Source organism: Balaenoptera musculus, chromosome 3 (genome assembly GCF_009873245.2).
Source record: "Balaenoptera musculus isolate JJ_BM4_2016_0621 chromosome 3, mBalMus1.pri.v3, whole genome shotgun sequence".
Classification (NCBI taxonomy): domain Eukaryota; kingdom Metazoa; phylum Chordata; class Mammalia; order Artiodactyla; family Balaenopteridae; genus Balaenoptera; species Balaenoptera musculus.
The window spans coordinates 99,464,006-99,608,184 of NC_045787.1; the positions used below are offsets into that span (position 1 = coordinate 99,464,006).

The 144,179-nt window shown below is 35.9% G+C and overlaps 2 protein-coding genes and 1 long non-coding RNA gene across 5 annotated transcripts; 2 read left to right on the forward strand and 1 right to left on the reverse strand.

Annotated features, from left to right (window-relative positions):
- The first annotated feature begins 34,244 nt into the window (after window positions 1–34,244).
- LOC118892993 (serum response factor-binding protein 1) lies at window positions 34,245–95,328 on the forward strand. Of its 2 annotated transcripts, none has more exons than XM_036848102.1 (8): window positions 34,245–34,455; window positions 44,781–44,869; window positions 45,951–46,023; window positions 70,815–70,886; window positions 88,091–88,172; window positions 88,951–89,662; window positions 91,328–91,365; window positions 94,666–95,328. In XM_036848102.1, exons 1-8 carry the CDS (start codon window positions 34,420–34,422, stop codon window positions 94,848–94,850), a joined length of 1,287 nt encoding a protein of 428 aa, XP_036703997.1. In that variant the 5' UTR covers window positions 34,245–34,419; the 3' UTR covers window positions 94,851–95,328. The 2 variants fall into 2 exon arrangements, with proteins under 2 accessions (XP_036703997.1, XP_036703998.1); XM_036848103.1 differs by lacking the exon at window positions 34,245–34,455 and adding an exon at window positions 34,535–34,653.
- An 852-nt stretch (window positions 95,329–96,180) lies between these two features.
- LOC118892994 lies at window positions 96,181–112,873 on the forward strand. The gene is made up of 4 exons (XR_005019392.1): window positions 96,181–96,366; window positions 107,169–107,304; window positions 110,880–110,920; window positions 112,710–112,873. It is a non-coding gene; the product is annotated as an uncharacterized LOC118892994 (long non-coding RNA).
- A 12,940-nt stretch (window positions 112,874–125,813) lies between these two features.
- LOX (lysyl oxidase) lies at window positions 125,814–141,107 on the reverse strand. 2 transcript variants are annotated; one of them, XM_036847944.1, is made up of 7 exons: window positions 140,099–141,106; window positions 139,638–139,746; window positions 138,392–138,529; window positions 136,575–136,731; window positions 133,047–133,142; window positions 132,573–132,688; window positions 125,814–129,413 (listed from the first exon to the last, which is right to left on the reverse strand). In XM_036847944.1, exons 1-7 carry the CDS (start codon window positions 140,718–140,720, stop codon window positions 129,407–129,409), a joined length of 1,245 nt encoding a protein of 414 aa, XP_036703839.1. In that variant the 5' UTR covers window positions 140,721–141,106; the 3' UTR covers window positions 125,814–129,406. The 2 variants fall into 2 exon arrangements, with proteins under 2 accessions (XP_036703839.1, XP_036703840.1); XM_036847945.1 differs by lacking the exon at window positions 125,814–129,413 and having other exon boundaries at window positions 132,569–132,688; window positions 140,099–141,107.
- Between the last annotated feature and the right edge of the window lie 3,072 nt (window positions 141,108–144,179).

Sequence of the window (144,179 nt, forward strand, 5' to 3'; positions counted from 1 at the left end):
CAAGTGCTTCAATACCAAAAGTCAAGAGTATCATAATTCAGAAGCAAATAACACATACATGATTCCACACATAAAATTTGTATAGCTTACTGTATGTAATGAAACTTCAATAAATAAAACTCACTGAGAAAAATTTTAGAAAGATATGTAGTAAAACTGAAAGGAGAATTACAGAATTAGCCAACTCCTGGTAATGGTGAGCACTGACTGAAAATTATTTCATGGAAGTAATCCAAAAATGACAAATTATACTTTAAAACACTTTGTCATAAAAATTGTGACAGACAGTAGCTGAGGGGCAAATTAGAGAGCTGAGCCTCAGGCACACTGGTCTGTTTGTAAGATTAATCAAATATATGTCCAGTGAGACAAATGTGTACAGCTTCAATACAGCAAAGGGATAGGCAAAGTCACTAAGGCTAATTGTTAGAGAAACACAACATGTACACACAACAGTCATCAGCAGAAATACATCACCTTGATCTCTCTCCCACTATTCCCAGAGGAGGTGCCGGTGGGAGGGACTGAACACAAAAGTTCTGTAGGCTTCAATTTATTTATTTTTAATCAAAGTACAGTTCATTTATAATATATTAGTTTCAGGTGTACAACACAATGATTAGATATTTTTACAAATAATACTGCATTTAAAGTTATTATAAAATACTGGCTATATTCCCTGTGCTGTACAATATATCCTTGTAACATTGTAGTTTATTTATTTTATACATAGTAGTTTGTGCCTCTTAATCCCCTACCCCTATATCTAGACCCTCCCTCCTCCCTCTCCCCACTGGTAACCACTAGTTTGTTCTCTTTATATATAAAGCTGTTTCTGTTTTGTTATATTCATTCACGTTTTATACTTTATATTCCACATATAAGCAATAACATACAGTATTTGTCTTCTCTGTCTGACTTATTTCACTAAGGATAATACCCTCTAGATCCATCCATATTTTTGCAACTGGCATCATTTCATTCTTTTTTTATGGCCGAGTAATATTCCATTGTGTATATATACCACATCCTCTTATCCATTCATCTCTTGATGGACACTTAGGTTGTTTCCATATCTCAGCTATTGTAAATAATGCTGCATGAATATTGGGGTGCTTGTATCTTTTCAAATTAGTGTTTTCATTTTCTTTGGAAATATACCCAGCAGTGGAATTGCTGGATCATATGGCAGTTCTATTTTTAGTTTTTTGAGGAAACTTTATACTGTTTTCCACAATGACTGCACAAATTTACATTCCCACCAACAGTGTACAAGGGTTACTTTTCTCCACATCCTTGACAACTTTTATTATTTGTAGACTTTTAGATGATAGACTTTCTGAGAGATGTGAGGTAATAACTCATTCTAGTCTTGATTTGCATTTCTCTGATGATTAGCAATGTTGAGCAACTTTTCAGGCACCTGTTGGCCATCTGTATGTCTTCTTTGGGAAAATACCTATTCAGGTCTTCTGCCCATTTTTTAATTGGGCATTTTTAAATTGAGTTGTATGGAATGTTTATATATTTTGGATATTAACCCCTTATCCATCATATCATTTGCAAATATTTTTACCCATTCAGTAGGTTGTCTTTTCATTTTTGTCAATGGTTTCCTTTGCTGTGCAAAAGCTTTTAAGTTTAATTAGGTACCATTAGTTTATTTATTTATTTATTTTTACATGTTTATTGGAGTATAATTGCTTCACAATGTTGTGTTAGTTTCTGCTGTAAAACAAAGGGAATCAGCTATATGTATACATATATCCCCATATCCCCTCCCTCTTGAGCCCCCACCCACCCTCCCTATCCCACCCCTCTAGGTGGTCACAAAGCACTGAGCTGATCTCCCTGTGCTGTGCAGCTGCTTCCCATTAGCTATCTATTTTACATTTGGTAGTGTATATATGTCAATGCCACTCCCTCCCTTTATCCCAGCTTACACTTCCCCCTCCCCGTGTCCTCAAGTCCATTCTCTATTTCTGTGTCTTTATTCCTGTCCTGCCCCTAGGTTCTTCAGAACCTTTTTTTTTTTTTTTTTTAGATTCCATATATGTGTGTTAGCATACAGTATTTGTTTTTCTCTTTCTGACTTACTTCACTCTGTATGACAGACTCTAGGTCCATCCACTTCACTACAAATAACTCAATTTCGTTTCTCTTTATGACTGAGTAATATTCCATTGTATATATATGCTTCCATGTCCTGGCTATCATAAATAGTGCTGCAATGAACACTGTGGTACATGTCTCTTTTTGAATTATGGTTTTCTCAGGGTATATACACAGTAGTGGGATTGCTGGGTCATATGATAGTTATATTTTTAGTTTTCTAAGGAACCTCCATACTGTTCTCCATAGTGGCTGTATTAATTTACATTCCCACCAACAGTGCAAGAGGGTTCCCTTTTCTCCACATCCTCTCCAGCATTTATTGTTTGTAGATTTTTTGATGATGGTCATTCTGACTGGTGTGAGGTGATACCTCATTGTAGTTTTGATTTGCATTTCCCTAATGATTACTGATGTTGAGCATCTTTTCATGTGTTTGTTGATATCTTCAACAATCTGTATATCTTCTTTGGAGAAACGTCTATTTAGGTTTTCTGCCCATTTTTGCATAGGGTTGTTTGTTTTTTTGATACTGAGCTGCATGAACTGCTTGTATAGTTTGGAGATTAATCCTTTGTCAGTTGCTTCATTTGTAAATATTTTCTCCCATTCTGAGGGTTGTCTTTTCGTCTTGTTTATGGTTTCCTTTGCTGTGCAAAAGCTTTTAAGTTTCATTAGGTCCCATTTGTTTATTTTTGTTTTTATTTCCATTTCTCTAGGAGGTACATCCAAAAGGATCTTGCTGTGATTTATGTCATAGAGTGTTCTGCCTATGTTTTCCTCTAAGAGTTTTATAGTGCCTGGCCTTACATTTAGGTCTTTAACCCATTTTGAGTTTATTTTTGTGTATGGTGTTAGGGAGTATTCTAATCTCATTCTTTTACATGTAACTGTCCAGTTTTCCCAGCACTACTTATCGAAGAGGCTGTCTTTTCTCCATTGTATATTCTTGCCTCCTTTATCAAAGATAAGGTAACCATATGTGTGTGGGTTGATCTCTGGGCTTTCTATCCTGTTCCACTGATCTATGTTTCTGTTTTTGTGCCAGTACCATACAGTCTTGATTACTGTAGCTTTGTAGTATAGTCTGAAATCAGGGAGCCTGATTCCTCCAGCTCCATTTTTCTTTCTCAAGACTGCTTTGGCTATTTGGGGTCTTTTGTGTTTCCATACAAACTGTGAAATTTTTTGTTTTTCTGTGAAAAATGCCATTGGTAGTTTGATAGGGATTGCATTGAATCTGTAGATTGCTTTGGGTAGTATAGTCATTTTAAATTGAAATCATGTCAAGTATCTTTTCAAACTACAATGATATGAGACTAGATATCAATTACAGGAAAAAATCTGTAAAAAATACAAACACATGGAGGATAAACAATACACTACTAAATAACCAATAGATCACTGAAGAAATCAAAGAGGTAATCAAAAAATACCTAGAAACAAATGACAATGAAAACACAATGACCCAAAATCTATGGAATGCAGTAAAAGCACTTTTAAGAGGGAAGTTTATAGCAATACAATCTTATCTCAAGAAACAAGAAAAATCTCAAATAAACAACCTAAACTTACACCTAAAGCAATTAGAGAAAGAAGAACAAAAACAAACTCCAAAGTTAGCAGAAGGAAGGAAATCATAAAGATCAGATCAGAAATAAATGAAAAAAAAATGAAGGAAACAGTAGCTAAGATCAATAAAACTAAAAGCTGGTTCTCTGAGAAGATAAACAAAATTGATAAACCATTAGCCAGACTCATCAAGAAAAAAAGGGAGAAGGCTCAAATCAATAGAATTAGAAATGAAAAAGGAGAAGTAACAACTGACACTGCAGAAATACAAAGGATCATGAGAGATTACTACAAGCAACTCTATGCGAATGAAATGGACAATCTGGAAGAAATGGACAAATTCTTAGAAAAGTACAACCTTTCGAGACTGAAGCAGGAAGAAATAGAAAATATGAACAGACCAATCAAAAACACTGAAACTGAAACTGTGATGAAAAATCTTCCAACAAACAAAAGCCCAGGACCAGATGGCTCCACAGGTGAATTCTATCAAACATTTAGAGAAGAGTTAACACCTATCCTTCTCAAACTCTTCCAAAATATAGCAGAGGGAGGAACACTCCCAAACTCATTCTACAAGGCCACCATCACCCTGATACCAAAACCAGACAAAGATTTCATGAAAAAAGAAAACTACAGGCTAGTATCACTGATGAACACAGATGCAAAAATCCTCAACAAAATACTAGCAAACAGAATCCAGCAGCACATTAGTTTATTCTTGTGTTTGTTTCTTTTGCTTTAGGAAGCACAACCAAAAAAATATGTTGCTACAATTTATGTCAGAGTGTTTTGCCTATGTTCTCTTCTAGGAATTTTATGGTTTCAGGTTTTACATTTAGGTTTTTAATCAATTTTGAGTTTATTTTTGTATAAGGTATGAGCAAATGTTCTAAACTCATCCTTTTACATGAGACTGTCCAGTTTTCCCAGCTCCCATTTATTGAAGAGACTGTCTTTTCTTCATTGTATATTCTTGCTTCCTTTGTCATAGATCAATTGATCATAAGTGTGTGGGTTTATTTCTGGGCTCTCCATTCTGTTCCATTGATCTATGAGTCTGTTTTTGTGCCAGTACCATGCTGTTATGTTTACTGTAGTTTGGTAGTATAGTCTGAGGTTACAGAGCATGATACCTCCAGCTCTGTTCTTTCTCAAAATTGTTTTGACTATTTGACATTCTTTGTGTTTCCGTACAAATTTTAGAATTGTTTATTCTAGTTCTTTGAAAAATGATATTGGTATTTTGTTAGGGATTGTATTGAATCTGTAGATTGCCTTTTGTAGTATAGTAATTTTACACTTTAACTCTTCCAATCCATGAACTCAGTATATCTTTCCATCTGTTTGTGTCACCTTCAATTTCTTTCATCTGTGTTTTATAGTTTTCTGAGTACAGGTCTTTTACCTACTTAGCTAGATTTATTACTAGGTATTTAATTCTTTTTGATGCAATTGTAAATGGGATTGTTCTCTTAATTTCTCATTCTGATTGTTCATTATTAGTGTATAGAAAAGCAACAGATTTCTGTGTATTAATTTTGTATCCTGCAAATTTACCAAATTCTTTGATGAGCTTCAGTAGTTTTTTGGTGGCATCTTTAGGATTTTCTATGTATAATATCATGTCATCTGCAAACAGCAACAATTTTACTATTTTCTTCTCAATTTGGATTCCTTTTATTTCTCTTTCTTCTCTGATTTCTGTGGCTAGGACTTCCAATACTATTTTGAATAAAAGTGGTGAGAGTGGATATTCTTGTCTTGTTCCTGATCTTGGAGGAAATAATTTCAGCTTTTCACCATTGGGTATGAAATTAGCTGTTGGATGATCATAAATGGCCTTTATTATGTTGAGATATCATCCCTCTATACCCACATATGAGAGTTTTTATCATAAATGAATGTTGAATTCTGGCAGAATTGGCCTGTGAAACCCTCTGATCCTGGGCTTTTGTTGGTTGAAAGCTTTTTGATTACTGATTCAGTTTCATTACTAGTTATTGGTCTGTTTATGTTTTCTATTTCTTCCCGATTCAGTCTTGGAAGATTGTATGTTCCTACAAATTTATCCTTTTCTTCTAGGTTGTCCAATTTGTTGGTGCATAATTGGTCATAGTAATCTCAGAATTTTTTTATTTCTGTGGTATTGGTTGTAACTTCTCTTCTTTCATTTCTGATTTTCTTTATTTGAGCCCTTTCTCTATTTTTCTTAATGAATCTGGCTAAAGGTCTGTAAATTTTCTTTATCTTTTCAAAGAACTATCTCTTAGTTTCATTGATTATTTTTTGTCTCTATCTTATTTAATTCTACTCCGATCTTTATTATGTCCTTCCTTCTACTAATTATAGGCTTTTTAAAAATCTTTTTCTAGTTTCTGTAGGTGTAAAGTTAGTTTACTTGAGATTTTTCTTATTTTTTGAAGTAGGTCTGTATTGCTGTGAACTTCTCTCTTAGAACTGCTTTTGCTACATTCCATAAATTTTGGAAAGTTTTGTGTCCATTTTCATTTGTCTCAAGGTAGTTTTTTGTTTTTTTTTTTAATTTATTTATTTATTTATTTTTGGCTGTGCTGGGTCTTCGTTTCTGTGCGAGGGCTTTCTCCAGTTGTGGCAAGCGGGGGCCACTCTTCATCGCGGTGCACGGGCCTCTCACTATCGTGGCCTCTCTTGTTGTGGAGCACAGGCTCCAGACGCGCAGGCTCAGTAGTTGTGGCTCACGGGCCCAGTTGCTCCGCGGCATGTGGGATCCTCCCAGACCGGGGCTCGAACCCGTGTGCCCTGCATTGGCAGGCAGACTCTCAACCACTGTGCCACCAGGGAAGCCCTCAAGGTAGTTTTTGATTTATTTTTTGATTTCTTCATTGACTCATTGGATATTTAGTAGCATGTTGTTCAGTCTCCACACATTTGTGATTTTTCTCCAGTTTTCTACTTGTAATAGATTTCTAGTTTCATACTGTTGTGATTAGAAAAGATGCTTGATATGATCTTCATCTTCCTAAATTTACTGAGACTTGATTTGTGGCCTAACATGTGAGCTATTGTGGACAATGTTCCATGTACACTTCAAAAAATGTGTATTCTGCTTTTTTTTTTTTTTTTTGGATGAAATGTCCTGTAGATATCTATTAAGTCCAATTGACCTATTGTTTTATTTTAGACCACTGTTAACTTTTTGATTTTCTGTCTGGATGATCTGTCCATTGATATGAGGGGTGTTAAAGTCCCTTACCATTATTGTATTACTGTCAATTTTCCCCTTTATGTCTGATAGTATTTGCTTTATATATTTAGGTGTTCCTTTATTGAGTGCATATATGTTAATGAGTGTTATATTCTCTTCTTTTATTGATCCCTTTATCACTATTTAATGCCCTTCTTTGTCTTTTTTATAGTTTTGTCAGATATGAGTATTGCTATCTTCCCTTTCTTGTCGTTTCCATTCACATTACTATCTTTCTCCATCTCTTTACTTTCAGTCTGTGTGTGTTTCTTTCTAAAGTGAGTCTCTTTTAAGCAGCATATAGATGAGTTCTGTTTTTGTTTTTGTTTTGTTTTTATCCAGTCAGTCACCCTATGTTTTTTGATTAAAGGATTTAGTCTATTGACATTTAATTATTGATAAGTATGTACTTATTGCCATTTTAGTACTTATTTTCCAGCTGTTTTTAAAGTTCTTTTCTGTTCTTTTCATCTCATTTTTGTTTCTTCCCTTGTGGTTTGATAATTTTCTCTAGTCCTATGCTTGCATTCCTTTCTCTCTAGTTTTTGCCCATCTATTGTATGATAGGTTTGTGATTTGTGGTTAACATGGGGTTCTTAAATGTTGAACTATAACTATATCTACTTGTTTTAAGTAGGTTTTCCTTTAAGTTCAAATTCATTCTAAAAGTTCTACATTTTCATTCCTCTCCCCCACATTTTGGTTTTTGATGTCATATTTTAAATCTTCATGTTTATTCCTTAAATGTTTATTGTAGTTATTGTTGCTTTTAAAATTTTTTGTCTTTTAATCTTCATACTAGCTTATTTAAGTGGTTTATCCTTAGCATTTACTATATATTTACCTTTACTAGTGGGATTTTTCCTTTCCTCTAGTTTCTTACCTCTTTTTATTGCCTTCTTTTTTTCCACTTCGAGAAGACCCATTATCATTTCTTTTAGGTTTAGTATTGATGAACTCTTTTAGTTTTTACTTGTCTAAGAAGTTCCTTATCTCTCCTTCGATTCTAAATATAATCCTGGGTAGAGTATCCTATGTTGCAGGTTTTTCTCTTTCAGCAGTTTGAATATATTATACCATTCCCTTCTGACCTGCAAAGTTTCTGCAGAGAAATTAGCTGGTAGCCTTATAGGGCATCCCTTGCATATGATTCTTTGTTTTTTTCTTGCTGCCTTTAGAATTCTCTTTACCCTTAACTTTTGTCTAATTATGATGTATCTTAATGTGGGTCTGTGTTCATCTTGTCTGGGACCCTCTGCTTCTTGTACCTGGATATCTGTTTCCTTCTTCAGGTTTGGGAAGATTTCAGTAATAATTTTATCAAATACATTTTCAACCCTCTCCTCTCCCTCTTCTTCTTCTCGTACCCTTATAATGGGAATGTTGGTATGCTTGAAGTTATCCCGGAGATCCCTTAAACTCTTTTTATTAATTTTTTTTTCTTTTTTCTGTTCTGATTGGGTGATTTCCATTATTCTATCTTCCAGATCACTTATGTGTTCTTACGTATTATCTAGTCTGCTATTAATTCCTCCTAGTGTGTTTTCATTTCAGTAATTGTACTCTTCAGTTTTGACTGCTTTTTTAATATTTTCTAGTTTCTTATTAAAATTTTCACTATTTTCATCTATTTTTTTCCTAATTCAGTTAGCATTCTTATTACTAATGCTTTGAATTCTTTATCTGGTAAATTATTTCTTTCTGTTTCATTAGTTGTTTTTTCAGGGGTTTTCTCTTGTTCCTTCTATTGAAAGAAATACCTTTGTCTTGTCATTTTGCTTAACTTTTTCTGTATCTATGAAATTAAGTGAAACAGTTATCTCTGGCGGTCTTGAATGGGTTTCCTCATGTGGGAGCATCCCTGTATAGTCTGCATATGCCCAGTGCTTTGGTGGGAGAACTGGAATTGATGTGAACACAAGTCGCATCTTTCCTCTGGGTGTGCTGCCAGCTATCACTTGGTGAGAGGTGGGGCTGGAAATGGAGGGACTAGCACTGGAGCCAGCTATGAGCTAGGGCTACCCATCAGATCCATGGCTGTCACCACCTTATCAGGGGCAGAGGCAGGTCCCAACTTGCATGAGTAGAAGCCCTGAGGGTCATGTCCAAGCTGGCTCCATTCTCTTTAGGTGTGTGCTCTCCCCCCTCCTAGCACCTGCACCCTCATCCAGAAGGAGAAGAGCGCTGGAGCAAAAGCGTGTGGTGTGGTCATTTGGTGCGTGTCCAGGCACAGGCTGCAGCAGTCCAGCCTGGGTCTAGATCTGGACTACTTCTGATGCACTGCTTGTGTAAGTGCCAGTAATGGTTGCCCCACCCTGCTGAGATGCAGCTTTGGCTCTGAGCTGCCTCTGTGTCTCACAGCCAAGCCCTTGCCCCAGTGTGGAGTTGTTTCGTGAAGCTTCAGGCTGGACCATTCACTTGGCTCAGGCTGCGGCACACACCAGGGCAATCATAGGTAATTTTCCAGCCACTGGTGCAGTTTTCAATCCAACCTCTCTGCCCTGTTTTGGGAGCAAGAAAACGTGTGTGTGCTCCTTATGAGCAGAGTTCAGGCTTCCCATAGCCCTCCTGTTAGTCTCATCAGCCTTCCAAACAACGAAGGGGGCTTGTATTCCCTGTGTTGGGCCCCAGAGCTTGGACACCCAATATGTGCCTTGAACCACCCACTCCCCAGGGAGGATCTCCACCTGTGTAATCTCCTTTTTCCTCTGTGTCCCCTCACAGGGGCAAAGGTCCCTACCTGATTGCTTCTCTTCTCTTCCTACCCAAATCCACATGGATCTTTCTTACAGCCTTGGTTGTACAGGAGTCTTTCTGCGAGTCTCCTGTTAGTTTTCAGTGAGAATTGTTCCACATATAGATGTATTTTCATGTGTTCCTGGAGGGAGGCGAGTTTCACATCCTGCTACTTTGCCATCTTAATCTCCTCCAGAACATTCCATCTTCCCAGTTTCTAGAGGCTGACTGAATTTCTTGGCACCTAGCACCCTTCTTCCCACTCTGATACTCTTAACATTTGCCATTTTAATTATGGTATATCTTGATGTGGATCTCTTTGGGTTCATCTTGTTTGGGACTTTCTGTTCTTCCTACACCTAGATATCTGTTTCCTTCCCCAGATTAGGGAAATTTTCAGCCATTATTTATTCAGATAATTTTTCTGCCCCTTTCTCTCTCTCTGCTCTTCTGGGACCCCTATAATGCAAATGTTGATATGCTTCATGTTATCCCAGAGCTCCCTTAAACTATCCTCATTTTTTTAAATTCTTTTTTCTTTTTGCTGTTATGATTGGGTGATTTCCATCATTCTGTCTTCTACATCGCTTATCTGTTCTTATCATCTAATCTGCTGTTGATTCCTTCTCATGTATTTTTCATTTCAGTTATAGTCTTCATCTCTGATTAGTTCTTTCTCATATTTTCTAATGCTTTGTTGACATTCTCACTGTGTTCCTCCATTCTTCTCCTGTGTTCGATAAGCTTCTTTATGATCATTACCTTGAACTCTGAAGCAGATAAATTACTTATCTCCATTTCATCAGTGTTTTTTCTGTGATCGTATCTTGTTCTTTTGTTTTGAATGTATTCTTATGTCTATTTTGTTTGACTTTCTGTGTTTGTTTCTATGAATTAAGCAAAACAGGTACCTCACTTGGTCTTAAAGACAGGGCTTAGAGTAAGAGCATCCCATGTGTAGACTGCATGTACCAAGAGGCTTCAGCAGGCCAGCTGGGGCTGGAGCAAGTGTGGGCCAAGGGTGTCCCAGGGCATGCTGCACCAGAGCCAACCCAGTGGGACAGCTTGAGCTGGAGCAGGTGTGTGCCAGGAGGTCCTGCAGCCTTGTGCTCCAAGGCCACCCTGATGGGATGGCTGTAGCTGGAGCAGGCACAGGCTGAGGGTGTCCCAGGGTGCTCTGCACCAAGGCCACCTCAGGATGACTGGGGTTGGAGCAGACCTGGGCTGGGGTTGCCTTGGGTTGTGGGGATGTGGCTGGAGCTGGTGTAAGCAGGGGGCCTGGGATGTGATGGGGCAGTTCTAGCAGGCTGGCTCGAGGGCATGGACCATGTTCCTAGCTGCACTATCAAGGTGGATGGGGAGTGCAAAAAATGGCACTCTTGGTGGCTCAGACCCTGGAGAGAGTTCCAATAGTTCCTGGCCCATTTGGCAGACTCTCTAGGGTCAGTTAATGGATTTCCTTCATGTGTAGTTTGGTGCCCTTTAAACCACTGTTTTTTTCACTGTACCCCAGAACAGGCAAGTCTGCATGCAGGCCCCTTACTATTACCTCCTCTTACTACAGGTCACTACATCAGGAGTGGGGGTTCCCATTAATTCCATGTTTCCATCTCTTCTATCTGTCTCTATGTGGTCCCTCTATCATTTGTTCAGAAGCTGTTCAATCAGCCTTCATTTATTCTTTATGAGGAATTGCTTTATATGTAGGTGTAGATTAGGTGTGTCCATAGGAAGAAGTGAGTTGAGGGTCTTCCTATATGACCATCTTTGACACCAGATAAAAAATTAAATACTTTTAAATGTTTATTTTAAAAATGGTTAAAACATTCTAATAGAAACACTTCCGCCTTTCTTCCCAGGACAGGAGAAAAAAAAAGGATTGTACTGAAAACAACAATATTGACGGGAGAGAGACACACATGCAAAAGTAAATCCTAGAATCCTAATCAAGGAAACAGTTCAACCTCTCACAGAAAAGATATGATAAAAAGAGTAGTCCACATGATTATTAAAATAACCTCCTAACATGCATAGATTCTTTGCAGTTTTTCTTCAGCTAGTATAAAGAAGAACTTTGCCTGTGAAATACAGATCAACCAGGAAATAATTATTTCCAACTCAAACGTTACTCTTAAAAAGATATAATAACAAATTATCTGATGTCAATAATAAAAGCTAAGGGTGTCTTCTGAGTTTAGACTAAGTTTTTAACTGTCTTTTTAAAAATGTTTAAAGCCAGAACCCCTTTTCTGCTCTACATTAATTTATCATTTTAAGCTTGGCTACTTCTAACAATACAGTCATACTGTATATGATACTATGATTGAAATAAGGACTCTAGTGGTGTTGTATTTTCTTTTATTTTAATAGAAAGAAGTAATTGAGTAGAAATAAAATTGTACTCAATTTACACAGCTAAATTGAAACCACCACTTACCTGAGTCTTTCAAACACTCATTTAATCAATGTGTGTTTTTAATGGTAACAGTTACACGCTTACTGAGAGAGCTTAATTAAGAAATACAATGATGAAATTAGTAAAGGTACTAAAGGAAGCCATCTGGACATTTAGTCTCTCATCCCACAGACTATCTGTATTCATTTTATGTTTTTAAAATGCATTTAGGAACAATTTAGTGAGCAATATAGCAATACCAGATGTACTTGAGAAGCTGATTATGAAGCAGATGGTTTTATGATCACACTTGTGTTTTGAAAGGTGTTATTCTATTATATAATGTTCACATTTATGACACATGCTTCTTGTTTAGTATTGTGGATGGTGTCATCCTGTCAGAGCATCTCACACATTTCTCTTTCTTTGCATCTGTTCTGTAAGTATGCTTACTGATTCCCTTAACAGGAGGGAAAAATCATCCAATTACATTGTTGAAAGTATGGTATATTACACAGTCTTAATTTTCTGATTAACATGATGACATCAGTATAACTTACACTATAGGCAACCATGGAAAATCAACAAGATGTATAAAGCCAAGTCAGACTGCAACCTGTTTATTAAATCCCTGATCCATGTAACCTAAGAAGATTTGATGTGAACATTTTATTCATTAATGGTGTCTTTCTGCTATATATGATATAGTCTTGCTTAACCAAGCTCAAAAGTAAAAAGCAGTCTGAAAGTAATTCTATATTAAGAGGCTATAACCATAATTATTCTAGACATACTAATCTAATAATAAAAATATTAGTCTCTACTTAGCCATAATAGAAAGTAAATGTGACTACAGTGATAAGCATGGCTTTCTGAAGAAAGCAATTAAGCATTATGCCTTTTGTTCATGCAATAAATTTCAATTTTGTCACTTCTTCAGGATGTAATGAAATGTAAGAAAAGCGGTTCAAGAAAGAGCCCAATTTGTACATGAACTCAGTCTTAAGTGTCCTGATATCCTGGCAATGTTCCCTGCCTGATTTGTCAAGATAACCTAATTCTGGATTTGAGTGATCCAGTGGGATTTATCCTATTACCTTAACTGATTAGATTGGTATGACTGTGAGGAGAGACCTTCATTCATTCAACTAGCATTTATTTACCACCTACAAAATTTTCCTGTGCTAGCCCCTAAGGATACAAATATAAGTGGATCATTGTGCATGCCCTCAGGGAGATCACAGTTCAGTGGTAAAGCAGGAGCAGGATGCAAATAATTACATCCTGTGTAATGTGTGTGTGTGTGTGAATCACTATTATTGTAAACAAATATTAAACTATAGTTAATGATATTTATTCTAAGGTACTAAAGAAGTTTTACTCACGTCTGCAATTTACTTTGAAATGCACTTAAAATAAGATGAAATAATGATGGAGAGAGGGATGGATAGATAGATAGATAGATAGATAGATAATGTTGTAAAGCAAATACAGTAAAACGTTAATGATAGAATCTAGGTGGTGGGTATACAGATATTTACTGTAAAAATTCTTTCAACTTTTCTGTATGTTTGAAAACTTTTTATAATAAAACGCTGGAAAGGAAAAGAAAGCAGTATACTTAAACATGAAATGATGGAGGAAGAAGTACAATTGTTGGTTACGACTAGTTTAGAGTAAGAACATGAGAGTTGCCTGTTTTAAGATGAAAAATATGGTTAATAAAGGAAAGTCAAAGAATTGAGAAACCAGGACAAGGAAGTGGAAGGTCCATCTATTTGAATCTATGTGGATACTGAAATCATCAAATTTTGTGTTTGTTGTACTGGAGTGTGACAGTGAACCAGTACTTAAGTATTCAAGAAATGGGAGATACTGGCCTGTGTGTAGCTAACAGAAATAATAATGAGTGACACAGTCTGATGGCAGAAGCTTCAATGCTGGAGGTTTTTTGGAAAGAGGGAAAGACAGTATTCTGAATACAACAGAGAGAAATAAAAAGGCCATTTATTTCAATTTCAGGCTCAGAGTCACAAGGGCCATAGGAGAAGAAAAATAACCACTACCTGAAAAACATACATGAAAAATAGTGTAGTGGTTATGAGAGTCTGGGGCTTCCAGTGGGGACTGGAATACACAAAAATCAAAGTTGCGGTGGGAATAGTCTTGGTGGTCTCAAAGACTAACTGAGCTGATAAAGTTCTGAATGATGGAAGGGGAGAACGAGTTGTAGGTATATTGCCAAAAAGCATGTAGAAAGAGTAGATATTTATTAGGCAGACAGGTGAGGAAGGGATTTCCAAGCCGTGGGAACAGCCTGAGCAAAGACTCAGAGTTTTGTGAGTCTCAGATGTTCCAGGGATTACAAGTAGTTGAGCATTTGTGGTATATTACAAGTGCAAAGGTGGGAGTCCTAAAAGTTAAAGCTACAGAGAAAGGCAAGATGTTATATGCTATGTGGAAAGGGTTTAAAATTTATTCTGTAAGCAGTGGGGAACCACTGAAAAATTGTACAGAGGGAAGTGATATGATAACACATCCTTGCTTCAAAGATTACTCTGGATGCAGGATAGAGCTTTGGATTGGATGGCATTATTCCAGAAACAGAAAGGCCAGCTAAGAGGATTGTTTCAAAGGCAGGTGACAGATGATTAATGCCTGAGCTAGAAATGTGGCAGTAGGGATGGAGAAGCATGGAGAGAAATGAGATGTGTTTAAGAAAAAGGACCAACAGGCTTCAGCAACTGATGCAAAAAGCAAGATAAATAGAAAAATTCACGACAGTTTCAGGTTTCTGGGATGATCCTGGAGCCAGTCACTATTCAGGACGTAATGAAAGTTGAGGATTTAATGGAAGTTGAGACGGCTTGGAATAAGGGAAATATAATGGATTGCTTTTGTAACATGAGGCTGAATACAAATGTAAACTTGTATGGTGACAATTTGGATTTTAGAATCAGGGAATGTGTGTGGATTGCTAAGTAGCTTTTAAATATTGAACTAAAATCTGATCATTCCCTGCCTGTCCAAACATTACAATCAAAGAATGCAAATTACCAGGAGGGAAGCATGGAAATCAAGAGAGATATACAAGATTAATACATTATAAGACACTCACTTGAAAAAAAATGTAGTATTCAATAATAAGTTAAAATATGCAAATAGCTAGAAAAGAGTAGTTCTGATGTTTTATCTCAATATTTTTGATTAATAATTTTAAGAGCCATAACATTGTAATTATGAGCCTATTACTATTATGTACCCCGATATATTATGGAGTCAACAAAACTGGAAGCAAAGTCTTCACTTTCTTAGAATAGCTGCAGAGTTGAACTGAACAAAACTTAATGTTATTCCAATACCTTTGCTTGCGTTAACCTAGGTACTCACATGGCTCCTTTACTCTACAAGCAGTGATGACCCAATTTTTTTGGCTATGGCATCGGAGGGGTGCTATCCTGAAAACCTCAATGCAAAGTCAATGAAGAATGGGCTTAAGCCCTAGTAAATATACTAACTATGCCTGACCATAGGAAACCGTTGCTCAAACAAAAAATTAAGAACCATTTCATAAATGCGTTTTTATTTTTGGTATCATGTTCCAATACATTTAGTGTATAAAATTTCTCTGATCAGTGGATCCACGTAGAGGTAACTTTTCATTAAGAATATAAAATCATACAACACTGCAAGTGATTCCTACATTTAAAAATATTAATATTATGAGGTTTTCTTGTTTTAAATATGAAAAATGAAAATTTAAAGTTCACTTCTTGAGAACTGAAAAAAAAAGTCACATTTATCCTAAAGGGAAATGTCATTTCTTTACTTTGTTATGGAAGCTATCTTGCAAAAATCTTAATTACAAGGTAAAATCAAAATCTATAACTACAGCTTTGGGCTTCTTTTTTGACACAAAAATATTATAGATGAATGATTCATCATTCTGCCAAGTTCATGAGTCCGTTTTTCCGATTTCTGTTTAGATACAGTATTCTATGCTGGATGGACATAAAATCATTTAAGGCTAGAAAATTGTCAAAATTCTAATCAAAATTGACATGTTTTAAACTACTTCTGTCAGTACTTAGATTTGACCTACTACTAGCAGCAGACACATTTAGCATTCTCACATAAAATAAATTTATTTTAAAACCTTTGCATGATTCTTAATTATCTAGTTTTGTTCTACCTGTTCAAACTTGCTGACCTGTCTCCACTGAAAGAACACTATTTGTACTATTGCTCTTTTGGCCTCTATTGAATTTGCAGTTGGGGAGGGGGTATTTATTTAATTATTAGTATTTCTTATGTATTAAGGACATATGCTAAATAAGATATAATCCTCTTTCAGTTACAAAAGATGTAACAAAACCAAGGCAACTTTAAAAATTCTAGTAGCTTCTTTCATTTTTAGCACTGCATTAGTGCTGCTGAATCTCAACGTTGAAAGTAAAGAAGGTAGTTTGTAACATGGCAGGCTGATGATGTTGTCAAGCAATTGTTATCCTTCCATCTAGCATTTCTGACAAGAGATTATTATTCATGATTGCTTAATTTAAGTACTATTAGAATTAACAGTTTTTTTAATCATCCAAATAGCAAAAAGATAAAGTCTTTTTTATCATCCAAAGAGCAACTCCATTTAAAACTGAGTTCTATTCTCATAAAGATATATATAGGATTTCAATCAGCATATAATCAAACATAATCAACCATATCCCCAAAATCTGAAACAAATTAGGTCACCCCAGAATAAATTAAAGACTGGGCACTTTAGCATTTTAAGAATTTCTTCCTTCCATACCTTTCTGTTCAAGCCGTGTGTAAATGACTCAATGAAAATAACCCTTGGATTCTCCATGACTGTACCCTAAGATAATCAAATAATTGAAAAGGAAAAAGTTTCTCTTTATAGAAGTATGAAAACTCCTAAATAAATAAACGATGGAATTAAAATGTCACCATTTTGGAGCCATTAAGAAATGAATTGAGCTAAACAATGATGACAATAGCTACATTATGTCACAGGAGTCAAATATCCATGCCTTCTCATGGAGGTACACATTATTACAAATGAAAAATCAAAATCCTATTTAGCCTCCAGATCTAAGTAGTAAATCACAAAAAATATAGGGGTTAGGGGACAGATTAAATGATACTATGGTATTTAGAGGTGGTTTTAGTACTTAAAAAAACATAATAAAATAATTTTAAAACTCAAAATATTCATAACATAAAATATATCTTGCTGTTTAGAAGTACAATTAATACTGACTGAGAGCATAGAAGAATATCTTTTTTTTTTTGAATTTTTGATTTTATTTTATTTATTTTTTTATATAGCAGGTTCCTACTAGTTATCCATTTTATACATATTAGTATATACATGCCAATCCCAATCTCCCAATTCATCACACCACCACCACCACCACCCCACGTTCCCCCCTTGGTGTCCATACGTTTGTTTTCTACATCTGTGTCTCAATTTCTGCCCTGCAAACTGGTTCATCTGTACCATTTTTCTAGGTTCCACATATATGCGTTAATATACTATATTTGTTTTTCTCTGACTTTTGTTTTTCTGACTTACTTCACTCTGTATGACACGCTCTAGATTCACCCATGTCTCTACAAATGACCCAGCTTCGTTCCTTTTTATGGCTGAGTAATATTCCATCGTAGAAGAACATCTTAAATAGGTCTATATTCATTTGTTTGCTTTCTTTCAGTGATTACAGGCCTGTGCTGCCTATTGCCCAATTCCATACATTTCCATACATTTCATACATTTCATACAGTTTTCTAGCTGTTTACAGCAGAAAGTAATCCCAGATCCTGTTAGTCTCTCAAGGTTGGGAGATGAACCACCCTGCCCCCCACTTTTTTTTTTTTAACTTGATGTTCAACATTTTGAAACAACACTGGTGAATCAAAACTTTGGATGCCCTCCAGTTGTAGAACACAAAATATAAGCACTCTTTTAAGGACGGATAAATAGTAAACAACAGGAAAAATGACAGTGTTGACTATAAAAATTTTCACAATGTCTTCATTGACGTGATGGCTTCAGGGAGGAAGATATAGTTGAGGTTGGTTCTCTGTGATCTTAGTATCAGTGTTAATTATCCTTCTAAACAACAAGAAATATGTTATGTTATGGACTTTTAAAGCATCAAAATTACTGTATTTCTCCCTGTATATTAGCACTATAATTTTAGATTTTAACTCATGGCTCATCCTTAAAAAACATATAGGACCTTGTGGCATCCATTTTGTATATTAACCTTTGTTCTGCTTCCATCTTATTTTCCTGCATAGAGGCAAGGTTTCTTTTCACATTAAAAATCAAACCTCAGGGTCCAGGTCTCTCATATACATTTGTAGAGGCTTTCAATCGTCCTGAGCCGTCAGAAAGAGGGTTGCCTTTAAAGGATGTATTGGATGGAGATGTGACACTGGCACAGTCAAGTTTTAATTGAAACCTAATATTCCATAGGCAAAAGCTAGCTTTTGGTAATCAAGAAACACAGTTTTCTGAAGCTTCGGCAGAGGTTCTTAGTTTCTCCAGCACATTCTCTTTTACCCCATGGTTCTCTCAACTTTTTCCCTCCTCTGCCCATGCACTCTATTCAGTTTATCTAAGCAAGAAAATTAACATGGGGTGTGTATATTCTAAGATTTCTAAATGCTGCTTTGACCAGTGGCTGTTTTTTTTAATTCTTCTCTTTGTTTGTTTGTTTTCTTAATACTTTCTGTAGCCTTTATGCTTTGCTCTGAGTAATTTTTGTCCTTTTGACTGGGAAGGGAAGAAGCTTTCAGGGTTCAGATGAAAGTATTATGGGAGACGGGGAAAGGAGGCAGATATTCTTATTTTTATATTATGTAATTTTGATGTTTTATAATATTATCCCACCACACTGCATTGAGTTCTTTTGGATAGATAGATAATTGTATGGGAAGGAAAGTGACAAATGGGTAGCTAAATCAAATGAAATTTTTAAAAATACGGTTACCATTATTATTATATCAGAGAAAATTAAGTTCACCCCAATGTTACAAAACATCCAAATTTAAGAGGCTCAAGCACACAAGTTTTGTCTTATATTTCTTTTCACCCAAGGAATAGCCCAGTCTTGGTATGACAGTTTAATGAAGTAATCAGGGACCCAAACTCCTTCCAAATTTTGACTTCATCATTATTTTATGTAGCCTTCACCTGTATGTTCTTAAATATTGCTGGAGCTCCTACCATTATGTCAACATTCCAGCCAGTAGTAAGGAGGCACAGCAAGAGGCACATTCACTTTAACATAAACTACCAACCACTTTCATTTATAACCCTTTGGTCAGAAATTGATAAGGTGGCTAGCTTATCTGTTAAGGAGGCTAACACAGAATCTATACTCTGGGTGGCTGAATATATTTTTAGTTGTCCCAGCTTTAAAAAAATCAACGATTCTTTTACAATATCAGATGAGGAAAAGAAGTAATAGAAGAAACTCTTAATCTCTGTCACAGTTATTATTGAATTAGTAATAAAGAATTTCAATAAATATTTACTGAATGAATTTTAGGGCACAGACCATATATGATGACAGTTAGGACTAGATGTGAAGTGAGATCTAAAGTTAAGATGTACCAAATTGTCAAGGGCCTTAAATAGCAGCATAGGTACTTACACCATGCATAAGAAAATGTATAGATAAAGTGAGCCATTTAAGGTTGTAAAATGGAGGAAGGACATGATCTTATTTATGTTTCGGGAAGAAACCTTTGATAATAGTGAGAGGATAACATGATTAGCTATAAAACTAGAATCAGGAAGATCTGTTTGCTAGCAATTGCAACTCTTCAGGTAAGAGATAATAAAGGCCTGAATCTAGATATTGAGATAAGAGGGGCAGGAATAATTTTGAAAGGCATTTCATGGATAGTTAGGAGTAAAATTGGTGATTAATAATCCTCTAAAATGTCAGGAGTATAAGAGATGAGAGATGAATGTTAACCATATGCTTCTTACTTAGATGACTAAGGTTATGCCAGTAAATAATACAAAACAAAGAACAAGTACTGTAATGGATCTAAGGAAGGACAAAACAGCTCTTGATATTGGAGAACTGTTCTAATACACACCTATTCTCAATGTTATTGCAAGTCCTTTTGATGCTAAAAGTTAAGCCATGTTGTTCTGCTCTTGGACATAAACAACCTCACCAAACATGAATATCAAACACAATAACTCTGTAATCATGACTAAATAAGACAAAAAGATGAATTGGGAAATTCACAAAATACCAAATATTCCCCTCCCTCAGCTAAAATAAATGACTGTTACTTCTTTACCAATTACAGCTTTATTGTCACTCTAGCCAGCCCTCCTACACATAAAATTTATTGAGATATTCAATAATAGATTTGCTCTCTGTTTCTGATAGCACCCAATCTAGAGCTAGTCTCTGCTTCCTTAGATCCTCTCCAAAATTACTCAGACTAAACTAAAATCTTACAGTAAGTTCTTTCTAACATCCTCTTTGTGAGACACCCTGCATTTTGCTATGTTGTGCATTTTCTCTCACTGTAACCAGTAATAAATTCAACTTGTTTAACTATAAGTGTATGTTGGTGGTCTTTGGTCATTGATACAGCAGGTCATTGATACAGCAACAGGCCTAATATTGGACTATATAACGTTGAAGTACCTCTGGGTATATAAGAGACAGTTGGAAATTCAGTCTTGGAGTTCAGATAACAGGAGGGACTGGATACATATATTGGAAAGTTATCAACTTTTATGCCAATATTTCCCAAACTAGTATACACAGTTTCAGTAGATTTGATAAATGCACCATGATGTGATCTATACTCCAATGATATTGGAAAGGATTAGTTTAAACATGGTTGAGAAGGTTCATTACTTCAGAATTATCTAGGATTTACTTTACATTATGAATGTTACTTTACATCATGAATCACACAGAAAATTCTAAATGTACTTGAATATAGAACTATTTTTCTAGCTAGACCTAATGCCGTGAGATATTGCATAGAACATTACTTGGGAAATATTTCAAAAGAAAGGTGAAACATTAGGGGTAGATGGGATTCTTCAAAGAGTAAACATACACAAAAGAGGAAAAAAAAAACAAGAATATAATCTGTTGCAAAACATCACCATTATTGGAACTTCCCCGCTGGCGCAGTGGTTAAGAATCTGCTGGCCAATGAAGGAAACGTGGGTTCCATCCCTGGTCCAGGAAGATCCCACATACCACATAGCAACTAAGCCCGTGCGCTCTAGAGCCCGCAAGCCATGACTACCGAGCCCATGCACCTAGAGCCGGTGCTCTGCAACAAGAGAAGCCACTGCAGTGAGAAGCTCACGCACCGCAACTAGAGAAAGCCCATGTGCAGCAATGAAGACCCAACGCAGCCAAAAATAAATAAATAAATAAAATTTTAAAAAACCATTATTAAAATTTATCTAAATTTATAATTAAACTGCATTAGAAACAAAGGTAATAGATACTCAAAACTCATCCCTTCCTAATTATTTTTTACTACATCATACTTCTTTTTTTTTAATTAATTAATTTATTTTTGTCTATGTTGGGTCTTCGTTGCTGTGCACGGGCATTCTCTGGTTGCAGAAAGTGGGGGCTAATCTTCGTTGCGGTGCACGGGCTTCTCACTGTGATGGCTTCTCTTGTTGCGGAGCATGGGCTCTCGGCATGCGGGCTTCAGTTGTTGTGGCACATGGGCTCAGTAGTTGTGGCTCACGGGCTCTAGAGCGCAGGCTCAGTAGTTGTGGTGCAAGGGCTTAGCTGCTCCACAGCACGTGGGATCTTCCTGGACCAGGGGTTGAAGCTGTGTCCCCTGCATTGGCAAGCGGAGTCTTAACTACTGCACCACCAGGGAAGTCCAAACATCACACTATTATCTATGTTTTTGAGCTTCTGACTCTTTGATCTGTATGGTGGAATGTGAAGATTTTAAAATAGAATTAGGTAATACACATTTTGTAAAGACACCTGCCCCCTCAAAAAAGATACATATTAAATACACTAGAATAGTTACTTACCAGGGTGGAGGGTGGAAATAGGAGTGGATAGAGGAAATACATAACTAAAATAAGAAAGGAATCTTGTCCTGACCAATGATGAAAATGTATACGAACTGAGAAATATGACTAAACCTAACCTGAGATTACACCAGTTTCTGGTGGGAAAATGGCATCAGAGTTAAGTAATCCAGACTGATAAATATAGAAGTAGATAAATGGACCCCTGGGCAAGCGTGAGGAGTGAAATGTTAAGTGTTTTGGGCCAAGAATCCATATCTACAATGACATATCCAACAGAAAATGTTAAAAGAAATGCAAATTTGGGGGTACATTTTATAACTATAAAGTTTTAGCAGGGAATATACCTGTAGATGTCATCATGGACCAAATCATAAAGAGTCTGATATACCATACCAAGAAGTTTGGTTTTTATCCTAAAAGTAGTGAAAACCCAGTGAAAGTTTTATGGAGGGAATGATGTGATTAGTTATCTAGAAAACATCCCTGGCAATGTGAGGAATGGATAGACAGTGGTAAATGTGAAGGCAGGGAGACAACTTGGGAAACTACTACATAATCCACGAGAGAAAAGGGTAGGGCCTAACTGAAATCAGCAGCTGTGTGGATAGAAATGAAGAGATTCAGGAGAGAGATGAAAGAAGGAGAAGCTAAACAATGTTATTATTGACTATTTATGTGGGAGTGAGGACTGAATGAAGGAAGAAGTCAAGGATGATGGTGTGAATGATAATGCCCTTTACTGGAATCAGGAGTTCTTAATTTGTTTGCTTTTTAAACATGACTTCATGAAGGGTAAGTAGTGAATTTATCAATAGTTTCAGACATATCAACTTCAAGTACCTCTCAGATATTAGAACATCAATGGCATAACCTATTGTACATCCATAACAAATCATTTTTAATATTACCATTCTCTATACAAAAAAAAATATTTTCAGAAAACGTTGTAAAAAGAAACAACAAATAATGGCCAGAAGAGAAAGCACACAGTGAAATTATTTTTTATTGAATTTTGTATATAAAATCATGTAGTAAAAAATTTTAAAACTAAAATGATTAATTAAATGCTGGAATATAAAAATATAAAAGAAAACGTACTAATGATTTTTAATTATATTTTAACACATTTTTGACCAAAGACGCATTACGGGCATTAGTTTCTGCAAAAATCCCCCGGTCAATAATGTGTTAACAAGGGTAAAATTTATTCCTACATATTGGTCTGTCACAGCATTCAATAATAACATAATTGTTTTTGTTTTCAAGCCCAAACTTCTGCATATTTGTCAAAAACTTCATCAAAAATTGATCTTCTTCACATATTCATATTTACAAGATAGTATAGCCAGATTTGTCAACTTCTCTTCACTTAGAATTGAAGAGCACTTTTAACTAATTTTAACATTTATGTTTCTTTCACACGAAGCAAAATATATGCAACTAGTGGAAAAAAAATTAAACTTTATAATAATCTGATTCACAATAAATTCCAAAGATTGTTATACTATCCATGTCTTTGTTTCTTCAGAATGTATGCTGGTGGTTTTGAACGGCTCTTCAGTCAAAAATACTTCCACTACAATATTTTCACCATAAAATGCATCATAAATTTCTATAACACTGGTTATAACTACAATTTTTTTCTTCTTTTGCAAAAGTGAAAGAAAATGGCCGAATGATAACAAACATGGACATTATTTGATCCATTGCTTTAGAACAAGTGTCCATTCTTCATGGAAACAATTAAGGCATTCACATGTTGCTATTTTTAATGGCAATGTAATACTAGCATCTTCTGTTGTTTCTTCTGGCATTCTTCTCTGAAATTTGACTCTTTTTTCCTATATGAATGTCCATTTTCTTACTTTGTTGGTCATTGTTGTTAAATAGTTAATATCCTTTCCCACATTTTCTGTACGCCTCTCTTTAAGAAATGATTTTAAAGCTTGGTGTTTCACTGTACAGTGCTCCAGGATAATTCCAGCTGTTTGTGATTTTTTTTTTTTTTTGGTCAGATTAACCTCACCTAAAACCTCACACTAGAAAAAGCAAGATAACTCAAAAAAAAAAAAAAAATCACACACAGCTATCATTGTTTATTTTGAATCACTGTTAAATGCAGGAATTTGTCCTATCACAGAGATTGCAAATGAACTGTGTCAAAAAGTGAGCTCAGTTGATTCCAAACAATTACAAACTTATTACTGAATAGGTGTCCCTAGGTCTACATGTGTCAGGGGCCTACTGCATAACTGGCAGTTCTCCAAACTTACTTTCATATAGAATACAATGTTTATTAAAGTTAATAAAACTTTACTAATTTTGAAGCCTACATATATAATTTTAAAACTTAACAGTATAACTGAACTAGTTATTTATACTTAGACTGATAAAATATTTGTTCAGGGAGGAGAATTTTTATCACTGAATTTTTTTTAGAATTTCTAATGCATGGTAATAATAAAACCAGATTGACTTTTAGTCAGGATTATAACTGGTTTAAAATTCTACACAGGGACTTCCCTGGCGGTCCAGTGGTTAAGACTTCACCTTCCAATGCAGGGGATGTGGGTTTGATCCCTGGTCAGGGAGCTAAGATCCCACATGCCTCATGGCCAAAAAACCAAAAAAACATAAACCAGAAGCAATATTGTACCAAATTCAGTAAAGACTTTAAAAATGGTCCACATCAAAAAAAATTCTATACAGACCAATCCCAGCACCCTCCCTCATTTCTTGTACCCAGACCTGACCTCTCCCACAGCCTGGCCCTTGGTACTTCACCACACTATAAAATGGATTGTTACAGACATGAACATAGATTAGCAGCTCTCAGTCTCAGCACTAGTGACATTTGGGCTGGGTAATTCTTTGTTGAATCAATAGTGTTCACATGGCTAGGGTCAGGTATAAAAAAGTCTGGTATGAAGTGCCACTACATAGGTAAATCTATCTGGCAAGATTTCTAGCTTGGACAATGATACATGTGGGGAGACGAAAGAGAAAAGGAATCACTGGCTCAGCCAACACATTCAGGTGAGTCAATGCTGGCAAAGAAAAGAGGTGACATCTTGCACCCCAAGGTCAGTTGAGTACCTGGGAGGTACTGGTGACTCTGACCAGCAGAGCTTCAGTGGGTTTTAAAAGGGGATTCCAAAACTATGCAACAGCTAAAAAGTGAAGAAGCAGAGACAGCACTTTCAAGAACCTTGAGTATGAGTTGGGGAAAATAATGGAATTTCTTTCTTTAACCTTAATCCTTGCCAGAGAAAAGGCATTGAATTCCTTCTAGGAGAAGCTATACGACCTGCTAAATTTAACTCCCAAGCTACATATTTTCTCTCTCTCTTGGTCTTGATGGACATGTAACCAGAAATATTTGCTATAAATACCTTGCTCTTGATGGTATGTTCAATTAAAAACGTTTTCTCTGAACTGGCTTTTACACCATTCACTTCATTCTATCTCGAATTTCCATCTTTATGTTTAAATATAACTGCAGCAAAATTCCCTTTAAATATTACTCATTTACAAATCTGCAAATTCCCAGGTATTCTAAAACCCACCTCCTTCCAGTCTATTATGATTCATGAAGTTTGGTTTTTGCCTCAAAAGATTTTGCTTCACTTTTTAAAAATTTCAATAACTTAAGAGAGCTTTCTTTTTCAGAGATATGTGTAGGGGAGATATATTTAAGAAATTTAAAAGGTTTTAATTTCTACGTCTGTCTAACAATGTTTTTGGAAACTTTAAGAGTATATAAAAAATCTTTTAGATGCTTTACATTATTTATGAAATAGAGTGCCTTTTATTACCTTGCTTTTATTTAACTGATTTCCTCTGCTGGGGAATTTTCTCCCTATTCTACAGCTGCCTATTGAAGTCCCACCCTTCTTTCAAAACGGAACTCAAAACCCACCTCCTCTAGGAAGCCTTCTAATCAAATTGCTCTCACTTCCCTGTAATATTCTTTCTCTGGCACTTAATATATTGAGTTGGCCTTGGTGTTAGAATTATTAAAGTTATTACTCTGTAAGTCTATGGTGAACGTGGACAAGGACAATGTCTTAATCATTTTTCAAAATCTCCATGCTTTGCAAAACAGATGGTCAAAAATGTTGATTTAAGTGAATCAAAGCCAATCACTTTATTGAAAATGAATCCGAATTGGGCTTTAATAATGTTTTTATATTTTTTATTTGATATATTTTATATATATATATTATATATTATATTTATATTATGTTTAATAATGTTTTCTGAACTTAGCTTTAAAATATTATAGGCTTTGTTGCATAATCTTGAGCCTATCTTGGGCTAATTGGCAAATAATTAAAAAAAAATCATATATATGTTAAGATTTATAGTTTATAAAGTACCTTAGCTCATTAATTGCTGAACAATCAATAAATAATTAGGTGAATGGGAAAGAATAGTGGTCATAAATTATTAATGTAATTTACACATTCATATCATAGAGTTGTAAAACTGCCACCAGTGATTTTATGTCAAGATACTTGGATTGCCCTCTCATTACCTCTGTGACCTCAGGCATATTTGTTATTCGTAAGACATGCATCCTTCATATGTACCATGCCTATCTCCCAAAGTTACTGTCAAGATCAAATTAGATAATGGAAAATAATAGCAGATTAAATTATTGAGAGGTAAATATTCAAGAACTCTACATTGTGTTTTCATTTAATCATCACAACTATCCTATCAGGGTGATTACCATTCCCATTTTTATAAAAAAAAGAAGGGCTTCCCTGGTGGCGCAGTGGTTGAGAGTCTGCCTGCCAATGCAGGGGACACGGGTTCAAGCCCTGGTCTGGGAGGATCCCACGTGCCGCGGAGCAACTGGGCCCGTGAGCCACAATTGCTGAGCCTGCGCATCCGGAGAGAGGCCGCGATGGTGAGAGGCCCGCGCACCGCGATGAAGAGTGGCCCCCGCTTGCCTCAACTAGAGAAGGCCTTCGCACAGAAACGAAGACCCAACACAGCCATAAATAAATAAATAAATAAATAAATAAATAAAAATTAAAAAAAAAAAAAAAAGAAGCCTTACCACAGAGAGTTAATATAATTTGCCCAAGGGCACATAGTTATTAAAAGATAGAATTAGAATTTGATATCCGTCTGATTCCAGAGCCAAAGCTCTAGGCCAAAATGCTAAATTGCTAAGTGTCAGCTCCATCCCTTCAGATTTTATAAAACTTGACTATGTAATATTAACTAGCTGTTTCAAAAATTTTTAAGATCTAAAATTCCTACAATAGAAACTTTTCTTTAAATTTCCTAGAGATATAAAGTAACAAATCTAACCAAAACACTCCATAAACATTGACATGAAATTTAGGCAAAAAATAATCTGTTAGAAGATTGATTTAGGAAACATATTAGCCTAGTAACTTGCCAACTACTTGTCTCCTATACAGTAACTAGTTACACTCTTCGGTATGTTATATATATAAAACATTGACTCTTACATAAATCCATTAGTAGCTCAATTAGAGGGTTTATTATTGTTTAGGAATTCACGTCAAGTCAAAAATTGAAACCTGAGGAGTTAATCTTAGACATTAAAAATATAAAGTCTGTACACTGATGTGTATAAAACTGATGACTAATAAGAACCTGCTGTATAAAAAAATAAAAAGATAAAATTCAAAAAAAAAAAAAAACTAATACTAAACTTTCTTTGGGTTATTTGTATGGAAATATGTTAATATAAATGTTTCAGACATTACATGAAATTCCTAAAAATCTTATATGTTCTGGTATAATGTTATAAGTCATAATTCTAGTTATTACTTTAAAATGTATATCTCAGAAATAACTAAATTTCCTTGTCAATTGCATTATTCTGAATTTTCATCAAATCTTTAACCATGGTCATTTTCAAGTCTTTTGTCATTTACAGACAGTTCTGGGTGTACTCTGATGCTTTTGCAAAAATGTTCCTATAAAAGGGTTTCATGTTCAAGGAATTCATGGAAAAGACTCTGACAAGTACAGGTTTCTGGTAACTGACTATACTGCTGAACTGAATGAATAAGCATTTTCAGAACTCTAATCGAAAACTGATGAATTCATAAAAGTGCTAACAAAAGATCAAGATGAAAAAAAATTAATTACATGGGACTGAGTGAACTGATGAGGATGATTATAATTTTTGTGACTTTCTGTTTGAATAAAAAAAATATATGAAGTCTGATAGATCCATCTATTTTCCTTCTAATTCAAAAATGCTATCGTAAGCCATTCATTCAGATTGATTTCTTTAAGATGCCAAGTTTCAACTGTAATGTGAAATGTGGAGAACAACACTGCCATCCAGGGGATAGAGGATTGAAAATGCAGAGCCGATGTATGGACACCAAGGAGGGAAAGAGGCTGGGCGTTGGTGGGGGGGGTGGTTGGCAGGGAGTGATGAATTGGGAGATTGGGATTGACATATGACATATATACACTAATATGTATAAAATGGATAACTAATAAGAACTTGCTGTATAAAAAAATAAATAAAATAAAATTCAAAAATTCAGAAAAGTATATATATAATAAAAAATAAAAAAAAAAAGAAAGAAAATGCAGAGCCAGAATAACCGAGAAACTTAATGCAGTGGTTCTTAGCTGGGATTGAAAACAGTTGTGTTGGAATCTGTTGTGAGGTGAATTACTAATAATAGCTCAAGTACTAAAGATTGTAAATGACATGCTGAAAAAAATGACAGGTTTGCCAATAATAATTTCTCTTTAGCACTTATTCAAGTATGAGAAAGGTGTAACATTTCTGTATTTTTAAACCCCATAGCTTTCTTTTTAAAAAAAAAACATTTTATTGTGATATAATTGACATACAAAAAGCTGTAAATAATTAATATTTTCAACTTGATGACTTTGGAGATAAGCATACACCGTGAAACCATCACCACAATCTGTGCCATTAGCATATCCATCACCTCCAAAAGTTTCTTCCTGCCCCCTCTATCATTATTTGTGTGATGATATAAACACTTAAATGCTTTTAAGATTTGTCTTCTTAGCAAATTTTTAAGTATACAATAAAGCATTGTTAACTATGAGAACTATGCTGTACAGTAAATCCATAGCACTTACTTATTTTGTATAACTAAAACTGTGCCTTTTGACAAATACTTTCCCATTTTCCCCTCCCTCGGGCCTCTGACAACCACCATTCTATTCTTTGCTTCTATGAGTTTGACAGCTTTTGATTCCTGATATAAGTGGTATCATGTAGTATTTGTCTGTCTGTGTCTGGCTTATTTCACTTAGCATAATGTCCTTCAGGTTCATTCATGTAGTTACAAATGGCAGAATTTCCTTCTTTTTAAAAGTTGAATAACAATCTATTGTTTGTGTATAACACATTTTCTTTATCCAGTCATCCACAGATGAACATTTAGATTGCTTCCATGTCTTGGATACTGGGAATAATGCTGCAGTGGGCTCAGTTACCAGGTGATCCTACCATTCTATATTCCCACAAATGATGCTTGAGAGTTCCAGTTGTTCCAAATCCTCACTAGCACTTGTTATGATCACTTTTTAACTATTCTAATAGGTGTGTAATTGTATCATATTGTGGTTTTAACTTGCTTTTCCCTGATGATGTTGAACATACTTTCATGTGCTTATTTGCTATCTACATATCTTTTTTTTTAATATACCATTTTAGCCATTTTAAACAATTTATTTATATTTGGCTGCATTGGGTCTTCATTGCTGCATGCAGGCTATCTCTAGTTGCGGTGAGCAGGGGCTACTCTTTGTTGTGGTGGGCGGGCTTCTCATTGCAGCGGCTTCTCTTGTTGTGGAGCACAGGCTCTAGGCGTGCAGGCTTCAGTAGTTGTGGCATGCAAGCTCAGTAGTTGTGGCTCACAGGCTCTAGAGTGCAGGCTCAGTAGTTGTGGTGCACAGACTTAGTTGCTCTGCGGTATGTGGGATCTTCCCGGACCAGGGCTCGAATGCTTGTCCCCTGCATTGGCAGGCAGATTCTTAACCACTGCACCACCAGGGAAGTCCCACATATCTTTTTAAGTGTATTTTATGTCCGGATCTTTTGGCCACTTATTTTATTGGGTTCTTTTTACCCTTATTGAGTTTGGAGAGTTCTTTACATGTTCTAGATAAAAGTCCTTTATAAAATATGTTAGTTGCAAAATTTTCCTCTCCATGTAGAGCTTATCTTTTTACTATCTTAACAGTGCATTTTGAAGAGAAGTTTTAATGTTGATTCAGTCCAGTTTATCAGTGCATTTTTATATGGATTCTGCATTTGTTCTGATATCCAAGAAATATTTGCCTAACCCTAGGTCACAACGTCTTTGTCCTATCTTTTATTCTAGAAGTTTTACAGTTTTGTGCTTTACATTTAGGTGTATAATACATTTTACATTTTTTTTTTTGTATTTGGTGTGAGATGTGGGTCAAAGTTAATTTTTTATATGAGTATCCAATTGTTTCAGCACAATTTTTGAAAAGGCTACCTTTCCTCCACTGAATTATCTTTACAACTTTGTTGAAAATCAGTTGTCCATATATGCATGGGTTTATTCCTCAATTCTATTCTGAATGCTAAACATCCATGAGTTTAGCTGTAATCTAGAAATGTATGATTATAATTTTTGAAAGTGCAAAATGATAGAAATGTCAGTCATCAGGCATGTTAGATAAGGAGACTATTACTTTTGAGGTAATTTCCTTTTTTCAAAGAACGTGGGTGTTATAGACTGAATTGTGTCTCCATATATTGAAACTCTAATCCCCAATATAATGATGTTTGGAGATAAAGTCTTTAGGAAGTCAATTAAGGTGAAACGAGGTCATAAGGGTGGAGCCCTAATACAATAGGATTGGCATCCTTATAAGAAGAGGGAAAGACATCAGAGAAGGTGCTTCCGGGTATGCACATTGGAAAGGCCATGTGAGGACACAGCAAGAAGGCTGTTTCTGCAAGCCAGGAAGAGAACTCTCAGGAGAAACAACCATGATAGAAACAACCATCAAGTCCAACTTTGATCTTGGACTTCTAGCCTCCAGAACTGTATGAAAATAAATTTCTGTTGTTTAAGCCACCCATTCTGTGGTATTTTGTTGTAGCCTGAGTAGACAAATACAGTGGGATTTGAGAAAGTCTTAAGAAGTTTGAATTTGGAAAACCTGAGTCCCCATTATATATGCTTGTGAATCCTTACTTCCACTAAATGTAACGCTGCAATAAAGAGGAAAAAGATCTTATACCAGTTGCTTTTAATGATAGTAGTTTTGTTGTTTCATATCTCTGACAGAAGAAGTTTGAATTTGGAAAACTTGAGTCCCCATTGTATATGCTTGTGAATCCTTACTTCCACTAAATGTAACACTGCAATAAAGAGGAAAAAGATCTTATACCAGTTGCTTTTAATGATAATAGTTTTGTTGTTTCGTATCTCTGACAGCATTTAAATGATCCAGGACCAGCCCTTCAGGAATAAAAGGGGCAGGTGTTGCTTTCTAGAGAAACTTGTAGCCTGATGAACACAAATGCATTATTATTACTAGAGGACATGTGTATAGCTTAATGAAAACAGGTTAGTTAGTAGAATCACCTCTGTAAAGAATCAAAATGATTTTTGAGGTTGTAACATCAAAAGATAGAGATGGATTGATATTGAAGTGATATATCAGGTACAATGAAAAACTATGAGTCACTTTAAAAATGAATATCTTAGGTTGCTGAGAGCTTATCATGTAAAAGACTAGACAGTACATAAGAAATTTCAAGTTAAAGTAGAATATTGTAAATAATATAAGAATGAACTGCAGATGAGAAAAATTAACTTCTGTTGGGGGGCTATGAAAATAATTCTTAAAAAAGCACGTATAGGGCTTCCCTAGTGGTGCAGTGGTTGAGAATCTGCCTGCTAGTGCAAGGGACACGGGTTCGAGCCCTGGTCTGGGAGGATCCCACCTGCCGTGGAGCAACTGCGCCCGTGAGCCACAACTACTGAGCCTGCGCATCTGGAGCCTGTGCTCCGCAACAAGAGAGGCCGCGATGGTGAGAGGCCCGCGCACCGCGATGAAGAGTGGCCCCCGCTTGCCACAGCTAGAGAAAGCCCTCGCACAGAAACGAAGACCCAACACAGCCAAAAATAAATAAATAAATAAATAAAGAAAGAAAGAAAGAAAGAAAGAAAGAAAGAAAGAAAGAAGTAGTAGTTACAGGGAAGTAGTAGTTACAGGTTTACCAGGGGGCGAGCCCAAGTCGGTCTGTTACTCTACACCTAGGAAGCATATTTAAAAAAAAAAAAGCATGTATAGAATGTGAACCTGTCTTGAAAAGTAGCACTTGAGAAAACCGATCTGGCAGAGGGAGCATCATAAGCAAAGGAGAGAGCTTCTGCTAAGAGAAGGTAGAAAACAAATGCTGAGCCTGAAGAGACTGTGGTGGCTAGAGAAATGAGATGTTGTAGAAAAAGAGGAGTGGTCAAGAGAAAACACTACAGAGACTTTAAGAGCTACAGACAAAGTTCATATTAATACATTTTTTGAAGCATTATGGAATCATACTAACACCTCTCTCCTAAATTAGAAGACACATTTTCCATAAAGCTCTACATTTATCTTTAAAACAACCTTTCCTGAGTATTTATGTATGAAGTGCCTACTAGCCACCTGGGGTGAAAAACCCCTGCACTCCAGGAGATCAGTTTTAATGAGGAGAAGTAGCTGAATAAGGAGACAATTAAAATTCAGTGTATGATTTATGAATGCAAAAACTACCTTTATGCAACGCTAGTCAAACAGGAAGTCACACATTAATCCGATTGTGCCCAAATCACACACTGAAGAATACCAATCCAAACACAAGACTGAGTTATTGTAAATTGCGTACAGAATCAGGAGTCAAGAGCATTGGCCCTGCACAGGACTGTCTTCCTGGACAGAAGCTCAGAAGTGGGCCTGGCTTAAATTTTCTTTCAACACAGTCTTTAAATACTTAATAAGTTTATCTGTGAATTTGAGTTTTGTAAGTGAAACCCAGTGGGACAATGAAACATATGTCAAGGGCTTAGTCTCAGGTCAAGTGTGGTCTTCCCTGCCACATACTTCCATTTGGGTTCTCTGGCTTCCTACTTCCCTGTTTCTGCCCAGCAACTACTGCCATCTTGGTCCAGTACAGGCACTCTTCCCTGAGTCCTCAAGCATGGGTCCCAGGCACCTGTGAAGATGTGCACTAACCCCATGGCATCCCTGTGCTTGAGGGAGCATCACATTAAATACCAAATAGAAAGCACATGACAGGTCAAAAGACACCACGGAAGAAAAGAAGAAACTTTTTCCTACTTTTTGAATGGGGGGGGTCCGGCATTTTCATTTTGCACTGGGCCCCTTAAATTATGTAACCAGGCTTGGAATCCTGTAGCAGTGGTCGGCTCCAGCTGGGCAACTCTTGACAAGACACTTGGCTCCTCGAAAGTTCGTTTCCAAACCTGTAAAATAAGAATAATATTTCCTATCTCATTGGATTTGACTATTTTGGAGATAATTCACGCAAAGGGTTTGTCCCAGCACTTGACCCAATTTAAAGCTTTATACTACCAGGTGTTGACTATTAATATGTTATTTAACTCCGACCCAGTCCCTCATGTGTCCTCTACACGCAGCCTAATACTTCAAAACAGCCAATCTCACAGGCAGCATGAAATGTGCATCCTGGTTTTGCTTTATAAGTTCATTAGACCTTCTTACAGTGTGCAGAAAAATATGTCCATGCTTGAGCTATAAAGTGAGGCTGGTAAAAAAGCTGAATCTAACAGACGTGTTTGTTAGAAGCGCAAAAATCTTCACAAACGCTAGATAAAAATTCGGAGCAAAATTGGTCGCTCAAGTGATCATTTCGTAAAGGCTTTCACCCCCATTGAGACACGAAAAACAAGGTCCTTACACAGCTGGACCCACTCTGCGAACGAATATAAGAAAATCAGCATCTTGAAAAACTTCTAAACAAGGCAACGGCTTCTGGAGCGCCCTCTTTGCCACCGGCCCCTGCCTGGTTTCCATAGGAACGCGCAAATCAGACGGGGAGCACTCCACGCAGGAAGTTGTTCTCCGTCACTTCCGTCCTTCACCTCAGAGTAGGTGTACCTTTTACTCGCGCTTCGGCTGAAGCAGTCGGCGGATGAATTTTGGGCCAACGAGGCCGCCGTTGGAGGGGCGTGGTAACGCACCAGCGTTCTGGCCGATGCAGTTCACGTGCGGGCAGCAGGGGATCTTCTTGGAGCTACAATGGCCCAGCCGGGGACTTTGAACCTCAATAACGAGGTGAGCACCGAGTTCTAGAAACCTGTGGGACTGACCTTTAGGGCCCTCAGAACAGCTCTGCTGCGTCTTTTTGAAGGGCCTGGGCGAGGAGGGAGTCAGGCGAGTTTTCCGGAACTCCGAGACTGACAACCGTAACTCCCCACCCCCACCTTCCCACCCCCTTGTTTCTAGGTGAAGCGTCTCTGGCCCTCAGTCCTCGTGAGTTTTTATTTGTTTTGGGAAGATCATTTAATCTCTTTATTCAGTGTCCATCTGTAAAACGAAGCTCATGATAGTACCTTCCCCAACAAGGTGGAGTGAGAATTAAATTAACTGGAGTATGTAGTGTTTGCACAGTGCCTGACAGTAAACTCTCAGTATATATTTCCTGCCTTTTGTTGACTGCAGAAAATGAAAGGGAGAGATTGAGAGCTGTAGCTTTTCCTAAGAAATTGTTCATCTTGAATGAGACCGTATCATTTATAAGGATGTACGCTCGCTCAGTACCTCATTTCTTCTTTCAGCTACTGTCCTATTTCTCTGCTTCCATTTACAGCAAAACTTTAATACTTGCTGTCCACAAGTTTTCATGTCTCCTTCTCTCTTAAATCCAGTCTCATCAGACGTTTGCCCTCATCACCTCCACAATTACGTGTCACCAGGTTACCATTTCTGTCATTATCCCCTTTCTAGTTTCTATATCTATTCAAGGAAGTCGTAGTCATCAATGACTTAAAGTAAGCTGGAAAAGCGGGGATCAAATGAGGACCTCACAGCTACAGCAAAGGAAATTATTCGCCGTTTTTATTCAGTGGATGTATGAGTCTGCTGTGAGCAAGCCACTGTTCATATTACACAGTTCTGTAAGCAACCTGTAGTCAGGTAGGAAAGGGCAAGCAACATCCATCAATGATACAGGATAATGCTCATCACAGAAAAAAGTTACGTAGTGCAGAAAAGTTTCCAAAGAGGGCAAGATGAAATGAGTGATACTTGTTCTTGGTCTTTAAGGGTCCTACACAGGATTGCATTCAGGAATTCAATGATGGAGAAAGAAGGTGTTCTAACCAGAGGGACCAGTATAAGCGAGGAAAGAATGGGAGTGGGAAGCCCCTTGGATTGTATAGGAGTAGATAACTCTCTACTGATGAGAACTTGTGAGATAAAGTAGGAAATAAAACCGAAATGTATTATTGCCTTACTACCAGGTTAGTAAGTCTGGATTTCACTTGACAGTGGAGAACGGGGTATATTGAAGAGAACTCTTCAAGGTGTTTACATTGATAAACATATGTTAAGCTTGTGCTAGTTACAGAAAGCATTTGGTGTGTTTTTTTTCCATTAGATTCCCTAGGAGGTATAAAAGATCTTAATCGGAGTGATGTCCTTGGAAATTCACTGGAAATACTAGTGAACTTCCTGTTCAATTTCGAAATTACTGTGAAAGGAGTGGTGACGGTCATTTACCCCACTCTTCACTTAAGGCTCTTTCTTTTTCCACTTAGTTTCCAGGCCTCTTCAAAACAGTTAAAATTTGACCTTTAGGAAGTCTTCACTAATTCACCTCAGTCTGGGCTAGGTGTCTATTCTTTATGCAACCAGGATGCTTTCTACTCTGAAAACACTTGTTTACCTGTTTCTCTCTTTTGGTGTGTATGTCTGTCACCTGCAACATATGTGGTCTGTAACTGTTTGCTGGATGATTGAATGAACTTATCCAATTAGAAAGTTTATACATCCCACACTGAAGTAAACCTTACATGTTCTAATATGAAAGTAGGAAAAGACAGAAGAAAGTGGAGATGGTGGAAGAAAAGTGTTATAATTTAAAATTAATGGGAGAAACACTACTAAGGGGAAAACATTTGTTTACATAAAATTTGAAAAACAAAGGGGGAAAAAACGGGACAACCAATTAGAAAAAAAATACAGCAAATATGACAGATAAATGGCTAATGTCATTGCTATAAAATAGCTCATGGAACTTAAGAAAAGTCATCTCATAGAAAATTGGTAAAAGAAATGAATTAAAACTTCTTCATGGAAGAAATATATATGAAAAAGAGTTTAAATTCACTGTTATCTCATATCTTTCCATTACTTTTCCATCATCACCCCTATCTTAGTCCAAGTTATATCTCCCAGCAGAACTGCTATCCTAGCCTCCCAACTACTTTGACTTGTTTTCTCATCTCATCTCTCTAGTATAGCTGGAGTGCTCTCTTCAAAACAAATCTAATCATGTGTTTCCTTGCTTAGAACTGATTTGGTGGCTTCCTGTTGCTTTTGGTCAAGACCAATCTACACAAAGCCAGTCTCCACTGTTATACCACTACCCTCACCGCCCTCAGGCTGTGTACTTCAGCCACACTGGCTTTCCTCCACTATCTAGCATAGCCTTCTACAGATCTTTTGCACTTGCTGTTCCTTTTACCCACAGCTCCTTTTCCTCTCAGTACATTTTATACTTCTACTTAGTCACTTTCTCAGGGAAATGCTTCTTGACTTTCATTTACTCCTTTTGTAAGCTTTTGTAGCACTATTTACTTCTTTTTAGCATGTGTAAGAATTGCTTAATGTGTGGGGCATGTGAATGTGAGAGAGAGATTTCTTATGCCCTCAGCCTGACTAAATTTTCGCTCACCATCATATCCTCAGTGCCTGTCTGTTAAATGAGTAACTTGAGGCATCATTTTTATGATCCTTAATAACTTAAATTAGGTCTCCTTAACTGAGATTCAGGAATGAATTTCAGGGATCGTATAACTGCCTGAAATTATGTGTAATTTGTTGTATTTAGCCTGTCTCTGGGGGAGGGGGAAATATTTCATAGGTTTTATCACATTTGCAAAAATTTGTAAATCTCTGGTATTAGCTTTGGAATATTGGTACTCATATCTGTGATTAATTTGATTGGAATCCTTTTTCCATAATTTTTAATTATAGTCTTTTCTTTTAAAAAGTTATGTGGCCAGCTAATTTACAGTATATTTAATTTCCCAAAATGTCTTTTGTGAAAATAAAAGCCAGCTTGCAGACACAACTATTATATTATGCTAACTTTCAGTGTCTTCAGCTCTAATTCTATTTTTTTCAATAATTTTCCAGGGCTAAAGGCTGACATTTATAAAACACTTCCTGGCTCTAGGTTCTTAAAATACATGTATTCTTCTGAAATAATGTAAAATTCTACCTTTACTTTTTTTTAAAATAAAGTATTACTTTTTACTTTATCTTATGATTATTTATTGCATATTTTATCTTCACAAGCACTCATGTGGACTTTGAAGAGAGAATATTTAATTGATTTATTATAGCAGCTTCCCTAATCTTTAACATAGTACCTTGTGTATAATAAGTACCATATACTTGCTGGGCATACAAAAGTATGGCTAACTGAACTTGAATCACCTAATGTTCAGATGAGGGGGAGAAATCTGCTAAATGAAGACTTTTTTCTCCCTTTCCATTAGAACCAGAGAAGGGATGTACAATTGAAAACAACAGTAAGCGTTTAGTGAGTAAAGAATTTGCAGAACTGGAGCTGGGTTTCCTCCAGTCATTTGTTTCTTTAGGCAGCAGTGATATATAAAATCAGAATCAGGAGGTGAAACATTCTGACCTGGTACTCTAATTCCACAGTAGGGCCAAAGGCTACTGTATGAAACTTACATTATTTTATTCTTGATAGCAAATTATTAAGAAGCTCATTAGAAAATTGCTTTCCATGTCCTGCAAGATAGTAAAGGTAGAAACTAAAATGCCAGAGAACAAAATGATTTGCCTTTACTTATTTGTAAAAGATAAGAATGTCAAGAATTGTGTTTGTATGTGCTTCTGAAGTTTCAAAGCTCCAGTTTCATAATCAAATATGTGATATTTTTAATAATTCTTTACTGAAATAGTAAACTAGGGTCCATCCTTAAGGAGAGAACCATTTTCTGTTTGGTTGTTAAACAATTCTGGGAAGTTTTGCTAGGTGGCAGCATATGCTCAAGTTGTAGATAATCACCAAGCACTCTAGAATTTTAAAATTGTTGCTCCTCAGAAATAAAAAGTATAATTCAGTAGTAAATTATCATCCAAATGGCCAAATTAGAAGTCCTCTGTATAAAGCTGTAATTAATATTGTTAACTATACAATAGTTCAAACATATGGAAAATGATGTAACAAATGTCCTTATAATCTATTTTCTATATTTAGCAAGTGTCAATATTTTGCCATATTGTAATGCTTAATTCCACCCATCTTCTTTTCCACCTTAGAAGTATTACTCATTCAGTGTGTTTTCTCAAATGTATTTTTTATAATTTTCATAACATGTACCCATATTCATACCCAGGGTATAGTATTGTATTGTGTATTTTTACATTTTGCATGTGTGGTATCATACTGTATAAATGCAGTATCATACGTATCATTCTAAAAGTTACTTTTTTCACCAAACAGTATTTTCAGGGTTTGTCCATAATACATGCAGATTTCCTGCATTGATCTAAAATGGTACATTGCTTATGCTTTATATACAATATTTTATCTCTTACGCAACATTTTGTAAAAATGCTGCATTGAATAGTCTTGTGCGTAGCCTTTTGCTATAGCTGGAGGTATGTCTTCTGGACAGATTCCTAGAAGTAGAATTTTTGTTAGGTGTTACCAGAGTTTCCTCCAGGAGTATACCAATTTGCATTCCTACCAGCAATGTATGAGAGTGCCTGTTTCCTCACAGTCTCACAAGCAGAATGTGTTGTCATATTTTTTTGTATTTGCCAGTCTGACAGGTGGGTAATGAATAAGCAGAAGTTTTAATATATTCTAAGAAAAAGAGATATACTCAGATTTTCCTTAGCACTGCAGGCTTCTCTAGAGCAACTAGCTCTTAGAATAATTGTTTTCTAATAACCATGGGTTTTTGTTATAAGTTAATTCATATGTGTAGCAAAGTTAGTCCATTACCAAAAAAGGTTGGCTAATTGACTGGCTAGCAGATAGCCAACTACGAGTCATTTCAAGGTAACATTTATGTTTACTTTTGTCTGTGAACCAAAGTTTGCTCTCAGCTTTGTAGATCGGAAACTTGCTATTGTTGTCACCCCAAAAGTATTCTCAAAAAAGTATTCTCTCAAAAGCAAATTCATATCAACCATAAACTTATAAGAGACCATATAAATAACAAAGCTAGTTTATTGAGAAAAATATCTAATGCGGATACTAATGCTCACATTGTAAGACACATTCTTTTCCTGTCTACTGATCCACATCAGCTACTTGAAATACAGAACCACAAAAAGGGTTTCAGGTGCATGATTCAGTGTTGGGTTGTGATACATCTGTCCCCATAATTGAGTTATTCCAGTACAAATTGGAGTTCCCAGGTCTTTGAGCTGGGGAACCTTTCTTTGGAATCTTCTTGATTCGGACACTGCCAGCTTTTGCTCTTTGTGGTTCTTTGTGTGTTTAAGTTGACTCTTGCCCATATGTTCACATGGTCTTTTCCCAGTCAGGTATATTAGCTTTTTATTTATTTATGATTGTATTTTTGTACTATCTACCTAAGAGTTGATCCAGGTTACATTACTGTGTTCAGATTTCACCAGGTTAACTGAGGGCATCTCTATGCCTAGGTTCTAGGCGACACCTCATTTTCAGTGCGTGTATTTTGTGTGGATGTGTGTGTCTTACCTCTTTTTCTTGTGCTCTTATAGATTATTAAATGCATTCTTTTGCAGCTTGGAAGCACTCAGCTTGGGCTTATCAGTCTTGGTAATGATGACCTACAGAGTTTTGTCCTTCAATTTTTGACTTCAAACTCTTCCCTTCCACTTCTTTTTCATTTTGTCTCTTCTCTTTTAGCACTTTTCATTATTCTGCCTGTTTTGTCCTTGCTTACTTTATTTCTCTTTCCTTCTTTTCCTCCTGAACAATATTATACTCTTTTCACATTTCTAACAATGACAGTTCTATTTGCTTTTGGTTGAAGAATTCACCAAAGCATGTTGCCCTTAAGCAGTACATTGGCCTTCTGACAATACTGAGTGTTTTAGGCCTATTTGTTGACATCTGGGTTATCTGTCAACCAGCTTCATAATTCCTGGGTGACAAATGAATTGACAACCTTTTAAATCCTAACTAAAAGGCTACTGATAGCTGTTTGTCAGTTTTACAAAAATAAATTTAAATGCTTGGAGAAAGCTAGGTGTTTGGGGCAGGCAGTGTGAGGAAAATAAAAGTAATAGTTCCATTTTTACATGAAGTGAATATACTTATTTTTTTAGTATATTAAACTTAACAAATACTGGAAAAGTTAATAAGCTAGAAAAGCATTTTTTAGCATTGGCATGAAACATTCCGTTTGCTTTTCAGAATTCCCTTATGCAGTAATGACAAACATAGTACTTCTTAAATTGGAATTTTAAAATTGGAGTCTAGCTTTCCCAAGATTGAAATGTAACTGAGGACCAGTTCTGCCCACTGCAATTTATTAATTAAGTTTGATTAAGAGCAGTTAGCCAATAGTATATAATCATCTCATGCACCTACAGGGAACAGCAATTAGAAATATTTGTTACTATATTTTAATGCATAATTTATTACTTGCTGTTTATTTTATGAATGACTTAACTTTCAAAAAATGTATCATAACCCCCTATTATGCTGCTTATGAAATATAGCAATTCATTTTTCCACTTAAACCTGCTCTAAATGGCTTTTGTTTATGCAAGTATGATTTTTTTTCTAAATAGATCTAACTTTGAAACAAATTTCAGAGAGGTTAACATATCTAGTGGAAATCTGATTACATTCTGTTATTATATTACTCTTTTGAAACAGTGAATGAACAAGTGAGTATTGCTCCCTTTCTGGTCATTTACTTAACCAATATTTATTGAACATGCTTATTGTATGCCATCTACCATGCTGGGTGTTAAGATGCAATGTTGAATAAAACCAGATATTTGACCTTCGTGGAATTTATAACCTAGTGGGAGAAAGACACATTAAGCATAATCAGATTAAAAGTAAAATATTAAACTTAAAATAAGGGTCATGATAATTCTAGAAGCATTTTTGACCCCTGAGGGAGGCCAGGAGACACCTTACTGAGAAATGACAGTTGGGCCAAAATCAGAAAGATAAGATGTTAAGCTAACATGGAGAGAAAGCAGTCCTATCAGAGAAAACAGCAGGTGTAAAGATTTGGTGGTAGTTGTAAGCATGGTGAGGATGGAGTAAAAGATGGCCCATGTGGCCATTCTAAGAGCAATTGGAAACCAGTGAAGAGAGTTAAGTAAAGGTGTTACATCAGATCTAAGTGTTAAAAAATGTATTCTGATTGAGTTGTGGGTAACTGATTGGAGAAGGGCAGGAATGGATATTGAGAAAACAGTTGCTAGTAACTCAGCCAAGAGAGCCAAGAAGTCAAGATAGAAGAAAAATGGTACAATTTGAGAGGTAATTAGGAGATAAAATTATCAGGACTTGATAATAGATTCATTGTGAGGGATTTAGAAAAGAAAGCTACCTATAATGAGCCTAGGTTTATAACTGAAAGGATTGTTCTATTCCCTTAAATATGAAACACCAAAAAAGGGATCCAGTTGGGAGTGAAGAACATGGGTTCAGGTGTGAGTTGGAGGTGGTTTTAAGCATACTTGAAATGTCAAGTAGGCAGTTACACATTTAGGTCTGGAGCTAAAGTGGAGAGCTCATGTGAAGGTAGGAATTTTCGAGTCATCTTTGTTTAGGTAGCAAATTAAAACTGTATACACACATAAGATCACTTAGGGCTAAAAAGTATATCTTGAAAAGAAGAGCTGGCCTAATCAGTTGAAGACTGATTAGAGGTGGATGTGCCTTCACAGAAGACCAAAGTGAAGTAGCTAGAGAGAAAGCAGGAAAACCAGGATAGTATTCTGTTACGGAAACCAAAGGGAGAGTATTTCAAGGAGAAAGTGTTCAGCAGTATCAAATGCTGCTGAGATTTCAAGCAAAATGAAGTCTGAAAAATTCTTGTTGGATTCAGGGAATTTTAGACATCATTGGTGACTTCTAGAAATCATTGTGACAGCTTTTAGTAGACTGATGAGAACGGAAATTAAACTGGAATTATGTGGCATGCAGATAAGGAGATGGTGAGTTTGAACATCTCTAAAAGCTTGACTCTGGGGCAGTTGAAGAGAGAGGGTGCTCCTAGTGAACTTTGTAGTGAGATGTTTTGTTTGTCTTTTCTTTAATGAAAATGACTCAAACATGATTAAAGATTAGTGGAAAACATCCATTTAAGAGATTGACAATGCTAGAGTAAATGGATAGTTTGTAGTAAGGGTTATAGGAAGGCAGAAGAGGATGGGATCCAAAATACAGTTGAAAGATTAACCTCAGAAAAGTTCAGGGATATTTCTTATATTGTAACTTTATTAATAGAGGAGGATGGGTGATGCAAGTAAATTTACATTCATGGTAGTAGAAAGACGATGTTTCCCATCTGATGTTTATTTTCTCCATGAAATTGAAAAAGAGAGAAGAGAAAGGTTAGATGTTTTAGGAAAGCAGACACAGATTTAAAATAGTCATTATAAAGTGAATTGACCAAAATACATATGTATAATAGGATTGCTAGGAAGTGTAAGGACCCATTTGAGGTTAGTTATGATGAATATCTAGTAGATAGAATGCCTCAAATATTTCCTGGCTCTTGGGGTACTGTGATAAAAGAACTCAGAATGTTGTTTTTATCCAGGATTCACTAGAGGGATTGCTAACCAGAGGGATGAGTTTAAGGTATTGGCAAGTGTTGATTATGTACCTAAACTGGATAAGAGAAGGAAAATTAAAAAGAAAAGGACTAATCATTTGAGAGAATGTATAGGGGTCAGTGAACTAGTGGTTCCAGTAAAGTCGAAGACCATTATGGTGGGTGGGGTTGAACAAGCAAGCTGAAAGAAGTTGTGATCTCAGTGCAGAGTATTTGAATTGATGGTTTTAGAAATGGAATAGTTATGAGCAATGACTAGAACTACAGTGTGACCATGGAAGTGGGTGGCTATGATAGAATAGATTAGGCCATTAGAAAGGAGGAAGTCAAGAAGTGAGGATATAATATTGGGGTGGTTTATTCAAGTAGACACCTACATCACCCAGAATAATGGCAAAACTTAGGGTGGAGAGAAATTGTAAGTTGGTTGCCAATATTGTCAATGATAAGGGGGTGAAAGATATTAATGAAGGGTAAGAGGTAACAGCTAAATGCAAGAGCCTTGTAAAAACAGAATGATGTTGATACTGTTATTTTGGCAAGAAGAATTTGAGGATTATGTGTGCCAAGCACTCTTGCGAGGCACAGAAAACATGTAAATATTGCAAGGCCCCTGCCCTTCAGGAGATTATAGACAAGAGAAAAAGACAGCCTCATGAGCAGTTAGTGACAGTACAGTGATAGGTGCTATCTACAGGTATAGTGGGAACTCCAAGGATGGAATGGTTATCTAACTGAAGAAGTCATTGAAGGTTTCACCGGAGCGATTATCTCTGAACTGAATTTCATGTAATTCCTGAAGTGGAGGAGGGGTGAAGGACATTACAGGACGAATTATAAGATGTATGCCTCTTAACAATGATAGATAAAACATAAACTCAATAGCATCCCATTGCACTAAGTACTATTATAACATGTAGTTCTTTATCATTGGAATATTTCTATCTCTTGGCCAATAATTCTATTTCTTTGTTCTTAGACCTCAGCATTGTTCTGTAATGGGGCGATTTAAAGTGTGTGTGTGTGTGTGTGTGTGTGTGTGTGTGTGTGCACCTGCATGTGTGCCCTTGTGTTTTTTGAGTTATGCTTGAAATAATTTATTACTGAATATAAATGAAAGGGGTGTGCTAAAAACAAGTAAAATAAAATCACTTTCATGCATTTGCTTTTGTTAATACAAATGCCCATTCAGTAAATTAAATTCCTACGATTATTGGTGAAGCTTTGTTTTAAACCACAAGGATTCAAAGATAAACGTGGTGGTCTCTGATGTCAGGGAGCTCACAATTTATTATGTTCCAAGCCCAACAAGATATAAGTGTAATTTAAAATACTAGCCACTGGGAATGCTGTGGTTTTTTTTTTTTTTTTAATAAGTTGTTTCTCCTAAGTCCTCAGACGCATATTTAGAATGTTGATTTCTTATTCCTTCACTGTTTATGGAAGAAGTTTGATTTCATCATACTATGAATATAGTTAAATAAAGCTTTGATTAAAGTGGTAGACTTATTCTATAATATTAATACTCAAAATAAGGTATGTTTCTTCTTGAATTAAGAACCTCTCTAATTTTGGCTTTATTCCTTGAAGGTTGTGAAGATGAGAAAAGAAGTGAAGAGAATCCGAGTTTTGGTAATCCGAAAACTTGTCAGGAGTGTTGGCAGACTGAAGTCAAAAAAGTTAGTCATTTAAAGTAATGGTCCTATGACTAATAAAATGTCAAAAGTTGTCTTTATTCAGTATTTACAAAATTTGAGGGTAGGACCTAGAGGAGTAATTAAATGTCTTACTCATACAGCACTTTGTTTTATATGTAGATATGATCTGAGTGAGATAAAATGTGCTCTGTCAGCATGTCCTTACATAGTTTGGACCATATTCAATTAAGATATATGATAAATTCTGTTTTTTCAAAACTCTTCTTGTGGCTTTTTCAAAGTGAAAATCCTTTGGGGTTACTTATGTATTTTATGTTATTAGAAGTTATTTTTTTAAGATGTTGATATAGTTTAACAAATCAAGTGATACCTTGAATCAGTTATAAAGATTTCATATCACCTTATTCCTTGAATTGATAATTAATTTGAAATCTTTAGTACCTTTTGGAAGTGTTTATCAAAACATTGTGTTCCATTTAATTTTTTTGAAAGAATAATGTTTTGTATTTTTGGTATCACTAGTATTAGAGAAAAAGTATGTTGTTTATAGTTCTTATGCTTTAAGCATGAATACTTACAAAGTCTCCAAATGTGTCTTGTTTCTGATTAATTTCTTGTTTTTTCTTCTGTAAATGTTTCATAAGATAGCCCTTCTCTCTGATATAATCGTGTATTTAACATCTTTATGTATTTATTTAATTCCAGAGAACAGTTGTCATTTAATAAAATTATATCCAACCTTGTAGCTTATGAAACTTAACTGTAGCTTATAAAACTTACATGAAATACAATGTGCTATTAATCGATTGATTAGAAAGTATTATTTGGCTTTCCCATTAAGGAATTAGAAGGCAAACTGTCTATCAGTGGTAATAATCATTAATATAATACCTGGACAGTGCTTATTTTTGCCAGAAGCTTGGGTTTGTTGATGGAATTGGGGTATGTGTTGGATGGGGGAGAGGGCAGTGCAGGATAACAGAATGTTTGTTACTTAGAGATTTATTAAGCTCTTCTAAAAGAAATGGAGAGACTTTTCATTATGATACTAGTCTAAAATAAATGGTTTTTCTGGCTACATATTGTAATGTGTCTTTTGCAGGGGTACCAAAGATGCACTGTTGAAAAACCAAAGACGAGCACAACGATTGCTCGAAGAAATTCATGCCATGAAGGTAAGAAATTGTGTGGATGTGTATATATGTGTGTTTGCATGTCTCCTGTCAGCCTGCATTCTGTGTGTGTTTGGTGTTACTTATTTGAATATGATTGTGAGTTTACCAAGACTTATTTGTGTGGGTCTGTTTGGTGAAGAATGTAGCACGTTTAGAAAATTGTAATATGTTTGTTTGCATTATTCTATGTTTTTTACTGAAGTTGTTAAAGTACTAGACTAATTTGAGTCAAAACTATGCCAAACTAAACTCATCTATGTTTAATAATGCTTCATACCTAAGATTTTTATTTTTACTGTAACTTTAGGCATGAAGTCTAAGTTAAGATCAAGTCTAAGTTAAGTTCATGCTGTTTGGTAATGTGGATGGTGATATTGGTGGCTGACATCATGCTTTGACTATTGCCAACTCAATAAATTTTTGTGTGGTGGTGTCAGCATTTTATTCAGCTCTGTAGTAACTTGAAATAAAATTAGTATTGGACCAAAATGATCTGTATTTTTGTTTTTCTTCAACCAGACTCTTCACTAGCATAATTTTTAGGTCTTCTCTCTGTTCTTACTTTGTGGAAACTTTCATTTACCAAATGACATACTATTAAATGTCTAGGAGACTGTTTTATTGCAGAACTGAAAAACAACATTTGGTACCAGCAATTACCTTAATTGCAGGGTCATTTTGCATGTATGTTTGACTATTACATTTTGGTAGAACTTCTAAGTTTTGAGATAGATAAAAGAGCAAGAGAAATCTCTAACAATATTTTAATTGAGTTAGATTATCAAAGCTTCTCACAATTTTTTCCTTTTGAAGGATGATAAAGTGTCCTATAAGACAAAGTTATCATAGTTAATCTGAATAGAAACCGATGTAGGACATGATTCTTTGGTGTGAGGTATGGTTTTTGTGGGGGTTTTTAAAATTTGTTTTATTTTCACAGGACTGTAAAATTCATGGAATCCATTTGATATGTCATAAGTTTTAATACCCTTGTTGCCCAGTCATTCATTCAAAATACTCTATATTTGACTCTTAATTATTATTTGTATCACTTTGTATTACACATCATTTAGACTTTTTCTTTTTTTTTCCATAAAATTCCTGTGAGAAATAAAATCTTTAGAGATTTTTGTTTTTGAGGATAACACTAAGGTAGGAAGTTATGGTTTATGCCGTTGTCTTTCACTTTCTCTTAACCAAGCTCCTTACTAAATTACATTCCTTACCTAAATTTTTCCCTGTAATTTCTTCTGAATAGTCATTTTTGTAGTCCTAAATTATTCAGAGGCTTTGAGCTACTATGTAATTGCTGATTTTATTTTACCATGGAAAGGATGGCTTATATATAATAAGTCTGTGTACAGTATATCAGGAGTTTGGTAACAAAAGGTATTCATTAATCTTTAAAATACTTCCCTCCCATAACTCTCAATAATGAATTTAATTTAGTTAATTAGAAAGAAAAGTTGTCCTATTTTATCTGTATGTGAAACTTATTTTCTGTAATTCGTAAACCTCATCAGCAATAGAAAATCAGACTCAGTGATAATTAAAGTTCATAGGTTTACAAGATTACTATGTCATGATCATAGTTTTTGTTTGTTTTGTTTCTGTTTTTCCTTGTGTTTATAAAAGACCACTATGGAATTGTTGCCTCATAGAAAGCTAAAATTCCTAACCTGCTATAGTCCTTGAATTCATAAAATTAATAGTATATATATTCCTTGAGTTAATGTCAGTGGTTAGCGTGGTTTAGTTTGGATACTCTGCCTTCAACTCCTTTTGTAATGGTATTTAAAAACTGGATTAAATCTAAGTATAAAAACCAGAAAAAGAGTAAGTCTATATGTTTGCTCTCCTTACATGTCAAATTTCGTTCTTCATCCATGGTTCTTTTACAAAATTGGTCTACTTTTCTAAAAGAAGCAAATACATAAAGCATTTTTTTAAATTGAAAGGTCATTTGTAATTTCTTAAGGGAGTGTTTATCGTGTACATGGGAGTATCAAAGAAATAGTCACAAAACAGAAAGCTCACAGTCTCAATTAAATTTGGTGAAAAACCTCTTCTTACTCATTTTTCCAAATGAATTTTTTCCTTGGCTCATATACCATTACATTTTTAGTCTTGTTCTTGACATACTGTCCTATACTTGCTTTATATGATAATAGGGTATTTTGTTTCAAGAGGACTTCCTTAAGAAGAAAACCTGATATATTTTTAGAAATGGGAGTTTGTTTTTTCTGGCCAAGGGGAAGAAAATGGCCTGATCTTTATGATACTATAAAATGATAGATTCCAGTTTTATAGACTGTAATGTATAAATACGAAAGAAATCTTTGCTACCTTTTCTAATAGTATTCACACTTTTAACTTTGATACTAGTATATACACTGGCTTTTGAAACAGTTCCTTTTTCTTTGGATATTAAAGTAGCTTATTGACTTACAGATCCCTAAGTTATTTAGCTAGAGAAGGAGATGGTAAAATTAAAGCATACAGTGAAATTAATCAAAATGTACAAGAAATCTTTTTCTCAACAATAAAGGTAATATAACTAGCTTTTATTATTTACTATGTGCCAGGCACTATACTGTATGTTTTATATTCACTATCTCATGAAATAGGTATTATTACCCCTATCTTACAGAACAGGAAACTGAGGCTTAGAGAAGTTCAGCAGCTTGTTCAAAGTCAAATAGTTGTTAGGTGGTGAACTAACTGTAACTAATTATAAAGCTGATACTGTTAACCATTTCACTGTACTGCTTCATTAAGATGAGAACTTCTGAAATATATCCAGTCTCTACTCTCCTAAAGATTGGATTAAGTAATATAATAAGCATGAGACTTTCCCTCTAGGAAAAAAAAAGCCCAAAGATGTGTAACAAGTTTTCAGATTCTTTAATTCCTCACAGCTAAATATACCCAGTTACCTCTTTTTTGTATTTTTTACTTTCTCCTCTCTGAGGCCATTAATTTTCCTTATGCTGAATATTCCTATGCAATGATCATTTGTATATCCTGTGAGATCTTGCTCTGCCTGCTACCTTTTACTTCTCTATTTTAAACCTGTTTCACCTTTTGTTGCATTTTTTTTTTCTGTTTTTACATGTTCTACTCTCTGTTATTAAAAGCATCCTTTGAGCTTTATCAGCTGTTAGGATTGCCTTGTCTCATGCTCCGTCATGGCCTGTTTCTAAGTGGTTGTCATTAGTGGATCACAGATAGGAAAATGGTGTAGACTATGATCTTTAGAAGCATTATATAAAATAAAGTAAAGTAATACATTATCAAAATAATATGATAACTACAGTTGACCCTTGAACACATGGGGTTTGGGGCTCTGACCCTCTGTACAGTTGAAAATCTGGGTAATAATTGGGTATAACTTAGTGTGGGACCTCAGTATCTGTGGTTCTGCATCTGCAGATTCAACCAACCTTGGATTGTGTAGTACTATAGTATTTACTCTTGAAAAAAATCCTCGTGTATGTGGACCCATGCAGTTCAAACCCATGTTGTTCAAGGGTCGACTATATATCATATCATTTGAACTTCACAACTCTAAAGTGGGCAAAATCTTAATTTAAAGGACATATTTAGACATGTTCTAGACTGCACACACCCCTTGGTTGCGTGTTTGTCATATATAGTCATATATTCGAATTTTATGGTATTTCAGGTTATATATGCTTTTTAAAAATTTATTGAGATTTTTCTCTGTAATTTCACATACTATGATTTTGTTAAGTTTTTTCCATTATGAATGCTTAAAAAGAAATTTGCCAAAGGGTAAAAGGTGCCTTATTTGTCCTGAAAGTATACTGTGTTAATTATTTGTGTCAAATTAACATTTAATTCACTTATTCTACTAAAGTGATAGTATTAATACTATTGTTATTCTGAGATTGTAATTATTTTTGATAGTTTCATCTTTTATTTGTAAGCCAATCCAAAGAATCATATCATCAAATCAGACTCATATATTAGAGATCTTACCTAGAATCCAGCTTTACTAATAGTTTCAAAGATAGATGCAATCAGAAGGCATAGGTGAACATAGGAGAGATTTAGGACTCTCCATGATTCCATAGGTCCTTCCTTTCTGCATCAGACATGTACTTTCTGGCACAGAGTAGATGAGATCTTTAAATGAGGAAGTTTAGGTATTACCTAATAGCAGCGAGCATTTAGATTTTGAAACTTATGCATTCTGTACCCCAAGGTTGTGTAGCTTACATGATATTCTCCAATGTGCCATCCCTCATAAATTCATAGATTCTGGGTTAGTTTACTGTAAGCATCCTTAACAACAGGACATCCCACTGAGAGCATTCATTAGATAAGGACTTTCCTCCTAACAAAAATCATTAGCATATTTACCAGGAGAACCAGTTATCAGCATATTAACAAGTAGATTAAACTCCATCACCTACTTTTCCCTGAGTTTCTTCCTTGTAAGGGACGTGAATAGATCCCAAGACAGCTGTTTTAATTCTTCCCCTCTCTGATTTATAATAGTATGCCTTTTGGCATTTTTTCCTTTTGTTTGTATTTCCCTCTAACTTTTTGGAAAATATTTCAAACCTATAGAAAAATTGTAATGTTACAGTATAATAATAATACATTGTATCACATACATGTTTGTCCCTTTACTGGTAATGGTGAGTTCCAGTCACTTGGTTTAGATGTTGTCTGCCAGATTCCTCCCTTTTAAAGGTACCTTTTTCTGTTTGCATTTGTTAAGTAATCTATGAGATGATAACTTTGAGACTATGTGAATATCCTGTGGTCTTTTCACGCAGTGACTGATGTTCTTTGGCTGAATCAGTTAACAATTTTTTATTGTTTCTGTTTCTCTGCTGGGATTTTTTATTTCTCTGATAAGATTTTCATCCATTGAGAGGAATTTTTTTTTTTTTAATATAATCGAGGATAGTGATAATAGCCATTTGTGCTTGTGGAGAAGAAAAGATATTTCTTTTTCTTGGTTCTTCATCTGCTGGGTAATTTTGTTTGTTTTTTTGTTTTTGGCCATGCCACGCAGCATGCGGGATCTTAATTATTCCTCAACCAGAGATCGAACCTGTGCCCCCTGCAGTGGAAACACGGAATCCTAACCACTGGACTGCCAGGGAATTCCCATATGCTAGGTAATTTTGAATTGTGCTCTGGACATTATGAAGATTAAGCAGAGATTCTGTGTTTGGTTATTTTTCTCTAGTGAGTGGTGGCTTTATCAGTTAACTTTTGGAATAGGCTTTAATTTCAAACAATGTTTCTTGGACAGCACCTCTGGCCTCAGTTCAGATCTTTTGCCTTTTAGTGAGATGCTTTGAATCTGTTCCTTGGATGAGTTATTTAAGTTTAGGGATTCCTTGTGTGGTTCTTTCCCTCCTGGGTTTCCCCTGCTCTCTAAGTGGATAATGGACCCAGGCTTCACTGTTCCATGTGTTCCTCAGCCACTGCTCCTGAACCATGCCGACTGCAGTTAGTCTTAGGTTGCACTCTGAAGAGATGATGTCTTAGTTGTATAGCTTCCCATCTTTACTCCTAGTTTGCTTAGACTCTACATCAGAGCCTGTCTTCTTTCATTTACTCTGCTTTACCTTCAGGTAGGTTTTTTTGTAGTGTGTCCAGGTTTCATGTTTTGCTTTATTTTGTTTTTTTGGAGGAAGGGTTAATCATATTATCTGTTAGTACCTTAGTCTGTTATACCCAGAAATGGAAGTAGCGAAAGTTAAAAGTAATTGTAAATAGCTGAAAAAGAGGACTGAGCACCCACGACACTGACACTGTAAATTTAGGTCTTAGAGAGATGGAATAAGTAAAAGAGACTGAGAAAGTGTAGGCAGACAAAGAGAACCAAGAGAGTATGGTATCTAGGAAACCAAGTGAAGAGACTATTTCAAGAGGACGGAGTGATGAACTAGGTGTTTATGTTAATATTGTTGTTCTTGTTTTCAAAATTAGCAATATTATTTTTAAAGTGTAAACTCATTTATTAGATCATAATTATTGATGAATTTTTCAAGTTGTCGTTCTTCTGTGGTCTAGAATACTTTGCAGAACTGTGCTGATAGAATTAGAAACGGTTTTGCCCTTGCTCATGTGATCCTAAGCATGCCTTCTCTCCTTCTTCCCCTTCCCTGTCCTATTTCTTTCTGTTAAAGTATATTTAAATCTCAAAAGTCTGAAATTGTTTCCACATTCATATTTTCTTCCTTTACGTCTGAAACCTAAAAGCTGCAAACACTGTTCCAAGTATGAAAGAGGCATAATGTTTCTCTTTCTTGTTTGCTTCCCCATACTCATTGAGCATACCCACATTATGGTCTTTTATAGCTACAAGATCAGCACTATAACCTGTAATTCTCTTTTATAAATCTGCACTTTTAATTTAGATTATTTTTCTCTAATGCATTATAGAAATCAAGTAATAAAGAATTTCTTTAAACCTTTAGGTAACTTTAAAGATCCTCAATAAAAATTTTCAACTTAGGGTAGTATGTCTTGTTTGTTGGTTTTAAAGTTAATTATCAGAAACAGAAGAATGAATAGGCTCTCCATTTTACAGCCAGCTTAGCCGGTGCTCTAAGAGCGGTTAACTTCTAATTCAGTTTTCTTTAAGGGAGAATTTTTATTGCCTCTGAAGGCAAAGCAAGATGCCCTGATTTAATATCCTTCTATACTCAACTTGTGACATTTGAAATGATAAACAGGAAGTCATAGTGGTGTTTTAAAAGGGCAAGGGGTCAGTATATACCCCTCTCCTCACACTCATGCAACAGTGTTTAGAAACAGATCATCACATTGGAATTCTAGTTTGCTTTCCTGGCATGTGGTTTCTGCAGCTTTAAGCCAGTGTTTTGAATAGCTCATAATCCTGAAATCCTTAGCAGTGTTGCATTTTTAATGTGTAGGGGTCATAATTTTCATTGTAAGCTGTGTTGATATAAAGATGTTATATCAAGTCTATGGTGGCCTTAAAATATTTTTGTCTTTTAAATAAGAGCAGTGGTAGCAAATAAAAGTGGTATCCATTCTCTGCTTTTTAACCTTACTGCTTCTATTTGAAAACAAAGGAAAAGGTACAGGTCCTTGTTGGTAAAAGTGAAGTGCTATTACCATTTACTGAGTCATTATATACATTTAATTTTAAAATAAAAAACTGACTTTGGAATTGCTTCAGTCCAGATAAGCCTAGTTCAAAGGCTACTGAGTGTGTAAACAGGATTTAGGGGTAGGAAGGAAGGAGTATCACATGAGCCTTTTTTCCAAAAATTTTTTTTTTTATTGCTTTCTGTTTTGTTTTGATTTGATTTTTTAAGTTTTGTAATTTTGGAAATTTGAACCTACAACCTTGGCAGGACATTCCTATTAACTGTGAAAGTATCCAAAGCCCTTTTCAACTATTAATTTAAAAAAATTTGGACAACTAATAGTACTATCCTAATTCCAATATGGAATAATGTGGTGATTAAGAAAAGGGGCAAATATTACAACATATTTTGTTGGAAACACACAGTGGGAGACAAAGGGCCCCAAAGAAAAGCAGCAATAAGAACAGTAAATAACTTTTTTTTAAATGAGATTTTCTTTTTATTCAACTGCAATATTACCTGAATTTTGGGTTAAATGGAGACAGATTATTTTTAAACATTTACACTCCTTAACTTGAACATATGTTGTATGTTGTTAGATTTCTGTTGTAATGGAAACTCTGTATTCTTTATGTTTTTTTTCCCTATATGTTAGAATAACTCATGTTAGTGTTTTGCTACTCAATTAGTATTTTGTGACGAGAAAAACTCAGTAAATGTTCTGTTTTTTTCTTGGCTGTGAAGAATTTTATTTTTTTCTCTACCTGCCACTAAATTATGTAAACTATGTAGGCTTCTAAGAAATAAAAATAATCCCAAGGGTAGTGATTGCTCCAATTAAAAGTGCTTTTTTAGCAATTTACATTGAAAATGTGTAGTTCTTTTATTCTCCCCTTCTATAAAAACTGAACTCTTTACAAGGCATATTAATTTTATGTATGGGTGAGGTAGGGAGAGAAATTCTCACTTTTTTAATTCTTGATTTTTGTTGAAACTCAGTATATTGAAGTAGAACTTATGAGTTTTGGTGGTAGTGAATCAATAACTACAGTTATTCTTCTGTTCATCACAATCTAAGATAGCCTCCTAGTTTATTAATGATCATATATCTTCTAAGACCCATAAAATTTGCAACCAGAAAAGAAAAATGTACAAATAAAAAATGATTAAGAATTTACAGTACAGCTATTATAAATTCATATCATATACTCAGGTTAGTTAAATACATTTTAAATTAGAACCTATTATGTATGTAGATTAATAGGTTTGTGCTGTCAGGGAACATACCGTTCTGTGGGAAACAAGCGTATGAGTCTCTGTATGATATATACCATACCGTGTTACAATCAAAGATTTGTAGGAACCTCGAGAAGGGATCGATTTATTTCATTACTTACAGAATTTAGGGAAGATCTTACAGAATGCGTGGCACTGAGTTGGAACTTGAAGAATAAATATGATTCTGTTTTAGAAAAGGTAGTCTAGGTAAATAGAGCACAAGAACAAAGCATACAGGTCTGCAAGTACATTGTGTGATTTGGAAGGGCTGCTTAGGACTCTGTTGCTATTATAGTATTCATTTAGCACATTGAACTGTAATAATTTCTTTATATGACTCCTTTTTTACGGATAGAATATTATCTTTCTGTCTCCAGTGCTTAGTGCACTAATTGACATAAAACAGACATTCAGCAAGTATTTCATTAATGAATTGATGTTGTGGCTGGAATATAGATTGAGAGGAAGAACAAATAGCTGAAGATAGTGGCTAGATGGAAGATGTGATTACAACTGAAAGCCTTTTGGGAAATGTGGGTAATCAAAGGTTTTTGAATAATCATATGTGTTTTCTTGAAAGAGAAATTTGGAGGAGAGTGGAAGATTGATTAAAAGGAAACAAGATTGGAGGTGAGATCCCTGATTAGAAAGCAATTACTGGCTTAATTTTTTCATTCATTAAGGAGACATTTATTAAGGTTATCTTTATGGAAGCTAATATGCCATGTGATTCATTGATCCTGCTCTGCAAAAATCGTACACTATCAGAGAAAGGAGCTGGTATGCGCAGTTTTAAAAACTGGGTAAGTTATGATAGGGTCTTTGAAAGTCTTAAAAGAGCAAAAGGTTGCTTCTAGCTAGTAATTAGGGAAGGTTTCTTGGAAAAGTTTAATAAAAAATTTTAATGTTACTGATTTATCAAATTGATATGATTTCCTTGATAGTATTTAATTGAATCCCAATTAGATAGCAAGGATACTGTGTCATGTAACAACTTTACTTCCCAGACTTAAATATTATTTATAGCACTAGGAAGCTCAATTTCAGATATAAGAACACTGCTCATAAATAACTTAATAATTTTGGTTTTTATGGAGCACCTACTCTATGTCATGTTCTTTGCTACAGCCTACATATATGATCTCTAATCTTCATAGTAGCTCTTCACGGTTCCTAATTAGCCCCGTTGTACTGAAGTGGAAACTGGGGATCTACACGTTAATTGCCTTGCTCAGAGTTACACTACTAGAGCATGGCAAAGCCAGGATTCAGTCCAAATCTATCTGAATCAATAACCCATGTTCTTAACACTCTACTAACCTAACCTCTCTTAAGAATTAAGTGCACAATTTTATCAGGAATAATTAGGTATGATCAATGTGCTTTTGCATTGTGCTTTTAATGATCACTATTAATTGAAAAGTGAAAATAATAGTGAAATAATATATCATCATTGCTTCTTTTGGAAAAAAATAGGATTTATTTTTAATTTGATATAATTAGAATAGTTGGGCCTCCCTAAAGATACAGAGTGTCTTGTTATCCATAAAGGATTTTGTGTGTGCATTTAACATTTAGAAATAACATCTGGAAGCTAAATACCAAAATAATCAGTTCCCTTGGGACTGTGAATTGGTAACTGATTATATTTCAAAACATTTTTGTTCCTTACTCAGTTTGGCGCTATATTTTAAAAACATTTGAATGTAACGTTCTAGAATTACTTGATGCAGGTTCTTTAAATTATTAACACATAGAAATATATTTAAGAAATAAGTATGTATTTTATTATCATATATGCCCTTGAAAAAGATTACTGAAAACTTGAAGGTTCTAGAGAAAATACTTTGAAGGAATTAGAACTTATAATAACAAATAGTTTGACTTTCTTGAGACTTTGAAAGATTGTTCCTTATTCTTTCAGTTAAAGACTGCTCTCTTTTAACACATACCTATACCCTTTAGAGTACCTCCCTATATCTTAGTCATAATTCTAAAATTATAGGGAAAATCTGCCTCAGTCACCTAATACAATTTTCCTAAGGTCTTTTGATGAGTTTCCTAGGTGCTACACTCTTGGGGGGAAAATGTGCTATGAGCTTATGTAATTGTTCATTAAATTTGAGATTTTGTTTCTTTTTTTGTTTCCTTAACTCTTTGTGGTTGGCTAAGGAAACCTAAACTTGCATGGGTATGTAGATATAAAAAATTCAGGAGTAAAAAAGTGAATATAATATATTCATACCAAGCGGTAATTTTTGTCATTTTTTAAATTTGATATACTAAATAATAAAAAATAATACCTATATATATCTCACCTCTTCTAATTATTCTTATTCTTAACACTTTATTCCAAATAAAGTGGTTTTAAGTATTTTATTTACTCCTTATAAATTTGCCACGAAATAATGCCCTTTTAAACAAATGTTTGGATTCCACTTCAAAATGGTTAACTTTTATCCCCAAAGCCAGCCATTTTGTTAGAAGAGAATCTCTAGAATGATGAAAGAATCTGTCCACTCTGACTTATTCCTTAGAGTGCAGAAGTGTTCTGTGTAGAATCTTTGGGTTGATATAATTGCTCTGTCTCATTTTCTCTGCCTGCCTCTTTGAACATGACAGAAGTGGGTCATTTTATGTGCCAAGAACAGTTTAGATCAGGGGAGGGGAGGATAAAAATATTTTGTTCTGTTTTCTAAAAGGTATTTCTATTGTGAGAGATAGGAGTATATCGTGACAAGGTGGTTTTGGAGCTTCATTTGACCAAATTATTTGACGATGTTTATGCTTAGTTAATATCTATTTTTAAGTGAAATGTAAATCTTTGGACTATTGAATTATGCAAGTTGTTTTTAGCACACTGATATTGTAATTATTTTTGTGTCAGTAATTATTTTCATATCTTGATGAAAATAATTTATAGTTGAAAGATGAATTCCGTTTAGTTTTTAGAATATGAAGATTCAACTTTAAACATGAAAGTCAAGTTGGAAGTAAAATGAGACAGTATAGTAGTCCCTTATCTGCAGGCATGCCAAGACCCTCAGTGGATGCATAAAATGGCAGATAGTACTCAATCTTATAAGTACTATGTTTTATCCTAAACGTAAATACCTGTGATAAAGTTTAATTAATAAATTAGGCACAATAAGAGATTAATGATAAAATGGAACAATTTTAACAATATACTGTAATAAAAGTTATGTGAATGTGGCCTCTCTGTTTAATCAACCCCTTTAACTCTGCCAAAAATGTGGCAGAGGCTTCATCATTGGCAAATGCAGCTTTTCCAGTAATTTTTATATTTTTCAGTCCAAACCTATTACTGAATCTGTGTAGTCATCCCTTACTTGCAGTAAAGCTAGTGTCACTTGTTTCAGTGGATCCCTGGCTGCAGTCTTCCTATAGGCTCAGTGCTTTCTGGTGCAGCACGTGCCCGTCAGTTGGAACGCGTTTTGTGTTCATGTCTTCCATCCGCAGATTTAATGCCTTTTCCCTTTTAACTGAGCACTTATCCGTGATTTTTGCAGTTTGAGGTGCAGCAGCAAAACTAGCCTGAATTTCTTTTTCTTCTTTAGCACCCGCAGCTTAGGATTTTTTTCTTACTAAGTCGAGAACTTCCACCTTTTCACTTAAAGAAAGCACGTTATCGCTTCTTTTTGACATATTCGAATTGCCAGTGTCACTACTCTGAGGCTCTGTGATACCTCAACAGTCAATTTGGTAGGAGATGGCTTCTGAGTGACTAACGGGCAAGAAACCTGGACAAAGGGATGATTGATTTACCAGGCAGGACAGGTCAGAATGGCACAAGATTTCATCGCACTACCCAGAATGGTGGTGCACAATTTAAAACTTATGAATTGTTTATTTCTGGAATTTTTTATTTTCGATCTCTGCCGTTTATCGTGGGTAACTGAAACCACAGAGAGCAAAACTGCAGATAAGGGAGACTACTGTACTATTTGTTGATATTTAGTTAGTAATTCTTTTAACTGGCTGCCAGCAAAAACCTGACACTGGTAAAATTTCCTGATAGTAAACCTACTTTGTTTTATTATATCATCCTCATAATCAGCAACCTAAGTTAGCTTTTCCTGTTGTCTGCCAGAACAGTTCTAATTCCTTGTGGGTATTAAAAGCTTTTTTATCAGTTGGCCTCTCTCTTCCTGACCATTTCTGTCTACATGTTACAATCAATATTATATCCCCTCCACATACTTTGTGCATTCCTGTTGTTAAGTTTCTGTAGCTTTATCTGATAACAAGGCAGAATTCACCACCTCGTACATGCTCTTAACAAAACCAGAGTGAATCATTTTCACAGCCTTCACCATCCTCCAAAACAGTGATTTTGTTGGGGGAGGCAGAGGATAAATGCGCGAAGATTCATGCCTGGGGACATATATCATAGTGAATGGGATGTTTGTGCGATTTGAGAAAGGTCCCCCAGTGATTCTGGGTATCGTTTTATTTTTCCCGCCATTGAGAGCGACAGCACTGAGGAGAAGTTGCCCTGCTACTTCATCTTCATATGTATAGTACTTGGGTGATCAGTTTTTAAGTCTACTGCAGTGCTTGCTCCTTTGTGTTATGTCAGGTCATTTGCATGTTATTTTGAAAATTAAACTCTACTCTTTCTGGTTATTTGTATTTTTAAACAATGCCTGATATTCTGCACAATAGAAGACTCTCAGTACCATATTTCAAATATTAATGTGCACATCTATTATAAATAGATATTTAAAGAGGTTATAGCAAAGTACCATTAAATTTTTCTAATCAAAATGAAGATAAATCTCTATCAAAGTTGTTTGGTAATTTTTTTGTTTCTTTTTCTTATACTCCATCTAATACTAATGCTAGAGACGTTATTATTAGTTCATTTTTAATTTCAGATTTAAGAATTTGAGTTTCAAATAGTGAGTTTTTTGAACTAAAATCAACAGTATGTTGATAACTTTTAAGATGAGGAAGGGTATAATTACAACAGCAAAGAAGAATAAAGCCATTTGTGTTATTTCCTGAAATTTTTAACAAGTTGGGTTGATACTGTTTTTGTACCATTAACTAATTGTGTGTCGTTGAGTCTGTTTCTTCATTTTAAAACTGGAAATAATTCCTGTCAGACTTCTTTTCTGTGGGGATTAAATAAAATATGCAATATCAGTGTTCCTAGTATAGTACTCTTTTAATAAACTTTTTAAGATTTTGAATCTCTGTAGTCTTTCACTCCATATAAATAGCACAGATGAAATATTATTCAAGATAGCCATTGCCTTCAATACCATTTTTTTTAAGGTAGGCCAAAACTATTCAACGACACAGTTCGTGAACAGAGATCTTTTGGAGATGTACTATACCACGCAGTCCATCATCATTGTCTGTGTTGCATTGTGAATTTAGACCAGTGCTGAAATCATTCTTATTATTTTAGTTTGTACTGTAGGATCCAAGAAATGAAAGTTTTACCTGATATTGTTTAGTTCTGTACTTTGCCAGAAAAGTTTGCACATTTTTATAATGTCGTTTCAGAACCATCCTCATGACCAAAGTACTTTATTTCAGCTCAACAAAAATATACTAGGTCTGTACTTTGTATGACAAATACTGTGCTAGTTTATAGGTATATAGAAATTAATATGGCATTTGCCCTTGAGAAGCTTATAGTCTAATGAGAGACATGGACATGTAAACAGTTTCACTACAGTGTATAGTACACTGATAGATGTATTGGAGGAGCACCACTTAGTACTGCTTTGAGGATTCAAGGAAAGCTTCCCGTAGCATGAAGCTGAGTCTTAAAAAGTGACTGACTATAACTTCACAATGTAAGAATGTATCGTGTTTGTTTTGTAAAGGAAACACTAGCAGGATCAAGAGATACAAAGTTTTTAGATTATTTTACTAGTTTACCTAAATGAAGTTATGTGTTAGATGTGATAGCAATTTAGATTCACATATCAACCTGGTCAAGGATAAAGATTAACAGGGTTTTTTGTTTGTTTTTAATTTAGAAAATTAAAAAATAATAAACTTGGATGAAAGACAGTTATTAAATGTACTCTCTTGTAGTTCATTCAGCTCCTGAACAGGAGCAGTGTTTACTGGCAGGTCTGATTTATGCTATACCCAATACTGAGATAACTGAGGTACTCAGTTTAACAATTTATAATGTCTAACAAGTAAAAATAACTTCAGTATCTATTCTGTTAACAAGTATTTTTGAACATTTACCAAATGACATGTTCTTTTCTAGGCACTTATGATACACCTGAGGGGGGAAAAATAGAATTTCCTGGTCTTTTGTAATTTATTTTTCTGGGGGATTGGGGGAAGATGGACATAATAATAAGTTATTATATATTATGTTAGGTGGATGATATACTGTGGAAAAAATAGAGCAGGGTACGAAGGGGTAGGAGAGATGATATGAAGTAGTTTGATATCTAAGGTCTGGAGGTGCGGAATAGAGGTTTCGGCTGAAGGAAGACTTCTGGGAGTTGTTTGACATGTATGTGATCTTTAAAGTCAAGAAACTGGATGAAATCACTAAATATTAGATAATAGTGAAGAGAAGAATACCAAGGACAGAATCGTGGTCTACCGTTAAGGTATTTAGTTAGAGGAAGAACTAGCAAAGAAAGCTAAGGAAGAACTAGCAAAGAAAGCTAAGAAAGAACAGCCAATAGCATGGGTCCTGTAAGTCAAATAAAGAAAGTATATCAAGGAAAAAGGAGCAGTTAACTTACTGAAAGTTGGTAATAGGCCAAGGAAGGTAAGAGTCAGATGTCGAGTAAGAGGAGCGCTGAGAGCTGCTCATTAGATTTAGCAACGTGAAGATTGGTCAGTTTAACAAGAATAGCATTGGCGGGGTAAAAGCCTGCTTGAAGTGGCTTTAAGAGAAAATAAAGAGAATCTGGAGGTAGCAAGAATTGTCAAGTGTTATAATTAGGGTGACCATATGACTAGATTTCCCTGGTGTTCTGGTAATCATCACTTGTCCCAGCATTATTTTTAATAGAGCCTCATTTCACTCTCAAATGGGTCCTGGTTTGAACAACAAATGATATGGTCAGTGTGGTTATAATTTGCTGTCATTACTCTTTTGGACACCCAAATTTGACCAGTAGTATCCTTTCTAAGCCAGCTTTTATGACTTTTTGAGAGAACTCAATTAGTTCTTCCTTTTCTGGCATAACAAAATTTTGCAGGGATTATACTTTTTCTGCCTCAGATCCATAATCAGCCATTTCTCTAAGAAGCCTTGTTTCATTTTAGTGACATTCAGAAACCAAGAATTGAATAGATCTTGACTGGGGAGAAGGGGAGTGAGAAAGGTAGGTGACCAGTTAGAGAAAGGCATTTCACGATAAAAATTTTAAAAGCAGACGGCCAGCCAAAGATACTGAGGTGGGAGAATAGGAAATTTATTCAGGGAATTCTGTGTAAAACTGAATGAATGGCATATGAGACTCCTAGAAAAAGTGTATTATGTAATATTAGAAAGAGGCATTGAGACCAGGTAATGAAAGACCAGACTTAAGTTCTTTGGCTTCATTCTGTATTCAAGACGGTGACATAATGGGCCTTGGAGTTAACTGGTTCTGGAAGCAGGAAACCCAGTTACGCTATTATAATCCACACAGTCGATAATGAAGTTCTGAAGCTGTGGGTAGGATAATGGTAATCCAAAGGAGGGAACTAAATTCAACAGACACTACAGCAGAGAAAGTGGAAAGGGGGATGGGAGCATAACAGAAGCATGACGAAGAACCCCACAGTGTCAGATGACTCTGAGCTGTCTAACCTGAGTAGCAGAGGCTGGAGATGCCATTAATTACCATAGATAACACAGGAATAGGTGAAGGAGTAAGACAAAGATTTTATTTGGAAAAATCCCTTGGCAATATGATGACAGAGTATAACCTTATTGAAGTTCCATCTGGTACTGTATTTAGGAGACAGTAGAACAATATTTAGGAAATAAGGTTTTTGTTGTCACTGAAGGGTAACCATAATGAGATTCCCATCTGTGGAAAAGCATGAATTTGGATGTCAATAGGTCTCTCACGAGTTATTTTCAGTTCTTTATTTCAGAGAAGTCCATTTCTTGCCTTCATTTCCAAATAGACCAGAAAAACCTCCAAGAATCCATGACTTTTCTTGTCACTTGTAATTCCCTGGTATTGGGATTAACCCCTCATATCTAAATATCATATTCCAATTTAAATCACATTTGGAAACTACAAACATGTTTTATATTTTACTGCGTTAAAAGCCCAATCTTAGAGCCTCTTGGAATTAATGTCAGCTTGATTACTGCCTCCAAGTTACTTTTTGTCTTTACCCAGTGTCCCTTCCCACTGCCTGATATAGAATAGTTTGGTTGCAAACATACTTTACCCACTCAGCCAGAGACAGCATTACACTGGTTATATAGTTATGAGTCAGTATATTCATTTGTTCAAACGAAAGCCTCTGGAGAGAAGAAAGACAAGGAGACAGCCAAATTATCAAAATTGGGATTAACTAATTTCAATTAAATTTGCTCTTTTGAATATAAGCAAAGCAATAGCATCTGGCACAGTGTGAAATAAAGGAACTGAAATATTCTGATGGATCTGGTTATTAGTGAATGGCTATCTTTAATGCAGGAAACTTGAGCAATGTTAGTTTAACATGATGAAGAAGGAATTTCTACTTTATCACCACTGACAACAGGTTATGGCAAAAAGCAAAATGTGGGGATTCTAGTTTGAGCCCTGTTGTAATACCTTGAATGAGTCTCTTAAACTTTATTGGGTTATCATTTTCTCTTCTATAAAGCTGAGTGGTTGAGGGTCCCCAAGGTTAAGTGATTCACTAGAAGGATTCACAGGACTTAGGGAAAAGAAAAAACTTTTATACTCAGAGCAACAGTTTATTTCTGTTCAAGGATACAGATTAAAATCGGCAAAAGGAAAAGGCACATGGGGGGAAGTCCAGGAGAAATCAAGCGTAAGCTTGTAGATGCCCTCTCCCAGTATAGTCGCATGGACACACTCCTAGCAGTGATGTGTGACAACACTTGCAGAGTGTTGCCTACCAGGGAAGCTCAGTTGAGCCTTGGTGTCAGGGGTTTTTTCGGGAGCCAGTCACATAGCCATGAATCACCTACGTGACTCACCTCAACTACTCAGGCTCCAGCTCCCCAGAGCAGAGACTTGATCACCATAAATCACATTGTTAGGGTAAACTGCCTCATCAAATTGGAAAGCCTGTGGCCCAAGGGCTCAGAACTTATTTCCTAGGAACTGGCCAAAGGTCAGTCCTGAAGATGGGTCTTCTCAGGAATGTGCAGAGTTTGAGCAGCCCAGGCCTGCTGAGTTAACCCTTTCCTACACAGGTGTAGAATTATGTGAGAGCTGAAGTCCCTTATAATTCTGATGTTTTATGACTGGATTAGTAACTCATAGCATATATATTGTAAAGAAGTTAATGCTTTATTTCATCTTTAAGATGGATTGGATAGTTATAAATTTGAAACCTTAAATAAAAGAAACGAGTTATACTGATGCTAGAAATAAGAGCGGATTGAATGTCTAAATATAAAAGAATGTATGTCTTATACAGGTCAGCACGGAGCCCTGCTCACTGATGAATAAGCTTGCAAGTGGGAAGATGAAGATTTTCAGACTTGAGTTATTTTAAGGAAATCTAAGGGAAAAAAACTACTTAAGCTCAGTTTCAGAAACTAAGTTCAGTTAGCATTTGATTGGTGGCAATTAGTGTTATTTTTAATTTCCCTTTGATGATATATTTAAACATCTTTTTTTATGAAAAATCTTTGCAGCATTTTTGTAAAATAGCTCGTTTTACTTGTCTAATGTGTCTCTCTTACACTCATTTTAAAGTTGTTTAGTGCAGTATTCCATATTTAGCATTTGTTACATAACTCAGGTATCTTCATTTTCCCATTGTTTTTTTCTTGATCCATGGTTTTCTAATTGAGAATGGTTTTGTGTTTTTACTTTTGTCATTTTACTTTCTGTCAAATTTTAAGTGTTTAAAATTTTCTTTTTTAAGTTGAAATCTAGGTAGGTATTTTTTTCCAAAGTCCATAACGTATGACTTTGGTATAAAATTTGCAAATTACCATATGGAATAATGCATCTTATTCTGCATTAGAAATTGCAGAATTATTTGAAATGGTTAAATTCAATTTAAAGTACAGAAAACTCTAAAATTTAAGAGAAATATTTTATCTGAAAAAAAGGCATTGGAATTAGTTTTGTATAAAAGAAAGCCAAGTGTTCCTGTCTTATTCATTTTACTTAGAATTAACCCCATATACTAGGAATAGCATAGTGTAAAATTATCATATAAGCACTGAACTGGTGTCTTTTCTTTCACATTTTTATTGGTATTTTCTTAACCATGTTTAAGTCTACCTTTCTGCATTGAGTATGTTTAATGTCTTTAGAATAGGAACAGAGCTGCTGTGTAAAAATGTCTTTTGCTGGGTCTAGAAATGGATCTTAGTTTTCCAGTTGGTAATGAAATCTTTTCTCAGAAAGAGCAGTCTTGTCTTTTATGGCACCTGCCTGGCTTATTAGCTAATGCGGTTTCCCAGCCATTCACAATATAATATCTACGTTTCAGTGAGTTCTTAAGTAGTATTTGGCCTTCTCCCACTATGAATAAAAATTATGGTAATGTAGAATACTTTTGAGCAGTTAAGTCTTCTGTTTTGCAACACTCTAGTAGTCCTAGCTATTTTTTCTAGTATTTTATCACTTCATCTTCGCTTTTCTAAAGAAAAAACCCACATTGGCAACTAAAAATTCTTTGGAAATTCTGAATTTGACTTGTCTATTGGTAAGAGACTTTACTGACCTATCGCTAAGAAATAGGCATTTAAAATTTTTTCACTCTGGTCCATTTCTGTTGAACAAATGTATTGATATCATTATACTAGGATCAAATAGTCAAAGGTGGATAAGAGACCATTCTCACCCTTGAAGAACTTAACACTCTGGGCTCTTCGTTCCATTTTCCCATCAAGAAAATGAAAGATTAAGCTTAGTATAAGCATAAATTATTCCCTGACTGTTTTATGTAGTTCCTCAGACCTTTTGACCAGATGGCTTACTACCTAACCATGTTCAAACTAGCTTAAGCAGAAGTGTTCCCAACAAGCTGGTTCCAACTACTTCCTCTTCTGAGTAGTTAGCCAGAAACCTGGCATTGTTGCAACTCTTTCTTGTCCTCTAAATACCATTTGTCTTTTAGAGTTCTCTACGTTTTACCTAAATGAGGGCTTTTTGGAGTTTTATCCACAAAGCTTGCAATCTTATGTGCTTTTCAAACTCTTGTGGGAAGCCATTCGTTTATAATGAAGAGAGTAGATGTATTGTCAGGTACGGTACCGCAGCCGCAAATCCAGTAAAACATCCATCATCCAAGGCATTCTTTGAAAACTGTGAATTACTTCAGATCTTTAAAAAAAAAATAAATTCCCACTATCCCCTGCAGTTTATATTACTGATCTGTTAGACCCTAGTGAATTTTGCTGTAGCAACCGGCTTTCATAATCAGTTTGAAGGGTAATTTATTCTTACAATATGAGTAAATTAAATTTTGTGGCGAAATTATAACCTATCATTAGAACTACTAAATCCAATCCAAGAATAATGAAAATAGTTGTTTAAGACTTCTTCCTTTAAACGTGTATTAGATATTCTGAGTCAGAATGCATATAAATTTAGAATTTGGAGCAATTAAGAGATGATTTGAAAGTCCTGGCAATTTACCACGAACTTGTCAAGTAGACTGCATAGCAGACTCTTAGAAGGATTGAGAAAGGCTGTGGGTTAAATTTCATCTTACCTGCTGAAGGGAATACTAACATTTGAGGTGCTGTCTATCCATTTGGAATAACACATCAAAGAGTCTTATTCTGAAAGGCAGTTCCTGATCTCTTCTGAATAGAAGTGTAGGGAGGGAAGAATAACTTCATAATATATATTTTATTGCAATTTTTGCATTGTCTAATAAACTGCTTGATTTATTAAATTCCTCAGTGTCTAATTAGGATAGTTCTGAACCAAAATTCTAGTTATGGCACAGCATTCCTGTCCATACAGTTTTGTTATTTAAGCACCATTTAAAAATTTTACATGAACTATGTCATAGGAGATAGCATTCCCTTTTAATGACACATATGTTTATATTTAAAATTAAGGTAAAAATGAGTTGACCCAAAATACTGAAGTATGAGTGGGGTGATAAGGAAAGTTTAAGCCATCTAAATGCATCTAGATTTTACTTTTATAGTTTTAAGATAAGTATTTAATTCTAGGCATTATTTATGGTATATGATGCTGTCCAAATAATATGGTGTAATGAATTATTTTATAATATGAAGATTGGTGGGAGATAAAACGTATGTATATTAGTTTTCTAGTGCTGTTGCAACAAGTTAACACAAACTTAGCGGCTAAAAACAACACAGATTTATTATCTTACAGTTCTGGAAGTCAGAAGTTTTAAACCAAGATGTTGACAGAATTGTATCCCTTGTGGAGACTCTTTCAGGTTTTAGAGGTCACCTATGTTCATTGACTCATGGCCCCTTCCTCCGTCTTCAAGGTCAACAGCACAGCATCTTTAGATCTCAGTACCTCAGTATCTCTCCCTTTTTCTCCTCTTTCTCTAACTCATACCCTTCTGCTTCCCTCTTAGGAGGAGCCTTGTGGTTACATTAGGCCCACTCTGGGTAATCCAGGATCCTCATTTTAGGATCCTTAACTTAAATACATAATAAAGTCTCTTTGGCCATGTAAGGTAACTTATTCACAGGCTCTGAGCATGAGGACAAAGTTTATGTGTTATTCTTTCTCCTGTGCCCCCACATTTCTTTTAATTCTAGCTCTGCAGATACATACTCACCATCAGTTCTTTTACCAAAATTATCTCTTGCTGGCTGAACTCCTTCCTCCTCTAGAAGATTCCTCTGGAGACAAACACATGTATACTGTATTTCCTGAATTCTTGCAAGTTCAAAACTATTTTCTCTAGACCTGATTCTTTAGAGCTATTTGACTGTAAAATTCTTGGCTTACACTTGCTTATATTGAAAATGCTGCTGCATACTTATGTTTATTTTGTTCTTGATATCTGATACCAGCTCAGTTTTTTCACCCTTATAACTAAATTGATCTTTTTTTTTTTTTTTTTTTTTTTAAAATTTATTTATTTATGGCTGTGTTAGGTCTTCATTTCTGTGCGAGAGCTTTCTCTAGTTGTGGCAAGCGGGGGCCACTCTTCATCGCGGTGCGCGGGCCTCTCACTATCGCGGCCTCTCTTGTTGCGGAGCATAGGCTCCAGACGCGCAGGCTCAGTAATTGCAGCTCACGGGCCCAGCTGCTCCGTGGCATGTGGGATCTTCCCAGACCAGGGCTCGAACCCGTGTCTCCTGCATTGGCAGGCAGACTCTCAACCACTGTGCCACCAGGGAAGCCCCTAAATTGATCTTTTTGGCCACAAGCTCTGAAGATTTTTTCCCTTTGTCTTTAAAATCTAATAGTTTTACCAGAATAAGTTTCATTATTGATTGTTCAGGTCTCTTTAAGCTAGGTACATAGTAAACCATTTTGTTAAATTTTTTGGTTGTTTTTTTCCAGAAAGTTGTTTTAGAACTATAGTTCCTTTTTCTTTATCTTATTTTCATTTTCTTGGTAGTTTTCTTGCCTTTCTTCAGTGTTCCTTATTGAATTTTTCTTTAAATCTGTTCTCTCTTTCTGAGATTGTTTTTCTTTTCTTGCATTTTATTTCCTAAGCTTTATCAACTGTTGATGCACTTCTGTGTTTTACCTATTTCTCTTCTTCAGTGTTTTAATTTCTCATTTTGCAAATTTTTTTGTATAGACCCCAACTACTTGTTTGAGGCTCCCCAATGAAGTTTGCAGGGTTATGTTACAGTTGTCTTTTTGACGTTTAGTTTTTAGGAGAGAATCAGATGAAATATTTTGATTTACATTTTCCTTTTTATTCTTAAATTAATTTTATATGAATTTGACTTTTTTTCTTTTCCGAACTGTAGACGTTTCTTATACAGGGCCCACCTTATGTCAGTATGGCAAAGTGACATTTTTTTAGTGGATAATGAGAAGGAGGACTTGGTTTACATGTATTTTCTTTCATCTCTGTAGGGTCCTTAATTTCTCTTTCTTTCCTTTACCTACACTGTTATCACTAAAGGGAAGTGCACAACCCCTGTTTATCTAATTCTCCTCAAAGCAGTGCTTCTTGAGGCTGTCGCCTTCAAAATCACTCGCTTTCAAGCCCTTCCTTCTCTGTAGTGCTGTGAATTACCAAATCTGAGACTTGTGTTCAATACTTTGACCTTTTGTAGTACTTTTTGCTTTCTTGTGGTGCTTTTTGTCTGTCATTAATGCATGTCCTTCCCTCCACTCTCTTCTTTTCCTCCTAGTATCTTAGTCTTTCATTCTCTGGCTCTGTATATTCATAAGCTTGTAGCAGCAGTGAGAGCTGTTGAATTTGGTGTTAGTTTCTCTGCTTATAGGTATTTATCTACTAATAACGCTGAGGGCACGGTTCATGTTTGGTTTTATTTGTACTCCTTGTTGAATTTATTGTTTTGGAGGGAATATGTGGGTGGGTTGAGATTTAGGTAGTATCATTACCTTCTGCACTTACTTAAGTTCATTTTAGCAATAAAATTTAACCAGTTCACTCTTTAGGCTGATTTTTGTCTTACAGAGTTAAAAAAAGGTGCTTGTAGCCAGCCATTGACAAACGTGGGGCAAGTCTTAAAATCTGGATTTTTAACTGTAATTTAAATAGCTTTATTAACTTGAAACTGCTTAAGGGAGGCCATCTCCTAAATTAGCTCATCAAACTAAGACATTTTCAGCCAAAATATGTCACATAATGAATTTTTTTATATATACACACATATACAATTTAAAAGGAGTCCATTATTTATGTACTTTTTATATGGATTTGTTTTACGTACACATTTTTCACATTTATATTAGTGTACACAAAATGAAATTGAGTTTTTACTCTCAGAAACAGTGCTTTCTGATCTTTTTGACATTGGATCATCATTATCAATATTTGATTTTTTTTTCCCATTCTACTCTTCTTCCAAAACTCCAATATATCTCTTTAATATAGAATCTGTGGTAATTTTTCAGAAGGAGTTACACAAACCAGTATGTACAAGGGTAGTCATCACATTCCTATTTATAAAAAGATCAAAAATCAGAAAATGTATTAATGTCCAGTAGTAAGAATTTGGTTAAATAAATAAGAGCAAAAAAACCAAAAATAGACATTTGCCCTGTTATTAAATAAAGCTAGTTTACAAAATACTATGGTCCTGTTTTTGTTTAAAGTATAATTTAAATATCATTTTCACTTAATGTTTGCACAGTTTTTGTCACATCACATATACGATACACCTTACTGTCACTCAGTGTTGTTTTAATATCGACTGATTTTTCTATTTAGCTTTCTTCTAGACAATAATAAAAAAAAAAATGTTCATTTTTTTCATGCGTATTAGAATAACTTGATAACTATTAATGTAGAAAAATTGCATTTTCATATGATCTGAAGTCATCCTTCATTCCCTTAGTGGAATGCATATCAAACTTAAATTCTTTTAAAGAAGCTTGTAGAAGGGTGTATAATAAAATTATAACCATGTAAACATTGCTGGTAATTTTACTTATTTTTCTTTCTGTTTTTCTGTGTTTTTTAATTTTCTAAAATAAATCTGGATTAATTCCTTCCATAATAGAAAAGTGTTTAGTGGGTTAGATTTTTTTTTTTTAATCAAGAATTAAGAGACTTCCCTGGTGGCGCAGTGGTTAGGAGTCCACCTGCCAATGCAGGGGACACGGGTTCAAGCCCTGGTCTGGGAGATCCCACAGGCTGCGGAGCAACTAAGCCCGTGTGCCACAACTACTGAGCCTGCGCTCTGGAGCCTGCAAGCCACAACTACTGAGCCCACGTGCCACAACTGCTGAAGCCCACATGCCTAGAGCCCGTTCTCTGCAACAAGAGAAGCCACCGCAACGAGAAGCCCACACACTGCAACAAAGAGTGGCCCCCACTCATCACAACTAGAGAAAGCCCGCATGCAGCCATAAATAAATAAATATATATTGTTTTTTTTTTAAAGTAAGAATTAAAATTAACTGTTTCTCTGTAAATCTCTACATTTCTTTATAAATTGATAGAATTGCCAATGTCCTGAAATGTCATTAAAATAAGTAGTAGTTTCTTTAAATAATGGATTTCTTAAAAGCAAAACATGGGAATTTCTCATATAATAATGACAGTTTAAAATAAAGCTCATAACTAAAATTAGTTTGTTTTATTCTTTTACAGGAGTTGAAACCTGATATAGTAACTAAATCTGCTCTTGGTGATGATATCAACTTTGAAAAAACCTGCAAAAAGGTACTTCTGCAAGGGGTTGTATTTCTTTTAGGAAAAGTTCCTTATTTGTATTGTTGACCTACTTTTTTCCTTTCACTTTTTTCCTTGAAGAGAAAACTTAGCAAAAGCCAGTTACTAAAAAATCAGTCAGTCAGTCAATCAATCACCTGGTGTGATTATTTTTTTAAAAAGCCAATTACTATTAGTGTACAATGATTTTTCCCCATTTGAGCTCTACTACTGCCAGCAAAAAATATTTTTATGGTAATTTATGAATTTTGCTTTGCTGTGATACAACACCCTCAAGGACCTTACAGGTATGTTGAAGTTAATGTGGCATTTGTGTGTTAGATAGCAGTTAGTCTGTTAATCTTACAAATTAGAATAAAAACTCTTTATTTTTATTCTTTCCAAATAGTTTTTATGAATATTTTATTTAATCCCTGCATTTACCCTATGAAAATTATTTTTACCCCCTTTTTGTAAGTAAGGAAACTGAAGCTCAGAAAGAATGAAGTGAGCTAATTAAGGATATGCCACTGTTAGGTGCACAGTTAGGACTTTTACCCAGATCTTCTGCTCCTTGCATTTGCGTCACTTGCTTCATCCTTAGTATTTCCTCTTTTTCATTTCTACCCACTTTGCTAAAGGCTACGTGACAGTTCCACCAGAGAACAGATTTTTGGATTAATTGATTTTTATAACTCTATTACATTTCTTTTTTCACTTTTATTCACATTTGCTCTAATCTGTATTATTTCTTCCTCTTGCATTTGTGCTTACTTTGCTCTTTCTCTAGTTTCTTAACGTGGAAGCTTAAATTACTGATTTAGACCTTTCTTTTTTCCTAATATAAGCATTTAATGCTATAAATATCCCTCTAAGCACTGCTTTAGCTACATCTTATAAATATGATATATTTTATTTTCTTTGAGTTTAAAATGTTTTAAATTTCCCTTGAAATTTCACCTTTAACCTATGGTTTAATTAGAAGTACGTTGTTTAATTTCTGAACAATTGGGGGTTTCCAGGTATCTTTTTGTTAGTTTTCTTTATGATCCATGTGCATACTCTTTATGATTTTTATTCTTTTAACTTTATTATTTGTGTTATTTGTCCAGAGTATGGCTTATCTTGGTGAATATTTCATGTGCACCTGAAAACAATATTATTATATTGGGATCAGTGTCCTATAAATGTCATTTAGGTCAAACTGATTGATGGTGTTGTTCAGGTGATTTACATCTTTACTGACTTTCTACCTACTTGTTTTATTGTTGACTAAGAGACGTGTGTTGGAATCTCCAACTGTAAATATCAATTTTCCTATTCCAGCCTTAAGGAAAAAAATACTCTGATCCTACATTTATGTACACTAACACTCACCTCTCTGCAATTCACTGATTTTAGCCATGTTAAATTTTAAAGCATTTTATTGTAAGAAGGCCAGAACATGAATGTTTTTGTATGTTTGAGGGGAGGGAAGATTTGTTGTTGTCACGGTCCTTGTCAGGAAGGCAACACCAAAGTCATGAGCATAATTTTACAAACAGCTTCCTTATTTTATACTAACATGATTTTACAGTAAATATTCTTATTTCATAGCATTCATTCATAGAGAGGAAAAATTTTAGTTCTGTTATAGTTTTTAACTTGTGTCTTGGTCTATCTATATTTCTGACAAAATAATGACATGTTAAATAGAATAGTGGTAATTGTATAAAAATATGGTAGAACATATTTGTTTCCTCTTGAGAGTTTAAAAAAATAATAATTTAAGGTTTTTACCAGAAAAATTTTTTTGAATTTTCTGGTTGCTGCATTCTAAAAGTATTTCAGTAATATTTAATTTGTGATGAGAATAAAAAGCAATTTATTTTTAGTTGGCTAATACTATGTTTCCATTTAAATTTCAACACTAAAACTTGACAATATTATTTAATTTTAACTTGAAAATATCCAAAATAAAATATCCTTTTTTTTTTTTTTTAACTTTTCAGTCAGATTTTTTTCACTTTGGAAGGTTACTATTAGTTGATGTATGTGTAATATTTGTAGCATCAAGTTTTTTTAGGGTATCTTCTTTCATTTACAACCCTTTGTTAAACCTTCCATTGTGTGAAATGTCATCCTAAAAACGGGGAAATGTGTCTATATTCACTTATCCATTTTTATTTTGTAATAGTAAATTCATTTGCATATTACTATATTTGTAGTCATGAGATTTATAATATTCACATAGAAAGTTTAGGATCTAACTGAAATATTGTCAAGCGAAACCTGATTGCATTTCTGCCCTTTTGGTATCTTCCTCCAAACAGAAGGAAGGAAAGGGAGGTGGAGAAGGAGAAAAGGAAAACAGTTCTGTTTCATCAGAGTTCTTGATGGAACCCTTGAGGATTTAGAGCCAAGGGAAATTGTCTTGCTTAAAATGATTTCAGATTCCTCCCAAGCTATTTGATTTCAGCTATTTTGCTACTGTTTTATGTCATTTGTGATATTCTTTGATTGGATTCATGTTCTGTATCAAAATATGTTAATAAATTAAACTTCTGGAATAAAAATGAGGCAAGTAGCAGTGTCATGGAGAGAAGACTGATTAGTTTGCCATAGGAAGGGAGGTTAGTGAAAGATGACCAAAGAGGAAATAAGGCTATTACATAGAGCTCTGTACATTTGAAGCTGTCTGACCATCAGAATAGAGCAGAACAAACTAATTTGTGTAACTTCTTAGAGCTTGCACAGTTCATGCATATACATTATTACCTCAATTGATCTTACAACAATGATCTCATATAGAAAACATTCATGTGTGCACATGTGTGTGTGTACATGTGTGTGTAGTAATACTAGTAGTGTCTTCATTTTCCAAATTCAGAAAGGGGTTAGAAAGATTAAGTAGCCAGTTAATATTTGTACGAGAGTTTTAAAGCTAGAGAGTTTGGGGACTAGAACTGTGACATTTCCAGACAATTATTGCCAGAATTTCAAGGGCTTCGCAATTCAAAACATCTGTTATATGCAGAGCAATCGGCTAAGCACTATGGAAGAAAGGAAGGAAATAGAACACAGTTATATTAAACAGCTACAGGATGAGAGGAAGCAAATTAATATTTGTTAACATCTACCAGTTGCCTGACTCGTTAGATGCTTTATATACGTTAGCTTTCTCAGGGAAGATGATGATAATCTCATTTAACAGATGAGACAACGGGCCTAGAAAGGTAAAATATACCTATGGTCATAGGTAGTCAGTAGGAAATGTCAGATCCAAGTTCTAAACCCAGGTCTCTGCCTACAAAATGAAAGTTTAGGACAAAAGGATGGAATAAGTCCCATATATGTAAGACTGCATTTTGGAAATCATGGTGTTGTAGGGATTTTAAGAGTTCATTGAATACAGAAAAGTCTCCCATTCTCTTAAATGTGGACTCTAAGCCGTATTTTGCTTTGTTTGCCACAGTTCTTCTGATCCAGCTGAATAGACTGTTTCTTATTATATCTCTAAATGTTTTTAATAAATACAAATATGAATGTGTTGGTTTATATCATTAGGTAAAACCTGGAATTGAATTTAAGTCCAGTTAATGTTAAAAGTATGCTACTAGCATTCTACCTGTACTAGTTCATTTAGCGTCAGTTTGTTTTAAGGCAACATTTCAAAGGAATGAACATGGTGTGTAAGAGAGCTTTTTCATTTTTAGACTCTTGTTTATATTTACATGTACATTCTCAAAATTCTTTTCAAACTTGAACACCAAATGCTTTGTGTTCACAGTAAATACCCATATGCCAAAATAAAATGTGTCCATTAAAAAGTGAGGTGTTTTCCTTTTTTAATTTAATTTATTTGAAATGGAAGAAACTGGAGGTGTATGAAAACCACAGTTTCCTGAGAATTTTCCAAGGCAAACACTGTGTCAACTTCAAATAATGAAAGCTGTGGTTTCCTTCATATCCCCCAGTATTGTGAAGACTGTTCCATGCATGTGTAAAAACTATTTGTTAATCGTGATTACTTAGCCTTTTAAGCTTCAAAATAATTTTATTTAAATTTAAGAAGTGTGGCTGTATTTGAATTCTTTTATAAACCTCCACATTTTCAGTCTCTCCTATGAAGTTTATCACATTCTACCTTGGGTTAGTTATTTGTGCATTTGTTTTAACCTTTTAAATTAGTGCAAGATCATGAACCTCAAAAGATGGTGTTTGTGTCCTTATGTGTAAGACTGTGCCTTCACATAATAAGGCATATTTATGTAAATATAAATATCTGTAAATATAAAGAGGGAGAAACTAAGTGAGGAAGGAAGATGGACAGGAAAGAAGTAAAGAAGGATAAAGAATTTGAAGTCCCTCATGACAGTACAGAGTCGTACTGACTCTTTGAGTTCCTACACTTAGGCTCAGTGCCTTAAGCAAAATGTAGACATCTCACACTGCAGCAGAGACCCAAAACACTGCCAAAGGTATGAACCTGAGCCCTCTTGATTAACAAGCCTCTTTTCTTATGTTTATATTTAATTTCTTTACAAAAAGATTTGAGGGAGGCTTGGAGTTGGGTCACAAAATGAGGGAAAGTTATCTCAAATAGTTTAGAAGAAAACTTGTTGAGAATACTAGACTGAATTCAGAAACCTGACTTTGAATTCTAGCTTGTTCCTAACTGGCTAAGTGGTCTTGAGATCAAGTCAATACTGTTAGTCTAATTGTTAGATAAAATCTTTGGTCTATATTCCCTTTACCTCTTTAACGTCTTGTTAAAATTTGAACTTAAAAAATTAAATGGGGCTTCCCTGGTGGCGCAGCGGTTGAGAGTCCGCCTGCCAATGCAGGGGACACGGGTTCGAGCCCTGGTCTGGGAAGATCCCACATGCCGCGGAGCGACTGGGCCCGTGAGCCACAACTGCTGAGCCTGCGCGTCTGGAGCCTGTGCTCCGCAACAGGGAAGGCCGCGATGGTGAGAGGCCTGCGCACCGCGATGAAGAGTGGCCCCCGCTTGCCACAACTAGAGAAGGCCCTAGCACAGAAACGAAGACCCAACATAGCAATCAATCAATCAATCAATCAATAAAATAAATCTTTAAAAAAAAAAAAAAATTAAATGAATGATTTCTAATTGCTTTCTTAAGAATAAAATTAAAGAAAGGTTTAAAGTGTTAAATTTGACAAATTTTTATTAGAGAAATTTAAACATTTATTTAAATGATTGCTGTAATTTATAAAATTTGGTATTTTTAACTAAGACTTTTTCCAAATCAAACATTTTAAGAACTACAGGCATACCTCAGAGATACCGGGGGCTCAATTTCAGACCACCTCAGTAAAGCAAATAACCGCAATAAAGCAAGTGATAAATTTTTGGTTTCTCAGTGCATATAAAAGTTATGTTTACACTGTACTGTAGACTATTAAGTGTGCAATAGCATTATGTCTAAAAAATGTACGTACCTAAATTTAAAAATACTTCATTGCCAAAAAGTGCTAACCGTCATGAGTCTTCAGCAAGTTGTATTCTTTTTGCTGGTGGAGGGTCTTGCCTTGAAGTTGATGGCTGCTGACGGATCAGGGTGGCGGTTGCTGAAGTTTGGGTGGCTGTGGTGATTTCTTGAAATAATACAACAATGAAGTGTGCTGCATCGATTGCCTCTTCCTTTCAGAAACGATTTCTCTGTAGCAGGCAGTGCTGTTTGATAGCATTTTACCCGCAATAGAACTTCTTTCAAAATTGGTGTCAGTCCTCTCAAACACTGCTGCTGTTTTATCAACTAAGTTTATATAATATTCTAAGTCCTTTGTGGTCATTTCAGCAATCTTCACAGCATCTGCACCAGGAGTAGTTTCCATCTCAGGAAACCACTTTCTTTGCTCATCCATAAGAAGCAATCCCCATATATTCAGCTTTTATCATGAGATTGCAACAATTCAGTCACATCTTCACTTCCAATTCTAGTTCTCTTGCTGGTTTCACCACATCTGCAGTTACTTCCTTCACTGAAGTCTTGAACCTCTCAAAGTCATTCATGAGGGTTAGAATCAACTTCTTCCAAACTCCTGTTACTGCTACTATTTTGACCTTTTCCCATGAATCATGAATGTTTTTAATGGCATGTAGAATGGTGAATTCTTTCCAGAAGGTTTTCAACTTACTTTGCCTAGTTCCATAGGAGGAATCGCTGGCTATGGCAACTATAGCCTTATGAAGTGTATTTCTTAAAGAAGACTTGAAGGTTGAAATGACTCTTCGATCCATGGGGCTGCAGAATGTGTGTTGTGTTAGGAGGCATGAGAACAACATGAATCTCATTGTACCCCTCCATCAGAGCCCTGATGACCAGGTGCATTGTCAATGAGCAGTAATATTTTGAAAGGAATCTTTTTCTCTGAGCAGTAAGTCTCAACAATGGGCTTAAAATATTCAATTCAGCAAGCCCTGTTATAAACAGATGTGCTGTCTCCAGACTTTATTGTTCCATTTAGAGAGCCTGGGCAGAGTAGATTTAGCATAATTCTCAAGGGCCCTAGGATTTTTGGAGTGGTAAATGAGTACTGGTTTTAGCTTCAGTCACCAGCTGCGTTAGCTTCTAACAAGAGTTGTCAGCCTGTCCTTTGAAGCCAGGCATTAACTTCTCCTTTCTAGCTATAAAAGGCATCTTCTTCCCAAAAAGGGTGTTTCTACGTTGAAAATCTGTTGTTTAGTGTAGCCACCTGCATTGTTTATCTTAGCCAAATCTTCTGGATAATATGCTACAGCTTCTACATCAGCACTTGCTGCTTTACCTTGCCCTTTGATGTTGTGGAGACAGCTTCTGTCCTTAAACCTCATGAACCAAACTCTGCTAGCTTTCCTTCTGCAGCTTCCTCACCTCTCTCAGCCTTCAAAGAGCTGAAGAGAGTTAGGGTCTTGCTCTGGATTAGGCTTTGGTTTAAGGAAATGTTGTGGCTTGGTTTAATCTTCTATCTAGGCCACTATAGCTTTCTCTGTTATCAGCAGTGAGGCTGTTTTGCTTTCTAATCATTTGTGTGTTCACTGGAGTAGCCCTTTTAGTTTCCTTCAAGAACTTTTCCTTTGCATTTACATCTTGGCTAACTGTTTGGGGCAAGAAGCCTAGCATTCAGCCTATCTTGGCTTTCAGCATACCTTCCCCACTAAGCTTAGTCCTTTCTAGCTTTTGATTTAAAGTTAGAGACATGTGACTCTTCCATTCACTTGAATACTTACAGGCCATTGTAGGGTTATTAATTGGCCTAATTTCAATATTGTTTTGTCTCAGGGAATAGGGAGGCCCAAAGAGAGAGAGACACAGGGGAACATCTCAGTGTTCAGTGGATCAGTCAGAACATCAGTTGTTTGTTTTCTAATATGAGCGTGGTTTTTGGCGCCCCAAACAATTACAGTAGTAACATCAAAGATCAGTGGTCACAGATTGCCATAACAAATATAATAATAATGAAAAAGTTGAAATATTGCAAGAATTACCAAAATGTGATACAGAGACACAAAGTGAGCAAATGCTGTTGGAAGAATGGTGCCAATAGACTTGATAGACACAGGGTTGCTACAAACCTTCAATTTGTAAAAAAAAAACATAATATCTGTGAAGTGCAATAAAACAAGGTATGCATGTACATGTATAACATCTTTTATTCGTCTTAAAAGAATGAAAATTTAAACCCTGAGTATTTATAAAGCATATAACTAATGTGTATGTCATTAACAGTTTTTCCATTTGCACAGCTTTTTCCCCATTAGAATATTTCTTCTCCTCCCCAAATCATGAGCTACTCAGATTTGCAAATCAGTAACAGACCATCAAGAACAGATATGAATTAATTAAATACAGCTAGCAAATAAATAAAAGGAATTTTTTGTCTACCATGCTTCTATTTGCAAAGATTCCTTTACAAAGGGAAGAGGCTTACATTTTTAGGCGTTTTTGCATTCCAGCTATCATTGCCTGCCTCTAACTGCATGACTTCAGGCAGGTCACTTACCATCTCTGGCTTTTGTTTTTTCTCATTTCTCTAATAAGCAGCTCTTCCAGATCAAACATTCTGGTAATGCATTTCAGTCCCCCTTCAAAATTCTTACTGCATCAGATATGAAAATGACGGGGCTGTCCTCTCTGTGTGTGGTTTTGTTTTGCCAAAAAAAAAAAAAAAATTAAATATTTTGTATCCCTCACACAATCTTAGCAAGATTTTTGTGGTATTTCTGCACTGTATTATTTTTTTTTTAAATATTCTTAAACAACTCTGACATTGTCATATTTCATTATAACAGGAATAGTTCATATTTCATTATAACAAGAATAGTTCATTCCCTAAGATATTTAGCAGTGGTGTCGTGTAGCTAGCTTTATCAAAATTCCACTTTATAAAAATTAGAAGCAGTAGGGACATATTGAAATGTTCATACACAAATACCATTGTGGTACAAAGTGGGTATGGCACATACCTACAAGACAACATTTTTGTTAAATAGAGTCCAGCTAAGTGAGAACTTGAGAAACCATTTCTTTTTTCTTTTTCTTTTTTTTTCTTTTATTCTAAAGATGCTGATATATTTAAATATTTTGGTAAAAAAGTTTTTTGTTTCTAGCTTTATTGAGATATAAATTGACATAACATTGTATAAGTTTAAGGTAAATAACGTGATGGTTTGATATACATATATAGTATGAAATGATTACCATAATAAAGTTAGTTAATACATCCAACACCTTACGTAATTTGTGTGTGTGTGTGTGTGGTGAGAACATTTAAGATTGACTCTTAGCAACTTTCAAATATTTGATAAAGTATTGTTATCTGTAGTCACCATGCTGAATATTAGATCCCCATAACTTACTCATCTTGTAACTAAAAGTTCATACCTTTGACTAACTTCTCCCAGTCCCTGACAACCACCATTCCGCTCTCTGCTTCTATCAGTTTGGCTTTTTGTAGATTCCACATATAAGTGATACTGTGCTGGATTTGTCTTTCTGTATCTGACTTATTTCACTTAGCATAATGCCAGATCCATCCATGTTGTCACAAATGGAAGGATTTTCTTCTCTCACATGGCTGAATAATATTCTGTTGTATATATACTATACCTTCTTTATCCATTCATCCCTCAATTGGCACTCTGGAGGAATTTTGATAGGGATTGAGTTGAATCTTTAGATGGCTTTTGATAGTAGAGACATTTTAACCGTATAAATTCTTCCATTCCATGAACATGGGGTATCTTTGCATTTATTTGCGTCTTCCTCAATTTCTTTAATCAAAGTCTTATAGTTTTCAGTGTACAGATCATTTACCTCCTTGTATTTTGCTGTTTTCGATGGTAGTGTAAATAGGATTGTTTTCTTTATTTTTCTTTTAGATATTTTGTTGTTATTGTGTAGAAGTGCAACTGATTTGTGTATGTTGGTTTTGTATCTTGTAACTTCACTGAATTTGTTTTATTATTTCTAACAATTTTCTAGTGGAGTATTTAGGGTTTGCTGTGTATAAGATCATGTCATCTGTATTCAGAGACCATTTTACTTCTTCCTTTCCAATTTGGATGTCTTTTATTTCTTTTTCTTTCCTAATTGCTCTGGCTAAGACTTCCAGTACCATGTTGAATAAAAGTGGTGAGAGTAGGCACCCTTGTCTTGTTCCTGACTTTAGAGGAAAACCTTTCAGCTTTTCATTGTTGAGAATGATGTTAGCTCTGTGTTTGTTATACATGATCTTTGTTAAACTGAGGTATGTTCCTTTTATACCCAATTTGTTGAGAGCTTTTATCATGAAAGGATGTTGAATTTTGTCTTTTTGTCCATCTATTGAGAGGATCATGTGATATTTCAGCCTTCATTCTATTAATGTGGTACATCATGTACATTAATTGGTGGATATTGAACCATCTTTGCATCCCATGGTTAAATCCCACTTGATTATGGTGTATTATCTTTTGAATGTGCTGTTGAATTTGATTTGCTAGAATTTTGTCTAGAATTTTGCATCTTTATTTATCAGGGGTAAATAGTTTATCCTGTAGTTTTCTTTTCCTGTGGTGTCGTTATATGGCTTTGATGTCAGGGCAATGCTGGCTCATAAAATGAGTTTAGTGATGTTCCCCCCTCTATGTTTTTTTTGGAAGAGTTTGAAAAGGATTGGCATTAATTAGAGAAGCCGTTTATTTTCAACCCATTCTTCTTCTTATGTTCTTTTAAACAATTGCATTCCTACCAATGGAGTAGTGTCTATCCTAGCCACTGTTAAGGACAGGGATACTGCCTCATACTATAAACTGGATTTTGTATTTATAGCTATTCAAAACTTGCCCAGAGATATAAAATTGTTCTCTGGTATGGAGTGATTACAGGAAGTTAAATGCCCACACGTCTTAGATTTCCTAAGTAAGCCACATTGTCATCACATACTAGCTGTCAAACTGAGAAGCATAAAGAATGAGAATATGTTTTATATCTTATGTTAAAGTACCTACTTTTATCAACAAAGTACTTTCAAGAGAATAATACTTTTATTTGCTGATACCGTTATCTGTTTTCTTTAAAAACACAAATTACGTATAATCACAGAACCTAAAGCTGTGGTATACATAATTCTGCTTATTAAATTGTTATGTAATCATACCTGATTAGTAACTACTTAATTTTATAGACCTATATAGCTTGTAGACTCAAGCCTTCATGTTCTTCTTTGAACTCACTGCTGGTACATATGAGTGCATAAGCAATATACTGTACAACTCCAATTGTGACAACTACAGTGTGAATGCCAACCCTGGGATTATGCAACGCAATGGCTATTTTTTAACCAATCTCACTTCTTATTAACCTGTATTCTCCCCAAATAAGTCCACCACAGTTATAGAGGATGACATATAAGAATAACATCTTCATTTATTAGACTAATACATAATTGTACAATTTTAAATCTTATTCTAGAGCCCCCACCCCACCTCTTTTTTTTTTAAGAGAATTTACTGAAATTAGATCACTAAGTCACACTTAACTCTGGGATATCTTCCAGGGCAGAGAAATAGCATTGCTAAGTAAATTCAAAGATAAAATGATTCCTATCAAAGCAGTATTACGTTGAGTCAACACTAGACACAACACACAAGTATTACCACTGTTCTTCTAAAACTTTATAACTAAGATGGAAAGATATAGCTAACTCTGGAAAGAAAAATACCCGGTTCATTAAAGCTTTTAGCAAGTTGTCAAAACAGGGATTTGGTAACAGTAGTAAATATGGTTTTGAACAATTATACATGAATACCTTCAGTCAATCTATTTCGTATTCCCAGAACTTCTTATCTAAAACGTGAAATTAAGTCACATGATAAAAATAATTACTTTCTAGTTTATCTGCCTTACAGATACAGTTGTTCATATATCAGGAATTTTCTTTGAAGTGAATTGAATTTTTAGTAGCTACTCGGGAAATATACTGAAAGAAACAGTTAAAGAAAAAACAGATGCTATTGGAATGTCTTTTTCCCTTGTAACCTGAGGAAAGATTCCTGGGGTGTGTATAACATTTGTCAGGACTAGTTGTTTTTGTTGTCACTGTTATTGTTTTTACATATAAATGTTCTAGAATTAGTTCTGAAGATTAAGACATACTGCTTCTGCACTGAATACCGAATTGTTTCTACTAAGCCGGAATCTCTTATTATGTCAGCGTTCAGGAAGCACATTTATTGCATTTAGTGCTATAACCTGTTGCCTCGATTTGGCAACAAAAGTCTGTCGTGGCAGTGTTTTTGTTTTAAATTCAACTTTTAAACATGATGAGCCTGCTAAAAAAAATTTTTTTTCTGTTTTCCTCAGTCTTTAGTTTACTTCCACTGAGGATTCTACTTGCATGTAATGTAGAGCAACATTACACTCTTTCTGTAAAGGACAGTACTGTACATATTTTAGGCTTTCTAGGCCTTACAGTCTTTGTCACAACTACTCAACAATGCCATTGTGACATAGTGCAGCCATAGATAGTATGTGAATGAATGAATTTGGCTGTATTCCCATAAAATTTTATTTTTAAAAACAGACAGCAGGTGAGAAGTTGGCCCATGGGCCAGTTTGAAAATCAAATAGTTCTACAAGATTTTTTTGTGAAAATGACAGTTCTCTCTCTTGGTCTTTCCCCACTTTCAAGTTCAGTTGATTCTGACAGGATTTGCCCCCACATAAGTATGTTTATATTAGTACATTTGAAGCATTATTGACTTCCTGCTGTGGTTTATAAGGATTTAGATCTCTTTCCTCCTTCAGCCCCTGTGTCATATATGTACCCTCCTTATCCCTTCTATCTTCCTAATATACTTGGGTTAGATTTAGATTAGATGAACATTTAGTGATTATGTTATTTTGGCTGTGAGTCATGTAGTGAGTGATTATTACTTTTCTTTTTCTGTATAATATTTCTACTTATAGTTTGTAATTATTATGTTTATTTTGTTGTTTTCTGTGTACTCTCTATATAACACCAAACTCCTCATCAGTTATTGAAATCTCCTCTCAAGATAGTTAATAACACTAGGTATTGTAAATCTAAATCTAAATCTCCTGTTACCATACTGGGCATTCCTTTTGCCTGGATCTTCTGTTTCTTTTATCCCATGCCTACCTCATTCTTTGTTTCCTTCCTCATTTTAGTGGAGCCAGTAGCTTCTAGGGAGAAAGGTTCAAAGAATGTAAACTTTTAAAAACTTCCATGTCTGAAAGTATTTTTATTCCTCTCTAGTTTGGAAATCATTTTCCTACAAATTTATTGTCCTGACCTCTAATTCCGATTCTTGAATTTTGTGCGTGTGATTTTATTTTTTCTTTCTGAAAGTTGTAGACCCCAGCATTGTGATGTGACTCTATTTTCATCTATTGTGTTGAGCCTTTTCAGCCTGAAAAAGAATGTTCTTCATTGAGGTTTCTGTGTTAATAGCTTTTCTACAAAACTCAAGCCAGTGTGTTTGACCCATACTTTCAGCAGCCCAGCCGGTCACTGAGTAACACAGGATACCAGCAATAGGCTTTCTTGCCAGATTCTCTCATGTTTCTCCTAGGTAGATAACATGAGTAGGAAGTCCTGTATTACTTCAGGAAACCCAACAAGGAGTTAAAGAAGCAGAGATATACCATGTTTTTGGATTGGAATAATCAATATTGTCAAAATGACCATACTACCCAAGGCAATCTATAGATTCAGTGCAATCCCTATCAAATTACTAATGGCATTTTTCACAGAACTAGAACAAAAAAATTTTTAATTTGTATGGAAACACAAGAGACCCTGAATAGCCAAAACAATCTTGAGAAAGAAGAATGGAGCTGGAGGAATCATGCTCCCTGACTTCAGACTATACTACAAAGCAACAGTAATCAAAACAGTATAGTACCAGTACCAAAACAGACATATAGATCAATGGAACAGTATAGAAAGCCCAGAAATAAACCCATGCACTTATGGTCAATTAATCTGTGACAAAGGAGGCAGGAATATACAATGGAGAAAAGACAGTCTCTTTCAGTAAGTGGTGTTGGGAAAACTGGACAGCCTCATGTAAAAGACTGAAATTAGAGCATTCTCTAACACTCTATACAAAAATAAACTCAAAATGGATTAAAGACCTAAATGTAAGACCAGATACTATAAAACTCCTAGAGGAAAACATAAGCAGAACACTCTTTGATGTAAATCACAGTAATAATTTTTTGGATCTGTCTCCTAGAGTAATGGAAATAAAAATGAAAATAAACAAATGGGACCTAATTAAACTTAAAAGCTTTTACACAGCAAAGGAAACCATAAACAAAATTAAAAGACAACCTACTGACTGGGAGAAAATATTTGCAAACAGTGTGGTTAATTAACTAACAAGGGGTTAATTTCCAAAATATACAAATAGGTCATACAGCTTAATATCAAAAAAAACAAATAACCCAATTAAAAAATGGGCAGAAGAGCTAAGTAGACATTTCTCCAAAGAAGACATGCAGGTCACCAACAAGTACATGAAAAGATGCTCAGTATTGCTAATTATTAGAGAAATGGAAATCAAAACTACAATGGAGTATTGCCTCACACCGGTCAGAATGGCCATCATCAAAAAGTCAACAAATAATAAATGCTGGAGAGGTGTGGAGAAAAAGGAACCCTCCTACACTGTTGGTGGGAATGTAAATTGTTGTAGCCACTATGGAGAACGTGTAGAGCTTCCTTAAAAAACTAAAAACACATAGCATAGGTGACCTATGCTGTGTGGAATACAATATAGTTAGAACCTTTTAAGCTGAAAGAACACAGTATGCTGCTTATTGAACATTCTAGGGAAATGAGCATATCATTCTGAGTATTCTCTTTTTTACTCATTCATTATCTTATAGAGGAATAAACTGCTTGGACAACTTAAAGTAATGAGTTGTTATTTATCATTTGAATAAGCAGTAAAGGTTTCTTCAAAGTAAAAAAAAAAACAAAACAAAAAAACTAAAAACAGAGTTATCATATGATCCTGCAATCCCAATCCTGGGCATATATCCAGGGAAAATTCTAATCCGAAAAGATACATGCACCCCAGTGTTCATAACAGCACTATTTACAATAGCCAAGACATGGAAGCGTCCTAAATGTCCATTGACAGATGAATGGGTAAAGAAGATGTGATAAACACACACACACACACACACACACACACACACACACACACACAATGGAATATTACTCAGCCATAAAAAGGATGAAATAATGCCATTTTCAGTAACATGGATGGACCTAGAGATTATCGTATTAAGTGAAGTAGACAGAGAAGGATAAATATCAAATGATATCACTTATATGTGGAATCTAAAAAAATGATACAAATGAACTTATTTACAAACAGACTCACAGACATAGAAAACAAACTTATCGTTACCAAAGAGGGGAAAAAAAAAAGGAAACCCAGCAAGGAGTTGAAGAAACAGGATTGGCTTAACACCGTACTTAATGAATAGTCTCCAAATGGACTATATTTCTTGGAGAAGGCTGAACAGAGACAGTGTCTAAGAGTCAGAATCAAGGTGTATTAGTTTCCCTAAGGCTGCTGTAACAAAGTACCAAAAACTAGATGGTATATAACAACAGAAATTTATAACAAAATACCAAAAGTTAAATGTTATATGACAACAGAAGTTTATAATATTTTCTTGCGTTTCAGGAGACTAGAAATCTGAAATCAAGGCATCAGTAGGGCTGTACTTCCTCAGAAGGTTCTAGGGAAGACCCCTTCCTTGCTTCTTCCAACTTGGCTTGTGGCAGGGTAATTGCAGCCTTTGCCTCAGTGGTGTTCCCTTTCTGTCTCCCTGTGCCTCTGTATCCAAGTGCCCTCCTTATAAAGACACCAGTCATATTAGATTTAGGGCCCACCCTAAACCAGTATGCTCTCCTCTTAATTAATTATATCTGCAATGACCTTGTTTCCAAGTAGGATCACATTCTCAGTTTCTAGTTGGATATAAAATTTGGGGAGGATACCATTTGACCCAGGACAGAAGGTAATTAGGCAGCAAATCGTCCTGGCACAGGATTTGCACCAGGTCTAATTTAAAGGAGTTGTTCTCTGAGGGACTCTACCTAGATAAGTTCTCCAAACAGAATAGATTTCAAACTGTTATCATCTTGCTTTTACTTAGGTACTCATAAGTGTTTATTACTGGGAAGGAAAAGGCCTTATTGGGCTGTTAACAATGAAGGGTAAATTTAAAGTAAAGATGTTTAAAGCTGATAGCTCTACTTTCACACACTAGTGAAATTTTTACTTGCTTCATGGAATATTTATTGAATGCCAACTATTATCAGTTATTGTCCTAGGCACTAGGTCTACAGGAATGTGGAAGACAAAAGTCCCTGCCTCACAGATATGAAAATATCTGCACTGGCGTGCCGTGTTGAGTGATGTGAAGTAAATAGTGATGGAAAGTGTTTTAGTTCAGATAACATTTGAGCAGAGACCTGAATACAATGAGATGATCAGCCCGTGTGTATTTGGGAGTAGAGTATTCCAAGTAGAGAAGAGCTTGCAAAGGAAGAGCCTAAGCATCAGAAGGCAGTAAAGCTTTAAAAAGAACAGATAGGGAAATAACATGATCTGGTTATGTTTAAAAGCTTGCTGTGACTGCTATATGAAAATTGACTGTGAGAGAACAAGAGGCAATGGAGAATGACCAGGTGTGAGCTTATTACATTGGTCCAGGTGAGAGGTATTGGTGATTTGGTCAAAGGTAGTAAGTAGAAATGGTGTTAAGTGACTGGTTCTGGATAGATTTTGCAGATGAAACCACAGGATTTGCTGAAGGATTTATTTGAGCTGTGAAGAAAGGAGAAATGTAATGGAAGAATCATTTGAGTTTTAGGCCTGAGCAACCAGAAAAATTAAAATTACATACAATAAGATGGGAAAGACTATAGCAGAAGTAGGTTTAAGAAGAAAGTTACAGCATTCTCTTTTAACATGTCAAGTAGGTGGTTGGATATATGAGTCTGGAACTCAAGTTAGAGCTTGAGGTAGAAATTTGGAAGTTTTCAGCCTACAGGTGATATTTAAAGCAGTCTGAATTATGAATTTTCTAAATGTATAAATATTAATGTATGTATGTGTATATATATATGTATATAGTCCCATTCAGTCATCATCAAACACCTATAAAGTGTTGGCTATAAGCCAGGCACTGGTGGAAGGTTGTGAGAATACAGTAATGGTACTAGTCATTCAAAATAAAAATATATAGCATTTGATAATTTCTAGGTCTCTAGTAAATGGAACTTCAAGCATTATAGTAGTCATGGATTATATCACCCAGCTTAGTACTAATATGTTACTTGATTCTTTCATATTATTTTAGTTTTCTTAACTAGATCTTTTAAACTCTGAATACAGGAGCTATATTACTTTTTTTTTTTAGTATCACACACGATGCTTACCACAATTCTGGAAAGATATTAAGTGCCCAAAGAATATTTATTAATTGATTACATGATAATTTTAACTGTTAAGAACAGTAGTATTTTTGTCAGTGTGTTATCTTTAGCATGGATTACAGGTGAGTTGTCTAATTAGAATATTAACAAATTCCTGTTCCCTAACTCTTAACTTTTAAAAATTATAATGGATTGCATTTTATTCACTTCTTAGTAGTGTTACGTAGTTTTTATTCCCATGTGCTTGTTACTTCAATTTGCAGCCTGATTCTACTGCAACTGAAAGAGCAGTTGCCAGACTAGCAGTGCACCCTCTTCTGAAGAAAAAAATAGATGTGCTAAAAGGTATGAATTAAATGACTTTTAAGCCATTTATGGTACATGATTTGAATAAACGGCCATTCATTTATTTACTTTTATGGTGCTTTTCTCCTTTTGAGGATCTTTTTATATTATAAATGTCTCTTTCAAATATTTCCAAATGTGGGAAGCTACCTGACAATATAGAAGTTATCTGATGTCTGAAAATATTTTGTATTTTTTCTAAATTCCTATTTCCTAAATTTCTAAAATATATATTCATGATAATATTGAATATAATTGATTTTCTAAATATTGGTATAATTCATATTATTACTTATGATATTGCCACTTAGTCACATAATTTCTATTTATGTATGTACATTTTAAAATGTATTGAAGGAATTAAATGCTTCTGTCACACATTAGAAGATACTTATTTTTATGTCTGAAAACACAATTTATGGTATTTACAATTGTATTAATACATTATTATTACAGAAATTAAAGTTGCCATTTTATTCTATTTATTTGTATTTAGTGAAGTTTTTACTGTTCTTCTTAACATCCATACATGAAGGAATAAATTTTCTTTTAATTTTAGAGATTTAAAATGGATACCTCTGAGCATTTTGTATATGTTTGGTTTTGTAAAAGTCAATAGATTTCTTTGTAAATTCATACCCATTATATATATGTAATATAAATTCCAGTCATTCTCTTAAGTATTTCCAAATAATTTAAGAAATACTGTACTAAAACAATAATGTTTTGTATTATTTGTTTCAATGCTGAAACAAGTCATATGCTGTTTCTCTTGCAGCTGCTGTCAAAGCCTTTAAAGATGCAAGACAAAATGTTGTTGAAGTTAAGTCATCAAAGAATGCTTCAGAAGAAAATGATTCCAAGGACACTTTGTGTTCAAACGACGATGCCAGTAAGTTACAGCATGAAGGAACTATTATCAGTGAGCAAAAAGAGAAAGAAGCCAAAATATTGGCAAAGAAACCAATAAATAATTCAAAAGAAAATATAGCCAAGATGGAACATGGACCCAAAACAGTGGACATTCCAAATTCTCTATCAAAGCCTTCTGAAAAAGATTCTGCAGTACCCTCTGAACCCCAGAAGATACCTGCTGACCCCAAAATGAAAACATTTAGTCAAACCAAAAAAGAGAAAGAGTCCAGTAGCTCACTTGGTGTTAACAGTGATGGAGAAGAATTACATGAAGAAGAGAAGGAATATTTTGATGATAGCACAGAAGAAAGGTTTTACAAACAGTCTTCCATGTCTGAGGATAGTGATAGTGGTGATGACTTCTTCATTGGGAAAGTCAAACGGACACGGAAGAAGGAAAGTAGTTGTCATTTTTCAGTTAAGGAACAAAACCCCCCCAAAAAATTGTTGCCTGAAGAAGATATACTTGAAACCCATCAGGATATGAGAAGTGATAAAAACAAGCCATGTACAGAAGCAAGGAAGTTTGAATCAGTGTTTTTCCATTCTTTATCTGGATCTAAAAGCTCTGGAAGGTAAGAGTATTTTTTCATCCTGAAAGAATTATTAGTTCTTAATTTTTCAAAAGATATGAAATAACCACACATCCTGACATTGAGATACTATCTCTCATACATAATTCTAGTTTGTACAATACATCCTATAAAGTTTAGACTTGGCCCTCTCCAAGTTTATATTGGATAATATATACAAATACACGTATGATAATGCCACATTTTTCCAAGCTCATCAGAAAATGAGACAATATAGATAAATAATTTGTCTAATTTAATTGTCTAGCTAATTTAAGTTTATTCCTTTGATTATCAAAGTTTTGAAACTTTTAGTTAGCTTTTGGTGAAAACTTTTGAAAATTTCTCACATATCTCACTTTTTAAACAGAGCTTTCTGAAAAGAATGTGGTGAGTTTTTTTGGTTTTTTTTTTTCTCTTGTTGACCCAGGGCATTATTGTAAAACTCAACCGTTTTATTATGTATTTCTGTTTCAGTAGATAAGGCTGCTTGCCCTAACTCTGAGTTTCTCCAGACTGCTTTGTATTTGGTGATGCTGTCATCCTTATCCCTTCTGTTAATCACTACTTTTCATAGCTGTTTTGTTATAAATCAATAAGTTTAACTTCATTTGTAATTCTAATCTGGTAGGGGATATCTTCACATTTTAGAATAAAAATCATGGTTAGCTATTTTCTTCCATAAACTTTTTCTGTAATTTATAGGTCAGGCATAATTTTTAGTAGAATAGAAAAATATGATGTTGAAATTTTCCAAAAAAGTCAGAGTATGGAAAAGACACACAAACCATCTTTGGAGCCTTGAAAATTATTACATTATTTCATATATCTCCCAACTGTGCCTAAAAAAGCTACAGTTTTTCCCTCACTTGAAAATTAAGCACCACTATCCCTTCCCTCTCCCCGAAAAATGTTAATTTAATTTTTGTTATATGTGATTGTTATATGGGACTCATTCCCCCTGTAAGATTTTTGAAATTCTTTGTCTAGATAGTTCTCAAAGGTACAAGGTAACCAAGACAGGATATTTTATGGCCAGAAATCCCTATATGGGTGGTGAGAGGAAAATTCCTACATGTTTCTGTAGTAATATTGGGGTCTAACAAACCTTTGATGTAGCTAAAACATGGGGTTTTCATAATTTTTTTATTCATTTCTGGGGGGGTAAAGGAGTATGATAGTTTTTTTTTTTTTTAATAATCAAGTGAACTCTTTTTTTTTTTTTTTTTTTTATAGCTACTTTATTTATTTATTTATTTATTTATTTATTTTTGGCTGTGTTGGGTCTTCAGTTAGTGCGAGGGCTTTCTCTAGTTGCGGCAAGTGGGGGCCACTCTTCATCGCGGTGCGGGGACCGCTCTTCATCGCGGTGCGCGGGCCTTTCACCATCGCGGCCCCTCCCGTTGCGGGGCACAGGCTCCAGATGCGCAGGCTCAGTAGTTGTGGCTCACGGGCCCAGCTGCTCCGTGGCATGTGGGATCTTCCCAGACCAGGGCTCGAACCCGTGTCCCCTGCATTAGCAGGCAGATTCTCAACCACTGCGCCACCAGGGAAGCCCCTGATAGTTTTTTTTAATGAGTTTTATCAACATTTTTATTATGTTATCTTCTTAAAGTCAGAGGATTTGTTTATCTTTTAAATGTCCTAATGGTATTTTTCTTCTTTTAGAAATTACAGAGAACAGGCTCCAAGAAGCAAAACCCCAGGTATGTATTAATGACTGTCTGACTTCCATATGCAGTTGAGCAATGCTTTGCCAAAGAGGGAAGATGAAAAATTCTGGTTGCTTAGTAGCCTGAATCAATTATGTACCCACAGAAATGTAAATAGAGCATCTTATAATTAATCAGAATAATTTTTAAATTTTAATTATTTTTTTTTACCCTCTATGTCCTGCCAGTAGGAAATATGTTAGACAAAAGTTATCAGGAAATATCGGGTCTATTTAATTTATCTTGAACTAATCGACATATTCTTTAAGTATATTGCTATGTAAGTTCCATCTTAGTCAACGCCATGCCATTAAACATTCAGTACCAAGTATGTTACTTTCAGGGTTAAGAGTGAAACCAGATTTTCAGATTAATTCGTAACAAATCAAGTTTAATATATTTGGGTGGTCTGACTTCTGTACATAATCCCAAACTCTCACTGATTTAAAATAATAAAAATTTATTTCTCACATTACAGTCTACTATGAATCAGCACAGGGGCTGTGTTTCACATAGTCATTCAAGGATCAGGCTCCTTCCATCTTTGGCTCCTTTCTATTCCTGTTCCCAGGTATTCTCCATTTGACCAACAAAAGGGAATAGAGTACATGGAGAATTTTGTAAGAAGTTTTCATGGGCCAGGCCTGAAAGTGTTAGGGATCAGTTCTGCTCACATTTCATTAGCCAGAATTTAGTTACATGACCCCATCCTAGCCAAAAGGGAGCTAAGAAATGCAGTCTAACTATGCGGCTGGGTGGAAAAAGAAAGTGGAATTTCTTGAACACATAACTGTCTGCTGCTGACCATCCTTTTGATCATCAGATGGTAATTTCACTTTTTTCTCTGGTAATTTCTCAACACATAGAGCACACTATGTGCTTCCTTCCTGAGGAAGCCAACCCAAAGTCCCATCCAGTCATTGTATCCAGTTCAAAGCCTAGAATCCCTGAGTGATGATGCAGTGCTTTCCATCAGATCTCATGATGTAACTGCTCAAAATTTGGTGACCTGTGCACTAAAAAGACACACTGCCTGCCCACAACTCAGACCAGATATTTAGTGGCAGAGCAGGAACAAGGTAACCACAATAAAAACTCTCAATCAGTTAAGGGAAACATGGGAGGTGTGCAACATGTCTACTACCTGAGCAAAGATTGTGAAGAATCTATGAGGAATTTTCTTATCCACTGTTCTCCATGGTCTCTGACTGTGTTCTTGGGAGGGTCTTTGTTCCATGGCCACAGCTGAAGTAGACAGTTAGTATGATCTTCTTGGGAGTTGCCCCAAGTGATTAGTAAAAATATATGATCGTGAAGATGGTTTAAAATCTTAATAGTCAGGTTTTTTCCAGCCTAGGTTTGTGATTTCTTTCACAATAAAAATTCCCTCCAAAACTTACTGGATTTCTGACCTCTTTATTTCCAATCAGTCCATCAATGAGCTAGTCACCACACCAAAAATTCTTTCCTAGAGCTATTTTTCAAACTTGCCTTATTTATGTTGGTGAGTCATTCCCCGCCCCCGCCCTCCGCCACTGTCCCAGTCATTCAGTGTCTGTTGCATTCAGATTCTCAGGTTTGGTTGAGATGGCCATACCTTTGCTCTTATCTCTGCTCCAGGGCTAAATCTCTTTGGGCCTTTACTGCTTAAAATCTTTCTCAGTCTTATCTCTTACTGTTAGGAGTCCAAAGGCTTTTCTAAACCTTTAGGTCCCAAATATCTGAACCCTCTCTTCCCTTTTGATTCTGCTTGTGAGCTGGCCAGTTCTTTCCTGAACTTTTCTCTTTTTTTTTGTAGTACTTTGCCAAAGAGCCATCAGTACACTAATCTTTTTATTCTTTCCAGCCACTTACCCTTGTGCTGCAATTCCATAGGCATGTAGCCTACTTCCCAAGTTTTCACTGGCAACAATTTTACCTTTTCCTTAACATATACATAGGATGCTCACTTTTCAGCCTCAGGTATCCATTTCCTTACTACCTACCACTGAACTGCAAAGCCCGTGCCAAATTTTTATGATATTTTAATGGCTGTATTAAAATACTAGGTTTGGCAAATACGTGGCCTTATATTCACAAATACAGAATAACTATAAATTTAAGACACTCCCACATTTTCCCGATGAGGAAACCCAAGTAAAACATGTTTTTGTTTTTAGTTTATAAATTTATAATACTTAATTTATCCATTTGTTTGCTCATGCAAATATGCTTTACATAATTATGTAAAATATGTATCAGTTTAGAAATATTGCCTTATTCAAATTTCAGTTTACATGAAACAATTTCATTTAACATTTAAATTCATCACTCTTTATCACTAGAGGCATTCTTTGAGTATTACAGATTTCTAGAGCACATGTGATTTGTACAAGATATGGGACATTTTGAATCTGTATGCAGTGATGTTTTGGAAATGTTATCCCAACTGTACACTTGCTTGTATAACATTATGACATTTGCTTTTTAAGATCTTTAAAAGGCTTCTGACAATGATGGCTAACTTGCAATGGAGAAATTATACACCCCTAGGACTGATTAATAAATCTGTATTAAATTTTTTACCTCTCTTTTTCTTTCTGATTCTATAAATATGCATTGATTCAGTCTTTTCAGGCCAGCATGTCTCCCAGTACTTTGTTCAAAATAATATAATTGAAGTTTCTCATAATAAAAGAGGTTGTAAGGACTAGAATACAAGTTGCCACCCTCATATCTGGTGGATAACTTTATGGTTGAAAAAGAGCTTAGTCTTAAATTTGAGCAGACACGGCAGTTTACCTTGCAATCACAACTTTTTGTTCAATAACAGAAGGGAGTGGAATCAATTAACAGCCCTTACAACAGCTCACCCATCAACACTGTTGGATTCAATATTTTAGTTAAAACGTGAATTTTCTGGCTGCATTGCTCTGCACACAGGTATCATATGATAATGAATCATATTCCTTTAAAAATACAAAATGCCCCTCCTTTTTAAATTTTTTTGCCTTGTATGTTGTCTGGACTATGTATCTTAATGTCGGTGTGAATAAGACAGCACAGCATATACTAGGAGGCGTGCAACAGACATCTATTTACAACGATTAGAAAGCATGTGTCCCCAAATTGACTGCTCATATGTGTATTTCAACTTCAAACTTCCCTGTAGGACTTAGATTTTACACTGAGGTATTCCATTTAAGTAAAACTAAATTTCTTCCTTAAACACTGATTTGAGAAGATAAAATGTATTTGTTTTCTATGCTATTTATGTATAGACTTAGTTTTCATTAATTTTGCTTTCTCCTCCAGATTTTCAGCGAATTGAACCTCAGATCAATAATCAGCTTAATAAGAGTGCACAAAGAGGATCTGAAAATACAAAACAGAAATCACAGCTGCCTCTTCATCCTTCATGGGAAGCAAGCCGGAGGCGAAAAGAACAGCAATCCAAAATTGCTGTGTTTCAGGGGAAAAAAATTACCTTTGATGATTGATTAGTACTATTTTTTTGTGAACTTCTCTATCTAAAATTTGTTTTTCTTTTTTTAACCTTTCTTCTTTTTTTTTAACCAGCCCATTATTTAAATATGTATTTGAAGAAGTCTCTTTGAGTTTGGTTTTGTCTTTTTTTTTTTTTAAGTGTGTTCAAGTTATGTTTAAGCTTCCACAAATCAAGTGGATACTTAAATTAATTTTAAATATGTCTAGACTATTCCCTCTATAAAAGAATATTGAGATGTTGGCTGTCCCAGATTTTCTCATTTGTGCTAATCATGAAGCATATTTCACTAGTTTAGCTGTATGTTTCTTTACTTTGAAAATAAATGTTGAGGTATATTTAAAATAATAATGGAAAAATATGAGGAAATTGTAGCTGTCTAAAATAGATCATTTTTGCTGAAAATTGTTCTTGTTAGCAAAACTAAGATGGTAACTTTTATTATGGGTATACAGATAATAAATTATATAAGTCAATATTAACTTGTTATAGTTTTAATTATTTGTAATTTTTTGGTTTTTAACTGTTTTAAAATAGGTTCCCAGGAAAATTTTGGATTTCTGAATTATGCTTCACTTAGTTGGACAACATTCATATTTAAATGTAGCAACACAACCAAAAATGTGTTTTATATTTTACTGCGTATAAAATTTCTGTCAAATCAAGAATGTGTAATATCTTGACCACGTGTTCTTATTTTTTTTTCAGGCAGGGCTTTATTGGGATCCCTGCTGCAGCAGGGGGCAGCAAGAACCAACAACAGGTTCCCTTGCTCGCTCTCTCCCATGTGTTCTTACAGAAACAGTCTTTGAGGAATCATAGATTGGAATTTATAAGAACAAATTCTGAAGGAGATGTGATTAAAGGAGCATTTGTACTGATAGCTGAGCAGAGGTTATGAGGTAACTCACTGAAGAAGGGTCTGCTTTATACTTCATAGTACTGTTATTTAAAAGGAAAACAGGATTTTAAAAATCCCTTCAAATGTTTCACTTTTTGCTGCTCTGAGAAATTAAGGTTCTTGGTTAACTAAGTAACGCTAACTAAATTCTCTGTTTTCTATGCATTGGTGCTGTTAATGACAGAAAAAACCTTCTGGTTAACAGGAATTCAGAAGCTCTGGAAAGTCATTTTTATCTTTTTCAAGAGCTTAAGAATTTAGATAACTAGAGCAATAGAATTCAAGAGATCATACAGAAAGAAAATTATTTCTGCTGTATTAAATGCAAAATTTGGTTTTTTCTCCTTTTTTAAATTTTTATTTTTACATAATTCCAATTATGTCAAATTGAAATTAATTTCAATTGAAATTTTAATTATGAAGAATTACTGCAGGAAAAGTTAAAAAATAATGTCTCTATCCCTACCCAGATTTAGCCGAACTGTGAGGTTGAGAGCACTGTCTGTCGGCTCAAGACGTTTAACCCCAACTTCAAGGAATTAGGGTTTGCCTACAAAGTTAGAGGAAAGAGCCCATACAAGACCACTCTCACTTCTGACACCAACTGCAGGTTCGGAGATTGCAGGGGAGGGTTCCCCAAATACACTCAGGTTCAAAAATTTGCTTGCAGAACTCACTGAAACCTATTATATTCCCAGTTATAGTTTATTACAGGGAAAGGGTACAGATTATAACCAGCCAAAGGAAGAGGATGCTTAGGGCAAAGTCTATGAGGGTTCTAAAAGCAAAGTTTCTGTTGTCCTCAGGTTGCATTACCATCGTGGCATCAATATGCACAGAGTATTGCCAATCAGAGAAACTCGAGCTTTAGTGTCCCGAATTTTTATTGTGGCTTTGATTTGAAGACATCATCAGTTGATTGCCCGCATGATTGTTGCAGATGGATTAAGAATACCAAAGTCCCCATCCTAAATTACATGGTAGGTCTTTTTTAGTGCAGCCAGCTCCTGCCCTAAACAAAGACACTCCTATCAGGTATGACATAGAGTGCATCCATGAAGCTGAAGGCAAAGGCACTTTCTCTCTTTGGGCAAGGCCAGGTTCTTTACTACACAATATCCTTCACCCAAATTTCCCAAATATTAACATTTTCCTATATTTACTTTATCCTTGGCTGTCATCCTCCCTTCTCTCCTCTCCTTTTTTCCTTCCTTTTCCCCTTTCTCTTCTTCCTTTTTTTATCTTTCTCCCTTTCTCTCGTCTCTTTTCTTCCCTTCTTCCCTCTCTCCCTCACTACCTACTCTGCCTCTCACCCTTTTATCATTTCCATCTTTTTCTCTCTCCCGTTTATATTCTCTCTTTAAAAACAAAGTCATTCTTTATTCTTTTGTATTACCACACTCCAGTTATCAAATATTCGGATTTTGACAATTTCCCAATGTCTTTTTACAGCAACAGAAAGTGCAGCATCATGCCTTACATACAGTTGTCACCTTACATTCACTTGTCATCTCTCTTCGGTTGAGAACAGTACCTCAGTCTGTCTTAGGATTTCATGACATTGACATTTTTCAAAAGTACAGATCTATTTTGCAGTGTCCCTTTATTTGGGTTTGTCTAATATTCCCATTATCAAATTCAAGTTCTGCACTTTTGGCAGGAATGTTAGAGAAGAATGTTGTATTTGTCCTGGTGCATCATATCTGGAGTTAGGTGACAATGTTGATGTGGCTGGCCCATTACTGGTAGTATTAACTTTACTTACTTGTTTCAAGTGGTATCTATAAGGTTTCTCCATTGCAAAGTTACTGTTTTTCTCTTTGTAATTAATAATTATCTTGTGAGGAGATACTTTGAGACTATGTTTAATTCTGTCCTGAAACTTCCATGCACTAGTTTTAACATTCATTCATAATTCTTACCTGAAACAACTATTGCTATAGTAATTGTAAATGATGATTTTTTAATTTCATCTTTTTACTACACTTTTTAGATGGCTTTTTAGAATAAGGAAGAGTCTTTCATTTTCTCCTGTTTATTGAGTTTTTAAATGTATTTCAGTATTATCTCATGGGGACCTCTTTTTTCTACTTTTCTATTTATTTTTTATTAATAAGGTATTTTTTATTACTTCATTTTATCTATTATTGGCTTAAGAGGTTTACTATAGTATACATCTTTAATTTATCACAGCCTAACCTCAGGTAGTATTTATACCACTTTACGTATAGTCCAAGTACCTTTTACTACAGTACACTTCAGTTTTTCCCCCCAGCTTTTGTACTATTGTTTATATAGTTTTTGCTTCTACATTTAACCGTATAGTACATTGTTACTGATTTTGCTGTAATGTTCCACTTGTCTTTGTATCATGTCCATGTTTTTCTCTACTTCCTGGAACATACAGAACATTCATAGCTATTTTAATGATCTTGTCTGGAGCAGTTCCCAACTTGGGACAGTTTTTACCCACAAGGTATATTTGGCAATGTCTAGAGATATTTTCTGTGTCACAACTGGGGAGAAAGATGTTGCATCTAGTGGATATAGGCCAGAGATGCTGCTCAATATTCTACAATATATACAACAAAGAATTATCATGCCCAGAATTTCAGTAGTACTAAGGTTGTGAAATCTTGGTCTAGGACTCATTTGGCGCCACGACTGAGGCATTACAGTTCTAAGAACTCTGCCTAATTCTTTGTTAGGAAATTTTTCTGTTGTGTCTGGTGAGAACACAAACTATACCTGGACCTGTATTAGCTCCTAGGATGTTTCCACTAACTCTTTTCTAGTGACTTTTTCCTCCCTGGCCTTGTTAGATTCTTTATATACATTGCACAGATCAGTATAATACAGTTAACTTGAGGGGACCGTTGTACAGATCTCCAGAGCACTTTTTCCTCTTCTGTGCATCTCCTTCCTCTCTATTTTTTTACCTCACAAATTCTAGTCACATTAACCTATGTAAACTTTGAACTGTCTCTTCAGAAAGGCCATTGGGTTATTTTGGGTTTCCTTCCCCCGGCACTGTAATTTGGAAACTCTTCAAACAGTGAGCTGGTGTACTTATAGCACTCAACTCATTTGAGTTCTTTCTCTCAGGTATTACTATCCTGTACTGCTTTTTGTCCATTGTCTGAAACCTTTGTTTCATCCACTTTGTCCAGTTTTCTAGTCGTTTAATATAGAAGAACAAATCTAATCCCTGTTATTTCATAGTGGTGGGAAATAGAAGTTCTTTATTTTGATGGTCAAATTATCCTTAATTTGGTTGTGGAAGCCCCCCTCAAGCTGTCTCCTCTGTCCTTTTGGCATGTAAATCCTTTTCTGTAATAGTGAGGAAGGTGGTTTCTTATTTTCCACAATATATTTACTTATTTTCTCAACCCCAGAGTACACAGAAGTTAACTTCAGAATTGCTGACTGATACCTTTGCAAAATACAAGTCTACTAACCAAACTTTAATTTATGTTTAGAGTTCTTTTTTCTTTAGCCTGAGGGCATATGGTCTCAAAACTAAGTTTGCAAGTTACCTGGGATAATGTCAGCAAAAATGGCTGAGTAAGGACATCCAGAAATTCTTTTTCTCCATTAAAAACAATGAGAAAACTGTCCATATTGTCAGAATCAGTGTTTTCAGAACTGTGGAATTAACCAAAAGCTTACAGCAATCCAGGGAATGTTATTTATTAAAAAATGGCTGAATCTTGATAGGAACAGTATCTTTGTGACACTCTAACTTGCCCTATTTTCATCCCCCACTCCCCAAATCCATGGTGTCTTGAAAATCAACAACCCACAGTCATGATGAAAACCTGCAGCCTGGCAGACACTGGAGGGGCCAGAACAGGGGTTGGAGCTTATTCAAAGACACATTCCCCGAGAACTATCATTATTTGGCCAGTATGGTAGTTCACTGGGAGACCCCATGGCAATTCTGTTTTTATCTAACTTGACGAAGAGCTTTCCCAGTGTGAAAAGCGTTTTTCCTGAGATCACTTTTTGAAATCAATTAGAGGCAATTGTTAACATCACAGCTGCCTGAGGCAGTTGGGGAAAACAAGAAGTTAATCAAATTAAAAGGAAATCTGGAAAACTCAATATCTTTAGGGAATTTGATAAGTTTTGACAAATTTCCTGGAATTAAGGAAAAGTCACATGAATGACAGGGCTATGTGCATGTTCAGGAAAGTGCTGAGAAGGCCCTAAACCCTCACTTCTGGTTGACTTTGGGGGCTCTGCATAAGCAGGAAGTGAAGGCTGATGTGGAATTGTCAACTTCCTGGCCAAGTGTTGAAGGTGTACCCCAACACACATACCGACTCTCAGCAAAATGAGAGAAATATCAATTGCAAGCATTAAGGAAATCTTTGTCCAGTTATTAGTGTACCACTAAGCTAATGAAGCAGAGACTTTAGTGGCCATATACAACAAAGAATACAGACTTCACAAAGATAGTTCAAAGAAGTCACTGGACAACAACAAAAAATAGCAACAACAACAAGCCCTGAGGAGAAGAGAATATCTGATTTTGGAGTTGCAACATTATATTATTTAAAATGTCTAGTTTTCAACAGAATGTTGTAAGACATACACAGAAATAAATTGTGGCTCATATATAGGGTGGGGAAGCAATCAATAGAAACTGTCCCAAACAGGTCCAAACTTTGGATAGATTTGACGAAAACATTAAGCTATTTTAAATGTGTTCAAAGAACAAAAGGAAACCATATCTAAAAAACTAAGAGAAAGTTTGAGAACAATGTCTCATCAAATAGAGAATATCAGTAATGAGATAAAAATTATAAAGAAGTTTAGGAATTGAGAAGTACATTACTGTGAAACAAAACTTTCAACAGATGGGTTCAACAGTACGTTGGAGCAGACAGAAGAAAGATTGGGTAAACCTAACAATTGATCAATTGAGATTATCCAGTTAGAGGGAAAAAAAATAACGAAAATTTCAAAGACTTGTGGGGATACCATCAAATGTACCAACATAGGCATAATGGGAGTCTCATATGACCCCACATTTCCAATCATAGCTGTATACCTGCAAGAGAATTGAAAACTTGTTTAAAAAAAAAAAAACCTGAATATGAATTTCATAGGAGCATTATTCGTAATAGGTAAAAAGAAGAAAGAACCCAAATACCCATCAACTGATGACTAGATAATTAAAAGTGGTTTGTTCATGCAATGGAATATTATTCAGCCATAAAAAGGAATGAAGTATTGATACATATTGTGATATGGATGAACTTTGAAAACATCATGCTGGGCTTCCCTGGTGGCGCAGTGGTTGAGAATCTGCCTGCCAATGCAGGGGACATGGGTTCGAGCCCTGGTCTCGGAAGATCCCACATGCCGTGGAGCAACTAGGCCCGTGAGCCACAATTACTGAGCCTGCGTGTCTGGAGCCTGTGCTCTGCAACAAGAGAGGCCACGATAATGAGAGGCCCGCGCACCGCAACGAAGAGTGGCCCCCACTTGCCACAACTAGAGAAAGCCCTCGCACAGAAACGAAGACCCAACACAGCCATAAATAAATAAATAAATAAACCAACCCAAAAGTTTAAAAAAAAAAGACAAAACATCATGCTTAGAAAGAAGCCAAACACAAAACAGGGTTCCATTTATATGAAATGTCTAGAATATGTAAATCCATTGAGATCAAAAGTAGATTAGTGATTGCTAAGGGCTGGGAGAAGGAGGAATAGTGAATGACTGCTAATGGGTGTGGCATTTCTTTTAGGATTGAATGTGTTCTGGAATTGGATTGTAGTTTGGTTGCACAACTTTGTGAATACAAAAATCCACTGAATTGTGCACTTTGTAAGGATGCACATTATTGTATGTGAATTGTATCTCAGTTTTTTTAAATAATAATAATAAAAAGTTACCTGGGTTAGTGGTTTTTTTTTTCCCCTCTCCTTCCTTCCATATAGTACTTCATTTGAAATGCATTTTAGTTCATATATTTATGATGGTATTTAATTTGAAGTATTCTTTTCTCCATCCTTGGTAATTTTATTTATTTTTTTCTTTATGTATGTGAAACGTTAACATTGTTCCATATGTTAGAGCTGCACAAAACAGTATACTCAGAGAAGTGCCAACTCTGCCCTTCCAATTGTTTCTTTCCTTTCCACCCCAATCCCACCCACCCCATGTAGATAGTCAATCTCATTGGTCCTTGGTGTATTCTTCCTGTGTTTCTGTTTGCACAGGTTAACAAACATGTATATATTCTTATTTCCCCTTCTTTCTTACATAAAAATTGACATTTCCTAGATACTTTTATGATCTTTGCTTTCTTCATTTAAAAATGTATTCTGGAAATCACTACAAATCTGTCAATAGAGATCCTCCTTGTTTAAAACAAATGAACGAATATAACAAAACAGAAATAGACACAGATACAGAGAACAAACTAGTGGTTACCAGAAGGGAGAGGCTTAAGGGGAGGGAATTAAGAGGTACAAACTACTAGGTATAAAAAAGTTATAAGGATGTAATATACAGCACAAGGAATATAGCCAATTTTATAACTTTATATGGAGTATAATCTATAAAAATAACAATTCACTATGTTGTACACCTGAAATTAATGTAAGTCAACTATGCTTCAATTAAAAAAAAAAAAAAATGTGTGAGAGGGACAGCACCCGCTATTGCTGGCTTCGAAGATAGAGAAAAAGGATCACAAGCCAAGCAATGCAGGTGGCCTCTAGAAGCCTTCAGTTTACATCCAGTAAGAAAATGGGTATCTCAGGCCTACCCCTTCAAGAAACTGAATTCTGCCAACAACCTGAACGACCCACGAAAAGGATCCTCCCCGAGAGCCTCTAGAGAGGAACACAGCCCTGCTGACACCCCGATTTTAGCCCAGTGAGACCCATGTCAGAACTACATGGGTCTAAACTACAGAACTATTAGATAATAAATTTTTGTTGTTTAAGCCATTACAGAATATAAATAAATAAAAAATGACATTGCACCTATCTATCAATTTATTCACTCATCTATGTAGGAGCCTATAGATTATTTTTCATATTTTACAGCTACAAACAGTGTTTTAAACAAAATATGAACCAGCAGTATGTATTTTCATATTGTTGGAGGTATGCCTTTGGGGTAAGTTCCTAGAGGTAACACTGTTATGTCAGAAGGTAAATGTATATGTAGTTTAAAATTGCCAGATTTTTTTTCCATGAGGGTTGTAACAGTTTGTATTTTCACCAGCAGCATATAAGACAGACTTGTTTCCAACACCTCTCCAGTAGAGTATGGTGTTTTACTTTTTTAATTTTGCTAATTGGATAGGTGAGAAATGTCACTTCAGTGTAGTTTTCCTATACATTTCTCTGATTATGGGCATAGTTGAGTACTTTTTTAAATTTTGGGGGACAATTTTATATGAATTTTTGTGAATATTTTCTGTCTTGCCCATTTTCCCATTGGTGAGGAGTTGGTTTTTCTTTTTGTCCTCTTCCCCAAATTTTTAAGATTTATCTATGTTTTAGGGATATTAGCCCTTTATCTGTTATATGTATTGCAAATATTTTTTCCTGTTTTGTCAATTGTCTTTTTATTTGCTTATAAGCTATTTTTGTTTTGTCTGCTTTTTTCTAATTGATTTTTTTAATTTTTATTTTATATTGGAGTATAGTTGATTTACAATGTTGTGTTAGTTTCAGGTGTACAGCTAAGTGATTCAGCTATACATATACATATATCTCTTCTTTTTCAAATTCCTTTCCCATTTAGGTTATTACAGAATATCGAGTAGAGTTCCCTGTGCTAAACAGTAGGTCCTTGTTGGTTATCTATTTTATATATAGAAGTTTGTATCTGCTAATCGCAAACTTTTAATTTATCCCTCTCTCACCCCTTTTCTCCTTTGGTAGCCATAAGTTTGTTTCCAAAGTCTGTGAGTTTGTTTCTGTTTTGTAAATAAATTCATTTGTATCATTTTTTTAGATTCCACATATAAGTGATATCATATGATATTTGTCTTTTTCTCTCTGATTTACTTCACTTAGTATGATAATCTCTAGGTCCATCCATTGTCAGTTGTCTTTTGATTTTATTTATGTCATTTACATTTCTATCATGTTGTTTGTCTGCCACTTATATGTAATCAGATGTACTGGTTTCTCTTTTTATTTCCTATTATTTCATTTTTGCATATAGATTTGGGATCATAGTTAGAAAATCTTACCGTACTATTTGTTTTCTACTTGGATACAAATATTGCTGTCCCTGCTTTCTTTGTGTTTCCATTTGTCTGGAATACCTTTGACTATCCTTTCATTTTTAGTCTTTCTGAATCATTCTGTTTCAGATGTGTCTCTTGAATAGAGCATTTTGTTGGGTCTTTATGAGCCAGGTTGAAAATCTTTCTATATAATAAACCTTTTCACATTTGTTGATAAGATGATTATGATTGCTTTCAATTCTGTCAGATTATCTTATACTGTAATTATTATATTTATTTTGTTCCTCTTCATAATGTTTGCTGCGTTCTCTTTTTAAAAAAGAAATTCCTAAATTTGGCACTTAGGAAGGTTAGTATTTCTGGTGATTATCTTTGTGCTTATACCTTTATTTAATGGCTTTAGTCCCTTATTCTTTTATTCACAATCTGTATTGTCCATTTTTAATGACATCCCTTAAGTATCGCTTGTTGCCTAAATCACAGCTAATGGGTTTATTCTACTTTCCTTCTTCCATCTGCATTCCCTTCCAATTTTTAATTGCATTAATATAATGTCACTGGAACATACAACACATAACATTGAACATTATTATATAACATATTATTCTGCCCTTATCCCCACCTTAGTTTTAGCCTTAGATTTGCAGTTAAGTATATTAAAGCTAAATTGCTGAAGTTTTCCCAGTTATGTTTTGTTTGGATGAAGTTCATTTTCTAGTACATTCCTCAAAAAAGGACTCATGGAAGGAATTATTTGAGCTCTTGATATTTAAATATTTTTTCTGTAGTTTTCATACTTTAAAAATTTTTCTGTGGTTTTCATTATTAAACATTATGACTGGATCTTGGTATTGTGGCTTTCTGAACAAAGATCCTGCCCCTCTTCCTTGTGGCAGCTAAACTTTCATTGCATCCGTGGTGAATCTTGTTTGGGAGAGTTTCTTGCTCCTTCCCAAGTTAGGAGATCTGGATGAAGGATGGCTTCTTGACCTTTCCCAGGGATACAGAGTTGTTTTTGTTTTTTGTTTTCCCTTTTACACTTCCAAGCCACAGTGAGTCTTTATACCTGTGTCCTGGCTAATTGTTTGATGACCTTACCGTGGCTTAAGGCTTTTTTCTTAGTAGGGAAGAAGGATCCTGGTGGGTATTTGTGTCCTTCCTGTAACAGTAACCTCTCCTCTTTCAGGTCTGCACCATCAAGGAAAGTTTTCTCTTATCTTTGCTCTGTCCCCCATCTTTCTCCTGAGTGCCCAGTGAAGGCCCATGGAACTCCCATACCCTTTTGAGTACTTGACAGCCCTAAATAATTCTACTATATTTTCCTCTAGTACTTGTATAGGTTTATGTTTACCTTTAGGCCTTAATCTTTCTGGAATTTACCCCAATTGGCAAACTGCTTAAACCAATTAGTTACAATGAATCTGCATTTCTCAGCCTCTCCTGAAGTTAGGTTGGTGTCATGTGACAAGAATTACTTATTGGAATATGGGTGAAAATTATGTAAACCACTTCCAGGTCTGGCCCATGAAATCCTCTTCTCCCCTCCACCCTTCTTTTGTCCCTCAGCTGGGTGTCAGTTCCCAGGGAGACAGTAGAGGACCCCGTTTTTAAGATGAAGAAAGAACCATCAATGTGGGAACGTCAATCACTGTGAAAACCATAGTTATCCACCTTTTCCTCCACTTAAGCCAACTGGACTTAAGTTATCATCAAACAAGCATCTATTGTGTAAAACCACTGAGAATTTGGGCTTTTTTGTTTGTTTGTTTGTTTTTTGATAGTACAAGGTATTACTCTGATGCAGAAATTGTTGCTAGAAGAAGGATGCTACTGTAACAAAAATCCAAAATTCTTGGCATTGGTCCACCATACAGGCAAGATGGAAACTAATATCCAGGGCTATAAAACTGGAGATTTCTGCATGCAGTAACAAAACAATATTTTAAATGGTCATTTACAATTACTTGGAAGGTGGGCCACATGCTTACTGACATCATAGTACGGAGAGAGGCTGGAGAATGGAATGTTGGTAGTGAATGTTGATTGTTACTACCTGCATTTATCAAAGTGATACAAAAAACAAGAAATGGGATGTAGCAAAAACTTGTTAGTTTGAAAGCAGAAAAAAAGAAAAAAAAGTAAAAGGATGAGAAAGCCATGGCTTCTAGCCCCAAATAATAAGAGATTATGGACAAATGCCCACTAAGACTTCTGGCTCCACACAGTTCTAAGTTAAGGGTGTGGCATTTCCTCCTAAACATGATGACTTTAAGCCATGTTGGCAAATGAGGGAAAAAATAAGGCAGGCTTGAGAATTATATTTAGGAAAGACCTTTGGGGGTGCTATCAGCATATGTGACTGAATAGATAACTTTCCCTCAAAAACAGTAATCTGCTTTTTTTGTAATACCAAAGAAATTGCAAGACTGGATTTCAATAGCCTTCAAATGTTCTATCATTACTAGTATTTTGGGGCTCCCAAACTTGCTCAGGAAAGAAATGGGTTGCAAAAACTGTAAAGGCCCCCAGTGAGGGCAAGATCCCCATCATTTGTATCAAATGTAATAATGGACCAAAAAACCTCCAAAAAGGTAGATCCAGAGATTTGAAGAACATTGAATAAGTAGTTTCTTCCAGATAGAAAAACTGAAATCAGGAAAATGTCCCACTGCCAGATAAGAGGGACCTCAAAACACCTGCCAGAAGGATGTCATAACTACTATAGACCATCGCCTTCTGTGTGTCTCCCATGTTCCCTTTACCAGATGGCAGTTTTTATTGCAACTGTCCTGTCCTTGCTTCACCACGATAAATTGGGCCTGCTGGCAGTAGAGAGATTTCTATAACATCTGTTGCTGGTGCAAGTGTCACTGGAACCTCAAGTGGCCATATCCGGAACTGGTGGAAAGAACCATGCATTATTCAGAGATCCTGGGCATTGAGCTGGTTGCAATAACTGGATGGAATTTTGGCTTGTCTCACTTAGGGAAGGAGGGAATGTGCTCTATGTGGTAGGGCACCTGGTAACCAGAAGGACATACTATGTTAAAAATTGGCTATAAGGTGTTCACTTAATCTATTTCTTCTTTTACTTAGGTAACCAAATATGGCTAAAAGTGATTACATGATTTTCACATGCCCCACAGAACTTTCCAGGCAATCTCCACGTTTCTTTCTTTGTTTTCCAGCTAGATGTTGACATCTTGGGCAACCTTGCAAGATAGATTTTGAAGATGGTGAAATTTCTATCAGCCAGGGTTCCTGCATGGTGGCATGGAACAGATCCCCACAACCCTAGCCAGCCACCTGTTGAACTTCACATGAGTAAGAAATAAGTATTTGGTTATGTCACTGAGATTTAGAGTGTTATCTGTTACTGCAGCTAATAAATATATGATATGTTGTTGGGATCTAACTATTCTAGTTTTTCTGAAATGAATATGGTTTTAATGCTATTTTTGAGTAGTTGGGTCATCCCTTCTCTACTGATTTGAAATGTCACCATATAAGCACAGCATTGTTCCTAGGCTCTCTCTCTTTTCTGCTTATCTGTTTCTCTGATCAGATATTACATTTTAAATTATTATAGCTTTGTATTTTCCTTAGATACCCAGTAGCCCTGTATACGCATAATTTTTTTTCTCAGAATTTTCTTGGCAAGTCTTTTGTCTTTTCTTTAGAAACAAATTTTAAAATCAGCTTCTAAGTTTTATTTTAAAAAATTGTCTTGGGATATTAATTCTGATTATTCTTAGAATTTTTTTGTAACCTGGGAGGTATTTGTGTTTCAAACATGTTCTTATTGTTGTTCTCTAGTTGTATAAAATGATGGGTCTGCTTCCATGGATGGGCCTAAAATATAGAACTGTAGAAGAAATGATATGAACAGGAGCAAGTTCAGTAGTCTAAGTATGACATCATCATGCAGAAATTAAGTAGCCTTAAGTTGAATACTGGAATGTTGTTTGTACTTTGAACATGTGTTTCTCCTCAAGGGAAAACTTGTTTTGAAAGAAAGTCATTCTCCATGCTGTCTTCAGGATATAATTGAAAGGATGTTTTTCAGTAAAGACAGCCAAAACTTAGAGGGTCAATGAATGGAGGAGGATTATTTGTGTTTATTTTTAAACTAAACATGGTATGAATATTCAGTGTTTAGCTTAGCTCTCTCTGTAATGGACGGGAGTTCGTAGTCTTCACATATACCAACAACAACCAGTTTAACTTAGGTCTAAAATAGGTGTAAACTAGTTCTGATTTTGTTTTTGTTTTTTTTTTTGAATCATAGGTACCACCTGTGATAAAGGAGAGGTTTGCAAGCCCTATCAAATTTTTAAGGCCTGTAATGCTATAATTGCCTTATCAATGCTTAGAATTTTTTTACTTTAGTGAGTTCTATAATTACATTACTAATGCTTAGAATTTTCTTACTTTAGTGCTTGAATTTATATTCTCCGCTTTGATATCTGCAAGGCTCCCTCCCTCAGTTTTGCAGGTCTCTGTTCAAATGTCAGCTTATTAGGGAGAGCTTCTCTGATTTCCCTTAGAAACCAACTGATTATTCCTTCCTTTTTGCTTGGTTTTTCTTCTGTGACATTCATAGAAGTGCATGGTAGTGCTCAGTTAAATATTTGCTTTTAAAATACATATTCTATAAATATTTGAATAAATATTATTATTGAATAACTAATCATGGATATATACAAGTTTTTTCAGCATATCAATGACTCATATAGTTGAATACCTGAAGCTGCCAGTTAGGAGGCTATTAGAATAATCCAGGTAAGAGATAGAATGGCTTGGACTTGGATGGTAGCAGTGGAGATGAGAATGGGAGAGAAGGTAATGTTTGATTATAGAGGAGAAAGTATGAATTAATGCTGGAGAAAAAGTATGAAAATAATTGAAATAAGAAACAGTATGATTACTAGGCAGCATTAGAAGCTCATTTGAAGTTTACTGTAATTAATTTAAAATGAAAACAATTAGCACAGCCATTTGTATTTTCATTTTCTATGACCTATTTTTTGACCATATTTATTTGGGGTTCTTAGTCTTTTTGCTACTGGTTTGTAGGAGTTCTTCATATGTTAGTGAAATAAGCCCTGTGCCTACCATGATTTGCAAAGAATTTCCATTTTGTCATTTGTCTTTTGACTTTGATTTTTTTTTCCAAATAAGGTATTTGATTTTGTTCATGTTATAAATGATATCTAATTTTTAACCTCCTAACTGGTTATTGTTGGTATATATGAAGGCTAAAACTTTCTCAGCTACCTTACAAAACTCTCACTGTTTTTTTAATAGTTACTCCACTGTTTCTCCTCCATCTTCCCAGGTTCAGAATTATACCTTCTTCAGATAATGATCATTTTACTTGCCCCTAATTTTTGTAACTCTATTTCTCTTACCTAAGTAGAATGGCTAGTACCTCCAATACAACATAAAATAATAACACTGAAAGTGGACCTCTTTGTCTATTCCTGACATTAATGGAAATGCTTTTAGTGCTTTCACTTAAGCATGAAGTTGACTTTTAGATTTAGAAAGATATGTTTTATGAAGTTATGATCTATTCCTCTTATTAAAACATATTTTTTTTAAATCAAGAATGGATGTTGAGTTTTAACACATGCCTTTTAAGCATTTTTGAAAGTTACTATGTGATTTTTCTCTTTTGTTCTTTAAAGATTTAGTGGAATAATTCTAAAAAAACCATTTCTGCCTGGTGTATTTCTCTATTTTTTCTATATTAATTTATCTATTTAGATTTTCACCTGAACTCAATTTTATATTTTTCTTAAAAAGTAACCTTTTCAGGAATTACCTGGCGGTCCAGTGGTTAGGACTCAGTGCTGTCACTGCAGGGCCCTGGTTTCCATCTCTGGCTGGGGAACTAAGATCTGCAAGCCACACAGTGTGGCACCCACAAAAAAAAAAAAGTAACCATTTCATCCATGATATATATTTTATTTGCAGAGCTAAACAATGTAATCTCTTGATTTTTAAAATTACCTCTACAAATTTGGGTGAGTTCAGTCTTTTATTTTGTGTATTTATGTTTTATACTTTTTTCTAGATTAGTTAATGGTTTACCTAAGTAAGGTATTCAGTTTTTTCTTTGTGTGGTCTTTTAGCCGTATACCAAAGATTCTGATACATTGTGATTTCTAGGCTACTTGTTTTCTCTTTTCCTACCTTTTTCCAATTGCATTTCAGATGTTTTTCCTATTTTCCTTCTCTGCTATTTTGGAATTTCTTTTGGTAATTACCCTTTAAAATTTAAAGTGAATATTTTTTTTTTAATTATTATTATTATTATTATTTTATTTATTTATTTACTTATGGCTGTGTTGGGTCTTCGTTTCTGTGTGAGGGCTTTCTCCAGTTGCAGCGAGCAGGGGCCACTCTTCATCGCGGTGCGCGGGCATCTCACTATAGCGGCCTCTCTTGTTGCGGAGCACAGGCTCCAGACGCGCAGGCTCAGTAGTTGTGGCTCACGGGCCTAGTTGCTCCGTGGCATGTGGGATCTTCCCAGACCAGGGCTCAAACCCGTGTCCCCTGAATTGGCAGGCAGATTCTCAACCACTGCGCCACCAGGGAAGCCCTAAAGTGAATATTTTTAAAAATTAAAATTAACCTCAGTAACTCTACCAGCCTACTAAACAATACATAAGCTTCCTAACTCTTTGATCACTTTTTTATCTTGCATGCATTTGTGTCAAAAATTTCAGTTCTGCCTTTTAACTTTATCTCCAAATTAGACATTATCATTATTGTTTTATACAGTTAATGTTTATATAGATTTACTCACATGTTTACCAATTTCTTTGTTGACCAATTTTTTTTTTTTTTTTGTCTTTGACCTTCTTTCTGGTATCATTTTCCTGCTTTCCTAGGTACACGTTTTTCAATATTGTATAGTGAAGATCGGTTAGTGGTAAGCCCTCTTAGTTTTTGTCTATTAGAATAATGTCTTTACTTCAGTCTCATTCTCAACTGACATTCTAGCAGGGTAACTAATCTTGGTTAATAATTATTTTCTTCATTAGTATGAAAATATCTCATTGTTTTCTGACTTTGTTTCTATTGAGAATTCAGCTGTCAGTTACATTGTCATTCTTTCTAGGCAACTTTCGTGTGTGTCAATGATTCTTGTATAATATGAAATATTTGAATTTTTTTAATAGAGGCTATCTTTATCATTGTAATCGTATATATACACAGACATACTTAATACTCTATTGCTTTAGAACATGGGTCATCAAACACTTTCTGTAACAAGTGAGAGAGTAAATATTCTAGGCCTTGCAGCCCATAAAGTCTCTGGTGGCCACTTGACTCTGGTGTTGTAGCACAAAAGCAGCCATAGATAATATGTGAACAAATGGGTGTGGCTGTATTTCACTAAACTGTATCTACAAAAACAGGTGGTGTATTTGATTTAGCCAATTGTCCATATTTGTTGACTTGCTTTAGACAGTATATTCTGAATAATGATTAAATTAAATTGTTCTTCTTCCTTTCAGCATTCTTTCCTCCATTACTGACTATTAGTCAGTGATATTATCTTTCTTAGGGTTTATCTTTATACTAATAAATCTAAGAATAGGCAGATGGATATATTTATCTGATTTCAATTACATATTTTGACCCAGCTATAAAAATATGAAAAACTAGCAAATTTTTCTTTGCTTTTTCTTCCCTTCTCACTGTTTGTTATTTATACCATTTCTACCTTATGAAGGTTTATAGAATTTACATTCTGTTCTATCACCCTAATCTTTGTTGGTCACTTGACTTGTTGAAGGTCACACAGCCAGTAAGTGGTGAAGCTAAGATGTGAACTGAATAGCCTGTGTTGTTAACAACTACATCATGCTGCCATATTTTTTGGAAGATTGGATAATCTTGGTAATAAAATTAACAAAGATTATATTATGGGGAGTGGGAGGAGCTGAATCATTTATAAATGTGAATGGGAAAATGTCAAATAATACTACAAACCAACTTCTCTATATTTTTTAGTGTTGTTCAGTATTACCATGGTTAATTAAATGATAGGAACTGAATTTGACTAAATGCATCATTCCAGTAAGACCAATAAAAAATCTTTTTTCATCCCATTAAAACCCCAAGAGATTCATTAATCTGTCCATTTCTAAACAATGCACTTAAAAAATCTAGAAATAGAAGTTTAATTTCTTAATGTGAAAATAGGTATCTTAGACTAATAGCCAATATTACATTTAATGGAGAAATATTGGAAGTTAGAAACGTAACAAGGATGGCTGTCATTATACTATTATTACATTTTCACTTCACATTGTTTTAGAAAGTTGAAGCCAGTGTAGTTAGAAATAAAAGAAATACAATAGGTATAGCTAACAGGAAAGGAAGAAATAAAATTAACATTGATTCTGCCTCTGCCTCATTTATAGTGGAATTTCCCATTCATTTTATTCCAATTTTATTGTGGTTACAGTAAGGGTGTTTTTTGTTTGTTTTTTCTCCTCATCTTCATGTAAGGTATCCAAGTTCCCTCACCCCTTTCTCCAGGAGGACCCACAAGTATTCAGGACTGTTGAATGACAGGTTACCTGTAGGTGAAAAATCAGAGAAACTTTCATTCTGCTCCCCGAAACTCTGAAAGTTCTAATCCTTCCTCTTTCTAACCATCTTCCTCATCAGGTTGAATTCCCACTCTACCTTTCTTTTTCTTTTTCCAGTTCCAGTTTTATTTGTTCTTTTGAAGCCAGAGAAAACAGTCCTACAAGTACGCCTATAAGAACGATCTGGAGATTGGTTCAAGATGGAGTAGAAGGACATGCGCTGACTCCCTCTTGCAAGAACACTGGAATCAGAACTAACTGCTGAACAATCATTGACAGGAAGACACTGGAACTCACCAAAAAAGATACCCCACATCCAAAGACAAAGGAAAAGCCACGATGAGCTGGTAGGTGGGGTGCAATCACAATAAAATTAAATCCCATAATCGCTGGGTGGGTGACTCACAAACAGGAGAACAGTTATACCACAGAAGTCCACCAACTGGAGTGAAGGTTCTGAGCCCCACCTCAGGCTTCCCAACCTGGGAGTCCAGCAACAGGAGGAGGAATTCCCAGAGAATCAGACTTTGAAGTCTAGTGGGAATTGACTGCAGGACTTTGACAGGACTGGGGGAAACAGAGACTCCACTCTTGGAGGGCACACACAAAGTAGTGTGCGCGTCAGGACCCAGGGGGAAGGAGCAGTGAACCCATAGGAGACTGAACCAGACCTACCTGCTAGTGTTGGAGGGTCTCCTGCAGAGACGGGGGGTGTCTTTGGCTCACTGCGGGGACAAAGACACTGGCAGCAGAAGTTCTGGGAAGTACTCCTTGGTGTGAGCCCTCCCAAAGACCACCATTAGCCCCACCAAAGAGCCGGGTAGTCTCCATTGCTGGGTCGCCTCAGGCCACACAACCAACAAGGAGGGAACTCAGCCCCAACCATCAGCAGATAAGTGGATTAAAGTCTGACTGAACTCTGCCCACCAGAGCAACACCCAGCTCTACCCACCACCAGTCCCTCCCATCAGGAAGCTCGCACAAGCCTCTTAGATAGCCTCATCCACCAGAGGGCAGACAGCAGAAGAAAGAAGAATGACAATCCTGCAGCGTATGGAACAAAAACCACATTCACAGAAAGATAGACAAAATAAAAAGGCAGAGAACTATGTACCAGATGAAGGAACAAGATAAAACCCCAGAAAAACAACTAAATGAAGTGGAAATAGGCAACCTCTAGAAAAAGAATTCAGAATAATAGTGAAGATGATCCAGGACCTCGGAAAAAGAATGGAGCCAAAGATCGAGATGATGCAAGAAATGTTTAACAAAGATCTAGAAGAATTAAAGAACAAACGCCTAGAAATAAAGAACAAACAAACAGAGATGAGCAATACAATAACTGAAATGAAAAATACACTAGAAGGAATCAATAGCAGAATACATGAGGCAGAAGAATGGATAAGTGACCTGGAAGACAGAATGGTGGAATTCACTGCCATGGAACAGAATAAAGAAAAAAGAATAAAAAGAAACGAAGACAGCCTAAGAGATCTCTGAGACAACATTAAACGCACCAACATTCGCATTATAGGGGTCCCAGAAGGAGAAGAGAGAAAGAAAAGATGTGAGAAAATATTTGAAGAGATTATAGTCAAAAACTTCCCTAACATGGGAAAGGAAATAGCCACCCAAGTCCAGGAAGTTCAGATAGTCCCAGGCAGGACAAACCCAAGGAGAAACATGCCAAGACACATAGTAATCAAATTGACAAAAATTAAAGACAAAGAAAAATTATTAAAAGCAACAAAGGAGGGCTTCCCTGGTGGCGCAGTGGTTGAGAATCTGCCTGCTAATGCAGGGGACATGGGTTCGAGCCCTGGTCTGGGAGGATCCCACATGCCGCGGAGCAACTGGGCCCGTGAGCCACAACTACTGAGCCTGCGCGTCTGGAGCCTGTGCTCTGCAACAAGAGAGGCCGCGATAGTGAACAGGCCCGCGCACTGCGATGAAGAGTGGCCCCCGCTTGCCGCAACTGGAGAAAGCCCTCGCACAGAAACGAAGACCCAACACCAGCCAAAAGTAAATATATAAAAAATAAATAAATAAAAGGTTACTATTAAAAAAAAAAAAGCAACAAAGGAAAAATGACAAATAACATACAACGGAATTCCCATAAGGTTAACAGCTGATTTCTCAGCAGAAACTCTGCAAACCAGAAGGGAGTGGCACGATATATTTAAAGTGATGAAAGGGAAGAACCTACAGCCAAGATTACTCTACCCAGCAAGGATCTCATTCAGATTCGACAGAGAAATCAAAAGCTTTACAGAGAAGCAAAAGCTAAGAGAATTCAGCACCACCAAATCAGCTCCACAACAAATGCTAAATGAACTTCTCTAAGTGGGAAACACAAGAGAAGAAAAGGACCTACAAAAACAAACCCAAAACAATTAAGAAAATGGTAATACGAACATACATATTAATAATTACCTTAAATGTGAATGGATTAAATGCTCCAACCAAAAGACACAGGCTTGCTGAATGGATACAAAAACAATATCCACATATATGCTGTCTACAAGAGAACCACTTCAGACCTAGGGACACATACAGACTGAAAATGAGGGGGTGGAAAAAGATATTCCATGCAAATGGAAATCAAAAGAAAGCTGGAGTAGCAATACTCATATCAGATAAAATAGACTTTAAAATAAAGAATGCTATAAGAGACAAAGAAGGACACTACATAATGATCAAGGGATCAATTCAAGAAGAAGATATAACAATTATAAACATACATGCACCCAACATAGGAGCACCTCAATACATAAGGCAACTGCTAACAGCTAGAAAAGAGGAAATCAACAGTACCACAGTAATAGTGGGGGACTTTAACACCTCACTTACACCAATGGATAGATCATCCAGATAGAAAATTAATAAGGAAACACAAGCTTTAAATGACACAATAGACCAGATAGATTTAATTGATATTTATGGGACATTCCATCTGCAAACAGCAGATTACACTTTCTTCTCAAGTGCACACAGAACATTCTGCAAGATAGATCACATCTTGGGTCACAAATCAAGCCCCGGTAAATTTAAGAAAATTGAAATTGTATCAAGCATCTTTTCTGACCACAACGCTGTGAGATTAGAAATCAATTGCAGGAAAAAAAATAGTAAAAAACACAAACACATGGAGGCTAAACAATATGCTACAAAATAACCAAGAGATCACTGAAGAAATCAAAGAGGAAATCAAAAAATACATAGAGACAAATAACAAAGAAAACACAGCAAACCAAAACCTATGGGATGTAGCAAAGCAGTTCTAAGAGGGAAGTTTATAGCAGTACAGTCCTACCTCAAGAAACAAGAAAAATCTCAAGTAAACAATCTAACCTTACAGCTAAAGGAACTAGAGAAAGAAGAACAAAGAAAACCCAAAGTTAGTAGCAGGAAAGAAATCATACAGATCAGAGCAGAAATAAATGAAATACAAACAAAGAAAATAATAGTAAAGATCGATAAAACTAAAAGCTGGTTCTTTAAGAAGGTAAACAAAATTGGTAAACCTTAAGCCAGATTCATCAAGAAAAAGAGGGAGAGGACTCAAATCAATAAAATTAGAAATGAAAAAGGAGAAGTTACAATGGAAACTGCAGAAATACAAAGCATCATAAGAGACTACTACGAGCAACTCTATGCCAATAAAATGGACAACCTGGAAGAAATGGACAAATTCTTAGACAGGTATAACCTTCCAAGACTGAACCAGGAAGAAATAGAAAATATGAACAGACCACTCACAGGCACTGAAATTGAAACTGTGATTAAAAATCTTCCAACAAACAAAAGTCCAGGACCAGATGGTTTCACAGGTGAATTCTATCAAACATTTAGAGAAGAGCTAACACCTATCCTTCTCAAACTCTTCCAAAAAATTACAGAGGAAGGAACACTCCCAAACTCATTCTATGAGGCCACCATCACCCTGATACCAAAACCAGACAGAGATGCTACTAAAAAAGAAAATTACAGACCAATATCACTGATGAATATAGATGCAAAAATCCTCAACAAAATACTAGCAAACAGAATCCAACGAAACATTAAAAGGATCATACACTATAATAAAGTGGGATTTATCCCAGTGATGTAAGAATTCTTCAGTATATGTAAATCAATCAATGTGGTACATCATATTAGCAAATTGAAGAATAAAAACCATATGATCATCTCAATAGATGCAGAAAAAGCTTTTGACAAAATTCAACATCCATTTATGATAAAAAACTCTCCAGAAAGTGGGTATAGAGGGAATCTACGTCAATATAATAAAGGCCATATATGGCAAACCCACAGCAAACATAATTCTCAATGGTGGAAAACTGAAAGCATTTACTCTAAGATCAGGAACAAGACAAGGATGTCCACTCTCACCACTATTATTCAACATAGCTTTGGAAGTCCTAGCCATGGCAATCAGAGGAGAAAAAGAAATAAAAGGAATACAAACTGGAAAAGAAGAAGTAAAACTGTCACTGTTTGCAGATGACATGATACTATACGTAGAGAATCCTAAAGATGCTACCAGAAGACTACTAGAGCTAATCAATGAATTTGGTAAAGTTGCAGGATACAAAATTAATGCACAGAAATCTCTTGCATTCCTATACACTAACAACAACAGATCAGAAAGAGAAATTAAGGAAACAATCCCATTCACCACTGCAACAAAAAGAATAAAATACCTAGGAATAAACCTACCTAAGGAGGTAAAATACCTGTACTCAGAAAACTATAAGACACTGATGAAAGAAATCAAAGATGACACAAACAAATGGAGAGATATACTATGTTTTTGGCTTGGAAGAATCAATATTGTGAAAATGACTATACTACCCAAAGCAATCTACAGATTAAATGCAATCCCTATCAAATTACCAATGGCATTTTTTACAGAACTAGAACAAAAAATCTTAAAATTTGTATGGAGACACAAAAGACCCCAGATAGCCAAAGCAATCTTGAGGGAAAAAAATAGAGCTGGAAGAATCAGACTCCCTGACTTTAGACTATACTACAAAGCTACAGTAAACAAGACAATATGGTACTGGCACAGAAACAGAAATATAGATCAATGGAACAGGATAGAAAACCCAGAGATAAACTCATGCACCTATGGTCAACTAATCTATGACAAAGCAGACAAGGATATACAATCCAGAAGACAGTCTCTTCAATAAGCAATGCTGGGAAAACTGGACAGCTATATGTAAAAGAATGAAATTAGAACACTCCCTAACACCATACACAAAAATAAACTCAAAATGGATTAAAGACCTAAATGTAAGGCCAGACACTGTTAAACTCTTAGAGGGAAACATAGGAAGAACACTCTTTGATGTAAATCACAGCAAGATCTTTTTTGACCCACCTCCTACAGTAATAGAAATAAAAACAAAAATATACAAATGGGACTTAATGAAATTTAAAAGCTTTTGCACAGCAAAGGAAACTATAAAGACGAAAAGACAACTCTCAGAATGGGAGAAAATATTTGCAAACGAATCAACAGACAAAGGATTAATCTCCAAATTATATAAACAGCTCATGCAGCTCAATATTAAAAAAGCAAACAACCTAATCAAAAAATGGGCAGAATATCTAAATAGACATTTCTCCAAGGAAGACATACAGATGGCCAAGAGGCACATGAAGAGCTGCTCAATGAGCAGCTAATTATTAGAGAAATGCAAATCAAAACTACAATGAGGTATCACCTCACACCAGTTAGAATGGGCATCATTAGAAAATCTACAAACAACAAATGCTGGAGAGGGTGTGTAGAAAAGGGAACCCTCTTGCACTGTTGGTGGGAATGTAAATTGATACAGCCGCTATGGAGAACAGTATGGAGGTTCCTTAAAAAACTAAAAATAGAATTACCATATGACCTAGCAATCCCACTACTGGGCATATACCCAGAGAAAACCTTAATTCAAAAAGACACTTGCACCCCACTGTTCATTGCAGCACTATTTACAATAGCCAGGTCATGGAAGCAGCCTAAATGCCCATCAACAAACGAATGGATAAAGAAGAAGTGATACATATATGCAATGGAATATTACTCAGCCGTTAAAATGAACGAAATTGGGTCATTTGTAGAGACATGGATGGACCTAGAGACTGTCATGCAGAGTGAAGTAAGTCAGAAAGAGAAAAATATCATATATTAGCGCATATATGTGGAATCTAGAAAAATGGTACTGATGAACTGGTTTGCAAGGCAGAAATAGAGACACAGATGTAGAGAACAAACGTATAGGCACCATGGGGGGAAAACAGGGGGAGGTGGGTGGTGTGATGAACTGGGAGATTGGGATTGACATATATACACTAATATGTATAAAATAGATAATCAGAACCTGCTGTATAAAAAAATAAATAAAATTCAGAAAAAGAAAAACCTTTGAGTGACTGATTGTTTGCTGATTTTCAGAAGTGTTTTGTGTGTGTTTTATGGGGGAAAGAGAAGGAACTCTTACATAAATCTCTGTAATTCATTAAAAAAAATAAAAAAGAAAGAAAAGAAAAGAACTCATCTGGCACTTCAGGGGTAAGTTTTTTTTGAATCTTTGTTCCTGAGTGAATATGAACTGGGAGTAGAGAAATGACAAATTGAGGGTAAGTGAGAAAGAAAAGAGAGTAAGAAATACCCTGAAAACAACAAAGTAAATACTAAGACCTAGCCCTGCTATATTTGCAAATAGGAGTCTATACATAGTATATAGGGTTCTTTGGCAAGCACTCAGTAAATAATAGCTATTAGTTCTTGAGAAACTCATCTGGCTGCCAGTTAATCCTTTATAACCATTATCAGTCTTTTAGTCACTTTGCTGATAATTAAAATTTTAGGGAGAAAGTCTCCTTTAATTCATCGAGCTTGGGACCTGGAGCTGTGTCCTGCTTGGTGTAGGATACCGTCATTAACAATGCAGTGTGGGAGAAGTATTCCCCCAAAAGGAAATCAGGGTGCTAATTTCTTTTAAATAGTAGGAAGACATGGTGTTAGCCAAGAAAGAGTAGCTGTCCACTACAAGTCTAGTAAGAGAGCATGAATATATGTGAATCTATAAAAAAAAAAAAAAACACCTTAATAGAGAAATGAAGTCCCTGTGTGTACCCCAGGAAGCACTTAACTCCTGGAGAGACAAGAGGGGTAAGGAGAATAGTCAGTTGTCTAGTTTGGCCAGAGAAGACAATGCACAAAAGTAGTAGATATGAAACCAATAAAGTGGAGAATTAGGGTGAAATAAAGGTAGGCCTTGAATGTCATTTAAAGTTCTTGAAATTTAGTTTACAGGAAATTGAGAAACCAAATTTAAAATTGAAAAATTTGAGGAAGGAGAAAGCTATGTACTTGTGTAGAGATTTGAAGCAAGTAATATAACCTCCTTGCCAAGTGTCCTTAGCTTTTTTGTATTTCCAGTAACTATCCTCTTTGAAAATGTTCTAGGTCAAAGTTTTCCCATGATATTTCAAGTCAACAGATCACTTGTGTAAGGTTAAAATTACCTTTGACATTAAGGGGAGAAAAATATACACGCACATGAGAAAAACAGCTCCAAAAACAACATTTTGGCCTTTCTTGTGAAAGAGCACAGCACCTTGAATGTCTTTTATAAGGTTCCAAAACTATCTCAAATTACTAAAAGAAAAAGAAAAAAAAGATCAGTTATCAAGTTTCATGTTAAATGTTATTTAATTTAATAAAGTGCATTAATGAAAGAAACAAACAGTTCAATTCAAATGAAAAAGCAGGGCTTCCTTGGTGACGCAGTGGTTGAGAATCTGCCTGCCAATGCAGGGTACATGGGTTCGAGCCCTGGTCTGGGAAGATGCCGCATGCCGTGGAGCGACTGGGCCCGTGAGCCACAATTGCTGAGCCTGCGCGTCTGGAGCCTGTGCTCCGCAACAGGAGAGGCTGCGATAGTGAGAGGCCCGCGCACCACGATGAAGAGTGGCCCCCACTTGCCACAGCTAGAGAGAGGCCTCGCACAGGGGCGAAGACCCAACACAGCCGTGGATAAATAAATAAATTAATTAAAAAAAAAAAAAGCATATATACCATTATGGAATACTCACTGTTCTTTTTTTAAGAAAATCACTTATTTTGACCTAAATGAGAAGGAAATCCAAAAAAGAGGGGATATATGTGTGTGTATATATACATATATATATATATACATATATATTAATATATATACATACATATATATATATATATATAGCTCATTCACTTTGCTGTACAGTATAAACTAACACAATATTGTAAAGCAACTGTACTCCAATAAAATTTTTTTAAAAAGAAGGAATAAGTAAAAAAAAAAAGTTAAAAAAAAATTTAAAAATCACCTATTTTGAAAATTTGATAATGGATCTAGCAGTGATCAATAATGGCTGCTAAAATGAGTAGGTGAAAACCTTATGGGGACTTCTATATTGGATGGATCAGACTGACAACACTGAACCCACTAGTCATTCTTAACATCACCAAAAGATAGATGGTAGAGACATCCTGGGCTTCCTCATATGATGCAGTTATGAAGGACACACCAGCATGTATCATGTCTTCTTGCTCCCCCAATTCAAACCTAACCTACATCTGGTCAAGCCTCTAGATTTGACTTTTCATAGGAAATACAAGGAACAGAAGAATGTATTAAGTGACACCACCAGGATACAGTCTGCAAAATCTAGAATGTGGAAAATTCTATGAGACAGTAGGTATTCTATAAAAATACCTATTTTTTCACACACATTAAGAGCAAGATAAAGAATGATAAAAGGGAAATATATATATTTTAAAGAGACTTAAAACACATAATAACCAAGCCAATGTGTGGTTCTTGTTTGCTCCTGAATCAAACAAATAAAAGAAAAGTAAAAAAATTATGAGATGGTGAAATTTGAATGCTAACTAGATATCTGATGATATTAAGGAACTGTTACCTTAGTAATTACTGCAGGGAAATGAAAATTATTTATTGATGACAACTAACTTAAAGGATTTCAGTGGAACCAGGATGGAAGTATTGATTTTGAGTGAAGATCTAAAATACTCTGATAGGGCAAAGTCTAACTCTTAGATTTTTTTCTCAGTACATTCAAGTGAGACCAATGTTTGAGGTTAAAGCACTGTTATTGGCCTCTTGTTGATCATTAAGAGAGGACCCCCTGTTGTTAAATTGTGAAATCCTGTACATGATGAGAGAGAAGAGGAGAATGTCATTTTTTTCCATGTCTCTAATACTCAAAAGTATTCCTTTTAGAAAATTGGGGAGAAGGGGGCAGGAAATAAGGTTATGTGTGCCTAGCTCCTGATAAACCTTCTCAAACTCTGAAAGAGAAACAGAATAACTCCCTGCGGATGAAAAGGCAACTCTGGTCAGCCTAGGCCTTGGAGAATATCTTGGCTTTGTAGGTCACTTTCCAGAGAGCTAGTTGCCTAAATTAGTGAAGAGGTTGCACCATGTATGTTTTCCATCCCATTCCTCTGACCTCATCCTCATCTGCAAAGCAAATTTAACCCAGTTGCTGATGCTCTTGGACTCAGGTTCAGAAATATCTGGGATGAGTTGTCATACCTGTGCACCACTCCTGCCTCACCCCAGCATCAACCCCATGTAAATTTTTCTACACTGTGGATTAAAAAGAACGGTGAAAACACTAAGATAATATTGGGAGAGGGATGGGTATAGCTGACTACTTATTACTGTCACCCAAGCCTCTCATTACAGCTGCAGTTCTTCCAGAACACTAATATTTTGCTGTGCTTTTCTCTGAGGTTTTCATTCCCCACTTTCCCTGCCATTGAATTATACCTACTCTACAGGGACTGTAAATGTGTTAGAAGCATAATGCAACTAACAGAAATAAAGAAGGAAATGTTCCCTCTCTAAGATATCCCTTCCAGATGGAGTCTCTCACTGATGGTCAAAGACAAACAACAGGGAAGAGGGATAGTAGATGGGTCAGTGAGAATGGGTAGCATTTGGAGGAGCAAAATCTTAAAACAATGGCTCTTTTTCTTATTTTCCTCTTTGGATGGATTTTTTTTTCTTTTTTTTTTTTTTTTTTTTTGCAACTTCAAGGTGACTGGTTGAATAAAAAGGAACTAGGATCTTCTCGCACTTGTAAAGATGAGCTTCCCTCCTGAAATGCCCTACTAAAGACTTCGTGAAATGGAAGTCAGGGTGAGAGTGAACATGCTGTTCAGACTTGCCAATAGGGGAGGTGAATAATCTTGAAAGGGAGAGCAAGATGGCATTACTTCTTTCTGGGTGAATAGTCAGCCCTTAGATACAGAGAACATTGGGTTCTCTTAACAGAAATTAGGTGGGTGACTATTTTGGAAGGAAACGTTATGAGTTGAATTGTATAGATACTGATTTTATTAGTCTTTTTGCTGGACATAAATTGAGTGACTTGCTGGCTCCCAGTAATCTTTTCATTGACAATACCCATCATAACTCACCTCCTTCCTCTGGAGTTATCATTGTCCATGCCCCACCTTCCCCTTATACCCACACATGAAGCCAAAAATGCAGTCACGTGCTTTGGATGGGAGCAGCCATCCTCTTACTTGACTCTGTCTCCTTGACTTTGGTGACTTAATAGGGTAAAGAACTTGACTCACTTGGACCTGTCATAGTATCCACAATGACTGGAACTGACATTGGCACATGACCCGGACTGAGCCTATGAAATGCCTTCCCTTAGAATTTTCACACTTGAGTAACAGGCTAATGCCATTTTCTTTCTGATCAACAAGCTATGTTGGTGTGTACCCAGATCTGCAGGCAATAAGGTTTCCATCCTTATTGAGAAACTAAACTAAGAGAATGAAGTTGACACACAAACAGAGAAAAGGTAGCAATAATGTGGTCTTGATAGTATTTGATTTCCTGGTTCCATCTCTGCTCCTGAGGCAAACCCTAACTTGCCCCTCTTCTGTTTGGTTACATAAGCCTAAAAATTCCTCTTTGGAGTAATCAAGTTTAAAATATATTCCTGTTACCAGAAACCAAAGAGCCCTAAAACAAAAGTGAAGTGATCACAACTATCAGATTGTTTATATATCCATGAATCTTAGCCCCAGCATCAACCCAACTATAGATTGTTATAAAAGTTTTTTTCCTAAAACCATCTCACTGAAAAACTCGTAATAATTGAAAATGGTTGATTCTAATGGTTTGCTATATGACAATGGTATAATTCACTAGTTTGCAAAAGACTGGTTGGCAATATTGGCTCCAAATTTTTCAAGCTCCAAATGTATGCATTAGTTCAGTAAAGATACATGAATAAACATCCAGCATTATTGATTCATTTTTAAGAGGAGTTATCTCTTAATAGTTTCTATCATTGCATTTGTCCTTAGTCCCTGTTATATACAGTTGTGTCATGAACTCTGGCTTGACTTGGTATTTAAAGGAATTAGGAACTGGAAATATTGTATTTCTAACATTGGCAAAGACATGTTCTTGGTCATTGTATTGATGGTTCACCTTGTGGTTTGTGGCTATTTTTTCTCTCTCCAAAGTTGGTGCCTCTTATCAACAGTTTAAACAGCAAATTATTGGGAGCAAATTGTAAATACATGCATATATCCTTCCAAGTCATTCATTACCAGTTTTGTTTTTCCCTGCCCACTGTGAGTACTAAGATTTAATTGAAATTTACTTAAGCTATGCTATTATGTATAACATAATAATTTCAATTATACAAAATGAATGAACCATGAAGAAAATGACTGGTTCATCCTGAATGTTATAAACAACTAATATGTAGGAGAGGAGAGATTTTAATTAGGGGTATATAAAGCTTTCAAGTTACTTAACAAATAAGAAAGATCTCTGTTTCCTTCTGAAAGAGAACATGATTTAGAAGCTGAAATAATCGTTTCCTTTGAAAGGACCCTATTTAACCACGCAGTTTTTTGGAAGCAAGGCAGGCAGTAAATTGGTGGGTTTCAGGTATTCCTGTGTCCTACAGCACAAATGCTACCACTATCATACTTTAAGTAATTTGTAAATGATCTTATTTTTATGAATTGATAATTACTTAATATGTCATATTCCAGAGTTTTCCAAGAAGACAAAAAAGCTTAACAGGATAACAAGTGCTATTCAAAATTAAAAAAAAAAAGACTTTTGTGGCAAAATAAATTTGAGAAACACTGGCTAACAAACTGGTTTCTTTCCTGCAGGACTTCTCAGAATCTTTAACATGGTAATATGTATTGTGAATCGCCACCATAAAGATAACATTTCCCATAGTTATTTTACTGTGGGGTTCTTTTTGAGTAGAGTATTTGTGAAACTAGAATTCCTTAATACATGCTTTAAGTGATTTATTCAACCTGTGTGTTAATTCCCTACTAATATCTGTGGCAAGGATTAGAAATATTAATAAATGAGTAACTTAAGGCAGTCAAAGTTTCTGACAGAAGGAAAAACCTGCCTTCTCCTATCTTTGGTTAATGAGCAAATAATAATGAACAGTGTCTGAAACTCAACACTGATGAAAGGTAAACATCTTTTACACTAATAACATATATTGCCTTGAGCAGGTGAGGAAAGCAGGAAATTGGTGGTTTCCAGTGTCACTAATGTCCTGCTAATGTCAAATCTGAAAATTGCCAGACACAAGCCTACGTCTACTTTACCTGCAAGAGCTCCTTAAAGGTGAATTGTTCGTGGGTTAATTTTTCAAATTGTCCTCCCAAAACACTTGCCCACAGTTTGGGGCCTGTTCGTCCTCTCAGGTTACCAGCTTCCAGGCTAATCTGGTAAACGTTTAAATAAGGATTACCATGATAGCAATGTTTTTCTTCAAATAAATAATTTGTATCTAGAGCTGGATGTGTCCCCTGGGTGTATATATGCTCTTGTATATTTCTAAGAAATGCTAATCAAACTAGAGAGCGGTTATTCTTACAATGCTTGCCCTGCATCCTTGGAAGTGGTCGGTAATGATGACAAAAGTTAGAATCTGTTCATGTATGATAGTTTCTTTTTAAAACATCAGCTAGATTTTTATCCATCACAGACAAGTTTCAAGTCATGTGAGCTTGTTAAACAATTTGTTAATACAAAAGGCAATTAAGCAAAACCACCAGCCATACACATGGCTTTAAGATCTTAATCTAAAGTGAAATTCATATCATTTATTTATATGTAACAATAAATGACCACTCTAGACACTTGAAATCATTTATTCAAGGCATTTTTACATAATCTTGCAATCATAGTGTAGGCATATAATAAAAGAATGTGAGAGTGTAAAGAAGAATATAAAGCCAGTGTCTGGGCATTTAAAATAAGAGCTCTTCAAAAAAGTTAAAAATGTTTTACAACTAGAATTCCTGAAAAATTTGGGAGAAACTAAAACTTCATTAAAAACATTACAATACCAAATCACATGTTACTCAGTTCATAGCAAGCAGTTATATATTAAATGTTTATATCCTGTGAGCTAAGACAACACATTTTACATTCAAGTTGAAATAATTCAGCACCATTTTGGCTAGAAGGATAAATGAAATGCTTTAAGTGTTCAAAAGTGGCCCAGGACTTTTGGTAGCTGGGAATGAAATATGGCTATTGATTGAATATATTGATTGCGAATATGAATTCTAAACATAAAAAATACAGAAAAGAGTAATTTTTACTTATCAGTCATACTGTTACTATCAAAACAAGCTATTTTTAAAACAAAATATCTTCTGACCAGAAATTCAATATTTTAACAAATTTGGTAAAGATAAATTCTTAGTACCATGATAATTTTAGTGAACTGCATTTCCTCTACAATCTAAGTATTGGGAACATTTATGAGTGTGATTATCTCCTATGAGGTCAAGGAGAAAAAAAAAATTGTTCATTATTAAAAATAATGCCTAGTGAATAATTAGATGATAGCAATTGTGAATAAAGTCATTATGTAAAAATATAAAGATTTCCTGGAAATAGGCAAGTTATGTGTTTGTATGTTATGGTACTGTTGCGAGACTGAATCCTAGCCTCAAAGGTCAAGACCTCTTTAATACAGACTGTGGTCTGAATAATTATGAGGCCACTAATATGGCATGTGAAGACTCACTAAGTTATCTTCCCATTTAGCCGACTTTTTCACAGTTCTTATTAGTTTAAAAACCAGTCTCTTTTCAGTACTCAACATTATTTGTATCATTTCTACTTCCTGTTTAAAAGATTTTTTATTTAGAGTTTGGTAAGACTGGATTATATTTTTTATTTTATTAATGGATAAATTTTACCAGGTAATCATTATCTGTGGGTCTTGGTGGTTATTCAGAGAAGAGATTCCTTGAGGTTCAAAAATATTGAGTGTTAAATCAATACTTGTGAGTTATTTGGGAGTGTTTAGGGGTGGGGAGGAATATTTATATAAGGAATAAGCGAGAATCTTTAGCCTCTTAATCGAAACTTTTTTTCTAAAATCAATGAAATAGTATGTGTTATATTTAAAAGGCAGACACTTCAGGGATTGGAAACATAGTTTTAACTATTAGTAACACATACATGCATATATCTATTCATTTTTAAGTTTTTTTAAATAAAATATGGTCATGAAAAACAATAGTGCTTAAAACAAATTTTTTTAGACATGTACTTATGATGTTAAAAATGAAATAAGCTGAACCTCATGGGTAATAATGACATTTCAAATACTTATTGAGGTTAGGGACAATCATTTTCATATCCCAATGCCTAGCATGTGAGTGCCTAGTGTATATTAGGCCTTTAAATGATGATAGATGTACAGATAGATGGAAGGCCCATGGAATGATAGTAAATACATCTTCTCATATGTATCCAAAGGCCATGATATTAGCTAGTTTTTAGTATAGGGGTAAGAATCTTAATGAAATGATAGGTCTTAAATCTGTAGATGCCAGTCTGGCTCAGTATTAATACTGACAGTAGTTTTTGTTTTTAAAAAAGCAAGTATATTAAAATATCTCTGTTAGAAAAGATTACAATTTAAAAGGATCATTCTACAATCTTAAAACTAAAAGCAATTTAAGGCAAAGAGGTACATCAAAGAAGCTATTCCATAGCTCAGATACTAGCTCAGTGGAAGTTCTGGGTCTCTATCAAGCTGTCTGTATTGTCTCTTGGTAAGTGTGTGCCCTGGCAGATGAGGATCATGTGGCCCACTCTATCTGCCCTTGATTACTGTCCATCTCTAGCCCCTCTTGCCTTGCTAGGCACTCGTTGAGTGCAGAACGGTTATTTGTAGCTGGTGTTGACATTACAACTCTATGACATATAATACAGGGATGCCAACTCACTTTTAAATTCTACCTAATGTGTCCTGGCACTGGAAATACCTTGCTTGAGATTTTAATACTGGTTAAAGGAGGAAAACTTCTGCTTAAGCACCACTAACTTAAAAGTGTAATTTGATTTCTTTCTGTACCTTTTGAATCTCGGAAAAATAGAAATTCTCCAAATTCTGTTGTGGCACATGGTTTCACAGTTTAAAATAAAATCACAGCTGTCTCATGCAACACAGTCCTTGGTTTTGCAGAAAGTTGTGTTTTTTTTCCTTATTCACCAACATCTCAAGTATATAATGCTATGCGCTTCGCTAATTTGTATTATATTTCAGACACACACAAAAAAAACATGTATGACTGATTCCTGGATGACCTAGGATACTGTTCTTGTATCCATATACATTGTCATTTATTCTGGATAATTTAAAATTTTTCAGTCTTATTATTTTTAAAGCTGATCATTTAAAAAATGTAGAAAAGTTGAAAATCCTAAGGTGTTTTTCATTAATATTTCTAAGTATTTTAGAGACAGTTGTGGTTTGGGGGACTTGTTTGAATGATTTTCATGTAAGCAAGGACACTTTTTTGGCTAATAGTTTAATATACTTAAATGCATACTATCTCTGGATGTATTACATCTATCATCAGAATGACTTCCCATTGACATAGCTGTCCTATGTATAGCAGTCCCCAGAACAGTAATTTTAAGAATGCCAATTAAAAGGTCTCTGCCCGTAGGAAAACTAAAGAATAGAGGGGAGCATCAACAAAGGTCAGACAGGAGTTGGGGAGCTCAATTACTTAATTCATTCCAAAACAAAAGCTGACTTAAGTCAGAATGAAATTTTACACTTGACAGAAAGAAAGGAGTTTATCTACTAATTTTAAAATGTAAACATAAATTTTATATAGGGTGTAACTATCTGAATACATATATTGCCATTTCTCTGCTATATAGTAATATTTCTTGACACCAATGGTAATGTGTTTGTTCCTTCCTCAGCACCAAATGTGTCCATATCTATTTAAACAGTAGGAGCCTCATTTCTAAAGTAATCTATGCTAGGACATATATAAAGCCAGTTATTATTATGGTTCACTAAAGTTTCAGAACTTTAGAAAATTCTCAGTTTAAAATAATTTTGACTCATTCATTGAAATATTTTTTTTCGTTTTACACTATAATTTCAGAAGGAGCATAAGAAATTTGGATTTCTTTGAAAGAGCCAAGTGTGCAATTACAGACTTGAAACACTGTGTTAATTCACAAAGTAATGTGAATGATAATATTAAAAATTTCCCAAATAATGCCGATTTAAATGTTCAAAATCCAGTTATGTGCTTTGTTACAAAACAGTCCAAACAAAAATTCCTTTGTTGTTTTCTGTTCTCTCTTTCAAAATACATGAATCCTACTGAAGTTAATCTATTTTTTCCCACTTCAGAACACCAGGTACTGATTTATCCATTGGAAGTTTTGGCTTGCTTTCTAATACCTAGATTAAGAAAACAAAATAAGACAAGTTATTAACCTGATAATACTCTGAATGAGTATAGTAGAGAAGTTTAAAGTAACCTTTTTAAAATATGTGTGTGTGTGTGTGTGTGTATACAGATAGATGGATAGATAGCAATTTCCCTCCACCAAAGCGATAGTCACCTTCTGAAATTATCCATTAATACATTATTTTAATACTGATTTGAAGAAAGTGACTATGTCAGTAGCAGAAATTGTATGCCTGATACCTACAAACTTGATGTTTAGAGTTAAAAGAAACATCTTCTGAAACAATCAAGGCTAAAGCAGGATTTATAGGAACAGCAGACCTGGCTAGGTGAGTTCACTCCATGCAGCAAGTGTGGCATGTCCACTAAGAAGCAGGTTCATGACCTCTGCACTGTCCTGCATTAGTCCTTTCCCAGCATGGTTCTGGATGTAGAATGTTACATTAACAGGCTGAGACTGGGTCAAAGCCAATAAATCTAATATTGTATTTATGTTGTGATCATAGATCCCCACGTAAATGAAATAAGAATCACTTAGTCCAAATCATAAACCATCAGTTTCCAAATAGTCATTTCTATGAAAAAAGAACTTAATCATGGTATCTTAGAATTGAACTGGGCCACAGAGTCACCTGGTTCATACGTTGGGTTTACAGTGAGGAAAATGAGGGAGATAGGACACATCAAAGGCACACACTTTCTTACTGGGTGGTTTTTACACACCAATAGAATGCTCTCAAATATTTGATTAGCATGATAAACGATCAGTGAACTAAGAGATGATGTGTCTTTAAGAGTTAAAAAAAAATTACAATAACGTTACCAAGGGAATCACACACACACTTGCTTACAGAGCCACGGACTGACCACATGGCTTTAGGCAAGATTCACACCTTGCTCAAGAAACTTCAAAGACTGCCCGTGGCCACCAGGATGAAGTTCAAACTTTTTCTCTTGCTCTTCAGTGCTCGCTTTGATCTGGTCCCAAATTTTCCATTCTTTTTGCCCATGAAACTTATACCTTAGCCAGACTAGAAGACTTGCTTTTCCAAACATGCCCTGCAATTTCTTCTTGCCATGCAGTTGCAGGTGATGTTGACTCCTCCCAGCATGCCCTTCCTTAACTCTCTCCAGTGCAGTCCTCCTCAGCCCTCAAGGCCCAATTCAAATGCTGTCCTAAAGCCACTCCTGAATCTCAGCCAGAGAAAATTTCGCCTTCCTCTGAACTCTGATCCCTACCAAGGGAGGCGAAAGTGAAAGTCAAAATATAAGAGGTGAGCATCATTCTAAAGGTGAGGGTTTCTTTCGCAAGTCAAGGTTTCTGTACTTCTCCCATGATTTTCCACTCGTAGAGAAGTATGAGCTCGTTATTTTATTATAAATCACTACCTATGGGTCCTTTCATTTTTTCATATTTTCATCTGATCAATATTGCTCATTAAAATTTTACATCAACCACTCTTGCAATTTATAGTCAGTGACAAGTGGCTAAAAAAAGAGAAAGAAACTATGCTGGAACAAAATAATTTTTATTTGTTCTAAATATCTAGCAATATCCAATTCAATGGATTCTACTGATGACAAGCAAGACACCTTCTATACAACAACAGAATCACCTCACCAGACCTTTTCCTCACGGAAGGGCAGCAGTTGTACCTGAGAGTCACTTAGCTTATTGTAGCAGAGGTCATCCTGTTTTGACTGCATTTTATTTTACCCCCCACCATGGAATTTTCATATTGTATCAAAAATGAAAGTGACAATGAATACATAATGAGTGAATAAATTAAGGAATTATAAAAATTAAGAGAAATTAATCCACTTATTTTAAATTATTTTACTTTAAGTTACTTCTCTTCTGGGGATTTTCAGTTATACGGTGATCAGCTCCACACAATATGGGCCACAAACAGCCAGGTTTTCTGTATTTTAGGCATGTTCAGAATATATTTGATAACCTTCTTTCAGTGCTACACCTTTGCTCTCATAGACTACATCTGTCTCTAATGCTATGATGACACTTAAAAAGCACAGGCTTTGCTCCTCTATGGAAATAAGGAAAAGGCTCCCCTCCAAGGTGAATGTAGCCCAATCCACTTTAAGCTCCACCTTCCTTCTGGCTAGGATCCCCAGTAGTGGGCAAAATATGCACAACCAGATAGGTTTATCTGTACTTTGGAAAGCCCACAAACTACAGGTTCATCTGCAGCAACCACTGTCCTGGTTTGTGTAGCAGGGAGAAATTTCTATAAATTTTAAGTTTCTAGTGTAGCTCTGTTATGACACCTTTCTGCATGATCCATGGGCACTGACTGGTGCCTCTCACATCACAGCAAAGCTGACATGTGTTCAGTATCACTCTAATGATGTTCTTCTGTTGGGAAGGTATCACTCACAGGTGGCATATGTAGTTAGAATCTATAACCCAGCATCACTAGAGCAGGCAGTGCTTAAGGGGTCAGGGTGGGACAGAGAGACAAGAACGCAAAACTACCCTTTAATTCCTCTCATCAAAGCACCACACCTGCAATATTTATGTGCTGGGATTCCTTCTAAGATTTCATTCAAAGAAGGGTTTCAGGACTAGGAAAATTATGAAGGCACTTCCATACAACCCACCTTTTGCAGGGTATTTCCCTATTACTTGTGTTTGTAGAACTCAAATATGTGAAATCTTGATTTCTACAGAACAGGTGGTCTGACCTCTTCAGCTGCATACTTTAAGACAGTCACTTTCAAAGTGTACTTTGAAGAACTCTAGGAATTTCTTCAGGGCTCCTTCATGGACTATGGGGAAGAGGCAGGAAAGCCAACTCTCTGGGCTCCCACAAGGTTATCCACCCTGCATATTGCATATTTTACAGACTCAGCTACCACAGGCTTTGAGGGTAAACAGTGTGTTCTGTGTCTTGTCTTAAAAGCTAAGTTTCAGGGTGATAAAAACCTGAGTACATCCCCTCCTCCATTCTCTAGCATTATCAAAAAAAGATCAGCTCTAATTATGTCATAGTACAGACTCTACCGTTTTCTACCTTTGGTCTATTTTACAAGGAAGCTGCAGTAGTAGTGAAAACAGACGTGTATAATGCCTATCAATGAACTAAAGCTCATTGTCAGGAGAATTACTTAGCTAGGCAAATAGGACTCACGGTGAAATTGTGCAGCCCGAGGCATACGCATGATGTCCTGTGTAGCGAATCTCACAGCGGACGACATTGTTGGTATAGTCTGACTCAGGCACCAGGTAGCTGGGGTTCACACTGACCTAGGCAACACAAGCATCATCTGTGTTTCAGATTTGATCAACAGTGTTTACTGGTTAATTTCTTCCTATTTTCACAGGGCTAGAACGGAGGCAATGTGCTCCAACTAAATCAAGCAGGGAGGGGGTGTAAGTTAGGCACGTGGTTCAACTCTGGAGAAGTTATCGAAGGAGGCTGTATATTTTTCCCTGAAGTTCTTTCAAATAAGAATTTTTAAAATATAGCTAGGTTGGTTTAGAAGTACTTCTGGAAGATGTATAATTGCTTGAAGGACCATGATTATTTAACATTGGAATCCAGAGAAGAGGCCCATGAGTTGCAACTGAAATAAATTATGGGTACATATTCAAAGGTCTCTACCTTTAGAATATAGTTTCCGGGTTTTACATCTGTAATATCAATCCACTGGCAGTCTATGTCTGCATTATAGGTGTCATAGCAGCCAGGACTCAGCCCCTGAAACAAATAAAATGCAAAAATTAAAAAGATGGTATATGGCTAGAATGTGCTAAAGAATATGCTTATTATTTGCAAATTAAATTTTAAGTTAGTACTTACAAGAGTTTGACATAAAACTATACTTATATTGCATCTCCTTTGAGAAGTATATATTACTCAGCCTTATAGCACCTCCAGCTAAAAAAAATACAGGACTAATATAAGTAGTAGTACATCTCACTTCTTAAAATTGTCATAAATCACTAGTGATAAATACAATCTTAAGTGACAAAATAGGCCTCTACCAAAATTCTTGAATATTACCAGTTTAGGAATAAAGGCCATGTAATAATCAACTTGACTCAAATATCTTGTTATCAGTGGAACTCTCTCCAATTTCTCTTCTTGGAAATTACCTTCCTATACTCTGAATACCCAAGATACTCTGTGTATAGATTTTATGGTATTTATCCTTCTCTCCTCTATATTAAAATCATACTATATAAGAATATATCTAACTAGAGATTGTAAGCTCCACAAGGACAGAGTCTATATTGCATTTTTGAATAGTTAACACTTATGAAGTATGTATTATATGCCAGGATCAATTAAACATGTTAAATATATAAATTTAATTCTCACAACTACACGAGGCAGGAGGTAGTATTAACCCATTTTACAAATAAAGGAACTGAGGCACTATAAGGTCAAATAGCTCACCCAAGAATATACAGCTAGTTAATGGCTGAGCTGGTTTTGAGTTTAAGCATTTGGGGTCCAGGGTCCCTGATTGTAACCACCACACTATGTTCTTTTTCACATCATCGCTGAATATTTTGTTGTATTAAAGGGATGATTGCCACATCAACTCTACTTGCAAAGATATTCACTTCCATAAGTAAATGAGTGCCTTCTACAGGCTGAGAAGAGAAAAACACCACTAAGATATGGTCCTTGCTCTCCAGAAAGTTATAGCCTGGTGAAATTTGCTCAAATTGGAGTCCATAGGTATATTCTTGATTCCACTGGTTCTTCATCAGACGTTTTAACTGTCATATTTGCAGCCTAATAGTAGTCAAAATGAATTAAAAAGTATAGGCTAGAATCATTTAAACTCAATACCACGATTTAATTTCAGCACCCAAAATTGTTTGCTGCTTAAGATCACCTTGGTCACCAGAGAGATGGCAGAATCATCTAAAGCGTGTTCTACCAGTGCTGGTTTGCCTGTGGTTTGATTTGGGAAGAATGGGGGAGAATTGTGCTCTCATACAGCACACAATAGTACAGATAGGCCAAACTCAAAAAGTACCTTTGCCACAGCAGTGAGAACCATTTTCCCACTTTGGTCCATACCAACTTGTGATCGATCATTCGTTAACCTTATGTTGAGTAGTAAATATATTATGAAGAATTTTCCGTTTCTGATTTCCAGCACATAATTCTGATTCTGGCACATAATATATATTCAGTAAGTGTTAGCTATCATTGTTGCTACTACTACTACTACTACTACTACTACTACTACTACTACTACTACTACTACTACTACTACTACTACTACCACCACCTTCATGGCACTGTAAGGGATTCACTGGATTAGATGCCCATTTAAGACTCGTTTAAATAATGCTACAATGCTTATCTTACCTTTAAGTGAACAAAAGAGCTTTAAAGAATGCTGAAATTGCCACTCTACCTTACTCAAGTGGCAGAATTTAAGTATAAGCTTTGATTATTGGAACTGGCAAACAAAAGAGTTTTTCAGGGCAGTAAGCAAACAGGCATTTCCTGTATTCAAACGTTTAAAACTTTTAAAAAAATGTAGAGCCTTAGCCAAGGCTGTAGAGATTAACTATTTGGTTTTAGCAAAACATAACTGTTTGTTACATAAATTAAAGAGGTTAATGTAACTTTCCAGTTTCGTATATATTTAATATGTAAATTTGTTATCTAAGAACTTATATGAAAGTATAAATATAAAGAAGTCACATCTAGTATTACTTTTGGATACATTTAAAAACTTTATAATACAACTAATCTAAGTCAGTACTGGGACTTTGTGAGAATTTTTTTTTCCCTTTAAATGAAGCCCATGTTCAAGAAACACCAGTCTAGTGGAAAACACAAATACATTAGTCATTTGTAGTGTAAGACCTAGTGAATAATGGTTAAATAGGACACAAACGGAGGATCATTAACAAGAAAGCTACCTTGCTGATTAACTTCCTTATAAACAGAAACTAACACACCATTGTAAAGCAATTATACTCCAATAAAGATGTTAAAAAAAAAAGAAAGCTACCACATAAAAAGAAGTAGGGTCACTCCCCACGGAGCTGGGGGACTCATATGCTATAAACACCTATAGTCTTAGATTCAAATATTTCAGCAGTGAGCTGTCCAGAGTGCCTCTTTTTCTGAAGGAAGAGAATAAACTCCAGGTCCGCTGCACAGGCCGGGTGCTGGGGGACTTGGAGATCACTGAGTGAAAAGGGGACCTCTATATACACATATGTGTAATGTGTGGGTAGGTTACATCTCTTTTGCTTAAAGACTAAGTGCTGCCCCAGGGCGACAGGAATTGAACCGTTACCCCTCCAATTGCTATGATGTTCTAAGCTGAGACAAAGAAGCAACGATAACATTTAGGTCACCAGAAAGCTTCCTGCCACAGCCCTGGAATTTGCTTCCCAAGATGCCAGCTGCTGATCCTTTTGTGCCCTGAGTTATGTACATTCACTACTCCCTGCCAAGATTTCCGTTGGAGTAAAATTATAATGTCCTTTTACAAATTAGGGTTTCTTATGGAAATACTGGCACAGCTTTTAAATGACACACATTTTCCCATTATAAGACATACAAACTGCTTAGGACAGCACTCTTTTTAAAAATCCATCCAAAGGACATCTGACATCAATTATACTGTAAGTTTAAATATATATGCATGGAGAAAGAAACTGTGTTCTTCTGCTCTTCTTCAGATGATTAAAAGAGACATTTTTTAAAGTACTTTTTAAGAAACTTATTTTCTGGCCTTTTGCTAATCCCAATCACCATTCTATTTTTAGTTTAATAGGTAGAGGGAGGAATAGTTTTGCAGGTGACAAAACAGAGATATCTTTTCTACAATTGCTTACCAATCAAGTTAAAGAATACAGAAAGAGTGCAGAAACTGGAAACCATTAGGATTTTTTCAGATAATAAACTACTGCTTTTCACTGTAGAACATAACAGGTAGGCACACTGACTTTCTGTGATGATGAAATACTTTAAAAGTAATTTTGGATCATCAAGCCATCTCTTTCCTTTTCCCAATAATTTACCATATGGACTAGATGACCCCCTAAATAAAATAGTTTTTTTACAAAGACAGGCTGCAGGAAAGAAAATAGAAGACTGTTTTCTCTCTGAAGCCTGTGGGTTCTTGATTCCAGGTTGCCATCCTACCTGTGTGTGTGCAGTACACGCAAATCGCCTATGGTAGCCGTAGTCACAGGACGTGTCCTCAAGACAGAAACTTGCTTTGTGGCCTTCAGCCACTCTCCTCTGGGTGCTGGCATCAAGCAGGTCATAGTGGCTGAATTCATCCATGCTGTGGTAATGTCTAATGTCCCACACAACACAGAGACAGTGGTCAGTAACATACAGAGAAAGCAATGAGGATTCTAGATGACATCCCCACTGCTTCCCGCACTTGTTTTCACATCAGAATTGAGATCAAGTTGATCTTCTTAAAGGTAGATTCATGCTAGATTTTTTTTCCAGGACAAAAAAATCTATCAAAATTGTAAGGCTTTAACTCTGCTACTAGGAAAAAAGATCTACTTTTAGTATTTTGCTTTTCTATTTCACCCTGTTTTATCTTTGAATATTAAATAGAGATAGATAGTAAATTATTTTTGTTTAAGTGAAACTTGCCATATGTCCTCTAGTATATCTCCTTTGGCTGCCACTACCGATGCTTCATTCCAAAAAAGAAGAGCACTTGTCTCTTGGGAGGTTTCTGTGAAATTTTAAAAAACTGTGTTCTCACACATTTAAAATCCTTACTAAAATGCAAATGAGAAATAAAGGCATGTTTTATCCACCATTATTATTTAACTAGTATAAACTTTTATTTAGAAATAATTCTATTTTATCAGCAAATTAGGTGCTCACATCTATTCTCCTCCTTTCATTAAAGTGAAGGTGCGGAGCTGTTCATCTTCTCACATAAGGAAAGAACAAGAAGAAATGGCTTGAACTATAGAAAGTTTAAGGGCACAAAACAGGATTTCCTGGCAATAAACACCTAGGCAAGTTACCAAGTCAAACTATAGAATTACCTTATGTGAAAATATTTAAATTTAGGATAAAACAAGCAACTACCTTGGGGTTGATACAGGCCTTTTAAAAGATTGAGGTAGGCCCTTCTCAGTTCATGGAGTAAATCATCTCCATCTTTCTTTGAGAACGGTATCGGAATCCTTTTCATAATGTGTGATCTTTATTAAATGCTATGAAATGCTACCTAACTGTAGATGATCTTGACTGTAATAGGCTTTTTTAGAACTCTTACCTGTAGTGTATTGGGATAAAATTCTAGTGAAGCTAATTGCTGCATCCTATCAACAGTTTTAATAAGCTGGGCTTAGAGTTTCCAGTTTAAAAGATAACAGGATATAGTAGTTGATGTATTATCTTAAAGATAGATTTCCTTGATTATGTCAAATTACATAGAGAGAAATTCTAAATGTAAATAACAGCAGTTTTCTCCCTTTGTGTAAGAATTTGTCATATCAAGAATCACCTGTAGGGCTTCCCTGGTGGCGCAGTGGTTGAGAATCTGCCTGCCAATGCAGGGGACACGTGTTCGAGCCCTGGTCTGGGAAGATCCCACATGCCGCGGAGCAACTAGGCCCGTGAGCCACAACTACTGAGCCTGCGCATCTGGAGCCTGTGCTCCACAACAAGAGAGGCCGCGATAGTGAGAGGCCCGTGCACCGCGATGAAGAGTGGCCCCCGCTCTCCGCAACTGGAGAAAGCCCTTGCACAGAAACGAAGACCCAACACAGCCATAAATAAATAAATAAATAATTAATTAAAAAAAAAAAAAAAACCCATATGGACCCCGCCCGTGTGGAGTTACAGTCCAGTGGGAGACAGACAATTAATTAAACAACTAAATATATAATTAGAATTCACCCTTATTAAAAAAAAAAAAAAAGAATCACCTGTAAAATGAAAAAGCAACTCAAAAGTACCCAAGAGGCCCATCCACTTACTGGTGACAACTGTGCCATTCCCAGGAATATCTCGGTCGGCTTGGTAAGAAATCTGATGTCCCTTGGTTTTTCACTCTTTGGGGAAATCTTAGCAGCACCCTGTGATCATAATCTCTGACATCTGCCCTGTATGCTGAGCTGTGATTTTGAAAAAAGAAACATTATTATTTTCACAGAATATTAACTAAAGACAAAATTACAAGCAAAACCTTTCCATTCTATAATGGTCACTACCCCCTTCCCCCAACTAGGCCATCAGTTCCAAGAGACCAGGGCATTTTGCATACATTTTTTTCTTAAACAGTTAAATAAGATGTAAAGTGGGGAAGTAACTCTAATAAAAGAGTATTCCCAGATTAGATAAATAATTTAGTAACTATCTTTGAAACAACAGCATTACTGTAGTAATATCATAGGGAATGCAATGGTGTGTGGTGCAAGACTCAAGAATGAAGATGATGAGCTTGGATTTCTTCTCTTCTTTTAGCTGGACAGTTATAAAGGAAGTGGAAGAAATTTACAAAATAATTTTTTTCTTATTTATTTTGTGTGAATATATATATTTAAATACTATTGATGACCTTATTTTACATTAAAAAATATTTTTATGCGTCTTATCAAATCATCTTTTGCTCCCTCTGCTGGTTTCCCAGCAGCAAACTCAGGGAATTCCATTCCCCAAATTGCTAAGATTTTATTTTAGGACTAATGCAAAAACAAAGCTCTTGCTCATGCTCTTATTCTGGCTGAAGTAATACCAAAATAACTAAGTTAATTGTGGCTTCAAATAAAAGAAGAAAACTACGACGCCCAATAAGGGGTGCCGTACTGGCAAAGTGGCTCCCAATCTTTTAAAGGGGTATTGACAAGCTCTTCCATTACAGTATTTTTTCCACGTTATAGTAGTTTAATAAAACCTTATTGGAAACAGTTGGCTCCAGAGTTTAAGGATCTTGGAAAAAGAATAGGAGACATTCCCCCACCCCACCCCCGCTCCACACACACACACACACACACTCTTCAGGATAAGGGTTTGTTTCATCTCCCTGACTTGTGCCACAGTTTGAAAGTCAGAACCCACAGAAATCTTCACAATTAACTCTCCATCCAGGTCAGCATGCCCAGGAGAACACGTTCCACTTCCCAGCTCTTGTCTGCACGGAACAAGAGTGGTCAGAGCCAGGCACTTGAGCAGCACCCCCCGAACCAAGACGGAGGAGCTGGGCAGAGGATATACAGCGGGTACCTGGCCAAGCAGTTTTCCTCCGCAGCGCATCTCAGGTTGTACATGGCCGTCTTTTGCACGTACGTGGACGCCTGGATGTAGTAGGGGTCGGGCACCAGGTCCGGAAGACCTAAACGTCAGCCAGGCGATAGGCAAAACAGTGAGACAACTCAGCGGCCCTCACCCTGGCTCCGGGTCCCTCCAGGTCCCTTACTCCTCACCCTTCACCCAGCCGGACTGCGGTTGTAGGGCTGCGGCTAGCAGAAGAATGGGGACGCCCAGGGCTGCAAAGCAATGTGGAAAGAAAGCAGGAGGGGCCAGGCGCGCGGTTTGCACCAGATTCCAGGGCTGCCTCTGCAGGAGCAGGGGGAGGGATGGGATCTGCATGGACTGAGGCCTGCCGCGCCCAGGCAGCCACGTCGGGGAGCCACAGAGTTGGGGAAAGGGTGCGCGGGTGTTTCCGGCGACTTGGGGGTGCTTACCATACTGGAAGTAGCCGGTGCCATATCCGGGCCGGTACCTGCTCCCAGGCCTGGGCCTTTCGTACGTGTCGTAGTAGTTGTAATAGGGGTTGTCGTCGGTGTACTTGTAGGGATTGTACGGGTCGTCGCCCACCATGCCGTCCACGTCCACGCGGTTGGGCGGCCGCAGGTTACTGAGCGCCGGGAGCTCTCCTGGCGCCGTCTGGTTACCGGTGCGCTGGGCCCCAGACATCGAGTAGCCAGCTTGGAACCAGTGGCGGGCGGCGGGCCTGGGGCGGCCAGCTGCGGCTCCGGACGAGCCGGCCGTCCGCGCCCGCGCCGCCGCGGTGCGGTTGTTGCGGAGCAGCAAGATTGGCGTGCGCAGCTGCGGGGCGGTGGCGTTGGCGGCGCCCGGGGCGGTGGCGCCCGGGTCCCGTCGGCGCTGTGGCTGGTACTGCGCGCCCAGGCTCAGCAAGCTGAACACCTGCCCGTTGTTCTCCCATTGGATCTTCTGGCGCCAGGCGCCTGGAGCCGGCGGCTGCTCGCGCGGGGGCTGCTGGTGGCCGGCGGACGGCGGGGCGCAGCGCACGAGTGCGCAGAGCTGCAGCGGCCCGAGCAGGAGTGCGGTCCAGGCGTAGCGCATCGCTCCCTTTGCTGGATTGTCCCCGCTCCGGGAGGACGTAGCTCGGAGAAAAAAAAAAAAAAAAAAAGACGGGGCTCAAATCACGCGAGGGAGGGAGAAATCTTCAACTAGGGAGGCGGACTGGGCTCGCGTGTATCTCAATCCCCACCAAGCAGTGCCAAGGGTGGGCTACAGACCCTCTCCAGTAAAGGCGGCTGCTGGGACGTGGCACTCGCCTCTCTCCTCTTTCTCAGTCCTTCTGGAAGGCGACGGGGAGCGGCGTGGCGGCCCCGGCGAACGGGCAGTGTCTGGAGTGAAGGAAGGAGGAGAGATTTTAAACTTTCTGGCACATTTGCAAAGTTACACAAGCCGTTCTGGCCCGGCCGCCCCTCCGCTATTTGTTCACGTAATGTGATTGGAAACGTGCAAGGCGGACAGCTCCTCGCCTCTGCCCCTCCCTCCCCTCCCCGTCTTGTCCTCCTCCCCCCAGACACGTTGCACAGGGAGCGTTAAGGGGAAAGAACAAAACGGAACACACATCCTGAGACACACTCGGCTTAATCTGGGGCGAACATGCAGGAATTTCAAAAGACTCAGACAGGCAAAGCCAGCCAGGCCATGGGGCGACGCCAAAATATGCACGAAGAAAAATGCTATTAGGTCACCAGCCCTGCAGAGGCGGGAAGTCGGGAGGTGGGGAGGGTGCTGGGGGCGAGAGTCGGGGATGGGGGAAGGGGGGAGGGGTGGGCGGAGGAATGATTGTGACTAACTTATCCATAAGGAGTTAACCACACAAATTTCCCAATGCACACGCGTCGCTTTTATGGGAAGCGCCTTCAGCAAATAAACCCCAAGATATCAAATTTTGTTTTTCTGTGTGTAGGTAATATGAGAAATGGGTTACAAATTTATTTCCTCTAGTGAATATTTTAATAACCAAAAGTAAAATTTTACAGGGAACAAAGCCAGCTAACGCTGAAGTGATGAATAAACCTGTCTCTTTCAAAATGCCGGCCTGAATTGTGCTTTAAGTGGAAGTGAAGAACCATCTTTCATTTCCACAGTGTCTCTCAGGAAGTTTCAGTAAAGGGGGCTAGAGCAAGTCTGCCTTAGCACTCAGAAGGCAGTTTCAAATATGCATTTCATCTGATTTTTTTCTCTTTATATGTTTAATAAGGAGGTTTGACTTTGGATTAAAAAAAAAACTTAAATAACCATTTGTTAAATGTTGAAAAATCAGTAAAGAATCCTTTGGTGTTTGATTGATCTTCCAAGCTAAACAAAGAGGTTGATGAAGAAACCGCATAGCACAGGGAGATCAGCTCTGTGCTTTGTGACCACCTAGAGGGATGGGATAGGGAGGGTGGGAGGGAGGGAGATGCAAGAGGGAAGAGATATGGGAACATATGTATATGTATAACTGATTCACTTTGTTATAAAGCAGAAACTAACACACCATTGTAAAGCAATTATACTCCAATAAAGATGTTAAAAAAAAAAAAAGAAACAGCCTTGGGTTTCAGATTTTGGTAAAGAGAAGGGAATGGGAGTGGCCAGAGGAGAATGTGTAGGAGGATGTGGGTAGGAGGTAGGTAATTCTGACTGGAAAGGGATGCTTAATGGACGAGTTGTTCACATGCCACTCAGGGTTTGGGCAGTGCTGGAAGCATTTCAAAGAAAAATATTTAACGGCTTGATTTAAAACTACAGTCGGAACCAGGTTTTATTAACCTTTTAATTGGACTCATCATTGATTGGGCCGTTGTCTAGATACACTTCAATATTCACCTATCACTGTTGGTCTCTGTCTCTTGATGATTAACCACCACATTTGGGTTGTGTTGTGGACCTCTGCTGATTTGACTGCCCAACACACATTTCACTTGTTTTCTGGTCAGAACGACTGTATTTTCCTTTTGGAAACTTCCCCTACCCAGTTGCATGGTGGGACTGACTGAGCATTCATGAGACTTCCCCCACTTCAAGCGGTGGTCATTAGACTCAAGCATGGCTAATCAAACCATCTCCCTAGAATTCAAATCTTGAGCAGAAGTACACAAAGGTCAGAAATGTGGGAGCCCGCTCTTCCCGCTAGTAAAGAAAGTTTCTGTGAGTTGTTGCTACACAGATCCCCCTTAAGGTGTCTTAGGCCAGTACCTTGGTTCTTCAGCTTTTCCTTCCATTTTTCCACTGCATTCCTTTGTGGCTTAATGTGGTCAGAATCAATTTCTGTTGTTTACCACTCAAGAACCCTGACTGACACTAAGGTGAGGGTTGGCTGGTTCTCTCAGGTAATCAGATCTCATGATTTTGAACCCAAGGTGATGCGTTTTGCTTTTACTGGGTCAAGTTAGATTTGATCTGCCATGTCCACACACCATCCTTGATCACAAACGGGTGTCAGGTGGAAGCTTGCCTATGGATTGCCAGATCTCTTACTTAAATGTTGAAGATAAAAATTCAAGTGCAAATCCCATGGATGATGGCAGGTCAGCAGTGCTATCCCTCTGTATGAAGTTCAGAGACATCTCTAGCTATCATGTTATAGACTTGCGGCAGAACTTAAACTACTCAATTCCCCAAACGCACTAAGAGAAGGAGTAAAAAGAAGAAGCAGGTGTATATAATTTGGATGGATGGGCCAAATTATAGGAGAATCAGGAAGGGAGAGAGTGTAATTATCTCTCATCAGAAAAATGTTCTGTGTTCACCCATGAAGAGCTCATTCGCCAGGAAAGAGAAGCCCACAACTGCTAGGGCTTGACCACACATTGCTGAGGGAAGACCTCTGTTATGGAGTTCAGACTGTCAGAGTGGCAGACCAGAGTGTCCCTTAATGGGAGGGTAGAAAATTTTTCCTGGATCTTGGATAAAATACTCTTGCTTCCAATCCTGGTGTTTACATAAAAAAGCTGTGTATCTTTGGACAGCTGACTTACTTTCCCTGGCTCTTAGTTTTATGTAGGATTCAAGGATTAACTCAAATCCTTTCTAAAGTATTTTCCCTGTTTTAAAATCACTGATTTTTGTGAATAGCCAAGTAACTCCAGTTACTTTCAATTCATTCACTATAATGTTTCATTATGATTATTAATATTTAATTGAATAACTCCTTTAGTTGGACTTTAAAGCTTTGGATGTATTTTATGTGTGAGAGTGTGCAGACTGCCATTTTCCCTTTTTACATATTTCCCATCAGAAATTCAGTGTACATTTGTTTTACAAATATTTCTTGAATACAGTTATACTGTGAAGTGTAGTATACCGTAATGGTGATTTGCACACCTGGGCACTCAATGAACGTCAATTGATTAACTCATTATCAAAATTTATGGCTGAATGAAGTTCATCATTTTTTTCAAATTTGCTCCAACAGACTTAAAAATTTCTTGTCAGAATAAAATAACTAGAATAGTAATGTGTGCACTATATATTTTCTTTTAAACACACAACACTACTTTAGGGGGGAAAACACATTAC

What these genes read in the sequence shown, in the direction of transcription:
- LOC118892993 (XM_036848102.1), top strand. Translation starts at nt 34,420, where the DNA reads ATGGCCCAGCCGGGGACTTTGAACCTCAATAACGAG. An exon ending in CTTTGAACCTCAATAACGAG is followed by an intron (nt 34,456 to 44,780) that starts GTGAGCACCGAG and finishes TATTCCTTGAAG; the next exon opens with GTTGTGAAGATGAGAAAAGA. An exon ending in AAAAATAGATGTGCTAAAAG is followed by an intron (nt 88,173 to 88,950) that starts GTATGAATTAAA and finishes TTTCTCTTGCAG; the next exon opens with CTGCTGTCAAAGCCTTTAAA.
- LOX (XM_036847944.1), bottom strand. Translation starts at nt 140,720, where the DNA reads ATGCGCTACGCCTGGACCGCACTCCTGCTCGGGCCGCTGCAGCTCTGC. An exon ending in CACCGGCTACTTCCAGTATG is followed by an intron (nt 139,747 to 140,098) that starts GTAAGCACCCCC and finishes GCTGACGTTTAG; the next exon opens with GTCTTCCGGACCTGGTGCCC. An exon ending in GAATGGCACAGTTGTCACCA is followed by an intron (nt 136,732 to 138,391) that starts GTAAGTGGATGG and finishes GTGGGACATTAG; the next exon opens with ACATTACCACAGCATGGATG.